This window comes from Gopherus flavomarginatus, chromosome 1, assembly GCF_025201925.1.
Source record: "Gopherus flavomarginatus isolate rGopFla2 chromosome 1, rGopFla2.mat.asm, whole genome shotgun sequence".
In the NCBI taxonomy this organism is placed as follows: Eukaryota; Metazoa; Chordata; order Testudines; family Testudinidae; genus Gopherus; species Gopherus flavomarginatus.
In genome coordinates, this window is record NC_066617.1 from 157044024 (window position 1) to 157153430 (window position 109407).

At 47.7% G+C, this 109407-nt stretch overlaps 1 protein-coding gene across 4 annotated transcripts; it reads right to left on the minus strand.

Annotated features, from left to right (window-relative positions):
- Positions 1-3168: 3168 nt before the first annotated feature.
- SIDT1 (SID1 transmembrane family member 1) lies at positions 3169-99849 on the minus strand. 4 transcript variants are annotated; one of them, XM_050932594.1, is made up of 27 exons: positions 99227-99849; positions 67344-67465; positions 65783-65953; positions 59015-59060; positions 53131-53232; positions 51546-51629; positions 49813-49906; positions 49640-49711; positions 49113-49206; positions 47351-47394; positions 30122-30193; positions 28842-28925; positions 28392-28540; positions 27490-27563; positions 26368-26434; positions 24675-24748; positions 23762-23885; positions 21861-21978; positions 21001-21137; positions 16697-16805; positions 16176-16190; positions 15119-15195; positions 13503-13549; positions 10963-11068; positions 9964-10074; positions 6364-6477; positions 3169-5132 (listed from the first exon to the last, which is right to left on the minus strand). In XM_050932594.1, exons 1-27 carry the CDS (start codon positions 99422-99424, stop codon positions 5070-5072), a joined length of 2568 nt encoding a protein of 855 aa, XP_050788551.1. In that variant the 5' UTR covers positions 99425-99849; the 3' UTR covers positions 3169-5069. The 4 variants fall into 4 exon arrangements, with proteins under 4 accessions (XP_050788551.1, XP_050788569.1, XP_050788560.1 ...); XM_050932612.1 differs by lacking the exon at positions 28842-28925; XM_050932603.1 differs by lacking the exon at positions 16176-16190.
- Between the last annotated feature and the right edge of the window lie 9558 nt (positions 99850-109407).

Below are 109407 nucleotides of genomic sequence, written 5' to 3' on the forward strand. Positions count from 1 at the left end.
ATATTGCATCCCCTTCTAGTGACATAAACTCTTCTCTCTTGTTGGTAACTGGCTTCAGATGGCTGTAGTTCTCGTGTGTCTCCCCCTGTTCCATTGGTGGTTGTGCATAGCCTTTTCTCTGAGTTCTCCTGGATGATCTGATTGCTTTTTCTACATATGGATAATGTAAGTTTCATTTCTGAACTGTACTGACTCCAGCCTGTATCCTATAGAGTTCATTGCACTTCTCAGCTGGCTCACATCAGTCCACCCTAGCACTCCTTGACTGAGGGTCTATCATGCAATGCCTAAGTGCAATGCCTGGTCACATCTTACTGCTTCACAAATGCACAAACTCTAAACAGATTATAAACACAAAAGAACAGAAGCCCAGCAAGAAGTAGGGGAAATAAAGTACCCCCTGCAACCACTAGGAAGTAGCTTCTCTCAACTGCTTTCTGTTTGTATTTTAATTCTACGTGTAAATTCAACAGAGAAAGTCAAGGACTGCAGATAGTTTAAGAGGGGAGGGTGCCAAAAGGGTTGGCAGGTAGGAAACACCTATTGGGTGGATTACCTAGGATGGAAGTGACAAGGGAGACTTAGGCCGAGTATTTACACCACCTAACATCTAGGTACCCTCCTATCCACTGGACTTCACAGCTCTAAGTTAGGTGCCCAGGTTTGCCCAACAATGCAGGGGCCAATATAGGTGCCCAAGAATGGGATCCACAAAAGCCAGCAAGCGGAGCGGGTGCTGCTTAAGCTAGTAGGAGGAAGTGAGTAGGAATTAAACTCCATCCCTCAAATGGATTTAAATGCCTAATTCTGGGCTGGACTGTGGCACCTCCCTCCACTCAGGATTGTCAGCTGTGAACTCTGGGAGTTAGGTGCCTAAATCACATCAGCCTTTTCTTGCTGGAAAAACAAAAGAAAGCCAAGGTGATAGTGGTGCTGTGCCACCCTTAGCCTCAGGTGGTGGAAAACCTGGGGGTCAAATACTCAGTTGGTCTAGTTTGGAGCAAGGACTTGAACCTCCCAGGGGAGGGTGTCCTGACCTGTCCGGGGTGGGGCTTTCAAGCACTGCTGTTGAAACTGTTTCACAGTGTATGCAAGAGTTAGTCATGGATGCAGAGAAGGGGCCCGGAATGTGGGTCTCCAAAGAGCATGTCCTGCTGCCCCACTGGGCCACAGTGTAACATTCGCCAGCACAATAGTGGCCTTTGTGTGGGATGGGCATGCACTGACCACACCTATAGTCTTAGACCAGCAGGTGAGTTGGGTGGGGCATGGCTAGTGTGTGAAACTCACTGAGGCTTAGGCATGAGTGAGGCACTGAGCAGTTTAGCCTCATCAGGCCTTGGGCAGCTGTGCACATGTGCACCAGCAGCCATTTAGGTGCCATGGGCCCATCCCCAGCAGCAGTGTAGGGGCCTAGGTCCATTAAGCATCTCCAGATTTAGGCATTAACTGAGCAGGTGTTCTGCGTATCTAAATGTTGTACCTTCGCAACTAGTCACCTAAATCCCTTTGTGGATGTAGCCACTCAGTTGTCCACAGGTACCAATACATGATGGTTCTTTACTGGGCATCTACAAACTTAGTGCTAAGCTTGATTTAAAACCCAGAAGTAGTGGCACTTCTGTCCCGTCCCTTTGGAGACTAGTCCATCCCCCTGCTACCTCTGGTGGGTGAGCAACTTTTCCTCATATTCAGCCTACAATGCCTGCCTTAGTTTCATGCCCTTCCTTCAAACTAGCTCTCTCTCTCCCACACCCTGCTGTGTAACTCCTCTGCCTCCTTTGTGGTTACACGCTTCACATTTGCACAGCAGGCTCATGTTCCCCTTGATTTATCATTTAGCCAAACTGAATGGGTAGCACTTTTAATGTTTCTATGTCAATCCAACTGTTGTTCTGACATCTACTTGCCCCCTGCTCCAAGTTGGCACTAGCTGTCTGGTAACATGGTGCCCAGCAGGGAATGCAATTGGCCCCATGTGGTTGTGCCAGAGCCACAATATAACTATATAGTTATACACACATGAGAGCAAGGCCCTTGTTACCCATTCTCTAAGCACAAGCTGTGACTGCAAGGGTGAGCTGACAGCCCTACGTTAGCTGGAGTGGGGGAAGCAGGGTGATGGAAATGGGGAAAAGGGCTTACAGCCCTAATCTTCCTCATCCCAGCAGTTGTTTTGAAGTTGCACTCAAGTGTAGGCCTTATGCCTAGCTGAGCTGGATCAGTGAGACCTGAGCCAAGTGAGCCTCCGTGGGAAGCTGCTCTCTGTCATCAGAAAGACCTGAGCTCTGCCGGGGCACTCAGCGGTTGGCTGTCCACCTGGAGGGTGCAGCGAGACTAGGAGAAGGCATTCACTAGCATATGCTAATTGACAGCAGGGCCACCATGTGTCCCTGTGCACCCAGCTCTGTCATGGCACCTAGCTCTCCCGGGGGGGGGGGTCCCCCTCTGACTGAGGTGGTGGCTGCTGTGTGGCTGTAGCCATGGTGCACCCAGGATATTGGAGGGTGAGGTAATAGCCTTTATTAGACCAATTTCTGTTGGCGAGTTCCTTATTAAGTCAAAGTAGAGGGGTGTTCAGATACTGCTTAGGGTAGCACCAGCGGGCCACAGGTAGGGCTACGTCTAAGGCTGTTTGCATGAACTTTATACATGTAAAAGCTCCCCCTTACTGCAGGTAATATGGGATCTTACTGGCCAAAAAAAATTTTGTTTTAAATCCCTTTTAGGGACCTTCCTGAACCTGTTTCTCCCTCATTCATATTAGTCTCCTCCTCCTCCACAGCTTTGTTCCATTGTGCAGCAGATCATGGACTGTCACTTATTCTAAACAAAGAACATATGGTGAGAGCTGCTGGGAGATTTTTGTAACAGATTGGATTATTCACAGTCCAGCAAGTTCACCTCTGCCAGCAGTGAAATAAACTGACTGGCGAACAGTTGAGGGGTTGCAGTTTCTTTCCCACAGTTTATCCAAAACATTAGGCCAACTTTTTCAAAATGGGTCACTGATTTTGTGTACCCAACTTGAGAAACCTTCAACCCAAGTTTCTACTCTTCATTATGCCCACTGCCAGCAGTGTGATTGTACAGGTATGGGTAAGGGCAGAATTAGGTCTGCACAACTTTTCTTAGCGGTTCTAATGCATAAGATAAGAAGAGCCCAGCTTGAAGTTAGAGGGCTGAGAATTAGGAAAAAAAAAAAACAAACCTCATTTATTTGTAATCTTAACAAATTTCAACCAATTAATATGACATCTTCCAGGAGCGAGATACTTTTCAGAGGACAGCTTCACCGTAAACTTTTTCCCCCAAAGTAAATGCTAGCAGCCCAGGGCCTCTGTGCAATAGTTACCATAGAATTAAACACCCCAATCCCACACACACGCTTCTTTTTGACAATTCAACAATACCCCAATAGCAACTTTTTTAAAAAAATTGCAGGAGGCCTCAGTAATTGATACTATTTTTAAATTCAAAATTAGCAACACGAGTCACCTTTCGGCCACACTACCTGCAACATTTCACACCTTGTTCTTGTTTTTAAATGATGTGGCAATTCTGGCAACAGTAAAAATGCGAAGCCATTAACAAAAATCCAAAATCTAGTTTGTGGCTGCAGCAGGGCTGATGGGTAACAGCGTTTGGTTCAGAATTTTATTAAACTGACATTTCTCGCCTGTGGTGGGAGCCTTCGTTGCTAGCTTTCAGTCCAGAGCAAATGATTGGTTGTAAATTCAGAAGCCCTGGAAGACTGAGCTTCATAAGTAGCTTCTTCACTATGGGCCTGACCCTGTTCTCACTGAAGTCAATAGCAAAAGTGCCACCAGTACGAACAGGACAAGGCCCTGATGCATGACTGCACTAGGCTGTAATTCCACAGCTCCCTTTTCTAAACACCCACATAGGGAGTGGCCAGCAAAGGGAGAGCTCTAATGCAGAGTAGCTGTGTTAGGGTCACAGGATGTCATTTCAGATGCAAGACGGGAGCTACCAGGGAACTGGTCTCCAGGCAAGAGCCAACCATGAACTCTTCCTCCACCGAAAAGCACAGGGAGGGAGGCCAAGGACGAGCAAACGCATCAGCATCTGGGGCTGCCAGAACGTGGGTACTATGAGCCCGCCGCAGTGGAGCACCATCTCCCAGGGCTGTTGCTTTTTCAGGTGGAACAGCTCATTCGGCCCATTGCTCTTCCCCAGCCTGAGGTTCTTCCAGTTGCAAGATGAAGTAGCTCAAGCTTAAGGCTGGGGCTAGAGATTTGAGCCTGGCCTCTGTTTGCTACCTTTAGCCCCAGCAGGCGCTCCTCAGGCTGGCACAGAGTGAGAGCTAACACCTCCAGGCTGCAGGGGCCCGTGGACGTGGTCAGATGCAGAGAGTAGCAGCGATGACGGTAGTGGCCTGTGGAGTGCAGGGAACAGCTACAAACGTGATGGGGACCTGCATTGGCCCAGACAACCATGCTCATGGAAGAGAACGTGCAACACAACACAAAGGCAGATAAAAGAGTCAAGAGCTAGTCTCAGCTGTTCTTCCCCATCTGAGGGGCTTGCTGTGTCTCATGTCCCATTGCACTGCTGGGGTTGGTGCGAGGCAGTGAGTGAGAGAAAGCGACTGCTCCCTGGGGCAGCTCAGGACTGCTGGGTGGCTTTTCTCAGGGCAGCGGAGGTTGCAGGAGAAGGTGAACAAAGTTTAAGTCACCCCTGGAGGCACACACTACCCTTTATGAACATGGCCACAGCTCCCTCACTCCTGCGTGACTTCCAGCCAAAGCACTGCTCATCTGCCTTGCACTGGACTCCATGATGCTGGATGGCCACATCTGATCCAATGAGTGGCAGGGAGGGGAACAGGCAGGGGTCTGTCTGCCTTTCAGGTCTTGCCTCATTTATTACAGAAGCCTCCTATTTGCTGGTGTGGGATCTATCTGCTCCTCCTCCTCCGCCTGGCTGGGGTGTCAGTGCTGTTTGTACAACAGGAGGTTCATTCTCCCCAGACAATGCTGGCTGCTGGCTCTGCTCCTTCCACCGAGCAGAATGAAGAGCACCATCCCCACCCCGGCTCCCGTCGCTCAGAATACAGGGATCTTGTCTCTGCGCACGGCATCCAGGTCATCATCCAGCGTTAACAGAACCTAAAACAAGAGGGAGAGATCATCACACAGCTCCTGCGTGCGCCACAGCTTTAACTGCCAGCTGCTTGGCATGAAATGGGGGAGCTCAGGCCACTTCCCAGCAGCAACACAGGTGCCCCCCCTCACAAAAAAACCATCTGAATGGGCACTGGCTGGCCCCTCGTCAGTTGCCTCAGCAGAGAGGCTGGGGCCAAAATGGGCTGTGGAGACTGAACTCTGCCCTTCCCTTGACAGAGATGATCCTCAGAGCGAGGCGGTGTGGTGGGAGCTTTTGTGCTTCTGCCCAGCCTGCACTTGCTCTGCGGCTGCTGATTAGAGGGCTTCTCTGTCCAGGACAGAGCCCAGCACCCTTCACCAGCACTAAAATCATAGGAAAAGCCAACACACCAGGAAATCAAACGCCACCAGGGCAGCACTAGGCACCGCACAGCTGGGTAGGAAACAAAACTGGCTGCTCCCCCTGACTGCGAGGCACTTCAGGAGGGGCAAGGGAGAGGCAGCAGGGGGACAAGGGCTCAACCTCTCTCCCTTCCCCAGCCCAAGGACAGTTTGTTCTCCCACCCCCAGGAGCAGCACCACCCTTGGCATTGCACAGCAAGGTCAGGAAGGGCAGCACGTTTAGTCCAGTTGGCAAATACAACTTACCTGCCGCTTTGCGTTAGGGAAGCCCAGGAGTGACTAAAGCTCCATACTAGGGGCTTCACTGGGTTCCCTCCTGGATGCCAGTGTAACAGCTGACAAAGAAGAAGTCTCAGATGGAGGGAGAACAAGGGCAATGTCCCCCCGCCCCATTATGGCTGCATCAGCCACAATCCTCCAGGGGACTCCAGGCCGGGAAGTCATGAAAAGAATGGATTTGGGTCAGGGTGGAAAACGAGCCAACCCAGTCAGAGCAGGAGACAGGGCTGTTGAACTCGGCGTTGGAGCATCCCCTTGCAGGGGCAGTCTCAGGAGCAGTGCAGGTGGAAAGACAAGTCGAGGATGGGGTTGATGCTCCCCAGAAGCAGGCTGTGTGCCCAGGGGTCAGGAAGTAGCACAACACCACTAGGAAGTAGCACAACACCACTAGGTGCCAGCATGGCCAAGGCTACATATGTGCCCCAGCTAGACTGAAACAGAAGAAAGATGGGGATGGGGAGCAGTGGGGGAATAGACTGAGGGATGAAGAACATGAGCAGGAGAGAGAAGTGGAAGGGGAATGGGCAAGAGATGGAGTGAGAGAGAAGCTCACCAAGAAGGAGAAGAACAAGGCGGCTGCTGAGAGGAAGTGCCAGACGTCATGGTCATCAAAGAAGCCCAGCAGGATGCACGGGCGATTCTTCTCTCGGGATTCCGCCGGGGTCTCCTAGGGAGAGAGGCCAGAGGGCTGAGGAGGAGAAGGCTCCCGTATCCTCTCTCTCACACAGAGACAGGACAGACACTTGGATGGCATGTTGCTGGCATCACCCATCCGAACACTTCACAAAACTCCCCCGGCCTAACCCTTTGGCACCATGTGGGATGTCAGACCAAAGAGCTCCACCGGGGAGAGGCGTCTGTTTAGTAAGAGTAAGTGGGCAGAGAACGTGAAGGAGAGAGAGTGTGGAGGTAGCATGAGGAGACAGAGAGGGGTAGAACACTGGACTTGGAGTCTGCAGAAATGCATTCTACTCCCAGATTCATAGCTTCCAAGGGCAGAAAGCACTGTGGTGACCATCTAGTCTGACACCTGGTATAAAACAGGCCATAGAATTTCCCCAGTAATTCTGGTCAAGTTACAACTCATCTTCCAGAGATGGAGAATCCACCAAAACCCTGGGTAACTTGTTCCAATGGTAGTGACGCTTACTGTTAAAAATGTGCACCTGAGATCTACTCTCAAGCTTGTTCACTTTCAGCTTTCAGATACCCAGCTGTGTCACTGATCTGCCCAGTGATGTTGGTCCTCTGTTTCCCTTCCCACTCAGTCTCTCCATACATAAACACTGTTTTATCCGGCACTTCACCAACCAGAAAGCTCTGTAAACCAGCATTTATGATTTTTACTGAAAGTCTGGTTTATAGTCTGATTGGCATGGGGCTGGCAGGGACTTGGGACACAGGCCAGGGTGCGGGGTGCCAGATCCAGGGGCCACTCACCTCGGGCAGCTCCCCACAAGTGGCAACCTGTCCTGGCTGCTCCTAGGCAGAGGTCTGGCAGGCAGCTCTGCTTGCTGTGTCCACGCACAGGCGCTGTCCCGGCTGCAGACCTCAACTTCTGGACTACAGACACCTTTAGCTTATGGGTCGCACAGAAAGTCTAACAGTGACTATGATTTCCCACCTATCAATCCTTATCCCTTGACCCCGACACCACTGAAAACAGCCGTTCAAACTTTCCACTTCAACGAGATCTTCCATGTGCAGGCAACACCATCACGGTCTCAATACTGAGAGCACTACAGCTGCGCAGGGATCTGGATCTATGAAATTTTTAACGTTATGCAGGTAAGAGATGTGCACAATGACTTAGAAGCATTCAGAGAAATTTCTGCCCTCTGTGGTTACCAACCAGAAAAGATCTCACTGCTCCATAGTGCAGCCTCTCTAATTTTTTGCCCCCCTACTGTTACTCACACCTTCTTGTCAATTGTTGGAAATGGGCCATCCTGATTATCACTACAAACGTTTTTTTCTCCTGCTGCTAATAGTCCACCTTAATTAATTACCCTTGTTACAGTTGGTGTGGCAACACCCATTTTTTCCATGTTCTCTGTGTATATATATCTTCTTACTGTATTTTCCACCGCATGCATCTGATGAAGTGGGTTTTAGCCCATGAAAGCTTATGCTCAAATAAATTTGTTAGTCTCTAAGGTGCTACAAGTACTCCTGTTCTTTTTGACCTACTAAAGAAAGTCTCCATCTCTAGCTCCTTGTGGCAAACTGAACCTAACAAACTTTGGAGAAACAAGCTGGGTAAAATAATATCTTACTGGACCAACTTCTGTTGGAAGCTTTTGAGTCACACAGAGCTCTTCTTCAGGTCTGGGAATAGGGTTGCCAATTTTGGTTGGACATATTTCTGGAGGTTTCATCACTTGACATAATCTTTAACTAAACTTTAATCTTTAATTCCTGGAGACTCCCAGGCAATCCTAGAGGGTTGACAACTCTATAACGGGGGAAGGAACTCTCAGAGTCACAGCTAAATGCAGGCTGGAACAGATTGTTTAGCAATAGTAGTTAGCACATATTGTAAGGGACTATTCAAGATAACCTGGCCTGCTAGCACCTCTGCAGTCAGAGGACAAAAAGAGGGGGTTAGTGGAGTACAGATAGTTGTAATATGCCATAAATCAAGAGTCTCTGTTCAGCCCCTGATTTTTGGTGTCTAGCAGAGGAATGAATTTAAGCTCCCAGGCTCGTCTTTTGAAAAAGTTTTGGTAAAAGACAAAAACACCCTGTCAACTGCGGTTGAACACTTTTCACAGACCGATCACTCTGTGTCTGACCTCTTAGTCCTCATCTGCAAAGGAAGCCTGCACAACACTTTCAAAAGATGAGCCTGGGAGCTGAAATTCATAACTCTGTTAGACACTAAAAATCATAGGCTTTGTCTCCACTAGCACTTTTGTCAGCAAAACTTCGGTCAGCCAGGTGCGAAAAAAACACTCCCCTGACGGACATAAGTTACACCGACAAAAGCACCAGAGCAGACAGTGCTATGTCTATGGGAAACATTCACCCACCAACACAGCTACTGCCACTCATTGGGGGTGGTTTAGTTATGCTGGCAGGAGAGCTCTCCCGTCGGCACAGAGCAGCTACCCAGGAGACCTTACAGTGGTACAGCTGTGCTGCTGCAAGGTCCATAGTGTAGACACAGCCATAGTCTTAATACAGATACTCGATTGATGGGTCATTGCAACAACCAGTAACCCACTAATCCACCCTTTTGTCCTATAGCTACAGGGTTGTTAATGGGCCACTTCATGTTGAATGGTCCCATAGTTTGGCAGAAGTTGTTTGTGCACATTCTATCTGCTCAATCTTGCATTTAGCTGGGATGCTCTGAGTACCTTTCCCAGACCTCAGGAAAAGCTCCGTGTAAGCTGGAAAGCTCGTCTCTCTCACCAATGGAAGTTGGTCCAATACAAGATGTTATCTCGCCCATCTTGTCTCTCTAATATCCTGGGACTGACACAGCTACACCACCACTGCATACAAGCTAACTTCTTTATCAGCTGCTCTGTGCTTCCTTCAGACCAAAATCTTAAATCAATATTCTGTATGAACACTGTGTTCAGGGGCCATGAATGCTGTATGGTGAGCATTCAGAGCACAGGAGAATCTAGAAAGAAAGACAAAACCCTTCCCCTCTATACAAACAGAAGCAGGAGAAAAGACATCACCCTCCAAAGAAATAGCCACCTGGAGTAGTTCTAGATCTGTCAGCTTCTACAAGATCTCAGGTTACAGACCTACCAAGGCACAGCTATATTTTCTCTCTCCACCAACAGCCAGTGCCCTTTCTGGATCACTTTCACACCACCCTCTCAATTCATGGGAGCCTAAGAAGGAACACACAGGCTCAACGGTGCGGTACATGATGGGCTTGGCTATTCCTGTGCAAGTGTCAGTTATTTTTGGCTCACGTCTGTAATAGTCCCCACCCTTCCAATACACTGAAGGAGTTTGCCCTTTACTGCTATTAATGATCCAGACGCCTTTTCCTAGAGCATTTTTTTTTTGCAGGGTTAGAAGGGATATTCAGAAGTATGGATGGGGGAAGGCAAAGGGAGCAGAAGTGATGGAGGAAGAAAGGAGACAGAGAGATGGGGCTCCAGACAGATAAATGTGTGACCTTTACCTCCCAGCTGCTGAGGTTCTGGAAGAAAAAGTAAAGGGCTGCAGCCCAAACCACGGCTGTGGCCACGATGCAGAACAGTGGAATGGGCAGGAGCTTCTCAGAGCTGCGGAGCTGCAACAATCAAAAGGAACAAGGCCTGAAAAATCAGCCCAGGGAGGCAACATATATTGTCCTTTCCAGGAACCATCCCGCTGTGCACACACAATCACAGCAAAGGGCACAGTGCTGGGTCTAGCCCAGCACACCCCTGAAAACAGGAGGATGTGGTCAGTAGCACAGGGCATCTGTTATTCTCAATTTTGGATCAGAAAATCATCTGCCTCATCACATTTCTGAAAGCTCTGGCTTCATTTGTTGCCCTTTTGGGAGACTGTAAGGCCCAGTCTGCACTCTGCAAAGAGACATAACAAGCAGCGTCTGGCGGGCTTGCAATGCTATACAATGCCCTGCCTCCTCTTGCTGATGCCAGCCCAGGAGTTTTATAAGCTCGGTTTGAGACACCCAGGATGGGCTGCCTGCAATGGCTCCTTGGCAGGGCAATCACAAGTGTTGCAGCTATAACAGTTCAACCTATCCTCCTAATGCATCCCTCAATGCAGGACATCCTATGTGGAAATTACCCAGAACCCCCTGCTCCCAGCAACAGTGCGACCTAGGGGTTAGGTGCTCTGGAATCCCCATAGTGTAAAGTGGACTGATGTGTGGCTGCCCCACGTTTCTGTAAAAAAAACTTGATCATGTGTCACCAGTGGACTCCCCCCTCAGCCCCAACACCAAGGCCTCCCCGCGCTGCAGAATCAGCAAGTCCCCAGAGGGAGTTGAGACTTCAATCAGAGGGGCAGCAAGGGGAGCAGACACTGGGCAGCCAGCCCCACTTCACACTGCACTGCAGGCATTGAAACTGCTGCACAAAAGGTCTTTGCTCCCCCATCGGGAAGGCATAGGAAATAAGGACAGACCCCCAAGAGCACAACAGGCAGCAGGAGCTGCCTCCTTTACCTTCATGATGATGTAAAAGGCCAGATACAGCAGTAGATTACAGATAAAGATCCCCAGCATGTAGGAGGCAAAGTCCCTTGGCCGATACACCAGTCCAAAGACAGCACTGAGAGAAGGGAGGGACAGAGACAGACACATTAACCAACTCCCTCACCCATGCTGGGGAGGGAGACTCCAGAACGCATCAGTCACACACTGCTCCTCCTATCACAGGACACTTGACAGACACAGGTTTGGCCTCACAGTCCTCTGTGGTGGAAGGTAAATACTCTAGGTCCTATATTACAAATGAGAAACTAAGGCAGGGCCGGGGGGGAAGTGATTTGCCACAGGGAGTTGGTGGAAGAGCTAAGAACAGAACCCAGGTGTCCCAGCCCACCCTCCCGCCACCTCCATGCAGCCAACCCATATATCACGCTCCTGCCCTCACTTCTGTGGTTTCCCATCTTGTTTGCCAGTATTTTGCCTGTCCTGCTCCGTAGTCAGAAGTTGTGAGTGGGCGGGTGAGAGTCTGAGAGGAAATGACTAGAGCACCCCCTGCTGCCCCTCTTACTGGCTTGCAGGCCCCCCTTCCTCCCTGGCCCTACTGGGCAGCAGGGGATATCTGCCACTTGGATCCACTTCCCAGTCAGCTTGAAATCTCTAGTCAGTTTTAAATGAAGGCGTTCAAGTAGTTTCAGGGCCTTCACCTGCCCCACAGCCCCTGCCAACTTCTTGTCGTTTGCAGTCACATCTTCCTGTGGCATGCTGCCATTTGGAAGATCCAATCCACACAAACGATCGGGCACACAGACTGTCTGTTAAAATTACACTGGACATTGGCTAGGAGCATAAGCTAGGAGCTATATTACAGCTGAAAAGTTACATTCTGACACCCTAAATTCCTCCCTTGTTTTTCAGTTGAATTTGAATTCTTCTTCGCTCCCTTTCCTGGGTGGCTGTGCCATGGATGTGGACTATTAAGCAGCCAGAGGTGGCTTCATTTCAGTGATGACAGGGCCAGATCTTCAGCCATGCGTATGTCTCTTCTGAACCACTTGAGGGGCACAACGTTCATGGAAAGCTGCCTCACAGTGCAGCACCCTCCACGTAGGAAACTCTGCAGTTATGCCAAAGCTACACCAGCTGTTCCTTCCCTAGCTCTGGTGCAGGGGGAGTGGCAGGGGTGAAAGGGAGCTGTACCAGTAAGAACCCGCACCGGCCCATACCCAGCCCACATTAAAGCGCTGCTGCAGCAGCGCTTTAATGTCCCTGCCCCTTTTGCCTCCCCTGTCGGCAGCCCAGCAGCGGTGTCCGGAGCCCCGCGCCCTTTAAATCAGCACGGGAGCCCTGGGTGGCAAGAGCCAGGCAACTTGAAAGGGCTGGTTGGGGGATGCTGACCCCCAGCCCCACCCCTTCCGCATAAGGGACCCCCCACTCGTACCAGTAAGTGTCCTAACTTACTTTCACCCCTGGGGAGTGGCCAGTGCACAATGCGTTTTGGTGATCCTGGCTGTTGGAGGAAATTAAGTCAGGACAGAAAATGAAGAATTCTGCAGGGTGGATTTAAGGAGGCACAATGAAATCACCCAAACTAGGTTTTAACAAGGAATTTGATTGAGAAAAGTCATCAAGGGAACTTTAACAAGAGGCCAGGATTTGATTTTACATCTCATCCAAAAACTGGCCCCTCTAGCAACATGGTCTAACAGCAGGGCCAGCTCTAGCCATTTCGCCGCCCTAAGCACGGCAGCACGCCGCGGGGGGCGCTCTGCCGCTCGCTGGTCCCGTGGCTCCGGTGGACCTCCTGCAGGCGTGCCTGCGGATGCTCCACCGGAGCCATGGGACCAGCAGACCCTCCGCAGGCACGCCTGCGGGAGGTCCAGCGGAGCCGCCTGCCACCCTCCAGGCAACCGGCAGAGCGCCCCCTGCGGCGTGCCGCCCCAAGCACGCGCTTGGCGCGCTGGGGCCTGGAGCTGGCCCTGTCTAACAGCATGTCAGGACACTGGACGAGTCCTGACTCAGGGTGCGTCTACACAGCACAAGCAGTTCAGGGGCTAGCAAGCTTGAATACAGTTAGCATGGTGACAACAGCAGGGACGACTGCACAGTAAAGTCTAGCGAGCCGAGTATGTACCTGGGCCTTGTGTTACCTACACTGAAACCTGCGCTGCACCATCTCCACTGCTGTTCTTAGCCATAGTCGCTGGATTCAGGCTAGCTTGGGTAGGCTACCCCATGCACAGCGTGCCATACCCAGAGGGGATGGATAAGTGCCACCTACAAAACCACCAACACTGCAGCCTGCAACACCTCCGTTTTGCTGGAGGTCTCCCAAGCGCATATTGAGCAGGCCCGACCCATTTTAGCTTCTCAGCTCTAACAGGGTCATGCCCCTGGTTTCAGCTCCATAAAGCCTGAAACTCATCTTCACTTTAGGGTTGCTGAACTCCAACAGAAGAATCCGAAAGTCCCACACGGTGACCACTACATTTCTACCCCCAGTCCAGTCACCTAAAAAAATCAATGCTGAAACACGCGCACACCCCACTACTACTTACAAGGACCAGTTGACCAGGTTTCCAACAATGAGCAGCACCATCCTGTCCTGGGGAGAAGGCACAATAATTACTGATGGTGAACATTCAGTCTTCATCAATACTATACAAAACATGGCGAAGAGTGCAGGCAGAGAAGTTTGTCACAGCAGTTCAAGACACTCACTCTCATGGATTTAAAATTTGTCTCTCACAAATACATGAATGCATGACTGTCAAATCCTTTTTTTGGTGAACATTTGTGCTAGGAAAACAAATTGCTCCAATGTTTATGGATTTTAAGTGGAAATCTAAAAAGGAATTCCAAGATGTTTCTGGTAATGCACCAGCCCCTGAACCTCCTGGTCAGTTTTTGTGGTTTTACAAATAGTATTTTTCCTAATTCTTAAAAAAAAAGAACTAAATAATTCTCTCACACAAAGAAAGGAACTGAGTACATAAGGGAACCAGGGAAAACGATTAAGCACAAAGTGCTGTCAAACACATAAGAGAACTCTTTCCCCCCCCCCCCCCGACATTTTCAGTTACAAGTGAGCTTGGGAAGTTCTTGTAACCACCTATAGCAACTATAACAGGTGAAAAACTTTGCAGACTTTTCACGTGGAAGATGTCCCTTTGAGCCTAGACTTGCTTTCATCACATTCAATGTTTTGGTGTTGTAAGTCTGAATTTCTATTCCTAATTAACAGTGTTTTCTTAAGATACACGTGGTCATAGACTGCTTGGGAAATTCATAGTCTGTTGTGTCCCTGGAGAAGCAAAAGAAGCACCTTTTAAACAAGTAACAGATGGGCTGCGTGGAGCCTAACTGCTCAAAAATTCAGTCACCTCGGACAGAGAGCAATGACTCGGCCCATAAGGTACACGAAGCGCCAGGCTGTAGTCAGTGCTGAATAGCCTCTGACAAGAGGTAAGTTTAAGGGACTTAGGTAACAACCACATCTTGTTTTCATCTGCAAAACGCCATCTGCCCCAGGGTGAGGCAGGAATAACAGCAGCTGCAGCTCTACAGCCAGCGGCAGCTCCAGGCACCAGCACTCCAAGCACATGCCTGGGGCAGCAAGCCGCAGGGGGCGCCCTGCTGGTCCCTGTGAGGGTGGCAGTCAGGCTGCCTTCGGCGGCTTGCCTGCGGGAGGTCTGCCGGTCCTGCGGATTAGGCGGCAATTCGGCGGTGGGTACGCCGAAGGCAGCCTGCCTGCCGTGCTTGGGGGGGCAAAAAAGCTAGAGCCACCCATTTACAGTTAAAAAAACAACAGGCTTTCCCAGGGTAGGGCTGTAGGACAGCGACTGTTCGGAATGCAGTGCTGACCTCCCTATGCTAACATCTTCGGAATGATAGATTTAAAAAAAATCCACCAAGAAAAATATCTCCCTTCCTTGACCAATTCACCTCAAACTCCCTGCAAAAGCCTCCTCTGGCCCAGGACAAAGTGTGTGGAATTCCAGACCAAGGACAGAAGTTTTTTTTGTTGGAGAGGATTTTTAAAAAAAAATGTCTTTGTCCACTCATTTGAAGAGCCACATGTGCTGCCTGCACACGGTCTGCACAGCTTTAACCTCTCCCTAGCCGGCAACTGAGTAACTGCCAAGGATGGGCTGGGGCCTGGGAAATCACCTACCATGTACATTGGCCGGCTGCACTGCTGGAAACAATCCGTGTACAGCACCATCACCACTCGGCGGAAAATCCCAAAGTCTGCCAGAGATAAGAGGACAGGAAAGCCAATGTATCCAGCCAAGTAGCCCTGACAGGGGCAGTGAGATGGTATAGCTACCCAGGGAACAGGGTGACACTAACTGCGGAGGGCATGCAAATAGGAAGCCCACACCCACCAAGCCGGATTGCTTTGCCCTCCCTTTGGGAAGCAAATCATTGGTGCAGCAGCTCACAATGATTCACAGTGCAGGGGGCATCAGTGCCACAAGGGGACATTGGAATACAGACAGCTGTTAGCTGAATGGCCTTTGGCCATGCAGAGTTTCAACACCCACCTATCACCCCTTGGCATTGTCCAAGAGTCCCCCCGGCATGTACCTGGCATACTCTGTGGCTGATCCTCAGAGGGAGGCAGGAGTATGTGCTGAAGCATAGAGAAAGGCCAAGCACTCTCCACACTTCCCTTCCCTAAGGAATTTGCACCTAGGGAAAGATTCATCCTGTCCCACCCAGAGAAAAAATGGCTGCGGGGTCTTGAAAGTCCTGGAATCCTCCCATCAGGCTCCTCCTCCATCCCCTGAAACTACTGCACTGCCCTGACTGGAGGGTTTGTGGCAGACAGTTCCACATTCTCACGGGCCCATCCCCTTCAGAGGCATGTGTAGATCTGGCCCAGAGTCCAAAGCGCCTGCTCCAACCGCAGACCCTTTCTGCAGTGGAACGGAAACAGTTCTGCTGCCGTGTGCACTTCCTGTGGCCCTAGGGTGACCAGATGTCCCAATTTTATAGGGACAGTCCCTATTTTTGGGTATTTTTCTTATATAGGCTCCTATTGCCTCCCATCCCTTGTCCTGATTTTTCACACTTGCTGTCTGGTCACCCTCTGTGGCCCACACTTTGCCACTCATTTCACTCCTGAAGAACCCACACAGCAGGCTCAAGGAACACACATTCCCCATCCATTTGCTCCATTGCTGCTCACTCAATCCAAACAGGGAAGAAAGGGATCTGCTGGTTACCTGTGTCAGAGACATCTGAGGCCAAGGGCAGCACAAGAGAAAAGAGAAAGAGGTTCATGAATGGAGAACAACAGCTGTGTGGGGCCTCCACGTCTAGGTAGGAGAGCAGACGCCTCCCAACTGCCTCTCTGAGCGCTGTGTGGTTGAACAGCTCCAGGAATACTGGAGTGCTCCCAGGTACACCACTACCTCTGGGCGCCACATGACAGAGAGAAACACTCTGGGCAGAGAGTCCCTGTGACAGCATCCTTGGAAGCCCTGTAGCTGGAGTGCGACAAAGTGGGTCATTGTGCTGGACTCTCCCAGCGCCAGGCAGCAGAGGTGTCAGAACAGGAAGACAATGTTAGGAGAGTGGCATTTCCCTGGGCTTGGAGCACAGGCACTGGCAGCCAGACTGACTTTGCAGAAGTGGCATAGGCTGCCGTGGTTACTAAGTCTCGTTTCCCAATTCAGGGTGGGGAGCGAGAGGAATGTAATCACCTGGGGCAAAAAGCCCATTTCTCTCAAGCCACTGGGCTTACCTATTTTGAAGCGGCCCATGTAGTAGATCTGGGTGCTGAGAGCCAGCGAGGCCACGATGTGGATGACTGAGAAGATGACCCAAAACCACACATTATTCTTTCCAAACACCTGGGAGCAAAAATAGGAAAAACGGTGGGTTCTCAAGCACCGCCACCTGTGGTTCAGCCCCCAAACTCCTCCCCAACTTTAAGAAATGCTTGCCAAATACAGAACCTGCAAAAGGATAGGGCCAAAACGTTCAACCTAAAGTTAGATTCCTAAATCCATATCTAAGTACCTAAATAAATGTGAGCTGGTTCTCCAGGGGTGCTGAGCACCCACACGTCCAACCCGAATAAAGGGAGCTGCAGGTGCTCAACGCCTCTGAAAGCGGGCCACTCTTGAAGCATGCAGACTCAAAATAACCCCCCAGGTGTTTGACCCCGCAGATGCACAAAGGAGAGAACACAGGGAAGACTTCATGTCAGAGGAAGCCTGTTGATATACAGGCTGACCACTAGAAAGAGCACGAGTGACAGAGATAGGTGTGATCTTTCTGAGGACAGATTCTCAAAGCCCTTATTCCTGCCCAGCCATCTAGATAACATTTCTCTCAATACCAAAAGGACATAGCTACTCAGTGTCCAGCAGGCACTAACACACGTTCAGTTATGAGCTGGCAATGATGCACAAGATCTGTGTCACTGCAATATTAAACTTTAAGATATTAATTGTATATTAGGGAGTCAGGAAATATACATCCAGTATAAGATTCCCACAGTACAATGTCTGCTCCATGGGTGCATGCAGTACCGTGGGGTTTCTCTACATGATCTCACAACATATGCAGAGAAAACAGAGTGCTACCTGCTCTAGCCGTATATTGGGTCATGGGATCCTATGTATTATTTGTGTTTGCTTTGTATTATTTGCCAGACCATAGGTCCCATCGCCCAGCATTGTGTGTTCACCCGATGAAACCCTATTGTAGTGCATACATGTACAGAGGCAGCAGTAAAGTTATTGCAGGAAGCTTGAACTGGAATTTCCCAAGATCTGTGTGATTGAACTATCAGCCTCAATGTTGCAGCGCTGTAGCTTTCTGCACATATTCCATGTGGCTCCTTGCTCCTCTCTGAGGACTAGTGCAGAATGGATGAATGGTTCACATTAGAAAATCCAGGCAACCAGGGGTTACGAGTGTAACAGCCCCTCTGGGGAGTTAAACCAGGGCTCAAAGTTGATTTTGCTTTGTCAGTGTTGACTGAAATGTTACAGCATCCAGGAGGGGACTGAGAAAGCTCAGTGGGGAAACCAGTTACCCCAGTGAATGAATAACATGGCACTGAGGGGAGGCTTCCTCCCGACAGCTCCCAGCTAGGCCTCCATGCTGCTCTTGCTTGCTGCAGCTCCTGTCTCCAGGGATTTCAGTGGTTCACAGCATCTGTGAGCTAACGCCTCAGTAGCACTGACTGGCCAGGCGTGACGTGTGTGGCGTGAACCTCCTTATGGCCGTGGTTCCGAGTGCGGCCTGCACAGGGCCGTGAGATCGTGAACGCAAGGCAGTGGGCAGAGCCATGCATAGGCTGGGCACAAGCCTCTCTCCTGAATCCTGGTCCCCTCTGCCATTGCAGCCGTGGCCCCACTCCCCAGAGCAATCACTCGCTCTGTATTTCCAAGCCCTTACCTGGTACTTCCTGCCAGGTGACTTGTACCCAAGCAGGGAGCTGGTACAAAGCATTTGATCCAACCAAGTGTCTCTTTTCAAGCAATAATCAGTCAAAGGCTCAGATGCTGTGATAAAATATACAGCTCTGTGCTGGGATTCATACCAGTCGCGGCCCCCTGCTATCCCAGTCCTGGGCCCTCCCACGCTCTGCCAATGCACTGCGTTTCTGACTTGTAGCCTCATCCACCACTCCAGTCTGGCCTGAAGCCTCGCCTACCGCTTCACTCCTGGGTCTCCCCAGGTGCAGATGCACCTCACTCCTGCCCTGTAACTCCTCCCTCTCCCCCCATTATTCTAGCCCTGGGCCTCTCCTGAGAGAGCCTGCCAGCTGCAATAGCCTGTACCCTGCACTGCGGTGGCTTTTGTGGTGGAGCATGTGCACTAGTGATTAGACCATGACACTGCTATTACTCATTTTCCCTCCCTGTTTAACCTATGCCAGACCCCAGATCTCCAGGGAGGCAGGCTCATGAATTAACCCCTGTGGGAACCCATTATGTGTGTGTGTGTGGACCCTTGTGCATGTGAACCTTTTCATAAGCAGCTCTCCCTGAGGACCAGCCCCTGGGAGGAGGGAGCAGGCCTGCCAGAGGGGAGGCTGAGCCTGCAGGAGACTGATTCCCTTTCCCCCCATCTCTCTATGAGTCCCGGACAGGAGAAACCAAGAGCCCGGAAGAGTCAGAAGGGGCCATCACTGCTACTCCTCCAGTCACTCTGATGCTGAACAGAGGGAATGAAGCTCACCCTGGAAGCCTAGAAGAGCAACAGCAGCAGCTGCACCATTTGCACTCGGCTCACAGCTTTGTGGTTTCCTTTCCAGCCACATAGGTACTGGAAGTAGGGGTGCTGCCACATTCCCTAGCTTGAAGTGGTTCCCAGTATATAAAGGGTTTGCAGTTGGGTTCAATGGCTCTCAGCACTCCCACTATACAAATTGCTCCAGCACCCTTGTCCAGCCATACAAATTAGAAGCTTCTCTTTTATAAAATCATAGATTCATAGGACTGGAAAGGACCTTGAGAGGTCATCTAGTCCAGTCCCCTGCACTCATGGCAGGACTAAGTATTATCTAGACCATTCCTGACAAGTGTTGATCTAACGTGCTCTTAAAAATCTCCAATGATGGAGATTCCACAACCTCCCTAGGCAATTTATTCCAGTGCTTAACTACCCTGACAGCTAGGAAGTTTTTCCTAATGTCCAACCTAAACCTCCCTTGCTGCAATTTAAGCCCATTGCTTTTTGTCTTATCCTTAGAGGCTAATGAGAACAATTTACCTCCCTCCTCCTTGTAACAACCTTTTACGTATTTGAAAACTGTTATCATGACTCCTCTCAGTCTTCTCTTTTCCAGACTGAACGAGCCCAATTTTTTCAGTCTTCCCTCATAGGTCATGTTTTCTAGACCTTTAATCGTTTTTGTTGCTCTTCTCTGGATTTTATCCTATTTGTCCACATTTTTCCTGAAATGTGGGGCCCCAAACTAGACAGAATACTTCAGTTGAGGTCTAATCGGAGAGGAGTAAAGCGGAAGAATTACTTCTCATATCTTGCTTACAACACTCCTGCTAATACATCCCAGAATGATGTTTGGTTTTTTTTGCAACAGCGTTACACTGTTGACTCATATTTAGCTTGTAGTCCACTATGACCCCCAGATCCCTCTCCATAGTACTCCTTCCTAGGCAGTCATTTCCCATTTTGTATGTGTAAAACTAATTGTTCCTTCCTAACTGGAGAACTTTGCATTTGTCCTTACTGAATTTCATCCTATTTACTTCAGACCATTTCTTCAGCTTGTCCAGATCATTTTGAATTTTAATCTCATCCTCCAAAGCACTTGCAACCCCTGCCAGCTTGGTATCATCTGCAAACTTGATAAATGTACTCTCTATGCCATTATCTAAATCACTGATGAAGCTATTGAACAGAACCAGATCCAGAATTGACCCCATTCATTATGCCCTTCCAGCACGACTGTGAACCACTGATAGCTACTCTCTGGGAACGTTTTCCCAACCAGTTTTGCACCCACTTTATAGTAGCTCCATCTAGGTAGCATTTCCCTAATTTGTTTATGAGAAGATCATGTGAGATAGTATCAAAAGCTTTACTAAAGTCAAGATATACCACGTCTACCACTTCCCCCCATCCACAAGGCTTGTTACCCTGTCAAAGAAAGCTATCAGGTTGGTTTGACATGATTTGTTCTTGACAAATCCATGCTGGCTGTTACTTATCACCTTATTATCTTCTAGATGTTTGCAAATTGATTGCTGAATTATTTGCTCCATTGTCTTTCCGGGTATAGAAGTTAAGCTGACTGCTCTGAAATTCCCCAGATTGTCCTTATTTCCCTTTTTACAGCTGGGCACTGTATTTGTCCTTTTCCAGTCTTCTGGAATCTCTCCCATCTTCCATGACTTGTCAAAGATAAAATGAGAGCCAAGGCCCTGCGGTATTGGTCACGCTCACCCAGGGGCCAGCAGGCTTTGCAGGCCCCACTACCCTATGCACCCCTCCCCCTGTACTTTTTCTCCACTGGGTCAGTGCTTCTCCTTCCTGGAGAGCAGAGTGGGTAGGAGAGAGCCATACCACTCCGACGACAGCCAGGCAAATGACCACGGCGAAGGAGGCATAAGCAGAGTAAGCACTGGCGTTGATATCAGGGTGGCGGGTCTGGTAAAGCTTGAGCATGCAGAGTCCTGCAATCATGTACATGAAGGAGGTGTCTGTGAAAGGAAGAGAACAGAGAGAATGAAGACAAATAGGGTTTTTCCTTACTCACTGCCCAGGGGACTGGGATGGCTTTTCAGAGAGTGTCTGTAAATCAGGGCCGAGCCCATGGGCCAGACCCTTGGCTGGCAGGTATAGCTCCTTGGAGCTCTGCCAATTTGCTCTGGCAGTTCTTCAATTTGCACTGTGAGCTCCCCAAGTACTGTGAACCAATGCAGAATAAGAATTAAGTGCTTGGAACATGCCAGTGCAACACAGGGCCACATGGGATTATTGCTAGGAACAGACAAACTGACCTACAGGGAGACAGTTTCCAGCCTGGTGGGGCTGAGGTCCACATGTTAGATACATGGGCCACTGAATCTTCTGGGGGGGGCGTAATCAGGAGCTGTCAGGGCCTCAGAGGCAAACAGTTTAGGCCTTGTCTATGCTACCTTTGAACGCTGAGTGCCAGAATTGAGGGGAATCACGATTCTTGCCAGCAGAGTGCTAACACAGTCATCTGGACAGCATATCATCAACTGGAGTACAAAAAACACATCATTCACTAACTGGTCCCTGCACACCCAACAAGTGGGCAAGCTCGGAAGAGGTCTGCAGGCCTAGCATCCCAGGGGACGCCGAAGTTCCACTTGGCTGATCTGCTTCAAACCTGAATGGGTGAAACCTGAGCCCTTTTTCCCCATAAATTTCTCTCTTGGCTGGGGTTCTCCACTTACCAAACTGGAAATTAGAGTAGTTGGGGCAGACATGGTAACAAGCACTGAGAACCCCTTCCATCATCAAAGCAATGCCCATGGCATAGAAGAGACCAAAGTGTTTGGGGATTCCATATTCCTGGAAGAGGAGGAGGGAAGAGAACACAAGGGACATAGTGTCATATCCTCTCTAATCAGAGTTTACATTCCTATGGAGCTCAAACTACATTTTACACACACTCCCACTCCAATGAAGGGTAGCCACCTTTGGAGTGTCTATGGCACACAACAGCACACTGCTAGGCTACTTAGTAGTCTAAGACCCAGCCTGATGGAACTGCAGGGGGGGTTGAGGGGGCAGAATGCAGCTAATCACAGGGGAATTTGTCAGTATCCCAATACTGAAAAACCCCAGCCCAGATTCCCCACTCCCCTGCCCCTTGTGTGGGAATTTACACCTGAGCAAATGGAGCACACCACGGTGTAAGGCACTATCACGTCAGACAAGTAGCATTTTACACTCGTTTTCCACAGATGCAAATGAGAACACAGGTGGAAGGCAGTGGGGAATTGAGCCCCCTGCCCTTCTGAGAAAAGATCTTTGCCAGGACCCAGTTTAGGACTCCTTTGAAAGTCCAGGAACACAGATCTGCTAAACCAGTGTCTCTCAAACTTTTGTACTGGTGACCCCTTTCACACAGCAAGCCGTCGAGTGCGACCCCCCTCCCTTATGAATTAAAAACACTTTTAAATATATTTAACACAAAAATGCTGAATTCAAAACAAGATCTGGGGTGGGAGCTGACAGCTCGCGACCCCCCATGTAATAACCTCATGACCCCCTGAGGGGTCCCGACCCCCAGTTTGAGAACTCCTGCCCTACACCAAACAGGGGTACTTGTTTAGAATTGAATTGGAGGAACAGCGCCACCTACTGAAGCATCAATGCCATTGCCGGCAGTACTTACGGCCTCTAATGTCACCAATGCACATACTGGGCAGACACAACACCTCTTTGCTGAGATCTGAGAAGACCAGAGTTGGAAGCAGTGCTTAATTTGTAAGGAAAGAGATGCTAGGCCTCAAGCAATTTTTTTTACATTCGTAACTGAAGCAGCAAGCTCAGAGGTGCCGGGGCTATGAACTGCCAAGCCTAGAGGTGCCAGGGCTCAGTCTGGGCACAAATTAAGCACTGGTTGGTTCCTAGATCTATGGTTAAAATATGCTTCCTGTTCAGTGCAGCTCAAGCAGAGCTAGCCAAGTTCCTGTGGAATAAAATGGACTTGTCTCCACCTCCTTACAAAGGAGCGGAGAGGTTCGAGTCTCCCCCTGTGGCTTTGTGCTCTTCTCAGGGGATGTTCTGGACTTCTAAAAAAATACCCTGTGGTAAACAGGAGAGGTTCTCCATCCAAAGCTGATTGCTCAGAACTCCTCAGTCCCTTTGGCAGGGCCGAGAGCAGGCTCTCATTCATGCTGCATTAATGCTCCATGGAGTGACGTGTTTGGCACCTGGACGCCATGCGGTGATGGCCACATTACAAATCCAAAGCTTGGTCTTTGTCCGGGGACTATCCCTCAAGCACCCCTCCTCTCACTGCTCCCAGGGCGCTAACTAGAACAATGGCTCTACCCCATTTCCTTCCCTGGAGGACACTGAGAACATCCAGCTCGGACGTTGGCAGCCATGGCAGCTGCCAGAAAGGCGGTAACATTTCACCACAGCAGTACCCATGTGGAACACGTAGCTACAATGAGCACAGAGCCAGCGCGCACCTCAGAATGCAGCTGCGCCCTGACGAGGGGCTCACTGTCCTCTGTCCATGCAGACCGAGCAAGGAGTCCAATCACAGGGCTCTCTCTGCTCTCTGCAGAGGCAGAAAGCCTCCTCCCCTGCCAAGGCTGAGTGGGGGCACATTCCGTACCAGCGTGTAGGTGTCTTTGGCTTCCAGCGAATGGCGGTGGAGAATGTCTCTGCGCAACACGATCAGCAGGAAGAGGAAGCCCAGCAGCACGTGGCCCACGTTGCTCAGGACATTGTTGAAAGCGCTGCAGGGAAGAGGATTCCCCCAAGAGTTAAGGATTTGTGGGGCAAGAGGACATATTTTAAACATCCCAGAGGACATCTTCCCACACCCAAGGTGATCCACCCCGGCAGTAAATCCATTAATCTTAATGCCAGAAACGCCCATTGTGATCCCCTGGTCTTCTCCCCTGCATGACACAGGCCACAGAACATCATCCAAATTAAACTAAGCTAAGGGTAAAAGGCCAGTGGAAAGGTTTGGTTTGGCAGGGCGAAGGGTCCCGCCCCTAAGCAGTCAAAGGCTTCGGCAGAGCTCTACAAACGGGTTGATTTTACATGCTGAACAAGCGGCAACACCCAAGTACAGCAGATTCAGCTTGGCTCAACGCTGGACTCCTAAGCCTCAGAGCACTTCTGCACTGCTGTTTGAAATGGATCATTTCTCTGGATGAAAGGTCTGACCCGTACTCCTTCGTACAGTCGCTGCTCACTGGCGTGCTTGTGAGAAGGTCTGAAAAATGACTTTAGCTGCAATTTGGTGGGTTTCCCCTGCGTGCCCCTGGGTGTCTCTCTCATATAACTCGGCGGAAAGCCACCCCAGCAACTGCACAGAGAGGCTCCAGTCCCATCCCTGAATGTATGGTGACCTCACACTGACTTTATAAGCTTGGCAGGTACAAAATCTTACCTTCTCTGACCCCCTCTAAAGAGGTATTAAAGAAAGGCAATGCCCTTCCAGCATGCACCACAAAGAGGATCAATCTTAAGTCCAAGTGAGCCAGCCAGCGAATGGATTCAAAGGGTTCACTCACCTCAAGACCCCCAGAGGATGAGCACAGAGGAAGTTATAGTAGCAGATATCCTGGTTACCAGTTACGTTCACCACCTGCAGAGTGGAAGGGGAACTGGTGTTAGAGCCAGGGTGAAGTGCAGTGTGCACAAGCTGAGGAGGAGGAGGGTAAAGTGAACCTGATCAGCATAGAATTAGCATTTCATAGCAGTATCCAACCACCACCACGGTCTGCAACCTAGCCTAGTGTTGTGCCCAGAAAACTGCCTGTCACAATCCATTCACAGTTAACAGACACACGTCTTGGACTGAGCGTCCCTGTCATGCTGAAGCCTTGAGATAGAATTCAAGGCACTTACAACAAACACACAGGCCTGGCTCTTGAAAACCCCTCTTGTCCTGCTGGATGTGTCTCTTTTATAGAAACACAGGATGAATTTTAAAGAGCCAGGGCTGTAGCACAGACGTGTCTGCACCTTTCTGACCACAGGGGGAGCTTCCCAAGGGTTTCCATCCCTCACTAGCCCAGCTTCAGCTGCCAACCCATGCATCAGACAGCACCTCAGGGGCCATCTGATGAATCCAGGCTTCCAGTCTATAGCATTTACTTTCCTTTATTGTTTTTAATTTGCCTGGTTTATGCACTTTGGGCCGTGTGGCACTTTGGGCCATGTGGCAGGTAAGTTTGGACACAGGTACGGCTGTATTTAGAGTTACTGCCTTGTGGCCAGACCCAGACAATAGTGCTTCAAAAATATACTTGGGGGAGCGAACCAGGACTGCTTCGCCCAGTCACTGGAACAAAGGAATGGTCAGCCTCAAGACAGGAGATGGAGCTTAGTGACTGGCCAACGAAGGTGGAACTGGCTCCTGGAACACGTCAGGATGGTGACAATGAACCTCAGTGAAAAAACACACTTTTCTCACCAATTCCACAATACCACAGAGAAGAGTGAGCATGGGTGGCAGGTATAATAGGCCTGAGGAGGCTAAGCCGCCCCTAAGCCAAGCCCTGACCCCGCCCACACTCCGCCAAGCTGGCGGGAGCTGGCTGGAGGCCAGCAGGCAGCTGGGGCCGGCAGGTGACTCAGCGCTGGGGCCAGCTAGCGGCTCCTCCAACCACCGATAGATGGTGGGTAGTGGCGGGGCTGCGGGGCTAGCCTCCCCAAAGGGAGACTCACGTGCTGCCCATGAGAAAGACAGAGACTGAAAGAGAGAGAGCATGCAAGAACACTGAGAGGAACAGAGAGAGAGACACAGATCTGTGTGGGCACTTCATAGCACTGGGAGGCACTCAAATGTCATGGTGTGGGCCAGCTAAGATAATACAGTCCCTGAGTAAGGACTGACACAAACAGGATTTGGCCCATAACAGTGATCCCCATCCCCCTCAAAGCAAACCAACCAACCAGAGGCTCATGCTGGTGGGGCTGGAAGACTTGCTGAGTTCACCATTTGCAATGCTGACACCCGAGTGTGGCATTTCAGGTGCCCCGCCAGGACGTGGATGTTCTGCCAGGAGCTCGCAGTGGATTTGAACTGGCTAGATGCAGGAAACACCATTGGGGGGGTCGCAAATGACAGCAGTTAGAAGCATTCAGCCCCTAACCCAGACAGTGCTGGATTCTGGGGTTACCTGCATTGCTGAACCTCAGAGAGCATTAGGGGAAGAACAGGAGAGGGTCAAGCTGAGGGCAAAGCCAAGGAGCACTCACCGTTTGGTATGTGATGACCAGCTGGATCACAGGCAGTGCATAGAACACGGCGATTGTGATGATGTTCCTGCAGAGGGAGAGCGCAGCAGTTACCACAGCAACGCAGCCATCAGCATGCACGAGAACAGAGTCTGAGCTCTGCTTATGGGTCTTCCACCCAGTTTCCCCCAGCCTCTCACCGGCTATTTCCCTTTAAGGAGAGTGTGGTGTCTGGTGGGGAGAGCAGTGGACCCTGGCAGATCTACCCCTGGCTTGCTGTGTACCCCCCCTGCCATGTGTAAAATGGAGATAACAATACACCTACTTCCCAGAGGAGCAGGAGGAATAACAGAGATTCCCGGGTGCAAGGCAATGGAGGGAGCCAAAGCTGTTACATGGCTATGTTCCACAGAGGCATGTAGGCAAGTGGTTGCTCTGTACCTCTTTAAAGCATTCAGGATGAAGACCCACAGTGCTCACTGAGATAGTGCCTGACCTCATGGTATATATTCTCCCAAGGCTCTTAACCAACCCCTTCCCCCAGCCCTGCAGCTGTTCCTGGAGGTGAGGTGTAACTCACGGACAGAAAGAAGTGTTTCATATCACATCTCTCAACATCAAAAGTATGCACTGCAGCCAATAGTCACACTGCCCTCTTACCAAGCCAGCACCTCTGCTGCTGTCCAACTAACCCCCAGCCAACAGCCCTTTAATATATATACTAAAGGTTTCAGGTCTTAGGGGTGGGCATAAATGGCGATTTGCAGACAGTTAGGCACATGGAGCTGCAGGGTCTGGGCCAGAGCCGAACACTTACGCTAGTAGGTGAAATTTGGTGTGATGCAATGAAGCGCAGATGAAAGGTCCCATACGCAGCATGAATATGCTCAGCAGTCCATGCATACAGATGGTCCCAAGCCCTTGTGTTCACTCCTAAATACATGTGCACAGGCCCACGCACACCACACGCTCCAAATGCGTACCCATGTACATCCAACCGACCAGTATTCTAGCCGGAAGCTTAGAGTGGGTCCTAAATAGTGTGTGTGCGCCTCTAAGTGGACCCTCAAATGAGGGATCTGGGAACTCAATTTAAAGGCCCAGATTTAGGGATCGAAGCTCATCTGTCTGTCCTTTACTTACCAGAAATAAATTTTGTACTTTTTGCTGACGATTCGCCGATCCTTTCTGGACAAGTCTGACAGATAGAGGAACATCTGCAATATAACACAATACAGAGGAGAGAAAAGGAGAATTCATGAAGGAGAAGGAAACCTTTAGAAAGCTTGAATACATTTGGATGATCCAAGTGGATGGGTAAAGCACGTCCTTTCCCTACAGTAACTCTTGCGATTCTTTGAGGAAGAAAGCCCAGAACAGCCCCGAATAAAAGTTCAGAAATTCTCTCTGGAACTAAGATGACAAAACAAAGAACTTTAAAAGTTGCTATTAGTAGAATTACTTTCCAGTAAGACACCATTCAAACCAAGTTCTGTATGGAGATAGATCATGGGTCAATTCGTCCCTGCTGTAACAATGGATGTACTCAACAGAGTTGCCCCAGAGATTAATTTGACCAATCGTTAAGTATTGAGGACAAGAAGAGATGGTACATAGGTTCACTTGGCTCCTTGTCTTTTCTGCATCCCCTGTTGGTGTTCCCCATCCCCATTCTCTATGACTATGGCTCTCCTAAGGTCTCAGTATCCACCACCAGCCGCTTGCTTTCTTCCACCATCCCTTCAGCCCCTTCATTTGTTTTCCAGCCTTCTAGGTTGCACCATCCTCCACCAAAGCAGCATCTCTCCAGTTTCCTAAACAATGCTGTTCATTTGAGCCTTTAATAGCACTGGTTTTCTATCAGAGCTCTGGGAAAACTTTCTGGGCCTTGGAGGATTATTAAATACATTAATCAGATGAAGGCCATTAATGTGCCCTTGAAAGAGCACAGTTAAAAAGAGAGATGTGACCAGCAATAATGGCTGGAATCACATAGCTGACCCCACCACGCAGTGCTTAGCACAAGGACACGACACCAGTCATACCTTAGTGCGGATGACATTCTTATCACTTTCAATTTCGGGCATGGTGTCAAAATCGCTCTCCTCCTCCACAGAGCTGTCTGTGTCAGAACCATGTGGGTGCCCACGCTCCGGGGACGATAACTGCCGGCCACCACTGGAGCTTGACTCATCTGGAAATGAGGCAGGAAGGTTCATGGTAAAGGGTAAGTCCCTCTGTACACAGAAACAAGGGAGTGTTCACCATACCAGGAGCTTCTGATGGAGGAACGCAGCATACACAGACCAAGGAATAGGTTGGTAGATGGTTGTTGCCCTATGTGGGAATTCCCACAAGATTCTGATCTAGGACACTCGTAGTCCACCCCTCTGCTCTTCCTAGCATTTTCCCGCTCTCTCTCTTTCATTTCCATAATGTTCGCTACTTCCAGCTAGCCAGGCCCCTGTGAGATCATGAATCTGAGATGTACTAACCAGTAAAGGCTGCGGCATTCTGCCTGGTGTTAGCAGTGGCCTCTGAGTACTGCCCTGAAGATAGAGTTTGCATGTCAAGCTTTTCTAAAAGAGGTTTTAAAACAAAAAAGAGAAGAAAATTAAATCCTCCAACAAGGGGAGAGGGTCAGACCCCAGCCGCTGTGTGTTTCCTGAAGCAGATGGGAACATGAATGGTCCCATGCACAGCATCACCAGCTTCGGGACCAATAGGCCTCACCTGTATCTTGTGTTGTGTTTGCCCAGGTTGTGTGCCAGCTCTTTGCCCACGTAGGCTCAGGGCAGCAGTGTGGATTGAGCATGCGGATTGTGGTGGTTGAAGAGGCAGGGGAGAGTGATGTCAGCTCGCTCACTCGTTTGAGAGTCCTATGGGGCCCTTCTAAATTGTCCAGATAGTCTTAAGGGCAGAAAAAAAACCCGACTTGAGTAGGGAGTCTTGTGTCATGGATCTGGAGTTAGATCTGGGTCAGAATATATCCCAGAAGAAAGCCCTGACTCTACTCCACTTCCCAAACCCTCATGTTATTCCCATCACCAGATAAGCATCTGGTTCTGACTTTCTTTCCCAGCAGATATCACACATCTTCCGGCTGGAATCTGAGTACCATTTTAAGGGCGAGAGTGTGTCCTTAGTGCAGGAATGAGCCAGGGTAGCAATCACATTAAGCACCTAGAGCAGGAATTAAAAATTCTACACTGCTGTGTGAAAACAGAGCCACTCTCTTCCCTAACATCAGTTCAAAACCCTCAGGCTTCTAGGCCCCCTGGACCTGATCTACGCCACCATGCAGGAGACCCAGGCCCCTGTGTCTTGGTCCCAGAGCTGCAGAGCCTGGGCATTCTTGGAGAGAGCAGTATGGCATTTGGTTAGCACTCTCCCCTCCAAGGGCGCCTGGGCAGGCTCAGCAGGAAGGAACTCACAGCCCAGCTCCCTGCAGCCTTGATAGTGGCCAAAAAAAAAAACCAGGGAAAACCACCGTGGGGGAAGAGGAGCTGCCTAAAGCCATGGACTCCCTCCCCTCAGCCCACTCATTGCTCTGTGCTCCTCGCCTTCCCCACAAGCAGTGGGGTTATGTGGCCCCAATCTCCTAATCAGCAGGCAGCCAGTGGGGCAGAGACTCCTCTGCAGACAATAAGACATCTTGGGGCCATGGCAGAGGTCGGGGCCTTCTACCAGATTGGCTCCTTCCCCCAGAAGCAGCCGCCCAGGCAGCCCAGGTGCTAGGAGGTGCCTGATGCTCAGGTTCCAGAGTGTTCCGTACCAATAGCTCCATAGCTGCTTCCCTCGGGGGTGCCAGTCGTGATGGGATGTGAGGTAGCCACAGTCCCGGATCCTGCAACAGATACAAAGAGACTTTGATCTGCTCAGACCCCATTTTAAAAAGAGAGAGACTTGATGGAGGAGGCTCCTTAGTGCAAAGAGAAGCCCCCAACCTATCCAACACCCTTGTCCTGTTTACTGTGAAACATAGGCCTCCGTCCCTGCCCACAGCACACATGACAAACCATAGCCCCCTTCTCTCCCCCTGCTCTCTGGCAGAGGATGCATCATAAACCACAAATCCCTGCCCTTCATTCCACTCAGCACCAATCAGAAGTGCGGCAAAGCCCTGGCCCCTTCCCTGTTCCCTCCATACTCCAGCATTGCCAACTCCTGCAATTTTCGCATGAGTTCCATGAGATTTGGGGTGTTCTCAATGGCAGTCATGAATTTCTGCCTTCAGTCTCACAACGTTTTGCCCTCACCCAAAATGGCAGTTAATTCCCATGATTATCACTGGAAAAGCCACACATGCCCTCAGCCCTCCATGTTCTTTTAGCCACAGTAGGTGAAAGCAAGCTGCTCCCAGCAAAGATGGCAACTGTCTCCCATCACTAGCACTGGGACAGCCTCCTAAGACTCAGAATCCACCCACATTTGCTGAGTTGAGGCAGGGGAAGCTGCCTTTCAGATAACAGCCTCATCTGACTTGGTTCTCCAGGTCTTCCTGAAACACATTATCAAAGCTGGCCAGCAAGCAAAGGGAGGGACGACCCAAGATTGCCAATATTAGCAAGGGGCAGAGGAAAACGTAAGCAAGAAAATCTGTGAGGCTCTAAATCATGAAGGAGCAGTGACAAGTGCAAGCCTAGTGTGGCAAACCCAGGACAAATGGCTACAAAGGAAGGGGTAGTAATTAGTCCCAGGGAGGTTAAAAGACCTCTCTCTAGCCACTGAGGAGAGATAGCCATGGGGAAATAAGGTTCAGCTGGAAAAGGAGTTACCAGGGAACTAATTAGGTTCAGCTGGCCCCAACTGCTGGAGACCTTTGTAAACCCTCTCTGGCATGGAAGCAGGGGGGAGAGTGAGAGAAGCTGTCAGCAAGTTAGGTGCAGCAAGGATCTGAACCCTTCCAGCAAGGAAGACTGCATTCTGTGCCCAGAAGGGGAGAAAACCTGCACAAGGGACAGGCTGAGAGAGGGATCAGCCAGACCCTGTGCAACCTGGAAGGATTTTGCTTTGCCCAAGCCTGTGTCTCCAAGGCTAAAAAGGACTGAGCCTGCTGAGGAGAAGCAGGTACTTTGCCACATGTTTTATCAGGGGTGGGATGGTCCCTCATAGATACACTAGGCCCGTTAAGATGAGTGGTATAGAGACCACAGCATTAATAGACTCGGGAAGTGCAATCACATTAGTCTTGGGGAAGCTGGTCAGGAAGGACCAACTATCCCAGGCCAAACGCAAATATCCTGTGTGCATGGGGTTGTCAACTATTATCCAACCATCCCCGTAAGAATAGAAGTTCTCGGAAACCCCACTAAGTTGACGGTGGGAGTAGTTCTGAAACTCCCCTACCCTGTCCTTATCGGACAAGACTTCCCGGGGACGAGGTAGAAGAAAATAATGACCCTGGGTGTGGCCCAGATAGTTGACCCTCCCCCAGCCTTCCATGAGTTTAGCCAGAATTTTTTCTCCCCACTGGAGAAGTCCAGGAAGACTCAGAGGGAACGGAGGGCAGATAAAAGGAGGGGGACGAGGATCCTGACCCAGTACCAGAAGTCTACGCTGGCAGGGGAAAGAAGGAGCTCAACTGACAGCGGGACTGGGTCGGCCATCAACAACCCTGTCGTTGGACCTGGTTCCCAGGGGCTTTCCCCGAGGGGGAGACGGACATAAAGCCCCCAGAATTTGGACAAATGGGGACCACACATGGGAATTTTGGTCAGGATCAGGCCAATGATCCCATATACCACAATGTTCGTAAAGTAGTAGTCAAGGTAAATGGGGGTCCCTGTGGAGGGGAGAGTTAAGGGCCCAGGGCCATATTATATGATTAAGAAGGATCTACTATATAGAGTAGTCCGCATCCAAGAGCAAGTCAAAGAACAACTCTTGGTCCCCCGGAAGCATCAGAGGGCTGTAATGGATCTGGCCCACAGTCATCTGTTCGGGGCCCATCTAGGGGTAGATAAGACCCTTGATCGGATTCTTCAGAGGTTTTTTTGGCCTGGCATTTATGCGGCAGTCCGGTGATATTGTACCTCTTGTCTGGAATGCCAGATACATGGGCCCCGACCACACTTAAGGGCCCCTCTGGTACCTCTGCCAATTATCAAGGTTCCATTTGAGCGAATAGCTATGGACATAGTAGGGCCATTGGAGAAGTCAGCCCGGGGCCATCAGTACATTCGGGTAGTACTAGATTATGCCACCCAATACCCTGAGGCCGTACCCCTACGGAATACCATGTCCAAGACCAGAGCCAAAGAATTAGTCCATTTTTTTTCCAGAGTAAGAATACCTATGGAGATCCTGACTGACCAAGGGACATCATTTGTGTCTAAACTGATGAAGGACTTATGTACAATGCTCCACATACGGACCCTTAGAACATCGGTCTACCATCCCCAGACCGATGGCCTTGTCAAACATTTTAATAGGACATTGAAAAACATGTTATGGAAAGTGATTAGTCGTGACGGGAAAGACTGGGACGCCCTGCTGCCTTATGTGCTGTTTGCTGTACGGAAGGTTCCTCAGGCTTCCACTGGATTCTCCCCCTTCAAGCTGTTATATGGTCGCCACCCCAGGGGCATACTGGACCTGGCTAAAGAAGACTGGGAAGAACAGCCGAACCCTGGGAGAAATGTTGTTGAACATGTGCTGCAGATGAAAGACAGAATAGCCTGAGTCGCCTCCCTTGTGCACGAACACATGGAGAAGGCCCAAGGGGCACAACGGACGTACTACAATCGTCAAGCAATGACCCAGAAGTTCCAGGTAGGGGACTGGGTGATGGTGCTCATACACACAGCGGAGAGCAAGCCCCTGGCCAGGTGGCGGGGGCCATATGAGGTAATAGAAGCTATAGGAGAAGTCGACTATAAGGTCCAACAGCCGGGTCGCTGGAAGCTGGAGCAGATCTACCATATAAATCTGCTGAAACTTTGGCAGGATAGAGAAGCTCCGGTGGTTGCGCTGGGGGCACCATCCCCTAAAAGCAACGAGCCCGACCTGGTGGGAATATCCCCGGAGTTGATTCCGGAACAATGATCAGAAGTGATCAACCTGATCAAATGCAACCAGGATATGTTCTTGGAAAAGCCAGGCAGGACTACCAAGGTTCACCATCACATCCTCACAGAGCCTGGAGTGAAGATGAACGTCAATCCATACCGGATCCCAGAGGCCAAGAGAGAAGAGATTAGGAAAGAGGTCAGGAAAATGCTGGCCTTAGGAGTCATCGAAGAATCTCATAGTCAATGGTCCAGTCCCGTGGTTTTAGTGCCTAAGCCTGATGGCAGTATGAGGTTCTGCAATGACTTCCGCAAGCTGAATGAGGTATCCCGATTTGATGCATACCCTATACCCAGGATAGATGAGCTGACTGACAGATTGGGAAAGGCACAGTTTATGTCTACCCTTGACTTTACCAAGGGCTATTGGCAGATCCCCCTGGCCAAGGCCGACAAGGAAAAGACAGCCTTTGCAACTCCAGAAGGACTATATCAGTACACTGTTCTCCCTTTTGGGTTGCATGGGGCCCACGCTACTTTCCAACGGCTCATGGACAAACTGTTATGACCCCATGGAAAGTATGTGGCAGCCTATCTTGACGACATCATCATATATAGCCCCGACTGGGAGATGCACATGGAGAAGGTAGCAGCGGCCATGGAGCACCCTGAGGAAGGCAGGACTGACTGCAAATCTCTCCAAATGTTCGATCGGGTTAGCTGAGGCCAAGTACCTTGGGTATATAGTGGGGAGGGGCGTGGTGAAGCCCCAGGTCAACAAGTTAGAAGCTATTCAGAAGTAGCCCTGACCACTCCAGAAAAAACAGGTCAGAGCATTCCTGGGACTAGTGGGGTACTATAGGCGGTTCATTCCCCACTTCGCCACCAGGGCATGCCCATTAATGGACCTAACCAAAGCTCGGGGCCCAGACATAGTAAAATGGTCTGCTGCAGCCGAAGCCACTTTTGCGGATCTAAGGAAGGCCCTGTGCACAGACCCCGTACTAGTAGCCCCAGACTGGTGGAAGGAGTTTATCCTACAAACAGACACCTCTGAAGTAGGGCTGGGGGCAGTGCTTTCACAAATGGTCGGAGATGACTAACACTCCGTCCTCTTCCTCAGTAGGAAGCTCCTACCTAGGGAATGGAAATATGCCATAGTGGAGAAGGAATGCCTGGCAGTAAAATGGGCCATAGAAAGCCTCCACTACTATTTACTTGGACAGAGGTTTACCCTGGTCACAGACCATGCCCCTTTGCAGTGGATGCACCAAAACAAGGACAAAAACATGAGAGTAACAAGATGGTTTCTGTGTCTTCAACCCTTCCACTTCACAGTATGACATAAGTCTGGAACCCAACATGGCAATGCAGATGGCCTGTTGAGGGTGCATTGCTTTCCGACCCAAGTAGCCCAACCCCGTAGAGTTGAGTGGAGGGGGTGGGGGGATATGTGGCAAACCCAGGACAAATGGCTACAATGGTTGGTGTAGTAATTAGTCCCAGGGGGGTTAAAAGACCTCTCCCTATCCACTGATGAGAGATAGCCATGGGGAAATAAGGTTCAGCTGGAAAAGGAGTTACTAGGAAACTAATTAGGTTCAGCTGGCCCCAACTGCTGGAGACCTTTGTAAACCCTCTCTGGCATGGAAGTAGGGGGGAGAGTGAGAGAAGCAGAGGAGCTGCCAGCAAGTTAGGTGCAGCAAGGCTGTGAACCCTTCCAGCAAGGAAGACTGCATTCTGTGCCCAGAAGGGGAGAAAACCTGCACAAGGGACAGGCTGAAAGAGGGATCAGCCAGACCCTGTGCGACCTGGAAGGATTTTGCTTTGCCCAAGCCTGTGTCTCCAAGGCTAAAAAGGACTGAGCCTGCTGAGGAGAAGCAGGTACTTTGCCACACTAGATTGTGAGCTTTTTTCGCCCCTCACTCATCTCATTTGGATACACATTATGCAGCTGAAAAGACCCAGTGAAGCCACACATGGGCTGCAGCACCAATTTACACACAGCAAAGTCAAACTGAATGAGTCCAGTCAGCCAGTTACACCCATCCTTTGGACAACCAGTGTGCAAAGCTGATACATTTTATCCTAATACAGAGGCACCAGGTTCTCTCCAGCAAGGGGCTATTGCTCCTTGTACTGGCAAGTCTAGGTGCTGGACGTCTTCTTGAAAACCTAGCTAGGTTTTTCTACCACAGTATATAAGGGCCTGAAACATGATCTACAGTCAGAGTTTAAGGCCAGAAGGGAGCATGACCACCCAATGATGTAGTGTGACTTCCCGTATGTCACAGGCCACCAACACCACCCAGCTCCTACCCACTAAACCCAACACCTGAAATGAGACCAAAGTACAACCACCTACAGAAGACTAGACTACTATGGGCCACAGGCAGAGAATAGGAGGGACAGAGGTGCAGCAGCACCTGAGGCGTCTGCAATGGCAGGGAATGATCAAATGAGAGATACTCAGACAACCCTGGCAAGTGACCCATCCACACACTGCAGAGGAAGGCAAAAATGTCCCTGACAATCTGACCTGGGGGGGAAATTCCATCCTGACCGCACATAGGGGACTACTTAGACCCACATGCTGTGAGCAAGAGCCAGCCAGCCCAGTCCGTGAGAGACAGAGAGAGAGAGAGAATGCTGGGTGCTACCTCAGGGCATTGACCCACCAGGGCTGGCTTTAGGAAGTGCGAGGCCCAATTCTAACACTTTCAGCAGGGCCCTGGCAGGGACGACTTAAAAAGAAAAAAGTGTTAAAAAAAGCCTTCCATTTCTTCCATGTATTATTTACTTTCCATAACTATATAAATAATAAAATTGTATATTATGTACATTGCATCATATATGCTGTTGATTGGTTATTAATGACTGCCGTTTCACATGTGTGGGTCCCAACCACTCCCTGGGGGTGTGCACATGTGTGGGTCCCCACTGTTTCCTGCCCCCCTCATTGAAGCAGGTGTGCAGGTTACTGGCCTCGGAACTGCAGGGCAGCAGTGGACATGGGGCTGGTTTGAGGCAGGGCAGGGGCTGACTGGAGGTAGGGTCTGGCTGCAGGCGGGGCAAGGGGTGCAGGGCTGGCTGGAGACAGGGGAGTGTGGGGCAGGCTGGCTTCAGGCAGGGCCACAGGGGGGTGCAGCAGGGGTTGGCAGGGCTGGAGACAAGAGTATGGGACTGGCTGGCTTCAGGCAGGGGGGTGCAGCAGGGGTTGGCTGGAGACAGGGCAGGGCGGGCAGTGCAGGGCTGGTGTGGGAAGGGGTGTATGGCAGGGGTTGGCTGGAGACAGGGCAGGGGGTTTGGTAGGGGCTGGCTGTGGCCAGGGGGTGCAGAGCTGGCTGCAGGCAGCGGGGGGTGGGGCTGGTGCGGGTAGGGCAGGGGGTGCAGCAGAGGCAGCTGGAGCCCCGGCCCTTTTAAAAGCCCCCAAGCCCCCCGCTATCCCAGGGCTCTGGGGGCTATTTAAAGGGCCCGGAGCTCCAGCTGGGGGCACGGGGCTTGCCGCGCTCCAGCCGGAGCTTGTCATAAACCAGAAAAACCACTTTATTTGCATGTGTATTGTGCTGGGTACTTGACTGTCAATCGGAGTGCTATAGTATAACAAAAGACCCTTAATAGTTCCTTAATGGTTCCTTGCTTAATATGCAAGCCAAAAACTGCAAGAGAGAGCAGAAAAAAAAATTCTCTCTGGTTCCTTTTAAAACCAAACTGTTTCTCTCTGCTTAAAAGCTCTAGCAGAGAAAAAGAAAATAATATTTCTACTGGCTTCTGGATTCTTCTATCTATCCACACCGCTGTGCCACCATGTCATAACATTTTTTCCCAGATCTGGACCTTAGCGTCCAAAATATGGGTGTTAGCATGAAAACCTCCAAGCTTAGTTACCAGCTTGGACCTGATAACGCTGCCACCAGCCAGGGATTTATACAGTGCCTAGCTCACTGTGGTCTCCCCAAAACCTTCCCTGAGGGACCCCCAGACTCAGATGCCTTGAGTCTTACAACAAAGGGAAATAACCCCCTCCCCTTGTTTCCTGGTTACTTCCTCCCAGGCTCCCCTCCCTGGACGACCCTAGGAGATTCCCTGCTTCCAGTCCTGGAAACACAAGTACCGAGAGAGCTAATCTCTCTTCCCCCTTACCCAGAGGGTATGCAAAGTCAGGCTTAGTAAATCTAACACAAAGAGATTTTCCCCCTGACTTCTTCCTCCCACCAATTCCCTGGTGAGCTGCAGACTCAATTCTCTGGAGTCCCCACTAAAGAAAAACTCCAACAGGTCTTAAAAAGAAAGCTTTATAAAAAGAAAAAAGTACATTAAAAATAGTCTCTGTATAACGGTGAAAATATACAGGGTCAATTGCTTAAAAGAAAAATGAATAAACAGCCTTATCCAAAAAGAATACAATTCAAAACACTCCAGCAACTACACACATGTAAATACAAAAAAACAATATAAACCTATTGTCTTACTATCTTTGTACTTACAACTTGGAAACAGAAGATTAGAAAGCCAGGAAACAAAGATCACTCTCAGAGCCGAGAGGGCACAGACACAAGACAAAGAACAAAGAACTCGCACCCCAAAACTTCCCTCCACCCAGATTTGAAAAAGTCTTGTTTCCTGATTGGTCCTCTGGTCAGGTGTTTCAGGTTACTCCTTTCCAGATGAAAGAGACATTAACCCTTAGCTATCTGTTTATGACAGAGCTCCAGCCAGGAGAGCGGGGCCACAGGGCTTGCAGCGCTCTGGCCGGAGCTCCAGCCGGGGCGGCAGGGCTTGTCACGCTCCGGCCGGAGCTCCAGCCAGGAGAGCGGGGCCGCGGGGCTTGTTGCGCTCTGGCCGGAGCTCCAGCCGGGGCGGCAGGGCTTGTCGCGCTCCGGCCGGAGCTCCAGCCAGGGCGGCGGGGCTTGTCGCGCTCCGGCCGGAGCTCCAGCCAGGAGAGTGGGGCCGCGGGGCTTGCGGCGCTCTGGTCAGAGCTCCAGCTGAGAGAATGGGGCTGTGGGGCAGCCACGCTCCAGCAGGCGCTTTGGTCAGGGGAGCGGGGCCATGGAAGACCCTGGAGGAGAGCGCAGTCAGGGTAAGTAAAAAAATTTAAAAGGTGCCTAAAGCGCGGGGCCCTCTTAGGCGCGGGGCCCGATTCCCAGGAATCGAGCAAATCGGCCTAAAGCCGGCCCTGTGACCCACTCTGCCCAATGTCCCATCTTCAGTTGTGGCTATCCCTAAGGCTTCAGCGGAAGGAGATATATATACAAAAAAAAAAAGCATGCTCACTTCTGGCTACTTGTTTCCATGATTTCTAACGGTGACGGACATAGAGAGCCAGGTCCTCCCAGGCTCTACACCATCAAAAGATCTCACTTTGCCAGGACTCACTTCATTACTCTGCACTAACACACCAACTTTTGTCCATTAAGCTGTGGCTGGGAGCTGGCACTGTCATTTTCTCCTTTATTTTCTTATTGCTAATGGAACATTGTCCAGCTTGAATGAATTTCTGAAATGGACCATGCAGCGCAGAAGGCATGAAGCAGTAATTCTCAGACTTTTGTACTGGTGACCCCTTTCACATAGCAAGCCTCTGAGTGAGACACTCCCCCTCATACATTAAAAAACACTTTTTAAATATATTCAACCCCATTATAAATGCTGGAAGCAAAGCGGGGTTTGGGGTGGAGGCTGACAGCTCATGACCCCCCATGTAATAACCTCGCAACCCCCTGAGGGGTCCCAATCCCCAGTTTGAGAACTCCTGGAATACTGCATGGTGTACATGTGTGCAGGGGTGCATAAACATAGGCACAAGAAACCCTTCCACTCAATGACACTTGACTGGCAGGACAAGTTATTATAATAGCATGAGTGCCAGAGTGTTTGTCATAAACAGATAAGTAAGAGTTAATAGACCAGAAGTACTTCATATCTCTTTTGCCTAAAGGGTTAACAAGATCAGTGAGCCTGGCTGTCACCTGACCAGAGGACCAATCAGGGGACAGGATACTTTCAAATCTTGAGGGAGGGAAGTTTGTGTGTGTGCTGCTAGTTTTTGGTGGTTGTTCACTCGGGGGGCTCAGAGGGACCAGACGTGCAACCAGGTTTCTCTCCAATCTCCCTGATACAGGTTCTTATAGATTCAAAATACTAGGTAGGAGGAGTTAAAAGAAAGACTCTGTTGCTAAGCAACCCGAAGAAGGCAGCAGAAAAGCAGCATTTCAAGCAGTAAACACCAGAGGGCGCCCCAACACAAGAAAGCAGAAACCATGACTACCAAGGACACCCTGAAAAAGGAACGGACAAGACTGGATGCAGAGAGACAAATCAAAGACGCAGACCACAGGCAAGACACGGAAAAGAAACTACAAGAACTAGAAATAAAACAAAAAGAGATGGAGCTGAGAGAAAGAGAAAGAGAGGCTGCCCATAGGAGAGAGCTGGAGATAAAAGAAAAAAAGAGTGGGAAAGAGAGAGGGAAGAGAGGGAAAAGAGAGAGAAAGCATGAACTGGAATTAGCACGGGCTAAACAGAATAACACAGCCAACCCTAACAACCTTTCTCCAGTTATTGTTCCACATCCCAAGAAATGTCCCACCTACAAGGCAGGTGATGACACTGAGGCCTTCCTAGAAAAATTTGAAAGGACCTGCCATGGGTACAACATCTCTGAAGACCAGTACATGATAGAGCTGAGGCCACTGCTCAGTGGACCCCTAGCAGAGGTGGCGGCTGAAATGCCTAAGGAGAACATGAACGATTATAAACTTTTTCAAACCAAGGCCAGAATCAGAATGGGGCTAACACCTGAGCATGCCCGTCGGAGGTTCAGAGCCCTAAGGTGGAAACCAGAGGTGTCATTCACCCAACACGCCTACTACATTGGAAAGAATTATAATGCCTGGATATCAGGAGCCAATGTTAAATCTCTGGACGACATGCACCTCCTAATACAATTGGAGCAGTTCTTAGAGGGTGTTCCTGAGGAAATAGAAAGGTACATCCTAGATGGGAAGCCCAAAACTGTAACTGAGGCAGGGGAGATTGGAGCCAGATGGATGGAAGTGGCAGAAAAGAAAAAAGCTACTATCAAGGGGAGCGAATATCACAGGCGTCACACCGACAATAAACCCTATATCCGAGGACAACCCAAGACCCCACCTGCAACCCCAGGAAAGCCACCGACTTCCTATTCTCTCACCTCACCAATCTCCAGTAACCCACCTCGGCCCAGTAACCAGTTAGCTGGGCGATTCTTCAAGTGTAATGAACTGGGACATATAAAGGCCAACTGCCCCAAGAACCCCAACCGAGTGCAGTTCATTATATCTCCATCCCTCCAAAGATCACCAGGTCCAGATGCCTCTCAAATACCCTCGGAGAGAAGGGAAATTTTGAGAGTGGGCCGAAAGAAGGTTATCGCGTGGAGAGACATGGGGGCACAAGTGTCAGCTATACACCAATCCTTAGTGGACCCCAAATTCATCAACCCAAAGGTCCAAGTGACAATTTACCCCTTCATGTCACAAGCTGTAGACTTGCCTACAGCTAAACTGCCTGTCCAATACAAAGGCTGGTCAGGAATGTGGACTTTTGCAGTCTATGACAATTATCACATCCCCATGCTACTGGGGGAAGACTTGGCCAACCAGGTAAAGTGGGCCAAGAGGGTGGGAATGGTTACACGCAGCCAAGCCAGGCAAGCTTCCAGACCCATCCCTGTTCCTGAACCGTCCACAGGGGCCCCGTCTGTGTTAGCAGAGACCCAGACAGAGGTAGTGGACACAGATCCCCTGCCAATGACTGCAACAGCCACAGTACCTCCAGTCCCAGACCGGGACCTGGAAACGCAACCAGCAGCAGAACCATTGCCAGCACTGACGCCAGCGCTTGCAAATGCATCTTCAACCCCAACGCCAGAGGGCGCCAGCGAGCCTGAACTGGCAGAAGCAGCAGACCCAAGAGGCTCAGCCAGAGCCTGAAACACCACCTGGTGCACCAGCGGAGAGCGGTTCACCAGCCATGGAAACAACCCCATTACCTACATCGCTTCCTGAGGGACCAAGCCCAAGTCCACAGTCTAAGGAAGAACTGGTGTCTCCAGCCTCCAGGAAACAGTTCCAGACTGAGCAGGAAGCAGATGACAGCCTTCAGAAAGCTTGGGCGGCGGCACGGAGCACCCCACCGCCTCTCAGCTCTTTTAACAGATCCCGGTTTGTTATAGAACAAGGGCTTTTATATAAGGAGACTCTTTCTGGTGGACACTGGGAAGACTGGCATCCACAAAAACAGTTGGTGGTTCCAACTAAATACTGGGGGAAGCTCTTAATCTTAGCCCATGATCATCCCAGTGGCCATGCTGGGGTGAACAGAACCAAAGACTGGTTGAGGAAGTCCTTCCACTGGGAGGGGATGGGCAAGGATGTTGCCAAGTATGTCCGGTCTTGTGAGGTGTGCCAAAAAGTGGGAAAGCCCCAAGACCAGGTCAAGGCCCCTCTCCAGCCACTTCCCATAATTGAGGTCCCATTTCAGAGAGTAGCTGTGGATATTCTGGGTCCTTTCCCAAAAAAAGACCCCCAGAGGAAAGCGGTACATACTGACTTTCGTGGACTTTGCTACCCGATGGCCGGAAGCAGTAGCTCTAGGCAACACCAGGGCTAAAACTGTGTGCCAGGCCCTAACAGACATTTTTGCCAGGGTAGGTTGGCCGTCCGACATCCTTACGGATTCAGGGACTAATTTCCTGCCCGGGACCATGAAAGAACTGTGGGAGACTCATGGGGTGAATCACTTAGTTGCCACCCCATACCACCCTCAAACCAATGGCCTGGTGGAAAGGTTTAATGGAACTTTGGGGGCCTGATACGTAAATTTATGAATGAACACTCCAATGACTGGGACCTAGTGTTGCAGCAGTTGCTCTTTGCCTACAGGGCTGTACCACATCTCAGTTTAGGGTTTTCACTGTTTGAGCTTGTGTATGGCCACGAGGTTAAAGGGCCATTACAGTTGGTGAAGCAGCAATGGAAGGGGTTTACACCCTCTCCAGGAACTAACATTCTGGACTTTGTAAGCAACCTACAAAACACCCTCTGACACTCTTTAGCCCTCGCTAAAGAAAACCTAAAGGATGCTCAAAAAGAGCAAAAGGCCTGGTATGATAGACATACCAGAGAGCGTTCCTTCAAGGTAGGAGACCAGGTTACAGTCTTGAAGGCGCAACAGGCCCATAAGATGGAAGCATCATGGGAAGGGCCATTCACAGTCCAAGAGCGCCTGGGAGCTGTTAATTACCTCATAGCATTTCCCAATTCCTCCCTAAAGCCCAGAGTGTACCATGTTAATTCTCTCAAGCCCTTTTATTCCAGAGACTTACAGGTTTGTCAGTTTACAGCCCAGGGAGGAGATAACGCTGAGTGGCCTGACAGTGTCTACAATGAAGGGAAAAGTGACGGTGGCATGGAAGAGGTGACCCTCTCCACAGCCCTGGAACGTCTGCAGCGGCGACAGATCAAGGAGTTGATGCACTCTCCCGTGAAAGTTTCCCAAAATCAACTGGTTAAAAATTGTCCTTACAATGTGAAGAATCTTGTAGTTGTACATAATTAGTAGCATATGTAAGGGTGCATGTGTTTATTGATCTGTTTATTCTAGAGTTCTAGGGAAAAATCACTGCCAGTGTGGTTCCACACTGTCAGCGATTTGGGGGGCGTGTCATAAACAGATAAGTAAGAGTTAATAGAACAGAAGTACTTCATATCTCTTTTGCCTGTAAAGGGTTAACAAGATCAGTGAGCCTGGCTGTCACCTGTCCAGAGGACCAATCAGGGAACAGGATACTTTCAAATCTTGAGGGAGGGAAGTTTTTGTGTGTGCTGTTAGTTTTTGGTGGTTGTTCACTCTGGGGGCTCAGAGGGACCAGACATGCAACCAGGTTTCTCTCCAATCTCTCCGATACAGGCTCTTATAAGTTAAGAATAGTGAGTACTAGGTAAATAAGGCGAGTTAGGCTTATGTTTGTTTTCTTTATTTGCAAATGTGTATTTGGCTGGGAGGAGTTCAAATGTGTATTTGGCTAAAAGGATTTTAATTTGTACTTGAATACTTAGGCTGGGAGGGTATTCCCAGTGTCTATAGCTGAAAGACCCTGTAACATATTCCATCTTAAATTTACAAAGATAATTTTTACTGTTTTTTCTTTCTTTAATTAAAAGCTTTTCTTGTTTAAGAACCTGATTGTTTTCTTACTCTGATGAGACCCCAGGGGACGGGGTCTGGATTCACTAGGGACTTGGTGGGGAGAAAGGAGGGAAGGGGGAGAGAAAGGTTAATTTCTCTCTGTGTTAGGATTACTTTCTCTCTCAGGGAGAGTCTGGGAGGGGGAGAAGGAAGGAGGGGGAAAGGTGAATTTTCCTCTCTGTTTAAAGATTCAAGGAGTTTGAATCACAGTGATCTTCCAGGGTAACCCAGGGAGGGGAAGCCTGGGAGAGGCAACGGTAAGGGAAAGGGTTTTCTTTCCTTGTGTTAAGATCCAGAGGGTCTGGGTCTTGGGGGTCCCCAGGCAAGGTTTTGGGGGGACCAGAGTGTACCAGGCACTGGAATTCCTGGTTGGTGGCAGCGCTACAAGTACTAAGCTGGTAATTGAGCTTACAGGAATTCATGCTGGTACTCCATCTTTTAGACGCTAAGGTTCAGAGTGGGGAATTATACCATAACAGTGTTAAAGAAACAGGCTTCTACAGTATTTGTCACAGGTAGGTACGATCCTGTCCAGGGTATGGCTAGGCACTGCATTTGGGGGTTGATTCCCTGTCCATTCCTGATCTGCTACCTAGCAAGATGCCATCCTTTCTCTACAGATGGGAACAGTTTGTCCTCATCACTTTTTGAGCAGTAATTTTTTGTGGCTCCTGGTCGCTTGAGGAAGTCTTTCCTCAGTCACACGGGGTCACTCCTCTCTAAATTTAGACTGTGCTTTGAACTTCCCACTTTCCACCTCTAGTTGATGGTAACTGATACTGTGTGTACAAGGCAGCGAGTCTTTGTGAGAGTGGGACAGACTGGGGCACCTCCAGGCAGGAGAGAGAGAAGCAGACAGTGCTGCTTTAAATTCACCTACCTATTTCAAGCCCCACTTCCTGGAGCAGATGTGAGTCAGCTCTGGAGATGCCAGTTTGCTCTTTGGGCAAGTGTTTGCTTTATTGGGTGTGGTGCACTTTGTGACAGGATAGAGCAACTGGTTCCTCCAGCTCTCTTCTCCTTCAACAAAGTTTGAGAGGGAGGAGGGAAAGGGAGGGGCCCAAGCATAAAGCGCAGCTCAGAAGGAAGGCATCGTAGAACACAAGGGAAAGGAGAACAAGGACACAGACTGGGTAGCAGGATATTCAAGAGATGGGGAGGAGAGAGGGGTGACAAGAGAGACAAGTAGTGCGAACAGGGATACGTGGCATTCTCAGGTGGGAAGATGGATGGGCAAGGGCTATTCCAGAGGGAGGGAGAGAGGAGTGGGGTGTATTCTGAGGAGCAAGAGAAAGGAGCAGGGCAAAAGAGAATCATGGGAAATTCCAAGGGGTGGGGGCAACTGAGGGCAGGCCAGGAGGGGCTTGGTATTCTGACTGACAGAGGGCCAGAGAGGGGAGCTGAGCGGGGGGCAGGGCATTCCAGACAGAGGGAGGGAGGAATAGGAATACTTAACATTTTAAAGTGTTCAGAGTGCTGTGCAGACACTAACTAATGACATAGCCCTGAGAGGCACAAGGAGACCTAGATAGGTAAACGCACAGAGAGATGAAGTGACTTGCCCAAAGCCACACAGTGAGTCAGTGGAAGAGCCAGGCTGAGAACTTGGGACCTTCAGCCTCCCACTCTTGTGTTCATTCCCCCTGACTACGCTGCACAGGGGAGGGAGAAAAGGGGAGCAGAAAAGGGGTGTGGGGAGGCTGAGCAGGGGTAGGGGAGTGGCAATGGGAGAGGGGCAGGTAGTGCTGGGCATTTGAGGTGAGGTGAAGCAGAGTAACAGGGGAGGGGTAAGTCATCCAGGGTGGGGGAGGAAACCTATGGATGAGAGAACTGAGAAGGGCAGTTCCCGTAATATGAGAGCGAGCGAGCAAGAGCACCAAATGGCTGAGTGAGGCTGAGGGCACGTCTGATCACAGTCTTTTATCCAGCTGATCCTCTCTTCCAGGGAGCCCAGTCTCAAACCTCCACCTTTAGGCTAAGGGCAGCTTCTGTAGCCCATGGCCTTGCTGGAAGTGTCTGGAGCAGCATTTGTCTTTCCTCTCCTGTACTAAGGTGGCTGTGCATCGGATGCTCTGAGCATCTGCCTCCTCTGGAACAGCTAACTGGTCTCCAGAAATCTGGCACCAACACAGGGAGCACAAGGAAATATTGCCCCAGGCTTCACCTTCTTGGAAGATGCTCCTTCACCCTGCTGAGGTCCTGACTTCTTGTGCTCAGAAAAAGATCCCTTCTGCAACCATCTGGATATCCCCTGCCAGGCCCTGGATGGATTCCATTCTACCTCTGAATTCCACCTGGATATGGGCACATTCATTCTCAACTCCAGAGGCTTATAGTCCCCCCATATGTTCTACCGTATTGCAGCAGAAGCTACCCCCGCCACAGAACTTTAGAACCTGAGTTCCCATTTAACACATATTTCCTGCCCTCATGGTTGTGAAGAGAAAACCTTTCACACAGGACCAGAGTTAAAGCAATGCTGCATGCAGTCAGCCTTCAGCCTGAACTGTTAGCTCTGAGAAGTGAATCACCCTCATTCATCTAATAATTAATTCAAATCCCTAATAATGCCAATTTATGTTGTTGTTTACTATTTCATTCCAGTTACATGACTGTGCTTAGCTAGTGGTAAATATTAGAGCAGGGGAAAGTGGGTAGGTGGTTGCTGGGGTGGGAAGCTGGATATTCAAGCACCTCCCACTGTCAAAATATAATTCTTCTCCCCTCCTAGGGGTGGAGATGAAAGGAAGGAGATGCATTCTCCCTTGTGACTAAACCTTCAACTTCCTCCTAGGCACTAAACATTCAGACATAGCCTCCCATATCTCTCCAGGAACCAGTAACCCCATGCCCCCATGCTAGAGCAACAAAACCTCCCAATATTAGAGGCTTTGTCTTATATACGCAACTACACCCTACCCCCACACACTCACACTCATAAAAAGTGTCCCGATTTTTCACACTTGTTATCTGGTCACCCTACCCTACCCTTCCCTACACCCACCTGCTGAAACCACCATCTCCCCTTAATGACCTCTACGATGCAGTCATGCTTTTACAACATACAATTCTGGAGCATGTTCATGTAAAGTAAACAAGACCTAATATCAAAGTAAACACCACAAGCGACGATGCGGTGCTAACTGAATTAGTCATTCGCTCCTTGAACTCTATAAACCCTGCCTTTTAAAAAAAAAAATTGACCCGAAGCTTAGATTGGGCAGGACACATTTCAGTCCAAAAGAAACATTCCTGTGGATAGTATGAGCAACGGAATATACTTGCTTAGACAGGTGACTCAGCCAGGCAGTTATGAACATTAATCTGTGTTTTGTGCATTTTAATAATCCAAATCTGTAAAACACAAATCAATAGAGCTCCCGCCCACTCGAGATTCCTCTGTTTAAAATGGGTATTGTATAGCCCTGTTCATAGCGGACAAGGGTCCGCCTCACAAAACCATCACAAACAGCACTAAGTGCCCCACCCCTTCCCCGGCATCAGCCCCATGGATGGAATGCCCTTTGTATGTCTCATGAGAAATTAACTCCCTAGAACTCGTTTGTCCAGGGCAGGGTTATATAGCTCAATAGAGAACTCCAGCACTAAAATGCACAATTAAAAAAAGATCCTGGGGTGAGTGGACAAGGAGAGGTTTGAAATTCACTGAAGGTAGCAGGGAAAAGCTGCTGTTCTGCCCAGGAAGAGAGCGTCACGGCATTCTCTACCTCTTGATGTTTTTGCACAGTTTATGAGATGCTTACCATCATCAGGACTGTATCTCCCAGCAGAAGTCTTCCTCTGAACCCTGAAAACAAGCACAGACAGTGCTCCTGAAAACTCAACAAACCCTCCAGACTTCAGCCGCTATGCCAGTCTTTGCAGTAGCATCTCAAAAGCAAGACAGCAGCACTGTGTAAAATGCTTTAGAAAACAAATAAGTGTTCAGGGCTGGGAAATGCAAACCCCAGCCTTCTGCTATCTAGATCTCCACTTCCAGCAATGCCTAACAGACAGATCCAATCTACAAAAGGGTTCACTTTTCTCTGATGCGTCAGCTACTGGCCACAGTCAGACCAGTGATGCGATTTAATATGGCACACTCTACCCTCCCGTCCTTTTTACTGGGAAAACCCACCTATCTGCTTTCCACAGCCCAGCTTCCCACACTCTGGAATCCACATGGCTTGCAAGGGATCTGAATCAGTGTAGTACACAGGAGGTAGGGTTCGCGGAAGTTACTGGACAGGATCCAGAGAGTTCATCCTGTTTTCTGGCAGTGGCCAGCACCAGGTACTTGAGAGTAAGGTTTAACCAACCCCCAATGCACCTGGCCAATTGTGCAATGCTTGGCATGGGGTGGGGAAGAAGATTCCTCCCTGCTGAGCCCTTATGTCCTGGAACAGAAGATACGCTTCACTTGAATCACTGCCTGAGCCGGCAGCTTCCGTAACTGCTGACACACTGGGGTTCCTTGTCCAGCACCACTTTACAATCATGCCACGTGCTGCTAGGGCAACTGGCACAAGGAGTCTCGCTGCTGGGAGCTTCTTCAGGGTAGTATCACCCCTCCTGCCTCACTCGCCCCCAAGGGCTGCAACGGCGGGCAGGGATGAGAGTACACACCAGCCACTCCAAGGAGACATAGCCCACAGCTTCTGATCCCACTGCCCGCAAGCAGCAGAAAAAGGGGAGGAAAAAGCCACCATTGGGTTGGCTGAGAGAGGCTGCAGGAAGCTTCGGCCTTTCTCCAACAGCAACCTGCAGCAGGAGGAAGCATCTGGTACCATCTCAATGGCAGGCCTCTCCCCTCAGTGCAGGGCAGGAGCTCAGGGGAGTGGGGAATCAAGGCACTGCTGAGCTGTGAGCGGGGCTTGGCCTGGCAATTTAACAGGTTCCTTGCCTCTCTGGTGCCCTGGAGGCCTCTGCTCTGTCCTGGTTATGTCACGTTTCTTCTTTGCCCCATAAGGGAGTGCAGGCAGAGTAAGTACCAACGCACACACATGCTGCAGATGCCTGGGGTCTCTCTAGTGCCCTGGCACTTTCCTTTCTCCCTGCGGGCTGGGGCACAGGGTGCCAAACACCCCCCATTTCTCCCTCACAGAAGAGCCCATTGGGTGACCAGGAACCAGGGCCGGCTCCAGGCCCCAGCACGCCAAGCTCCTGCTTGGAGCGGCACGCAGCGGGGGGCGCTCTGCCGCTCACCGGGAGGCAGCAGGCGGCTCCAGTGGACCTCCCACAGGCGTGCCTGCAGAGGGTCCGCTGGTCCCGCAGCTCCGGTGGAGCATCCACAGGCATGCCTGCGGGAGGTCCACCGGAGCCGCAGGACCGGCGAGCGGCACAGCGCCCCCCACGGCGTGCCGCCGTGCTTGGGGTGGCGAAATGGCTAGAGCCGGCCCTGCGAGGAATGCCCTTGGCCTGCTGGGCTCAGACGCCTGGCTCACTGCGGGGCGAGGCATTTCAGCTGAGGAAGAAAAAGCCACAGGCGTAGCCTGAACGTAGTCACTGTCCATCTGCTTCACCCACCTGACGTAGTGCACAAAGGCGATGACCAGCGAGCCCAGGTAGAAGGAGAGGAAGCTCAGGAAACTGAAGAGCATGGCTTGCACATAGTCAGACTCTGAGGAAGGAAGAACAGGAGGAGGGTCAGCTTACAGGAAAGCAGACCACTCACAGCGTCCCTGCCCTGCTTGCTACAGCGCCTCTTGCTGGTAGAGACTGCGACTGAAATAGCTGGTGGGGGGGGGTCTCCCACTGCCAGTGCCGCAGTTTGCATGGACTCCAGTCACTGTAAGCGCCACCATCCCGCTCCTAGCCAGCATTTCCTCCCTGCCGGAAAAGGCTGGTGCAGGAATAGTTAAGAACATTCCCTTAGCTGACACCCCTATACCAGTCCTTGCTATGCCTCCTGCTGGGACTGAATTAGTTGGGCGCTCCCACACACCGAGTGCCCCTGTACTAGTCCCTACCACACCTCCTGATAAGAGAAGCCGAGAGTGGAACACCTTGGAGCTGCCCAGCAATTCTGGACCATACCTCAGAGAGACATTAACCTTTAATAGAGGGTACAACGGTCACTTGAAGGCTCTTCGTTCGTTGTAGGTTCCAGGTGTGATTGCCCTTTCCTGTAAGAAACAAGGTGCACTGGATCAGAAACATATTCTTTAACACTGCTGGGACTCGTTCGCCCCGTGGTGCAGTTTGCCAGTCCCCTAGATCATCTTACCCTTGATAGAGGAAGGCACAGAGCCCCCACAGGCATAGTCCTCTGGCTTTATGACAAACACAACAAAGAACTGCTCGCCTGGGAAGTCCTTCTTCTGCACAGAAACAAACAAGAGAGAGCCTTGTGAAAAGTGAGGGAGGACAGGGCTGCAGAGGAGGAGTCTCCTCTCCCATCCCAGTTAAAGGACTCAATGTAGTTTGGAATTTGGAATGAAGGTGCAGATCCCTTTGGAAAACTTAGACATAGTCTGCGGACCTCTAAGGATCGGCAGACCACAGGTTGAAAACCACTGCACTACAGCAAACCCCTAATAAAGACACACCCTGGTTTGAACCTCATTTTTCCCTGGACTGGGCAGGGGGTTGGGGTGTGAGACGGGGTGTGGGCTCTGGGATGAGACCAGAAATTAGGGGTTCAGAGTGTGGGAATGGGCTCTGGGCTGGGGCTCTGGGGTGGGGCCAGAAATGAGAGGTTCAGAGTGTGGGGGGGCTCCGGGCTGGGGTGCAGGGCAGGTGAGGGCTCCAGCTGGGGGTGTGGGCTCCAGTGTGGGGCTGGGGGTTTACAGTGCAGGAGTGGGTGTGGATTCTGGGAGGGAGTTTGGGCACAGGAGGGGGCTCGGGGGGTGGGACGGGGGTTGGGGTTCAGGAGAAGGTGAGGGGTGTAGGCTCTGGGAGAGAGTTAGAGGGTGGGACGGGGTTTAAACTGGGGCAGGGGTTAGGACAGGAGGGGGCTCGGGGTTTGGGCTCAGGGCGGCAGTTACTTCAGGCGGCTCCTAAAAGTGGCTGGCATTTCTCTCCGGCTCCTGGGTGGAGGGGCAGACAGGCAGCTTTGCACACTTCCCCCATCCGCAGGCACTGCCTCCACAGCTCTCATTGGCAGCAGTTCCTGGCCAATGGGAGCTGTGGAGCTGGTACTCAGGGTGGGGGCAGCATGCAGTGCCCCCACAGCCACACTTCCGCCTAGGAGCTGGAGGAAAATGCCAAGTACTTCAGGGAACCACATGGAGCCAGGGCAGGCAGGGAGCCTGCCTTAGCCCTACTGTGCTGCCAACTGGACTTCTAATGGCCCAGTCAGCGGGGCTGACCGGAGCCACCAGGATCCATTTTCGACCAGGCGTTCTGGTCAGAAACTGGATGCCTGGCAACCCTACTGTGAAGAAGGCCTAGCTGCTAGTCAAAGTAGGAAGCAGCCCAGGGATCCAGCAGAGGGTCTGAACAAACAGATCTCCTCTGCTTCATACAGGGTCCCTGGGCTGGAACTCAGTGTAGAGGGCAGGTCTGGATTTCCCTACCAGCCCACACAGTGTGACATGTGAAGACCCTGGAGCCAGTGGCTGGCAGGCTCAAAAGCCTGAAGTTGGGCTGAATTTCTGGTATGTGGCCTTTCTGCTGAGATTGCAAAAAGGGGACCTATTTTTATGGGTAAAGCAGCATGTGACTGGATCAAGCACACAAAATCTATTCTAGGGAGTCAGTCATTTCTTAGAGAAATAAGAAGGAAATCTAGACCTTGGGAGACTTCCTTGTTTCTAAACCAGCTTTCCCACTGACCTGCTGTGTGGCTTGAGGCAAGTCTGAAACTGGCTCCTCATTTGTATTAAGATGTGGACCATGCTATCCAGAAGTGCAAGTACCCCTAATCTTGAGCACCAGTATCCCGCAGATGAAATGATTAAGCAGAGAGGAGGCACGCAGAGTCACTGGAAATTAGCACTGACAAAATCAGCATTTCACCTGTACAGTGATGGCAGCTTGCTTTGTCATGGACTGGTAAACACCATTAAACTCCACATTGTGGTCCAGATCATACACAGGGCACTAAAACAGGAAGAAGCAATGTAAAAAAAAAATTGAAAAATCCAACTGCATTTTCTGAGCCAGGAGGAGCACGAACTTGCTTTCCCCGATAGGCCTGGTGTGGAAAAAACTCCCTTAAGCCTAATAAAAATAAACTCCTTTGGGCCTTTGAGTTGGCTTTGTCATCTTCCCCTCACCTCCCCACCAGGGCTTCATGAAGAGCACTGGAGGAGCCCTGCCTGGAGTCCAATAGGCAGCAACATCAGCAGCATTCAGGGGCTAGCGAAGCTGTGCTGAGAACACCAGCCACAGCCAGGGCTCAACTGGTCTCTCTCAGCAAGGTCCCAGCTTCAAACAGAGCTGCAGCTTGTGGCACAGCCAGGTCATTTACTCTGAATCTCTCAGTTGAAAGCCTCAATAAAGCAGAGGGGAAAAGACATTTGTTATAGCAATCTCAGCTGCTCTACTATGAGTCTAGGTTTGGTCCTCATTTTCCTGTTATCCCCAACCTCCTCATGATAGACCCCATGGCTCCATGTTTCCCCTTTCTATACCTGCTATGTGGAGTGACAGTCACATGTTTGCCCCCATTGTCAGCCTCTCAGTTGTGTCATTTGAAAGACCACTCATGAGCAGGGCTGCAGACCAAGATTGTTGTTTCCACTGCATCGCCTCCTCCCAGCTATTAGAGGTGGCTCTCAGGGTTTCAAGGCTGCTTCCTTCACCTCTCCCTCTCCTATTCACTGCTCCCTCTCTCTGAGTGTGCCTCTCCATCCTCCATAGCAGGGCAGGAAGGGAGAAGAAATAGGTGGCCAGTACTGCTGCTTCCTGCCTCTGAGCAACAGCAAATTCCACCTGCAGGAGGCAGTCATGGGAGAGGATCAGAGGGCATGAACAAGAATTCAGAAAAAAGACTGAGCAGGGAGATTGGGCCAGAGGAAAAAGGGAGGAGAAAGGGTCAGGTAAGAGGGGGGGGGGGAACAGTGAACAGAGAAGACTGGGAGAGGGAGAGAGATGGAGAAAGAGAATGAGGGGAAAGAAGAAATAGGGGTATCCTGTGACTTATTCACAAATCTGAGAGCCAGAATTTCTGCTATCGCCTCCCAGTTCTGCCACCACTCGCTGTGTGACTATAGAAAGGTCACGTCATCTCTCTGTGCCTCCATTTACCCATCTGTAAAATGGAGAGAGAATGGTACTGTCCCACCTTCCAGGCAAGGAAAAGCACCTTCAGACCTTGGGATGGGACCATTATCATTAACTTGCTCACTGCCCTCACTAACACTGGCAAAAATATCACCTGAGGAGGTACTTAGAACTCAACAGCTAGGCTTTTCTGAATTCATTCCACAGGCTCCTCACCTCCCTTCAAGCTCCTCCTGTATTGTTACTCTGCACTACTGCCCCCTGAGGCTTCATATATTTACTGGGTTGAAATACATCACACATGGTGTGGAGGCAGGATACCAATGCCCAGAGCCTACCCTCTAGATCATCTGCCATTGCCCCTCTCTAGACTTACCACAATATCCTGGACGGAGACAACAGAACAGGGATAGACGGTTTCAGATACCACCTTGATGATGACGGAATCCACATCTGGAGGGAACTTGTACAGAAAATACTGCAGAAAAAACAGGATCAGTGCTCCCTTCGTGCATTACAGTTCAGGAGCCCCTCTGCCACTGGCTCCATAACATCCCCAAGAGAACAGAACAGCCCCTTGTATCTAGGCTGAGATGTCAGCCATGGAAGGCTTCTGCAGTCCAACTAGTCACTTGGAGTTCAAGTGTTTTGAAAGGCCTTCGTACTCCTCACAATGGCTGGCCAAAGATACAGACTGCACCAGCCCCTCTATGCACAGAGTTTAACCCCAGATACCTCCATGGCACCAGAGCTGCAGCATAACTCCTGCTCATCATAATACTCCAACAGCTAATGTTTTAAAAGGTGGGATTTTACAGTAAAGTGTTTTAATTTGCAACAGTTGCCTCCAGCAGTTTCTATACTATTTATAATGCCGTTATATGGGGGGAGAGACGGAAGCCTGTAGGCTATAATTGTGATTGCCTAGCATTTTCCTCTGTTTATGACTTAGCCAAAAAAAATTTCAGTGATTGCTACTTTCCTCAGACTGATCTTTTAAGTTTCAGTGAGATTTGTTTCGCCATTTCTGAAAATGATATTAGGGTAGCTTTGCCAATGTTAACCATTTTCCCCATTTCTTTGAAGAACTGTAGTGCCTCCACGCTTTGGAGCTGGGATTTAAAATTTGGCTAACGGATAGCCCTGGAATCACAGAAGTATCTTTTTCTATCCTCATGAAAAGTCATCCAGATTTGACCAGAGGATAAGCCTGTGAAAACTGCCATTTGCACAGACTAAGTGCAGAGGGTGTTAGAAACCGGCTACTAAAATCTCCAAACATTCCAGCTGCACTGAGCATGCTTCCAGCTTTGCATTGCTCCCTGCACAACTCCAGGCAGTACACAGGCAAAGCATCAACTGCAAGACACCCTTTGGTTTTGGTCATGCTGGCCTGTGATCCAGTGGACCATAAATTCTAATCTCAGCTCTTTCACTGATTTGTGTTAATAATTAAGTTCATTTCACAGCCCTTATATATGAGCAAGACCTCATTCTCCTGTCTTTGGAGGCAGGCAAGAATCATTTCCCTCACAAAGCAATTTTCCTGCTTCCAATTTTGAGCTCAAAGCAGAACCAAACCAGAATTTTTCCAAGTTTGCCAGTTTCTACTTCTATATCCATTTTACAGACATGAGGGGCTTACTGTGAAATGAAAATCTGTCTGCGTTACAGCTGTAAACCCTAGCAAACAACACGTGGAAAATCAGCTGAACCTGTTCCTTCAGATCTATGCAGCATCCCTTCATTCCGGCCAAAAACCACAAGAATCCGCAGCTGCCTGCCAACAGATCCTGAGAACCAGTTATACAGACACTCCACCTTTAACAGGGGTGGAAAACTTTATACTCCTCTGACCGTGAAAGGGGTGGAACGGCCCCCTGGGTAATTCCCCAAGTACAGAATTAACATAGGACCAATGTAGGAAGTCTCACAGCACCCTCCTGAGCAGTTCCCAGCACAGGGCATGCTGGGGTGATTGAGGACAGCTCAAGGGAGTAACTGGAGTGATTTGTATTCCAGCTTTCCTAGCTGCAGAGTTGCTCATTGGTAGCTATGCAAAGCAGCCAGGCATGCTGTAATTTGCCCCTGGGGCCTCACCAGTTCCTGGAGCAGGCCAGAATTAGCAAAGTGCAAAGGTGTCTTTAAGCTTATCCTTGTACCCTCCTTCTGCTTGCACCCCACCTTTACTGTGCCTCTTAAGAGGGTACAGATCTGGTGTGAGGTGACTAGTGCGAGCGAAAATAAAAGGATTTGTTCTAGCTACCTGTGCACCTAAATTTTAGGGCCCAATCCTGAGACGCGCTGAGCGTCTGCAACTCTCACTGACGTGATTTGGAGTTGTGGGCTCTCGGGACCTAGCTGTGTTCCCATTTGTGCATTCATCCTATCCTCCCAGTTTTAGCTAATTCAGGGTAAGCAAAAAACAAGCCATTAAACAAAGGACTTAAAATACAACATTAAAAAATAAGAGTAGATAGTGGGCGATTCTATCAGTGTTCATGTCAATTCAGTTCTGACTGCATTAAAATGGGTCACTTTTTGTTGAGCAATTATCTACAAGAACTTCCAAAAGTTTCAGGAGGAAACCTTTCTTGCAGTTCCCACTGTTCATTTTGTAGTTGCTCACATTGTGGCTGACTGCTGCTGCATTTGATCTAAATAAAACACCTTTAAACAGCTCCTTTCCTCTGGTTGTACAAATGAACAATGGACTTTACAACCAAGAAAAACAAATAGTGAAAACATTTAAAGGGGAAAAAAAAATTAATGGGGATGTAACTGAAGTGTTTCTTAACATAAAATAGGAAACTTATTTGCTCTAGTTGCCCTGTATTTTCCACTGCATGCATCCGATAAAGTGAGTTCTAGCCCACGAAAGCTTATGCTCAGATAAATTTGTTAATCTCTAAGGTGCCACAAGTACTCCTTGTTCAAAGAGATTAGTTATGGCTCATCATCCCCACACCACTCAGATACTCAGTTCTTTGAAACAATTAAAACAGTAACTTTTTCCTTATCTGTACACCTTATTTGCATAATAAAACACCACTCTCACTGGCAATTTTATTAAATTCCTTTCTCAGCACCTGGGAAATAGGCAGGAATTGAGCATTAAGGTCACTGAACACTTTTTGTTATTTCCTTTTCTTGTTTGGGGTTATTCTTGCATTGCTCTAGATCAGAGGTGGGCAAACTTTTTGGCCTGAGGGCTGCATTGGGTTTTGTAAATTGTCTGGCGGGCTGGTTAAGGAAGGTGGTTGTAGCCCGACCCCACCTCCTATCTGCCCCCTCGAATCCCGCCCCATCCACTCACCCCCCCCGTTCCCTGCCCCATCCACGCAACCCCCACTCTCTGTCCCCTGACTGCCCCTGCACCCCCATCCAACCCCTCCTCTCATTCCTGAAGGCACCCCCGGGATCCCTGCCCTATCTAACCACTCCTTCTCCCTGTCCCCTGACTGCTCCCAGAACTCCTGCCCCTGATTGCCCCTTGCTGCCCCATCCAACCCCCCCTCCTTCATGACTGCCCCCCAGGATCCCTGCCCATTCAACCCCATTTCTCCCCCAACCACCATCCACACCCCTGTCCCCTGACCACCACCCCAAACTCTCCTGCCCTCTATCCAACCCCCCCAGCTCCCTGCCCCCTTACAGCGCTGCCTGGAGCACCGGTGGCTGGCCCAGCTGCAACTGGGCCACGCTGCTGCCACCGCCACCACCACACAGAGCACCGGGTCAGGCTGGGCTCTGCAGCTGTGCTGCCCCAGGAGCTCACAGCCCCGCCATCCAGAGCATTGCACCGGCGGTGGAGTGAGCGAGCTGAGGCTGCAGAGGAGAGGGAATAGCAGGGGAGGGCCTGGGGGTAGCCTTCCAGGCCAGGAGCTCAGGGACCCGACAGGACAGTCCCATGGGCCGGATGGGGCCTGCGGGCCGTAGTTTGCCCACCCCTGCACTAGATTGTAAAAAGAGTCTAGATCAATTCATTCAATGCTTGCTTGATCTGATTTATAAAAATGGTGGTGTGCTAATTAAAAGGAACCCATCTTGTGTTGTATAAGAACATAAAAATGGCCATACTGGGTCAGACCAATGGTGTATCTAGCCCAGTATCCTGTCTTCTGACCAGAGCCGTCCCTAGGGGACAGTGAATCGGGATGACCACTCTGGGCCCCGCGCTTTGGAGGGCCTCGCGGGCAGCGCAATTGGCCGGCTTTGGGCAGCAGGTGAACCCATAGCTGAGGGAGGCTACCCCCTGCCCCGCCCTGCTCACCCGAGGGAGAGTGTGTGCCCTGGAGCACTGGGAGGGAAAGTATGTGGCAGTGCCGCCGCTGCCGCCTCTCCATCCCCGGGAGTGCTGGGAGGGAGAGCACGAGGTGCTGCCGCAGCCTCCCCAGCCCCAGGAAGGCAGGTGGCATGGCCCTAGCCCTCTGGAGCCCAGCAGCACCACTGAAGCGGGGCCTTGGGAAGGTGGAGGGGGGGCAAACCTGGCTATTTGGGGAGGCACTGCCTCCCCCAGGCTCCCCTACCTGCCCCCAGTGCCAAGGTGTGGGCGTACAATGGATTTATATAGTGGTAGTATAATATTTTCTGTCTTATTATCTCTCTTTCTTAACAGCTCCTAACATTGTTAGCTTTATGGACTGCCGCTGCATATTGAACAGATGTTTTTGGAGAACTATTCACAATGACTGCAAGATCTTTCTTGAGTGGTAACAGCTAATTTAGACCCCATCATTTTGTATGTATAGCTGGGATTATGTTTAAATACTTTGCATTTATCAACATTGAATTTCATCTGCCATTTGTTGCCTGGTCACCCAATATTGTGAGATCCCTTTGTAACTCTTCACAATCTGGAAGACTGAACAATCTTGAGTACTTTTATATTGCCTCCAAACTTTGCCACCTTACTATTTGCCCCTTTTCCAGATAATTTATGAATATGTCAAATAGCTCTGGTCCCAGTACAGATCCTTGAGGAACCCCACTATTTACCTCTCTCCACTGTGAAGACTGACCATTTATTCCTACCCTTTGTTTCCTATCTTTCAACCAGTTACTGAGCCATGAGAAGACTTTTCCTCTTATCCTATGACTGCTTACTTTGCTTAAGAGCCTTTGATGAGGCACCTTGTCAAAGGCTTTCTGAAAGTCCAAGAACACTATATCCACTGGATCTCCCTTGTCCACATGTTTGTTGGCCCACTCAAAGAATTTGAATAGATTGGTGAGGCATGATTTCCCTTTATAAAAGTTGTGTTGACTCTTCCCCAACAAACTGTGTTCACCTAGGAGTCTGATAATTCTGTTCTTTACTATAGTTTAAGCCAGTTTGCTTGGTACTGGAGTTAGACTAACTGCCTGTAATTGCCATATTTGCCTCTGGTCCTTTTTTAAAAATCAGGATCACATTAGCTATCTGCGAATCATCTGGTACAGAAGCTGATTTAAGCGACAGGGTACATACTCCAGTTAGTAGTTCTAAAATGTCATATCAGCATTCCTTCAGAACTCTTGGGTGAACACCAACTTGTCCTGGTGACTAATTACTGTTTAAATTTATCAGTGTGTTCCAATCTACTGACACTTCAATCTGGTACAGTTCCTCAGATTTCTCAACTAGAAAGAATGGCTCCTCTCTAGTAAAGTCCGATGCAGAGCAGAGATGATGGTGGGGAGGAGTAAAACTGTCTGCCTACAGCCCTGCCTAGCAATCAGACACTCCTCCCCTCACCACCACCCTTTTTTTCAGACCACTCAAGCGCTGGTAGCAGTTTTAAGTCTGCATCCTTAGCCACTTTGTCTGCACTAGAGAACTGCATCTCAGCGAACTGTAGTAGAGTGACTGAACCAATGTAAGTTGCAACAGTGCAGAAGTCCACACTGGGCACTCTGTTCCAGCAGCACACAGCACCACGACTCCACACCCAGTGCAGGTTGCTGGGCCTGTGGAGTGTTGCAGTCATCCCACAGCAAGGTATGATGTCTGTTTGCACCAGTTCACATCTCTGGTTTGTTCAGTTGGTTGAGCTGAATGTCTCGTGTGAGGGTCAGAACATGCTCCAGGAGGGGCAGAGACTATGCAGTGCTACCCCTTCACTCTACCCATGCAGATGCCACAGCAATGGACTAGGCTGCCTACTGAGAGGGAAATGGATTTGATCCTATAGCTCTTTGCCATCTATAACTGCTAGGATCATATTGGAATCCATTTGTATGTGAACAGACACATGCAGCTGATGTCACATAAGGCTTACCTGAGGCTGAGAAGGGCTGGCAGTGAAGTTAAAGGCTTTGTCTGTCCTAAAAAAGAAAGATCAGTAAGGTGAAGACTTTCTAAAGCTCACAGCATAAATGCTTGAAAACACACACACACACAGCATCTTCAGAGAACTGCTCTTCAAAGCTGCATTCATGAAGCACAGGGAGATATTAAGGCTGTGAGCTAAGCGTTTCTGGGGGACTTACACTTCTATGTTTGTAGAGAGAGCTCTTTTCAAACTAGTCCTACGTGCTTTAAGCACTGGGAGAGAGAGTCAGGCCCTTCGTGCCGGAACAGGGTAGTAGCACAGAGCTGATCTGGAACTGGAATTTCTGTTCTGAGGGAAAGTCCAATATTTCAAAAATAAATAAATAAATAAATCATCAAATCAGAATAAAGAGCTGAAATTTCACAAAGTTCCTGCAAAATGAACTGTTCAATCTAAAAAAATTAAAAATCTATATTTTTTCATACTTTATTTTAAATTATTTATTTTATATTGTACTATGATTTTTAAAATACATTTAGAAACAGATCGTTTGAAATGGAAAAATCAAAGTGTTCCATTCCAAGAAAGTTAACTCTTATTAACATGCTTTGATTTAAGGTGACCATATGTCCTGATTTTATAGGGACAATCCCAATATTTGGGGCTTAGTGTTATATAGGGGCCTATTACCCTCCACCCCCGTCCCAATTTTTCATACTAGCTGTCTGGTCACCCTACTTTGATTCAAATTCCCCCACACACACACACCAAAAAAAAGGTTGTTTAAAACACATTCCGGCTGAATATTTTGAATGTGACAAATTGGCATTGTCCAATGGAAAAAGCAATGCCAAAAACATTTCAAAAAGCTTTAGTGGTGCATGGAAAAAGTGATCAGCAGGATGGGGAGCAGAGGGGATCTCAGTGCTGCTTGATCATGAGATGCTGCTGCATAGCTATGGTGTTGGTCCTGCCCAGTTCCAGAATAAGGCCCTAGAGGAGTTTGCTACACTAGCTGCCTCATAGAATCATAGAATATTAAGGTTGGAAGAGACCTCAGGAGCTCATCTAGTCCAACCCCCTGCTCAAAGCAGGACCAATCCTCAACTAAATCATCCCAGCCAGGGCTCTGTCAAGCCTGACCTTAAAAACTTCTAAGGAAGTAGATTCTACCACCTCCCTAGGTAACCCATTCCAGTGCTTCACCACCCTCCTAGTGAAATAGTGTTTCCTAATATCCAGCCTAAACCTCCTCCACTTAAATATGAGGCCATTGCTTCCTATTCTGTCATCTACCACTGCTGAGAACAGCCTAGCTCCATCCTCTTTGGAACACCCCTTGAGGTAGTTGAAGACTACCCCTCACTCTTATCTTCTGCAGACTAAATAACCCCAGTTCCCTCATATTGGCATGGGGAGGATCACACGTAAGAACATGGTGTGAGGTGAGGTGATGAGTTATCCCTGAACTAAAGCCTGATTAAGCCACATGCAGTGATGAGTCATTCTATTGTAGGGCTCAGCCAATCTACAAACCAGGAGCTGGTTTACCTCTCAGAGCAGGTATAGAAGCTTCACAGGAGAAGCAGCACCTCAGTTTTCCCAACATCATTTCGTGGCTAGAAGTCTCCCCTGCCTGATAGTGATGATAGACTCCACGGGCCTTAGCCTGCTTTGACTCCAGCCTTGCTCCCAGCCCTGCTCCGTCCCTGCTCCTGCTTTGTTTCAAACTTACTCTTGACTCTTGACTCCAGCTCAGACCTCTAGCTACAGTTCTTGGCCCAGCTGCCACTGCACTGACCACTAGACAGGACTGCCACTGCTCCAACCACTAGGCATGGCCCTCTATATATTGGTGTCTAACAGTTTGAGCAGCCTGACCTGTCAGGCCCAGTGGCGGCCAAGATGGATTGTTTATGCCTGCAGGTGTCTCCAACAGTCAAAATGAAATCTCCAGGCACGCCCTCCACAACCAAGTGGCCAGCTACAATGGGAAAATGCTTTCTTGCACTCACAGATTCCAATGGTGCCACGTCCCTCCACACTATAAGCTGTGAAAGCTTAAGGTCTGGGCTCTAAGATCCTTCTACCAAAGAGATTTGGTGGGAACCATTAGAAGTTTTGGGGGTTTCTCAATCAATGTCACTGCTGTTCCCGTTGTGCCCAAATATGTACCCAAATAACTAAAGTAAGATAGGGCTCATCATCATCTTACTGGCAGGCAAAGCACTGGATTAGGCATCATCACTCCTGGAGCTGAGAGACCTGATTCTCCACAACTTTGATGAATTTGTTAGTGATTTTTTTATGTATGTTTAGTGACCCAAACCATGCCTGCTCCACTGAAGTTGCCCTGCAGTTACTCAAACAAGGTCCCTGACCAATCATAGCTTAACCCAGCCATTTCTGACACCAAAGTCCTTTCTATGCCAATAATAGCTTTCACCACTGATTCCATCCATCCGTACCACTAATCTCCCATGGCCCTGCGGCTTCTTATTTAGTTCAACATCTCCACTGTATCTGAGCGGAATTAAAATCACACAAACTCAGCCAAGGAGGACTACAAATGATATGTCAAAATCCGTTGACAGGACCCTCCCATGGTGGTTGGAGACAAGGTATGGCTCTTAGCTCAACACTTGGATACCTCCCAACCCTCAAAGTAACTAGACCACCATTATCTTGGCCCATTCCAGACCATTCAACAGATCAGGATGGTGGCCTTCAAGCTCCAGTTACCCTATACTATGAAGATACAGCTGGTATGTTTGCTTATTGAATAAATATGTGGATAACTCCTTTCCCAGATGCAAAACACAACCTCCACCCCTCCTGTCACAGTTCAGGGGAAGGAAGAATACTAGATGGAACAGATCCTGGATTTTAAGCTCCTCCAAGGATAAAGCATGTACCCCATGGACTGGAAACAGTATGGCTCAGCCGACCATTTGTGGGAACTGGCTAGTAACATGCATGCACTCAACTTGTTTCAGGAGTTCTATTGATTGTCCCCAGAAAAGCTGGGCCCAAGGATGTTGGGGAAGCATCCTGGATGGGGAGGTGATGTGAAGAGTTAGAGCCTAATTAAGCCACATGTAGTGATAAGTCATTTCTGTGATAGGCTCCAGCCAATTTACAAGCCAGGAGCTGGTCTGGTGGCTCTCAGGGTGGGGTCCATAAGTCTCACAGGAGAAACAGCATCAACATCAGGTCATAGCTTGATCTCTCCCCTGCCTGATAATGACGATAAACTTCACAGGCCTTAGCCTGCTCCAGCCCTGCTCTTGCTCCAGCCCCGTTCCTAGCCCAGCTCCTCCTTTGTTCCAAACCTGCTCTTGACTCTGGCTTCGACCTCTGGATCCAGTTCCTGGCCCGGCTGCCACAGCACCGACCACTAGGTTGACCCTCTACATCTCAGTTTCTAATATTTGGCAGCTTAGTTGGAGAATAGCATCAGCAAAAGTTTTTAGATGTTGGCGACTGTGCAACAAGTATTTCTGCGAGTTGTTCAGCACTTGGGTTAGAAATACTGTGGGACTAGCCTCCTTAACGTGTGCATTGTTTAAGCACACAGGAAGGACACTGTTTGGTTCTAGAACTGATTTCATTTTCTCCTGCTCATTCAGAATCCCAGCCTAACACAAGGCAATATGCAGTGTTAATCAAAAGGCTAAGAATTCATTTCCATTCAGTCTAAAAGCAAGCGTGAGTGCACGCACATGAGCATGGTAGATATGCACTTTGCTAGTGTTGCGTTTTAGTCCAGAAATTAAAGGGTTAATTATCTCACTGTGTATGCAGATGGGCTAACGTGCAGTTCAAGTGAGCTACTGTAGTCCCTTTAAAAAAGTGTCTGGGGAGAGGAGAAGGTGGCACAAGGTTGGTGCTAATGTTCTGGATGGTATTATCTGTATTTCAGTTTAGCTGCTCCATATCCAAAGTGCTGTTCTGTATCATCGTTTTAGTTAAGATCAATCCTTGGCAAATTAAATAAAAAGTTAACCATTCTGTTGAGCAATCAAAGTGGATTTGAGCAAAGCTTTGGAATTCTGTAGATTCTGCCCTGGCAAAGGATATATTCAATTATCTCGCTCATCTGTCCTGTTTCAAACTGTGATCTGTTTATTCTGCAGAATTTGGGAATCAGAGGCCACAGGAACCCAATTGTTCACAGCTTTTTCGTGGAAAATAGGGGAACGGGTTTATCCTGGGTTATTTTGTGTGAACAATATCACTGACTTTTCTCAGAACCTGTCCACTTAAATGGCAGAGTAAAATTTAGGAGTGGGGATGTAAGCATTTGAGAGGAAATAAACATTTTGAAGAGCAACTTAGAGAGTTAAGAGAAATGTAAATTTTCCTCTCTCTTCATCGGTACTGAAGTATTTTATATTCCCTGGTCTACAGATTGAGAAACTAAGGCACACACAGGGGCTGTGACGAGCACACAGCAAGTCAGTGGCAGAGCCAGATGAGAGCTCAGGACTGCCTGACTCCCCACTATGTGCCCACCTTCAGGCTATGCTGGCCCCCATTATTCGCAGTCAGCCAAGTTCCCAGCTCTTTGTCCTGTGGCCACAGCACAGTGGGATGACAGACAAGCTGGATGCAGCGTTTGGAGCCGCAGAGGTTCAGGCTGTGAGTGAGATGACAGAAGAACTTGTACTCCTGGGAGGAGCTCGCTCTCACCACCACACAGAGGCTGCTTGGCTTAGCTAGCCCACAGCCAGTCTCATCTTGGCCATGCAGCCAGGGCCCGACTTGGCCCTGGATCTGCCCCCATCCTTTTCCCCAGGACATTGCAGGGCACATTTCCAGACACAAAAGGATCCTTCTCACGCACCCAACTTTGAAGCTTCCCCTGAGCTGACCTGGGGAGCCCTCATGCCACAAAAGAGTAATAAAGAGGAGACCGCCGCATCTTCTGTTAGTGACCCCTCCCCAACCAACAGTCCCAGCAGGCTCCCCACATTTGGCCTTGCATCCCCCTCCCCCTGCATCAGCCCATCTGAGAGCGTGTCTGACAGCAGCAGTGCTGAAAATAATCCTAGCCTAAATTGTCCCCTCCTCGGCAGACATTTGCATGCAGGGGCCAAGAAACTGACACAGCTTACCTTCGTGGGAGTGGGGACTTTCCCCTAACCCCAAGCTAAAGAAGAAAGCAGAATAGCTGGTCCACAAACCCCACAGATCTCAGAGCTCCATGGGGGCACGAGGCCTTCTGCATAGAAGTCCTCTGGCTCTATGCCACCTCTCTGCCAACACAAGTTCATCGGAGCTGCTTTCCCTCATGCAGCAGAGCCCCTGACTTTCCATTGGAACCATACCACCTCTGGCTGTCCCAGCAAGTGTCAGAGAAAGATATGCTTCCTTCCCATTGCCTATCCCATTTCCACTCAGATCCCTGCAGACCTACAGACTCTTGCTCAGGAAGGTGCAGGGAACCCTGCTACCAAAGCAGCCAATCCTTTCCCACCCCACGCACATTGGAAGGAGCTCCCCTCTGAGCACTGATCCCAAGGATATGAACTGACTCCTTATTTCTTTTGAGGAACAAATGTGCAGGTTCCTGATTGCCTGGGTGCTCTAGCTGAGCAGTCTGCCAATCAGCACCTACCGCCCAATGACAAACTCCAAGCTCAATTTAAACTAAAGAAAAAAATAGTGCTGAAGGTCACTGAGTCAGACGGGGGATGGATTTCGGTAGAGGTCAGGAGAATGTTATGCTCAGATTTCAATAGAAGTAATCAGACCTCATGCTTCAGGGCCCCATGTCATCAGTGGAGCAGTCAGGAAGGAATCCCCTACCCACACAACAGTGCATATCTATTGAGGTGAATTATGGGCAGCTTTCACCTTACTCTGAATCAGGTGTTGGCCACTGCTAGGAATTGAATATTGGTCAAATGGACCCTTAGTCTTCTCTGGTGTGGCACCTCCATTGAGAGGAGATGTGTGCATCCTGTGCTGTATTAGGCAGGTAAGGAGTTAATTCCCATCAAAGAGAGCCTGACAGAAGGCATGCCCTACCATGGGGATCTAGCTGAGTCCACTTTCTGGAAAGAAGAGTTCCACCTAATCTCATCAGACAAGGTATTTAAGCAGGAAGAGGGAGTAACTTGGGGGCTCCTAGAAGGAAGGAGGAAGTGACGGTCCCTTTCCTTCTAGTCCAAAGATGCAACAGAACAGGGCGGCTCCAAGCCGCAGCCCTAGGCCTGACCAGTGGGCCTGAAGTCACTGGGAGGCTGACTTCCTCCCGCCTGAGGAATGGGTTTCTTCTTACCCTGAAAGCCAGGGGACCACCTTCAGACCAAGCCCGTCCAGGAGGCACAGTCTTTCATAAAAGTGAGGATGGTGTTTCATTCCTGTAGCCCAGGGAGACAAAGCCCTAAGGCATGGTGATCCTGAGGAATGACCTGAGTGACCTCACCAAATAAATGGTCTCAGCGGAGAGTCTCTGGTCCCTTGCAGCTGGAAGTGAGCCTACCTGGGGAAACACACTCAGGAAAGCTTTGGTCTAAAACAGCAAGAGCGGGGAGGCTAGTGCCTTAGATTTTTTCTCCGTTCAGTGCCCAAATGAAGCTGCCAGGGCCACCCATAAAAAAAAAGTTTCTCATCTCATGTGTTCTCCTAGGATGTGAAAAGAGCGTAACTGAAGGCACTATCCTTGTATCTACTTAGATGTGAGTGGGAGCAGTTTCCACCCTGTATGAGCGCGCGCACACACACACACGACAATCCCACTTGCACATGTTCACAAATCCTGCTTACGTGAGTTGGAAGTTCTTGAGCCTCGTGACCAGCAGCTCATACTCAATATCAAACAGTGCCATGGAAGCCACGTCTACAAATATGATCTGCTCAGAGGGTCCCATCTCAGGCGTGGGTTCCGAAGGGCAGAGTGTACGGCTCACTTCCTGGTAGTTGTAGGTCCTCTGGTAACTACAGCAGCCAAAAAGGGAAAAATGCCAACAGCCACCAAATAAAATAGAACAGAAAAATGCCCTTCTTCTATTCTAGCAGAGTTATTTAGACAGACCTGGGATGACCAGCAGTGGCTTCAGAACCTCAGGCTGTGCAAGGCCATTTCCCTGGAACTCTGCTGCAGTGCGAGTCTGCCTCAGCAAGGAGAACTGAATGGGGATTAGCATTTGGAAGCTTAACCCCAGATTGCTATGAGTCAGTTATAATATAACATATGGAGATATACCTATCAGAACTGGAAGAGACCTCAAAAGGTCATTGAATCAAGTCTAGTCCCTTGCCTTCACTAGCAGGACCAAGTACCGATTTTGCCCTAGATCCCTGAATGGCCTCATCAAGGACTGAGCTCACAACCCTGGGTTTAGCAGGCCAATGCTCAAACCACTGAGCTATCCCTCCCCCTCTGGAAACTAGTTTGGTGGTGGAGGCACACATGCCTATCCATTGTGTGCTGCAGCAGCATGTGGTTGAGGTATGCTGGCGGTCACTAGTTAGGAACAATTACAGTTCCTGAGTTGTGCAAGTGCTAGTGATGGGATGCATGTACCAGTTATAGGCCCCTCCTCTCACAGTTTATCAACTAGATGCTCTGCAGGACTTGGTGGATCACAGAGGCAGGTTCACTGACCATTGTTGGGAAAAATCCACACTGAGGGAATATTCAGAAATTCACCTCTATTTGCAAAATGGAATACAGAAATGTTCCCTCCTGCAACTGTAGTGACTTATTCTGCATGTCCCAGCCTACCTACCATCTGCTCTCCTGGCTCATGAAGCCAGATACAGTAAAATCTTGACAAGAGTCAATAACTATTTAAGTACACCCCTCCAAGTAGCTGTAAAACAGGTGTGGTGTGTGTCTCTCACAGACTGAAATGCCTGAGGACATAGCTTGATGCTTTTGAGAAGTGTCTCCCCTGTATTTTCTCAGCATGCCGTATTTTGCACAGCATTTGAGGGATGAGGGGGAAGAAGAGCATGCTGATGAATAAGAGGAAGTGCAGAGGCTATCTGCCAACTGTGAGCAGCCCATAGCATGACCAGTTGGCAGTGCTGCCAACCACAGGAGAACCAGGGGCCAGGATGCGCTGCACATACACTTTGAAAACAGGGCATTGCTAAGTTGAATCAATCTGTTCAATTTCCCTTGCTAAAGGGAAACGTCAATCATTTTGATCAAGAGAAAATTCACAAGTTGGATGCCAGCAATTGTGAGACCATGGGAAAACTTAAACAAGCCACCGCACCAAGTATTCCCAGACTTGCAGTATAATGCTGAGATTTAGCAACAGGGGAAGGAGGGACAACCCGCCTGTTACAAACTGCAAAGAGAATCTCTGCCACTTACAGGCCTCGAAAAATCAGAGGGACTTGCCATGACAGGACCCCCTTCTGCTGGCGAACTACAAACAGGATGGGATACTGCAGGTCCTCAGAGTCACTCTTCACATACACCCGCACTGCATCCACCTGTGGGAAGACAGACAGAAAGGCAAGTGTTAGTGGAAACTACACAACATGCTGTCCCAGTCCCTTCAGTCCCTTGTTCTGTTACTCCCTGGCAGCACACAGGGGTTTAGCAGAAGATATGGCTTGCTGTTTCCTCACCGAGCGGCAGAGGGGAGCGTTTCTAGGGGATCCCGGCAGAAGTAGGTTTTAAGAAGGAAGAAGGTGTCAGCATCACAAATTTTGATGGGGAGGTTTCCCCATACATAGGGGGTGGCATGGGAGAAGCACACGAGTGCTTGAAGGAGGAGTGACTAGTCAAGGCTGGTGTAATTGGCAAAGCAAAGGCAGGGGTCTCAGCAAGTTACATTCAGAGGTTGGCCTGGACAATAATGCTCCAGAAATAGCCAGCACCTCTTATGAGCCATCATCTCATCAATGAACAGTGCCTAGTCACTACTGCCAGTTTGGTACTCGGTGTAACACTTTCAAACTGGCCAGTCAGGTCTCCACCATCCTCAAACATCCCCCAGGGCCCTGAGTACAGTGCTAACCCCACTTCTGAGCGGGGGAGGGAGAAAGCAGGCTGTGACTGAGAGATTTCCCCCAGAGCCTGAGAAAGACACTCAAACTCCCAGAGCCTCAAGCACAAACTGATGCCTGAATCCTCAATGGGCCAAAATAGGACTGTAAGCCTCAGAGAAGCAAAATAGCCTAGATGTGGGGAAGTGTTTTTGCCAGTAAAATGATAGTGGCAGAGCCAGATTGAATTCAGTTTCCTGAATCCCAGTGCTTGTAACACAAGACCTGCCTGTCTCTTAGAGATCACGCTGGGGCAGGGGTAAGGGGCATTCTCTCTATACAGAGACAGCTGGCCACATCCAATAGTGACTTGCCTGGCATTCCACAGGAGTCTGTAGCAGGGATGAGGATGAAACTCCACTCTCCTGAATACCAGTCCAATCCTTACCCATGGGATCAACCTTTTTCTTCCTTCAGGCCTCTGTCTCGTGCACTAACTACACACAATCGCTGTCACATACAGCCAGGGTCAGATTATGACATTCTGAGGCCTAAACCATGTCAAGTGTAAGAGGTGCAATACCATAAAAAACGGGAATTTATTATTGTCACAGAAAGGACATTGAATTTATTAACATGAAAGCTTTATATTTGCATATATACAAAGGCGAGGTTGTAAAAATAGAATAATCTTCATTTTCAGCATCCCTCTCTGTAACAATGACACCATGACAAAAATAAATTTTAGACAAATTCTTTGAACTAATTGTGTATGTAAGTAAAGTAGAAGTAAACAATACAATATAAAAAATACAAAATAAAAAATACAGTAAATAATACAGTTTACTAGATGAGTTCTCAGGAAATTTCTCTTCTCTGTTAGGGCATCTAAATTGTGGAATTCCTTGTCTGAATACACAATGAGACTCTTAGAGACTATATAAATGGCAAAATAGGATACAAGAAACAATAGAAGATATAGGATGCAGATAACTCATAAGCTTAAAGCTCAACTATTAGTCATATTGATATAAATTAGGGCTGATGATTAACTCAAAAATTAATGGCAATTTGAAAAATGAATCACAATTAATCACACTGTTAAATAATAGAATACCAATTGAAATTTATTAAACATTTTTGGATGTTTTTCTACATTTTCAAATATATTGATTTTTATTACAACACAGAATACAAAGTGTACAGTGCTCACTATATAGTAACATTTTTTATTACAAATATTTGCACAGCAAAAATTATAAACAGAAATAGTATTTTTCAATTCATCTCAGACAAGTAATGTAGTGAAATTTCTTTCTTGTGAAAGTGTAACTTACAAACATAGATTTTTGTTACATAACTGCACTCAAAAACAAAACAAATGTAAAACTTTAGCGCCTGCAAGTCCACTCAGTCCTACTTCTTCTTCAGCTAATCACTCAGACAAACAAGTTTGTTTACATTTCCAGGAGATACTGCTTCTTATTTACAGTGTCACCTGAAAGTGAGAACAGGTGTTTGCATGGCATTTTTGTAGCTGACATTGCAAGGTATTTACGTGCCAGATATGCTAACTATTCATATGTCTCTTCATGCTTCGACCATCAAGTCAGAGAACATGCGTCCATGATGATGATGCTCGTTAAAAAAATAATGCGCTAATTAAATTTCTGACTGAACTCATTGGGGGAGAATTGTATGTCTCCAATTCCATTTTACCCACATTCTGCCATATATTTCATGTTATAGCAGTCTTGGATGATGACCCAGCATGTTTGTTTTAAGAACACTTTCAAGGCAGATTTGACAATGCAAAAATAAATATAAAAAGTGAGCATTGTAAACTTTGTATTCTGTGTTGTAATTGAAATCAATATATTTGAAAATGTAGAAAACATTCAAAATATTTAAATAAATGGTATTCTATTATTGTTTAATAGCACGATTAATTGTCCAATTAATTTTTTCAATCCCTTGACAGCCTTAATATGAATTACACCCACATAATCAGCAAACCATCTGAAAATTGCATGCAGGTTGTATTTTTCCAATAAATCGATTTGTTTTGTTTTTTTAGAAGGTTATGCTGAATTACCTAATATTGGTACTAAAATTAGTAGCAGAAAGTTTTTATTGAAACCAGTAAAAAAAAAATTGTATATTATTAATATTGACATTTATATATCTATGCAACAACTATGTGGGTGTGGGTGTGTGCGCACGCATGTGCATGCGTGCATCAAAAACCTGTGTTATTTTACCAGGCTATTTCTGTGAAAGTTAGTGCTATTTTGTCTATGTTCTCACAGGAAAACAAGAGAGGATATATACTTTTTTTTACATTATGAATAAGGAAAATTATCCTTTTCATAAATGAAAAAAAAACTTTTGATTAATTTTATTAGGGAAATACAACATTTATCCAGACTGTATATAATGTATATTCACAAATGTTTATTCCAATTTAATTTTTGCTACAAAACAATGAATTGTTGGGATTTTTCTTTTGCCAAATTATAAAAATACAATATATTATGCATAGGATATGTGATTTATAAGTTTATATAAGAATTTTTACATAGCATACTACCTATATTAAAATATTATTTTACACACTCCAAACCTGCTGAGCAGAAAATTCCAGTCTTTTTTCTGGGCAGACATCTCTTTTGCATTCGCTTCTCTATCCTTTATCTCCTCTAGAACCACTAATTAATCTTGAGTAAATACCTTGGACACACATAGTGACAACAAGCTATATGCGCGAAGAGAAAAATAATTTACCAGTCTGGTAATCTCTAGACAGGCATTGAGAAAGTGAGAAAAAACTAGCCTATATTCAAGCAAATAGATTGAATATTCTAGGCTTTAATAGCCTATAAATCATATATGCACATAGTTTGAAATAACTTGCTCAACAAGTACTCAGAATACTTTGATATATATCTTCCTTCACTTCTCTCAAAACCCTCTATTTATCCTTTCATCATCACTCTCCAACATTTACTGTGAAGGTTCCCGAAACTGACGGAGGGAAGCCAACACAAATTTATCCTCCTCAAGATCCACTCGACCCAAGTCCATAAGACGATCACCTACAGACTCAATCATGTGAAACATGGATAGCACATGAAACAGAAAGAGGCGTGCGCACTAAAATACACAGTTGTACGTATGTATAAATCAAAAGAAGAAAGAACACTAACATACGAGTATGAGCTTGGCAGCATTGCGTCACAACACTGGCATCTCCAACCTCACATTTCCCCCCAATTTTATTGGCAGTGAGAGTATTTATTTATTTAAATAAGTTATGAAGGTGCAGTCAGAATTTTACCAGTAGCGGGCCAACAAAACACTGCCTTAGGAGACTGATAGCAGACTTATTCATAGAAATACTAATTTTACAAGTGCGATTATCGTTTATCTCAGCCCTGGCCTCCTGCCTGTCAATAATGAACAATTAGTGAAGGGTTAGGGTAGGATAAAGGTATTGGTGTATCCAGATGTGTACATTTTTGTCATATTTGAATGAAAATATTTATATAGAAGATTCTCTCTCTTTTTCCCATATCTCCTTTATTTATCAACCGAGTTTGATAAAACTTGAAATGGAGTCAGTTTTTTTCTTTTTTAGAGGCCCCTAATACTGCGAGGCCCTAAGCTGTAGCTTAGTTAGTTTGTACCTTAATCCAGCACTGCATACAGCTATTTGCCACGCCAACTGAGCTGAGCCTCTCACGGGGCTCTGGGGAGGTCAGTTTTCAGATAGCACAGCCAAGCACAAAGATTTTGTCTAACTGTAACAAGATGCAGTGTGGATAAGGGTTGATTCTACTATATGGAGGGACTGGAATTCTATTGCTGGCTCTACCACCAATGACCTTGTGAAACACCTGTTGTCCTTATTTGCCCCACATGTATAAGGGGTTATTGATACTTGCTTCTCCTAGGTCAAAGGGGTTTTTTTTTTTTTCAAAAGGTGTCAGCATAGCCTACTGCTTGAATGAGTGTTGTGTGTTCCCCTATAATGGCTGGCCAACGTAGGAGGATAAGAGACTACTGTTGCTGAGAAGTAAAATAAATTGCTACTTTAGCTCCAGGGGTGGAGGTGAGTGCTGTGGCATGGAAGGAACTGGATTCAAACCTTGCTTTGAGAAGCAAACAAGCAGCATTTTGCCTGGCCTCATTGTATTCTTGCTCATGTTTGCCGGGAACCTGGTGCAAAGTTCTTTCGAGAAGCTGCATGCAGTGCTGACACAAGTTAGCAGCTGCCTTTTGCAAGTCATCGGGAATGTTAGGTGATAGTTAACTATTATTTCAAAAGCTTTGATCACTATGAACCAAACACAGCCTGTTCCAACTTGGCTAAATCCTAAGAGATTTTTACCAGGACAACAACAGGCCCCTCAGCCACACTTCATCTTTCTATCCCTCAGAGCTAGACCTGTAAAAAGTGCCACTCTGCCCCATAATGGCAATCACAGACCCAACAGCAGGGCACTGAAGGACAGGGAACTGAGATAATGGCCTGCACTTTAGCTAAAGTCTTTACAGATCATGCCCAAATCAAAGGTTTACAACTGCATGTAAATGGTGGTGTGCAAGTTAAAGCGCAATTATACCTAAGCAAGAATAAATGTGACAAAAGTCTTCTCAATGACTCCAAGATCATGTGGGTTCAGTTTCCATCAACACATTTTCTCACAGCCTGCGATCTAGAAGTCAAGCTAGGCTCCTTCCGCCATATCCCTCATCACTGGTAATAAAGATCCTACAAGATCGCCAACCCCTCAGCCTTCAAAATCATAAGTCAAACCTCAAAAAGTCACAAGATTTTAAATGATAAATGCTGGGCGCTTTTTTTTTTTCTTTCTTTTCTGCTTTCATGGACTTTGGGGGACTTGCCAGTCACATTTTCAAGCTAGTATCTGCAGCTATGAAGGCTAGAAACAAAACTACTTTTTTTTTTAATTAAAGCATGTAACTAGGCTTCATCTATCCCATATTACCTCAACTCTAGGACCCGAGGCTTTAAGGAAAACACCAAATAAGAAGAGACTGGCAATGAAATGGTGACAGCTGGCAACACTGCCAGAGCCATAGGCTGAGAGTTTGATATATGAGGCAGAGTAGACTTGAGCTCCGTCCTCTGTAGTTGAATTGACTGTGCAAGGCTACACCTTGGATATTGAATCAACTCTCTGTGTAAGAAGCTGCCTTTTGTTTGTGTGTGTTTGCTATACATTTGTACTGGACAGCAGGTCAGGCATGGAGTAAGGAAGACGGCCTGAGGACAATGAAGGAAGGTTGAAACTAAGAAGTAGGATACACAGTTGTCATTCAGGGTCTGAATCCCATTGTTGCTGCTATAGCAACACATATGGCCAGGCCACTCCTTATTTATAGAGCAAACGTGCTGTCTGGTCTCTTGCAACAGGAAGTTACCACCAAGATCCTACACCAAAGCAAAAAAATAAGGAATGCTGCTTCATCTGGCTGCTGGGCCTTGATCTACAGCAAATCTGTTATCCCAGGTGACCCAGAAATCAATGCTGTTCAGAATCCATTTTCCTCTCCGCCTAGTGGCCCATCTCCAGCATGCAAATTCAATTAGCTCTGAGCAGCAAGGTAACAAGTCATAAAAGAAGGGAAACTGCAGTCTGCTGCGAGGGAGAGCGTGGGGCCCTGGCAGCCTGCAGGAGACAAGCTGCTCTAGAGAGGCTAGATATTCCCATGCCAGATGCCAGTTTCCTCATGTTGCCATGGCAACAAGAACTAGTTTATGATGTTACAGACAAGACAGGGGAGTGATAGAAATTCATCCATTTAAGTCTTCTACTTTAAGGATGGTATAAGCAGGGGTCCAGAAGCTTTAGAAAAAACATCTTTTAGGGCAATTTCTTTTTTACATATTGCATGTGCGCACGCACACACACACACACACACACACACACACACACACTTCTTTTGAGAGGGCATTCATCAAGATTGGTGCATGAGCCAGTACACCCAAGGATACAGACTGGGACTGCTCTGGAGACCTGCCATAGCAGCTTCTGCAGAATGTATGTTATCATTTAAAATAAAAGGAATCCAGTTTGTAGCATTGCTGGCAACAAAAAATTCCCAGTGCAACTCCAGAGGCTGCCTGCACAAAGCCACAGAGAGAGAGAGAGAGAGAGAGAGAGAGACACACACACACACACACACACACACTACAACGATAACTGATCTTAATGGAGAAAATATGTATCTTCTCTGAGAGCACGGGTGGGGTTTGTGATTGTGTAGATGGAGCGTGACTCATTGCCACTCCTCTCTAGCCAGGCATCCCAAACTCACCGGCCCTCCCCACCCAATGCTGGGTCATATGTTTCCAAGACAGGCTGAGCTATAGGTAGTTATATCATGTCAGAAATCATCAACCATGTATGCATGTAATGTGCAAACCAAGTCAAGTACAGAAATAATCTGCCTCTTATCTCATTGCTACTCCTAAGTGGCACTGTCACATTTTGCCCCTTTGCTAGCGATCTCAGCCAAGAGGCTACAGGATAGAAGGCACAGTGTTGCCGAGCTCTCTTTATATGCATGGACGTGGTCCCTACAGGTCATGCACATTGGCGAGGAAGCATATGTATTTGCATAGGAAAGCTTGTTGTTACTCCTGCCTATGCAACTGAATAGAGCAGGGGTAGGCAACCTATGGCACACGTGCTGAAGGCGGCACACAAGCTGATTTTCAGTGGCACTCACACTGCCCGTGTCCTGGCCACCGGTCCGGAGGGCTCTGCATTTTAATTTACTTTTAAAATGAAGCTTCTTAAACATTTTAAAATCTTATTTACTTCACATACAATAGTTTAGTTATATATTATAGACTTATAGAAAGAGACCTTCTAAAAGCATTAATGTGTATTACTGGCACATGAAACCTTAAATTAGAGTGAATAAATGAAGACTTGGCACAGCACTTCTGAAAGGCTGCTAACCTCTAGAATAGAGACACTCAAATGAATAAGGTAAGAAAAGACTAGAATTAATCTCATAGTATCTTTTGTCATTTGACATATCACTGTACCCTTACCAGCTCCGCACCCGTACCCTACATAGAATGAATCTTGCAAACATTCTCAGCTCAGCCAAAGGGCACTGCAAAATGGGGCAGAGGGAAGAGAAGTAAGCCTAGAACAGGATGGGAGAGAGAAAAGGGAGGGTGATTATACACAGAAAGTTTACACCTGACATTTCCTGCATGTGCTGCAGATAAACAAGCCATCTAAACAAAAGGCTGGAAGATTTTTGAAATCCTAGTCTCAAATTCTCTCCTCTTCTCTCTCTAGATCCATCTGTGGCAGGTTCCCCCTGGAGTGCCACCTGGAACTGGGGTACCACTGAGCCCCCTGACCAACCAGCCTGGGCTCCCTCTCATGCTGTGCTGTTGTGACAAGGCCTCCAGACTTGCACTTTCACTAGCCTTCATACAGGTAGGGCCACACCCAGCTGCAGTTACATGCAGGTTCTCTGACCAGCCCCTGCATAGGAAGGCTACAGCCAAGGAAACTCCCAGCTCCCCATGCACGCATCTCCTCTAGAGTATAAACCCAAAATTATACTGTCTTGTGCTGTACGGAGAACTGTACAGTATAAGCTCATAAAAGTTCACCCCCCCCTTCCATGTGGAGAGGAATATGCAACAGCCTTTGCCCCTGCGCTATGATTCCCATACACTTCATTCCACCTCACTGGTTTAGATAAAGCAAAAAACAGGTTTATTAACTACAAAAGATAGATTTTAAGTGATTATAAGTGATAACAAACAGATCAAAGCAGATTTCCTAGCAAATAAACAAAAAAATGCCAACTAAGCTTAATATACTAAATAGATTAGATATGCATTAGCAAATTCTCACCCTAAGAGAGAATACAAGCAAGCTGCAGATCATTCCAGCCAGGACTTTGTCAAGTCAGGACTTAAAAACTCTAAGGATGGAAATTCCACCACCTCTTTAGGTAACCCATTCCAGTGCTTCGCCACCCTCCTAGTGAAATAGTGTTTCCTAATATCCAACCTAGGCCTCCACTACTGCAACTTGAGACCATTGCTCCCTCTTCTGTCATCTGCCACCACTGAGAACAGCTGAGCTACATCCTCTTTGGAACCCTCCGCCCCTTTTAGGTAGTTGAAGGCTGCTATCAAATCCCCCCTCACTCTTCTCTTCTGCAGACTAAATAAGCCCAGTTCCCTCAGCCTCTCCTCATAAATTGTGCTCCAGACCCATAATCATTTTTGTTGCTCTCTGTTGGACTCTCTCCAATTTGTGGGGGCCCAAAACTGAATACAATGCTCCAGATGTGGCCTTACCAGTGCTGAAGAGAGGGGAATAATCACTTCCCTTGATCTGTTGGCAATGCTCCTACTAATGCAGCCCAATATGTCATTAGCCTTCTTGGCAACAGGGGCACACTGTTGACTCATATCATGCTTCTTATCCACTGTAATCCCCAGGTCCTTTTCTGAAGAACTGCTGCTTAGTCAGTTGGTTCCAAGCCTGTAGCAGTGCATGGGATTCTTCCTTCTTAAGTGCAGGACTCTGCACTTGTCCTTGTTGAACCTCATCACATTTCTTTTGGCCCAATCCTCCAATTTATCTAGGTCACTCTAGACCCTATCCCTACCCTCCAGCTTATCTACCTCACCCCCCAGCTTAGTGTCATCCACGAATTTGCTGAAGGTGCAAACCATCCCATCCTCCAGATCATTAATGAAGATGGCCATCAGGAAGTTTAGACTTGAAATTAGATGAAGGTTTCTAACCATTAGAAGACTGAAGTTCTGGAACAGCCTTCCAAGGAGAGCAGTGGAGGCAAAAGACATATCTGGCTTCAAGACTAAGCCTGATAAATTTATGGAGAGGATGGTATGATGGGATAGCCTAATTTTGGCAATTAATTGATCTTTGACTATTAGCGGTAAATATGCTCAGTGGCACGTGATGGGATGTTAGATGGGGTGGGATCTGAGTTACTACAGAGAATTCTTTCCTGGGTGTCTGGCTGGTGAGTCTTGCCCACATGCTCAGGGTTTAGCTGCTTGTTGTATTTGGAGCCAGGAAGGAATTTTTCTCCAGGGCAGATTGGCAGAAGCCCTGAGGGCTTTTCGCCCTCCTCTGCAGTGTGGGCCACAGGTTACTTGCTGGAGGATTCTCTGCACATTGAAGTATTTAAACCATGATTTGAGGACTTTAATAGCTCAGACATAGGTTAGGGGTTTATTACAGGAGCAGGTGAGTGAGATTCTGTGGCCTGCGTTGTGCAGGAGGTCAGAGTAGATGATTATAATGGTCCCTTCTGACCTAAAAGTCTATGTCTATGTTGAACAAAACCAGCCTAGGACAGACCCCTGGGGCACTCCGCTTGATACCGGCTACCAACTAGACATCAAGCTGTTGATCATTATCCATTGAGCCCAATGATCTAGCCAGCTTTCTAGCCACCTTATAGTCCATTCGTCAAATCCATATTTCTTTTACTTGCTGGCAAGAATATTGTAGGAGACCATATCAAAAGTTTTGCTAAAGTCACGTCCACCACTTTCCCGATATCCACAGAGCCAGTTATCTCATCATAGAAGGCAATCAGGTTGGTCAGGCATGACTTGCCCTTGGTGAATCCATGTTGACTGTTCCTGATCATCTTCATCTCCTCCAAGTGCTTCAAAATGGATTCCTTGGGGACCTGCTCTATGATTTTTCCAGGGACTGAGGTGAGGCTGACCGGTCTGTAGTTCCCCGGGTTCTCCTTCTTCCCTTTTTTAAAGATGGGCACTATATTTGCCTTTTTCCAGTCATCTCAGACCTCCCTGATTGCCACAAGTTTTCAAAGATAATGGCCAATGGCTCCGCAATCACATCAGCCAACTTCTTCAGATGCATTAGATCTGGACCCATGGACTTGTGCATGTCCAGCTTTTCTAAATAGTCAATCTGTTCTTTCACCGAGGGCTGCTCACCACCTCCCCATACTGTGTTGCCCAGTGCAGCAGTCTGGGATCATCCCTTGTCTGTGATGACCGAGGCAAAAAAAAGCATTGAGTATTTCAGCTTTTTCCATATCATCTGTCTCTAGGTTGCCTCACACATTCAGTAAGGGTCCCACACTTTCCCTGACCGTCTTCTTGTTGCTAACATACCTATAGAAAACCCTTCTTGTTAACCTTCACAACTCTTGCTAAGCTGCAACTCTAAATTGTGTTTTGGCCTTCCTGATTACACCCCTGCATGCTTGAGCAATATTTTTAATACTCCTCCCTAGCCATCTGTCCGAGTTCCCACTTCTTGTAAGCTTCCTTTTTGTGTTTAAGCTCACTGAAGATTTCTCTGTTAAGCCAAGGTGATTGCCTGCCATATTTGCCATTCTTTCTGCATATCAGGATGGTTCGTTCCTGCACCCTAAATAAGGCTTCTTTGAAATACAAGCAGCTTTCCTGGACTCCTTTCCCCCTCATATTAGCCTCCCAGAGAATCCTGCTCACCAGTTCCCTAAGGGAGTCTAAGTCTGCTTTTCTGAAATCCAGGGTCTGTATTCTGCTACTCTCCTTTTTTTCTTTTGTCAGGATCCTGAACTCGACCATCTCATGGTCACTGCTGCCTAGGTTATCACCCACTTCTACTTCCCCTACCAATTCTTCCCTGTTTGTGAGCAGCAGGTCAAGAGGAACATGGTCCCTAGTTGGTTCCTCCAGCACTTGTACCAGGAAGTTGTCCCCGACACTCTCCAAAAACTTCCTGGATTGTCTATGCTCTGCTGTATTGCTCTCCCAGCAGATGTCAGGTTGATTGAAGTCTCCCTGTGATCTGGCAACTTCTGTTAGTTAGTTAGTTGTCTGAAGAAAGCCTCATCTACCTCATCCTCCTGTTCTGGTGGTCTATAGCAGAAGCCCACTGCAACATCACCCTTGTTGCTCTCACCTGTAAACTTAAACCAAACATGATCAGCACATATTATATAAATCCAGTTCTGTGACACTTATTTTGCTAAATTTTCTCAACACCTCAGGTATTGTGGGATAGATTCTCTTGGTGCAATCTTTGTGCCACGCAGCATAAAGAGGGCCAGATTCTCTGCCATAAATGGCCATTGGAGAATACCTGCTGGCAGCTGCCCCACTCTATCCCAGTGTAAGGGACATGCTGTGGGAAAATGGGGGCATGGCATGACAAAGCTCTCTTTTTACTGGCATCTTACATCAGCTACATGGCAACTTAACACCCAGGCCAGGCCAGCAGATAATAAGGGAGCTATAACAGCTCCCTTCTGATCCTCCTCTGTGCACTCTGAAGGACTTGGATGCAGGGGAGAAATGAGCCATGTATATTGAGGAGGATGTCACTCATGGGCAGTGGATGAACCCTGGGCTCAGGAAGGCTAGACCCCAACCAGGACCACCCCTTCTGCCCGAGGCCCTGCCACTGCCAGCAGAGCCCAGAGGGCCACCCCCCAAGACCACCTGAGCCCCTGCAGCCCCGAACACTGGGTGGGTGAGCAGGCGGTGCTCCCTGAACCCCAGCCCCGGAGCACCAGGAGATTGGGCAGTGCACACACACCCAGCTGGGCGGGCGGCACGGCCTCCCTCCCCTAGCCCCAGAGTGCAGGCCAGCCCCCAGTGACATGACCTTTCTATATTTTATTGCATATGCTCTGAGGGTTCCTTTGAATTTCTAACCCTCTGAGAAGGGGGATCATTGTGATAGATAGAAGGGACCCATCTGATCAGAGTCCATCTCCCTACCAGAGGAGCCTATCAAACCCAATGGAGGATGTACGGATGATACCACACCCACCTTTCAGCGCTGACTGTAGGCACTCACACGTGATGACACCGTCAGCATGTCTACGTCATGCCTATCAGTACAGTTCAGCAGCTAGGGTTGGAATATACATGTGCGGTGGGGTTTACTGCTAGGCTGGCAGGGATATAATAAATCCAATGACAGAGGCAGAGTTCGGCTACATCCTTGAGAGACTAACTCTTGGCTTTGAAATGATGACAGCTGCCTTCAAATGAAGTAGTCATTTTCAGCTATAAATGTGATTTAATTAATCTTAGTGTTCTCTCTCCCCGCCCCCTTTCCCCTGAATATGGTTCATACAACACAGTCAAGCTGGCTTGATGGATTTCCTTTCACATAACTCTGGCTGAAACACCTGCTGGAAGTGGAGCGGTTGTAATATTACCAAAACACTAATCTAGGAGTACAGTTGCAATATTAGGGCCTATAATCTGACTGTATAGCTAATGGTATCACTGATTAAGGAAGAGCCAGGTTTACCTAGATCAAACCTGACACACATTTTGAAAAAAGTGTTACTGTAACTTGAATTACTTCTGTTATGTTCTTCTCCTTCTTTTGTTCCAAATAAAAGTAACTTGTGTTCATTTAAGAGGCATGGTTGGATGGTTGCATTTTGGAAGAGCAAACAAGAAGTGCTAGTTAATTAAAAAAGATAAGTGGTCTCAATGCATAGTAACTGTGAAGAAGTCACACAGAGTTAACGGACACATACTCCCACATTCAACCCATTCTTGTACGCTGGCCAGAAAAGCCGTGGCAGGACACACATTCGTCTTGCTTGCAAATAAGGAACCAGATTCACTGTGGGGTCCTAGCAACAGAGACTGGTGTAGGCGACTCCAGTGACCCTGTGACTTGAATTCCTCCCCCAACCCTTCTGATTTGATTAGTTTCTAGGCCTCAGGTTTTTTGAGCCTCAAAAGAAAGTGTTGAACTGATGGGGTCATGACTGCAACATAGACAGTCAGATCTAGTGGTCAGGGTGGGAGTCAGGCCGAGTCAGGTACCAGGAGGTCAGAGTCTGAGACGGGCCAGTGGACAGACTAAGGATCAGGTGTCAGGAGGCAAGCAGGGTCTGCTTAACAGGAGATTAAGGTTGAGGGCAGATTAGCAATTGAATAATGAAGTCAAGGACAAAACAGGGTCAGGAGCTGGAGCCTGAGGTCTATCTCAAGCAGGGTCTGAAGCAGACAAGGGCAGGCAGTCTATGTTATTGCTCAGACAGCTCCCTTCATGGTTTCCATCCTGTTTGAAACAGTGGTAGCGGCCAATCAGTGGGCTATGAGGGGCCACCACTCAGGTCCTGCTGGGCAATACTTTCTGCCAAGGCCAGCCATGCAGGGTTCTCCCATGGGAGCCCAGCCTAAACCTCCAATGGCAATGCAGAGGCCTGAGCAGCCCAGAACCCCCATGGTCACAGTTTCCAGCCTTGCAGGTTCTAACAGATGGAAGGTGCTCGTGATTGACAGCTGTAGAGACTGAAGGTTTCACAGATCCAGCCGATGCTCACTCCTCTATCCTGGATTTGCAGCACTGTTATACCTTTCAGGTCTCTTTGATGTTCTCAGCTCATTCTCATCCCAGAACCTTCCCTCTTCCCCCTCGTTCCTAAAGGGTGTGCAACTAGGTACAAAGCATGAATGTGGTTAGGCATCTTTAAGCCCCTTGGTTTTCAGTTTAAAATGATTTTTACTGAAAAATTCCCAGGTTTTACAAAAAGTATTATTTGTTTTTTTCTGATTTTCACCCTACTTTTGTATCATTCAAATATACAAAAATAACTTGTCTTATTAGGAAGGTACAATATATTGCATGAGATCTATATATTACAATAATACATTAGTCTGTGTGTATATGCAAAGCTGCCTGTTGAAGTAAGACTATTAGTCTAGAAGATACACACAATAAACCAGACTCACACGCACTTCAGAGCTTGCATGCATGCCTGCTTCACGTATTGATGAATCTCACACCCACTATGTACACATTTCAAGCTGTTAGCAGGTAACAGTCTAAAGATGACACACTTAAATGAGAAGAAAACAAAAATCTGTATCAGAATACGTTTCAGAACACAAGGAAGTATTTGAAAGTTTAAAAAAAAGAGAGAGAGAGAGAGAGAAAAGGATGAAGATGAGTGTGTACACTGCAAATGGTGTGGCCCAATTATTAAATGTAAATATTTATAGACTAGTAGTTCTAAGTCTACAACAGTAAACTGTTTATTCAAATGAAAAGTTTTATTTGGGGATTAGAGATCTATTGTTTTCTTAAACTCAGAGATGGCATTGTGTTTTGAGTTCTGTTTTAGTTCTGCAGCAAACCACATTGATTAACAGAATTCAAAGCTTTTATCTACTGAATACTTTCTCCCCATCTTTCCAACCACCAATATAAATCCCAGTATTTGCCCAGAAAAATTATTAGGTTTTTTGCACTGATTTTCACCTATTATTGTTCTTGTGGAAATAAACACTGATAAATTCCTGGGGGAAAATAAAATAAAATAAAAATGGAAAATGAATGCGGCCCTAGGCATCTTTCACAGTTTACTCTACAAACACATTGCAAACACTTGTCATTCTCATAGGCCTTGTCTACACTTGAAACTGCCCCAGTTTTAGCAATTGGTGCAGCTGCAAGCCCCTAAGGTAGCCAAGGAAGCTGTGATTTGCACTAGTGGAACCTAGCCCAGTTTTAACAAATTGTGTACAATAATGTGTGAAAGCTCCCTGGGCAAACAGAGAGAGCTTATTACAAACAGAAAATGCTATATACTTGTTGAGTAGGGCCCAGAGGGGGCAAACTGCGATTATAAACAGACACCCTGATGCAACCAAACAGATGGAGTTACTAGAGCCATTCCATAATACATTTCACCTCTTGGAAAGGCAGTCCACCATTTCATGGGAGGAGAAGGATCTTTGTTTTTACTGCACTGAACATTCACACACACCCCTCTCCCCTCAACAACACAGGATCATTACAGAGCTTTGTATCTGCCACTCTGACACCCTGGGAGGAAGCTGCAACGTGTAAAGGCCTCAGGACACACTCTGCAGTACAGCTGACCAGAAAGCAACCCCTAATTAATCTTTTAATACTGTCCCAGAGAAGTCCTGTAGGCCTCATATTAATAATAGATTAATTTTTTCATCCAAGAGCTTTTACTACAACACCGCTCACTAGGCTGTTACTCTCACACCTTTCCTTTCCTGCTCCCCAGGAATGTTACTGAATAGGGTGAGTTTATTTACTATTTTTCATTTGATGTCCCATCCACAGAAACCTAATCGAAATCATACCTGCAGAAGTGGAAATGCTGTGTCAGAGCCTCTCATCCGTAAGGTCCTGCCAAAGCTAGGTTACTGAACAAAGCATATTTTACTGTAGCCCAGCAAACTCCTCCACGTTCACCCCCTGCTCTCTCCCAACTTCTCACTGGCTCACTTGGGGTAACCTCTAGAACAGATGGCTAAAACACACTCTGCTGCAGTTCACTTCTTCCTGGATACCCATATTGCCCCCTCCAGTCCATACACAATGCAGCTGCTATGATCATCACTCTGATGCTGGCTCTCCTCTTTGAACAGCTCCCTGCTTTCCACCAGAGTTCAAGCTTCAAAGCCCTGTTCGGCTTTAATCCTTCCTGATTAACCACTCATCTCTTGTCAACGACCTCACATCTCTGCTCCACCACCTGATGCAGACCTCAACTGCCCATTTCTCCCCATAGACTACTCAGCACTGTCCTCCATGCTGCTACATGCCTATGGCACCTCCTCCCTGAATTAATCTATAAGGCCACTACCCTCTTCTCCTAGAAATCCCTCCTCAAGGCTGCTGAACTGCCTATAAGACAACCATCACTATCCAACACTGGATCAAATACAATATGCGAGTCCTGAGACAGAATAAAGATGGGACCAGCCCTAGCATACCAATTACCTTTGCCCAGCGCTGTCCCTTTGTAAGCTCTCCTGCATGGCACTATACCTTAAAACCAGCCAGAATATGGTGTCCCACTTGGTAAGCCAGTGCTCCGTGATCTGTGGGTTTCTGGGTTTAGTTTAAAGGGTGTTGGGTTTTGCCTTTTAAAGCCATAAATGCCTTAAGATCTACCTATCTGGGAGACCTCCTCTCTCCCCATGCCACAGCACCACACTCAGGATCAGCAGCTCGTGAGCTGAAGCCTCATTGGCATACATAAGCTGGGGCTGTTGCCAGGGCATTTTCAGGCTTTGGAATTTTCACATACATGCACAAGAATCAGAAATAGACCAAATCCAGTGATCTTCAGGGTGTGCTGCAAAACTTAACCCCCTCCCCCGGTATTCCAAAATGAAGGTGTAGGGGGAGGTAATTGTAGAGATGGGAAACCATTGCAGGGTGTTGAAGCTTTGGAATTGCCTTTTTTTGCTGGTGCTGGGTTATATTGCATTGTGTTGCTGTGTATATTTAGGCATTTTTGTTGTTGTATTTTTAAATAATGCCAAAGTCACTGTAGTGTCTGACTGTGAGCTGTTTTTTAGTGTTTGCTCCTCAAAAAGCGCCATCTTTACTTGGAGTGATCCAGTCAGGATAACATACCTTCTTTTTATCATCATCCCCGCCCTCATCCTGCTTTCTTCCTATTTGTTGCATCTTATTTCAGAGCTTAAAAAAAAAAAAAAAAAAAAGTAAGGCAACTCCCATCTTTTCATGTGCTCTATATTTATATCTGCTTACTGTATTTTTCACTCCATGCATCTAATGAAGTGGGTTTTAGCCCACGAAAGCTTAACAAATTTATTTGGGCATAATCACAAGGACTCCTCATTGTTTTTGCTGATACAGACTAACACGGCTACCCCTCTGAAACCTCTGAATAGCTAGTAATATGACATACAGGAAATGCTTACTAATGGCAACGTTATCATCTGTTGTCTGCATTCTCCACTTTTCGCATCACTCTAGGTCACTGCGTGGACTGCTTCTGTCCTTTTGAGTTTGTGACCCCTCCAGTTTTGATGCCCTGTGCAGATCTGATTACAAGTGAATTTCCTTCAAAGAAAGGCCTGAAGCAGGTGCATATGGTGCTTGGTTTTATAAGCTTACTTGGCCAAAGACACCTCAGGAAATTCCAAGAGGCACCCAGACCAGGTTATTACTAACAGGAACTGTCGCTGCCTGAAGACAGATGCTTCATAATTTTGGCAGTCACAGCTTCATGAGTCACCTGGAAATGCTCTGCAGACATCGTTGGTCCTTGGCCTCAGGTTGAAAACACTAGTCCGCTCTCTGTATATCCTACATACTTTATACAGCAAATTGCTTTGGAATCCTTTGTAATGAGGATTCCAAGTATTATCTCCATATTACAGGTGCAGACACTGAGGCACACAGAAGGGAAGGGACACACTGAGGATCACCCAGGGAGGCAGTAACTGAGGTTGACTTCAGAACATCTCCCGTCTGATCCTAGAAAAACTGGAGTAAGAGGAGAGCTGTAGATACACTGAGATGTAAAGTCTGTATTTTTACCTGCACATTGCCTACGTTCTTTTTACATTTTATTCTACACTTTAAGTAGAGTCCTATTGGTGCAATATGGGACAGCCCAGATGCCATCCTGAGCATTCCATCCAGAACCATGGCTTGCTGGCATCCTGTTTAAAATCCAGCTGTCCTGAACCTGCCTCACGCACCATTAGTGTGAACACTCACGCATTCCCAGAATACCAGCTAGTCCAGAAATAACATGGGACCACCTCTGCTGCATGACTTGACATGTCCGGTGCATATGAGGTCACACCATATAGAGCATGCCAATTTGCAGATCATACCACTCTAGCCCCACCAGCATGACCTCACATGCCTAGTGTGTGCCAGGTTATGCCAGCAGGGGTGGAGGGATGCACTCTTCAAATTGGCATTCCCTTGGCCAATGCCAGACAAACCCACACCTGAGTATATCTCAGTACCAGACAGGGGACAAGCCACCCCAAAAAAGGGACCATCTGGGTCAAAACCAGACAAAGGGCCTGCCCATGCACTGCCATCTCTCTTCCTGACAAGGCTTTGGCCAGAAACACAGACCTCTAAGCAATCTTGCTTGTGCAAGTTGGTAAATTATTAATCCTGTCGTTATCTAAAGTCAGGAGCACTAACCTCACCCATGAGCACAGACCTCTCCTGGGCTGCACCCTTGTCTAACCTGTGCTGTTTGTTTCCGGTAGGAAAAGCTATTTTATCTATCTGCAGCGCAAGGGCCAGGAAGCGCCAAGCTTCCCCATGGCCCCCACATCCCCACGCTGGAGAATGCCACAGTGGGGATGTCAGCGCTGCAGTGGCAGCAGCATTTCCCATGGGACAATGTTATCAGTTCTAGTTAGATTCATACTCTGGGTCTGCTGAGCCTGGGGGGCGGTATCAGGGGGGCAAAGTCTGCTTCCCTCTTTGGGGAGCAAAGGGCACCCCAGTGGGGTTCCTCTAATCAGGCAGGGAGGATTTGGGGGTACCCATGTATGCAGGGCCGGTGCAAGGAAGTTTCACACTCTAGGCAAAACTTCCACCTTGCAGCCCCCAGCTAACCCCGCCTCTCCATGGCAGCTAACTCAGCCCCCCACCCGAGGAGCCCCCCCCCCCAGCAGCAGCTACCTCCCCACCGTGACAGCTAACCCGTCTCTCTCCCGTCCCCCCGTGGCAACTAACTCTGCCTGGGGAGACTTCCCCCCTCCCCCGCCACAGCAGCTAACCCTGCCTGGGGAGACCTCCTGCGGAAGCTAAGCCTGCCTGGGTAGCCCGCCCCAACTCACCTCAACTCCGCCTCCTCCACTGAGCACGCCGGCGCCATTCTAATTCTCCTCCCCACCCAGGCTTGCCGCGCTGATTTGAGGAGACTTAGAGCTGGGCTGTGTGCTCAGCGGAGGAGGCAGAGCGGAGGTGAGCTGGGGTAGGGAGTGGTTCCCCTGTGCGCCCCCTCTCGTTATTGTGGGCAACCTTCCCCTTGCCCCCCCCACCCCAGCTCACCTCCACCTCCTCACCTAGGCGGCCGCCTAGTTTGCCTAAATGGTTGCACCAGCCCTGCATGTATGGATTGCACACTTCCTGGGTGGCAGAGAGCTCAACTCTATGGTCTCCCAGAGGGAAGCCTACTATATGGAGCCTCCTGTCGGTCATAGGGGATAGGTAGTGGAGATGCAGTGCCTACATCTCCACTTGGTCCTGCTTTGAGCAGGGGGTTGGACTAGATGAACTTCTGAGGTCCCTTCCAACCCTAATCTTCCATGATTCATACTGTAATTACTCTGCTGGGAGGTGGAGGAAAGAGAAAACATCTCCCTCCTTCCCTCCCCCTGCAGGCTGGGGAAAAGAGGGTTTTGGCCTCAGTGCAAAATCTCTGATGCAATCCCCTGCAGATGCTAGGGACACTTGTGAAGTGAAAAAGGGTAGAGAGAGGTCTCACGCTTCTCCCTGCACCCTCCCTCTATGCAACAGCAGCTGCTTCCTAAAGCATAGGCCAAAAATGGGACCATTTGAATGTGAGCGATATCTACAAAATATGAAGGAGATTTTAAGTGACTCATTCAGATGATCCCATTGAGATGAAAATAGCCCCTCCCCCATACACACAATTAGCATTACCCCTGCTGCAACCATCTCTGCCTGTCCCCTCCCCATTCCCTACCAAAATTCTCATATTAAAAGCTCAGAAAAAATCCTGAAACAGAATCTTTGTTTCAGTGATATGAAGTAACTGGCCAGATATGCACTGAAGGTTCTTGTCCATCCAGACGCTTGCTACTATGGTGATGAGGGCCAGGTAATGTGCCTCCCATTACTTAAAATGATACCAGTGCCTCTCTTCCTTCCCTTTGATTTTTAACATCTGAATCTGAGAACGAAGGGAGGGAAAGCCTGGACACACAGAAGTGAGATTTACACTTGGCTGTGAGTGCTTATCGGTCAGTCTTATTCCTCATGGCTGTGTTCCATATTCTTGGTCCAGCTCTGGCTCTGTGTTTTAATATGGAGGAGACAGGTGTCTAGTGCGTTACCTCAGTGTTCCCTTGTTGCCAAGAAGGCTAACGGCATTCTGGGCTGTATAAGTAGGGGCATTGCCAGCAGATCGAGGGACGTGATCATTCCCCTCTATTCGACATTGGTGAGGCCTCATCTGGAGTAGTGTGTCCAGTTTTGGGCCTCACACTACAAGGAGGATGTGGAAAAATTGGAAAGAGTCCAGCGGAGGGCAACAAAAATGATTAGGGAGCTGGAATACATGATTTATGAGGAAAGGCTGAGGGAACTGGGATTATTTAGTCTACAGAAGAGAAGAATGAGGTGGGATTTGATAGCTGCTTTCAACTACCTGAAAGAGGGTTCCAAACAGGATGGATCTAAATTGTTCTCAGTGGTTGCAGATGACAGAACAAGGAGTAATGGTCTCAAGTTGCAGTGGGGGAAGTTTAAGTTGGATATTAGGAAAAACTTTTTCACTAGGAGTGTGGTGAAGCACTAGAATGGGTTACCTAGGGAGGTGGTGGAATTTCCTTCATTACAGGTTTTTAAGGTCAGGCTTGACAAAGCTCTGGCTGGGATGATTTAGTTGGGAATTGGTCCTGATTTGAGCAGGGGGTTGGACTAGATGACCTCCTGAGGTCCCTTCCAACTCTGATATTCTATGATTCATCCGCTGGAGATAGAACATCCTTGGGGAGACACAGATTCTATCGGTGGAAATGTGCAGCGTGGTGGGTAGTAGGGTCTGGTGCCCAAAACTTGGCAACTCGTTGCTTAGGGCAGACCACGCTTAACCAGCTATAATCCCTTTTTCACCATAATAATTTATAGATTATACAACCAGCATAACCCTTCACAGATTTAACAACAGTTATACAAGTGAGCACATACTGATACTTCCATGTGTCCCTATGAATTCCAAGAGTTACTTTGTCTGTCTTATCTGTCACAGATCTGTAATTGACTTTTGTGCCAAGAGGACAGATAAAGAGAACAGAATGCAAAACGAAAGCATTCAGTTACTGAGGTAGCTGAGGGTGGTGAAGCACTGGAATGGGTTACCTAGGGAAGTGGTGGAATCTCCATCCTTAGAGGTTTTTAAGGCCCAGCTTGACAAAGCCCTGGCTGGGATGATTTAGTTGGGGTTGGTCCTGCTTTGAGCAGGAGATTGGACTAGATGACCTCTTGAGGTCTGTTCCAACCCTAATAGTCTAGGATTCTAAATGCCTTCCCTCAAGATAGAGCAAGTAAGCTAATTAAAACCATAGAAACCAAGGGACATCACCCTATCCCCATCCAAGAGAGCAGCACAGTGCCTTGTCCTGCCTTGGTAAAAACAACAATCCAGTTCAGAAAAAGAAACCACCTTCCCCACTTCTATCCCCAGACTCTGAGCTATTTTAAGACATAGGGAATTCTAAATGTCCTGGACCATAAAGTATTCCAAAGTAGACAACTCCTGAAGACTCACTAAACAAGTAAAAGGATGCCAGTAAATACTGCCACAAACAAGTGGTTGAGGGTTTCCAATTTCTGAGAACCATATTCCAGCATTGTTCCAAAGTCTCCCCCAAAACAAAAGTATCATGGTACACTTGCATTTTGGACAGCTACAGCTCCAGGCACATCCCATGCAGAGATTATTCCTACAAGGAGCAATCTGCATGCAGGTTCATGATGCTGTGTAGAGGAGCGGACAGTCCATTCCTGGCTTTAGAGCAATATCCTAATTGGGGTGAAAGTAACTTAAAGGACTTGCCGGTACACTGGAGTCCTGAGCAGTGTGGGGCCACAATCGGAAGAGACATGATCTCAACAGGAAGTGGCGTGGCCTTTCAAGATTTAAAGGCCTCTTAAATCATCCCAGAGCTACCAGCTGCAGAGGCGGCTGGGAGCTCCAGGGCTCAGAGGCAAATTAAACGGCCTGGGGCTCTGGCTGCTGTGGCACTCTGGGCCCTTTAAATCACTGCAGGAGCCCGGCTTCCGCTACCCTGGGGAGGCAGGGTTCGGGCTAGGGTTGGGGTAGCAGCGGCAGGGCTCCAGAGGTGTTTTAAAGGTCCCAGGGCTCCCTGCAGCGGCTGGAGACCTGTGCCCTTTAAATCACTGCTGGAGAAGCCGGTCCAGTCCGACACGGCGTACTGGCTTACTTTCACCTCTGGTCCTAATAAGCAGGGCAAGCCCTCCAACAGCTAGGCTTTATCTTGGAAGTTGCCTGCGATAATAGAGGAACTGTCCAGGGGCTTCTTGCTGTAAAAATACGAAGCAGAGCCAGGACTGATTGGGAAAATTCTTCTCTACACTCTCTCTTGGCTCTGAGCTCATCTGCTGTGTTCATTGCTGGAGCCACCAGCCAGAGCTAGGCCCAATGTACTTTTTTTAATTTACTGAACCTGAGCGTCTGTGTTTGAAGGTGGGTGGAGAAGTCAGGCAGCTGACTAAGGGTGGCAACATCAAGTGCCACGTAAAACACATCATGAAAGGAGAGGAAAGATAAATATTGACAGTTTAACTCTATCACCATCTCCTCTAGAGCGATATCAGGAGAGTGTTTGAAATTCATTCTCAGCAAGAAAATGGAAAAGATTATCCAACTGCAAATGCACACAGCTAAAGGGACAAAAGTGGCTTCAGTACTTAATAACCTAAACTGAACTCTTGTCAAAGTGGAAAACTTGCTGCCACAGTACTTAGACAATGATAGGAATCCTGGTTTATGGGAACAGGAATTTGACAGAGAAAAAAGGAATGGCCGTTTCTGCTGCAGGAAAGAGCTCTCGGGAGGGTTACTGCAGCCATCTAACATGAGATTGTGGGAAAGGAAGGTTCTAGAGCACCTGAATACATCCCCAATAGCCTACACACGCACGCTCAGCTTCCCATTCCAACGTCTCCAAGTTCAGCCTGCAACAGTGCTTGGTCCTGGGCCTGACAAACTGAGGGCACGAAGCCAAAGCACAGAGCAGGGAACACCTCTAATGTGCAGGCACACAAGCTGTTTGAGTTACAAAATTCAGCAGGCAAGAGACAGTGCTTCAGAAGGGGCAGAACTATGTCAGTTTGGAGGTGGTCAAGAGCGACAGGCCCAGTAAGCTTTAAAGCACCTCCTGAAGCCAGAGAATTCAATTGAATCTCAGCTGAGCTGGGGGGCAGTGGCAGTGAATGAACTGACTGTCAGTGCAGAACGTTTCTCCTCCTCCTCCCCCCAACTGTTTTGAATGACACAAAACTGAGTGGGGAGTCATTGAAGGAAAATAAATATGGAGCTCCAAGAAGATGCAATTTCTGCCTCCCTACCTTCTCTGTAAATTGTTGTTTCCTATTGCTAATCCCCATAGACTCTTAGTGTTAAGGACCTGGACCCATAAAGGGACATAGGTATTGTTATGCTCAGCATTGCAATGCCTAACTTTTAGGCCCCTAAACACTATAATAACTAAAAAACAAAACAACAACCAAACACCTCATCACTGGAACAGTGCAATTCATATAGCCTGTGCTAGTCACCTTGACTCTTAGACAATGACTGGGGAGAGATAGGCACCATGGAATGAAATTCACCAAAGCCAGCATGCTAGGTGGGGAGCTGCCTAAGTTAGCCAATGGCAGATGCTGATGAGAGGGATGTATCCTAAGCTCTGCCCCACTCATGGAGCTAGTCACCGAAGTCTGGGCTGCAGGGAAGTGCCTGTCTTTGGCTGTGACTCCACACAAAATTGGGGGATGTGGTGCTGCCTACTTCATTACTTTTAGCCCTGTGGTTAAAGCACTTACCTGGGAGGTGGGAGACCTAGGTTCAGTTCCCCCCTCTGAGTGATGGGGCAAATGGGTTTGAACCAGCATTTCCCACCCGGCAGGTGCATGCTCTGACCACTGAGCTGTAGGATAGTCTGGTGTAGGGCTCCCTCAATCTCTCCTGTTGAAGCTGTTCTGTTGTGTACAACTATTTAAAGAGTCAGAGGGCAAAAGAGAGAGGATGAGAAGGACTCTATAGCTCAGTGGTTAGGGCACCCACTTGGGTGGTGGGAGACCCAGGAGCCATTCCCCCTGTTCCAGTGACCTGCACCACCAACAGCCAGATTTGGAATGAAACCTGAGCCAGTAGCTGGCCTCTGAGCACTTTGTCAAAAACTTGCTGACAGGACAAGCATCATGGGTCACTGAGATTTGGACTCTGTTCATAGCCACAGGGGTGGGGAGAGGGAAAGTGTCATCCACCAACCCTATTAGAACCAACTCTGTGTTGTGGGCTGGGCTGGATCTTTATTAGGAAGGGGCCAGGATATGAGCAGATTGTTGTAAAGTGGAGGTGTTCAGAATCCAATGCATTTGCCCAAGACAGGGAAGCTGGAGACAGGGAAATAGTTTGCAAGATCATTAGCACAGAGCCTTGGTTTCTCGATCATCCTTTGACTATCACACTCTTTTGGGGGTCCAGCAGATAAGTTGCCTGCTCTAGGAGAGGTGCCTATGAATTTGGTCAGTAAGGGGTGATGCTGTTCTTTAGTGGATTTTACTAGCCATTATGTCCAGTGGTCTGAGGCACATACGATGGCCCAGATGTCTCTCAGAGCTTTCATTTTATGCATTTGTGCAATTGGTCCAACCTTGTTCAAGGAGGGTGAGGTTCTGATTTCTGTTTTAGCTTGTCATCCCTCATGCCCAGAGAATGTCCTGTGTGGAGTTAATCTTTGCAAGGAAGTAGCCAAAGCTCTGCACAGAGAAGACGGTTGGAGGTACAATATGATTAATGCAGTTTGGGTGACTGGCAGAATTTATGGAGATGAAGAAATTAGCTCTCTTGGATTCCTCCATAACTGTGGCATATTTCTTTTCTGCACAACGTCCCTGGGTTGTTGTACAGGAGCAGGGTAGGTTCTCTCACCAGCTGCATGGAGCCTTCTCTGTTTGGCCAGCAGAGTAAAAATCACTAGGACTTAGTAAAATTAACTGCTATTCCATATTTACCCTCTCCCAAGCCCTGAGGTCCCCAGTAAGGTCATCATTTAGATGTTTACTTACTTAATTGCCTGCATGAGTTTTGCAGGGCACACAACTGGCTTTGTTATTTGAATATATTTGTGCCAGAATGCACTTGTGTAATAGTGTAAAAATTAATAAAAAATCAATTAACAGTTCCCCATTAAACAAACAGCTATGCAGGGAGCAAGGTTAGCAATTTCAGAATGCTGCTGGGAAGACCACAAAGAAGGACTTCCAGCTGTTTGAGCAATGCAGTTGCTAGCAAGGCTACATGGGAAAACTCAGATGAGCCTTCCAGCCATCTAACAATTTTGTTAGCTCCTTAGGGTGGGGACCATGTTCCCCTTTGTGTGCCGTACTGTGCCAACATAAGAAACATTTCAGATTTGTTTTAAATATTTTCTATTTTAAAAAAGTATGTGCAGAAATTTTTCAGTCCCACCAAACACACATTTCACCCATTGGTTCCTCCAGTGCCAGAATAGCAGTGTAATTTTTTCCAGGGCTCATACTGAAAGAAAAAGAGAAGTGCTGCCATTCTAAGCTCCTCCCTTCCTATCATGGCTTCCTGAGTGCCTTACTTCTGCCAATCAATTACAGTCACTATCTCAGCTTTCCTCTGGCTCTGTGCTGCTTTCCCTCTGTTAGGAAGAATAACCTGGCCCTTCAGTCAAAATGGACAAAGTATTTGGGCCCTTCTGCAAAGAAATCCATGAGAAAGCAAGCAAAGGGGAAGAAGAGAGTGGTTTCTTCCACTCAGTCCCCCTCCAGAGAAGCAAAACAATGCAGAGTAGCCTAGTGAACAGGCACTGAGCACCTCCTGCTGCTGGCTCTAGGGCTTCCAGACCCTGCAGCTTGCTGGCTTTCTACCTTTTCCTCAGAGACATGACTTGTTTTGGGACAGACAATGCAGCCAATGTAGTTCAGACAAGGAGAGTGTTGCATGAGAACCATATGTTAATATCACTATTTGGGGCACATTCCTAAATTACCATCACAAATACGGAGAGAAACAATATCAGGTCATCTTATATATAGGCTTGATCCTGCAGGGTGATGTAAGTGCACTAGAAATTTATGCTCCAGAGGAGCCCAAACGAATGGAAATCTGTTACAATTGTGGACATTATACAACCTGAGAGATACTAATAATACTGCTATTCCCATTTTTCACACAGAGCAACTTAGTCACAGGAAGGCAGAGTGACTTCCCTAAGGTCTCACAGCCACTCTCTTGCAGACCCAGGAATAGAAGCATCTTCCCTGGTGCTACAGCCATTAGACTCTGCATGCACGTATGAGAGAGATGGAGGTCTTACACATGCCATCTCTTCCTCTAACCATGTGTGTCTATGCCCAGCATGGGAAGCGAAAGACTAGAGGCACTCAATATATCTTGAGGTCAGTCAGGCCCAAGTACTTTCTAGAAGCCAAAGAGGTGCTGGGAGACCCAGCTAGGTACAACGGTCCTGCTCCCAGTCTGCCATCCAGCAAGAGCATAAAAGAAGTCGAAGCCCAACTCCCTGGCTGATTGTATTCCAGGCATGCTGGCAGGCATTCTGCAACCCAGCAGCCACAGAGATGGGCATGGCTGACTGGAGTCTACACAAAGTCTGCTAGGCAGGCCTGCTGACAGCAATTCCAGGCCCCAGGACTGGTGCTGCACCTGCGCTGCTGGGCATGCTTTTCCAGCATGGCCAAGGCTTCCAGTGCCTGCCCAGCTACCTTCGCTACTGCTGGTACCATTCCACATGTGCCTAAGAGTCCTGTGCCCCACCCAGGCAATTTAAAAGGGGCTGGGGCTCCTGGCCGCCCTTCTAAATCGCCCACACCCCTGGGTAATTGCCCCCTTTGCCCGCCCCCCCCCAATCAGCAGGCCTACTGCTAAGGCATATGTTGACCCACAGGTCTTGTCATTATTACTTTGGCTCTCTGAATGTTTATCTCCTGCTTTGTGTATCTGCCCTCTGTGACAGAGTCAGGCCAGATGGCTACAGAAAAGTAATAGAAGGCAGATATATTAGCCCCAGGTTAAGTAGGTCCCCTTTCCCTGGGTAAGGTAACAGGGAAAGTTCCAGAACAATCAGGATCTTTCTGGAAACAATTAAGGCAGGCAGGCTGATTAGAAAACCTGCAACCAATCAAGAAGCTGCTAGAATCAATTAAGGCAGGCTAATAAGGGTACCTGGGTTTAAAAGGGAGCTCACTTCAGTTTGTGGTGTGTGTGAGGAGCTGGGAGCAAGAAGCACAAGGAGCTGAGAGGGAGAGGGAGAGGGAGAGGGAGAGGGAGAGGGAGAGGGAGAGGGAGAGGGTGTGCTGCTGGAGGACTAAGGAGTAAAAGTGTTATCAGACACCAGGAGGAAGGTCCTGTGGTGAGGATAAAGAAGGTATTTGGAGGAGGCCATGAGGAAGTAGCCCAGGGAGTTGTAGCTGTCATACAGCTGTTACAAGAAGCACTATAGACAGCTGTGATCCACAGGGCTCTGGGCTGGAACCCAGAATAGAGGGTGGGCCCAGGTTTCCCCCCAAACCTCTCAACTCCTGATCAAACACAGGAGGAGCTGACCCAGACTGTGGGTTCTACCAGAGGGGAAGATCTCTGAGGTGAGCAAATCTGCCAACAAGTCCAGGACCCACCAAGGTAGAAGAGGAACTTTGTCACTTCTCAGAAGTGAAGAGAAGAGGAGTTTCCTAGAGGTAGGGGGCCAGATGAAGCCAGTTAGAATCATGTTTTCCCTCTACAGCCCTTCCAGGAGTAAGATACTCCTGAACTCAACACAGACTTGCCATAACTAGGATTAATCATCCATGCAGAAGACTTGTGGGCCCCCATCAGTTTCCATCTCAGGGCATGAAGAGCATCTGGCTAGTCAGCCAGAACACAAAATTAATCTGAATGGATGGCAGACAGCTAAGGGGGAAAACTCAGGAGGAACACCAAGGCACAGCATGAAGTTAGCCACGCTTAGCAGACCCACTATCTGGAGGCACTTTGGGGACAGGAGAGATTGTTGAAAGGGAATGAATATTAAGTCAAACTTCCACAGGAGTTGTACACTACCAGATGGTAAACTCTGCTGTGTTATTTTTTAGTACTGTACAAATCCTGATAGCGGCTCAGACTCTCGAGGTTCACTGAGCCAAAGCTCATAATGGTTAAAGGAGCCTGAGAGGTTCCTTTAAATTACAGCTGAAGACCAGGTACAAAAGGAATCAGGCTACACACATAAGGTCTCCGTTTAAAGTGAAGCCTCCCTCCAACCAGCAACCAAAGAAAAAACGAGACCACAAATACCCTAGGACAGACCTACCTTTCAGAATCAATGACGGGACCAAACATAGACTTATGTACACCCAGCTGTGCTCAAGAACCCCCCTATGATTGACCCTGGCACAGCCCCTGTGGCTGGTTTATATTGCCACTGTCTGGGGGAAACACATGCCTGATGCCAATTGCCCCTAACAACTTAGAGTTTCTTAGAGGATATTGACAAGGCTAACTGACGCCAGCACTGTAGGCTTCTGGCTGAATAAACCAAGCTCCCTAGAGGCTGTGCTGGGTCCAGTCTGGGTTCTCCTCACATTAGAAGCCTTTTAGAAAGTTTTCAAAATGACTTTCCTCCCTATTCCCACCAGGAGCTGGCCATTTGCCCCCCCCCTCCCCCTTTCAGGCAGGTGTGCCCAGGGCTCTACTTGAAAAAATTCTGAATTTAAAAAAAAATGAATAAAAAATGAAGCTTGACTTTAGTTACTCAAGTATCCAGACCTCTCCATCTTACTGAAAGTCAGGTGTTCCCTGCAGCTTTAACTTCAGTGCAAAAGTCTTTGTGCTGAAGTCTGATGGGACACGAAGACAGGGGTTTTTGGAACACAGCTGCAATGGAGCCTGGAACATGCTGGCTCTCTCATTGCAGGAGCTTTGAATTCTTGCAATAGCATGAAAGTAGAAGGTGGGCTTGGGATGTACCAGACATTTGGGAGTTAACGTAGGCTGCTTGCCTACCCTGATCACCATTCCTGCCTATGGGCTTATTTTTAAAGGTAGTAGAGAGCTGAATGCCTTTAGAACATATTAGAAATTAATTCAGTAAAATGGACTAACTAAAATCACTAAAAATGTATTCCCTATTAACAAACCCCTCGCTCTACAGCGTTTACTTGGCTAGCTATGCACGAATATGGCCATCATCATAGTACTAAATCACCTTGGAAAGCATAGCTCATATAACAAATTAGCAAAAGACCCTGCAATAACTCTTATTGTTTATACATGCACTGAGTCTCCTCAATCCAGTGCTTTCATGAACCAGGAGAGCAAAACTTGGTTAGATCACTAGCATCAACAAAATGCTGAAATAGCACTGCAGTCTTAATGTGGATATATTTTACATAACACTCAGAGGGGGAGGCAGAGAAGGAAGGGAAATCCATAAAGTGCTGGATTACTTTATATTCCAGAGTGTAATTTCTTTTAAAACTCCCATTTTTCTTGTTAGCATCCATTAACGCCTTTTTTTGTTTTATTAGAGAGCATTAGAAATATAGCTCGCAAAAAATATTCCCTAATCCATTGTCCTGTATAATTGAAGACAGGACAAGTCTATCCATATTGGTATGCTTTAGGATAGAGGTTCTCAAACCGTGATCCATGAGCTCCATTCAGGTGGTCCACGGATAGTTCCCTCTAAGGTGCGCGTCTGGGTGGCTGCACACAGGAGAATGAAGGACACCCCACCTAATTAGTGGAGCTGTGCAGGCGTGGCTCCACTAATTAGGTGCCTGGATCCTGGAGAAGATGCACATGTAAGGTGAGATGGATGGTGGCCTTAGGGTGAATAGGCAGTGGGGTGAGAAGAGGGAATGGGGGGAATTTGGGACATGCAGGGCTGTGACAGCCAGAGAAAAAGGCGACTTTCCCCAGCTCCAGGGCTGTGGCTGCCAGGGAGAAACGGCCTCCTTCCCAGCCCCAGCTCTGTGGCTGCTGGGGTCGGGGAGAGACCCCCCTCTTTCCCAGTCCCAGCTGGGGGGCTGCTGCAATGAGAGAGATGGGGGGCACATCCCTTGCATTAGAACGGTAAGACTACTGATATTAAAATATGAGCTGTCTGCTTTTATTTGCAGAACAAAAAAAGTTAATTATTATTAAGGGTTTATTTTTATATATACATATATAGTGCTTCTATCCAAAGCGCTTTACAATAGTTAGCTAACAGTACAAACAACATTTGGAAAGATCATTAAGTGGTCCACCGAGACCCTCAGCAATTTTCAAGTGGTTCATGGAAAAAAGAGTTTGAGAACTACTGCTTTAGCACAGTCATTTTCAACCTTTTTTCATTTGCTGACCCCTTAAAAATTTCAAATGGAGGTGCAGGCCCTTTGGAAACCTTAGACATAGTCTGCAGACTTCAGGGGTCCATGGACACAGGTTGAAAACCACTGCTTTGGGATGTAAAGGTACTATATTAATGTATGAGATAATTCATATAGAACTATGATGATGGGGAAAGACTTCTAACCTTTAGATATTATAGGGAAGGATGCTTCAGAAAAAACTAGGATAGAACATATGTTTCCTCCCACCACCACCACCAAAATTAAGCACACCTCTATCAGTCAACCTTTTTTTTCTTATTGTGAATCATCTAAATGACTTGTCATACAGACCCTTACATCTCAACTAATGATCCATGGTCCCATGTCTCAGAAGAGAATGCTGATCTTAGACATTAAAGTGTGAAACATGATACTGACAAAAAGATTTGAGGGCCCATGTGTTAGTTATTGAATTCCACTATGGCCTTTAAACATTGACCACAGGAAGTTGGGAACAGTTAGACAAAACCAGTGTGTTGCCTCCATAATTGCGATGGTACAGCGCTATCATCTCCCCTGATGTGACCTTATTAGGCTAGCATCAATGCAATTGAAGGCTGCCCAGAAAAATCGGTGTGCTTTCTTTCCTTTTATTTTGGGAAATTCAGGGCTGAGAGGGAGCCCTGGAAAAGGCTCAGAGCTGCAGGTGGGGACTGGGGATAGATAGTCACATCACAATAACGCAATCCCCAGAAAATGAGGGAGGGGGCATAGGCAAAGAACAGCGAGGCAGGGGGGTACATACATTTCTTGCATGGGCTGGGAAGCTAACGCAGCGCAGGGCGGGGGGTTAGAGTCCATGCATTTCCTGCCTTCCTGGGGAGGGGATGCAAGGCACGGAGCACTATGCTGGGGACCAGCACTCCCTGCATGGCTGGGAAGAGAGAAAGGAAAGGATGCCAAATCCAGGCAAGGGCTCGGGAGAGGAGCTCGAGGGTGCTGTGACCTCCCACCCTAGCAAAAAGTCTCCATTCCGCCTGGCAGCTGGGCGGGCTCGGGAGGTGGCTGGAGCGAGTGCCAGCCATGGAGGCTGGGCAGCCCTTACCTGGCCCGGCTTGCTGGTGTAATTGAAGGAGTAGAGCTCCTCGCGGTTGATGTTCACCGTCCCTGCGTAGACCCGGTCGAAATCCGCCTCTTTGGTGGGGGTGGGTCGGCTGCTCCTGCCCCCGGCCCCGGCCTGCAGCGCTTGCGGCAGCACCCCCAGGAGCCAGGGCAAGCCGCAGAGCAAGGCGAAGCCGCTCATGGTCCCCGCGCTCGGGGATCCGAAGCGCCCTTTTAAGCCGCCCGGAGCCCGAGGCTGCCTACAGCTCCGCGCCGGGCTCCCGGTGCGCTCGGCTGCTGCCCCATCCCCTGCTGCGCTCGCCAGCCGCGGCTGCTGCTGCTGACACACTGATAAAATATTGATACCGGGGCCGGACTGGTTTTTCTCTCCTCGCCTTCATTTCCTCCCCTGGAGGGGCTGCGGCTCGCTTCTGCCCCTGCGCCCGCCCAGCCCCAGCGCTGCCTTCCTGGAGATTTGTACAAGATCGTGCAAAATGCACATTTCTTAAAAAACAAATCCTGCGGGGGAAGTGGGGAAGCCAGCCCCCGGGGAGGGGGGGTGCTGCAGGCTGACAGCCCCCTCGGATCACCGCTCTGCCCCCGGGGAGGGACAGGAATCCAAAGCAATTGGCCTCGCTGTAATCATTTTTATTACTGGTTCTTTCCCCCCCACTTGTAGCCCAGTGGTTTCCAAACGGGATCGTTTTTCGGGGGGAGCTTGGACTGAAAATAGCGCTCAGCGCCTGGGGACCCTGTTTAACCCCCATCCTTAGCTTGAGTAAAACCGGCCACCTTTTTCCTGCAGAAATCCTGGTTTTGTATTGCCTCGACCAGCTGAGACGGGGAGCAAGCTCCAGTCGAGTAAAACAAATCCAGGACAAAATTCTGAAGCGCAGATGCCTTGTCGAAAGCAGGAAACCGTCAATAACAAGACCTGCCTTCATATCATAACCCTATAGTTCCCATCTGTCACACAGACAGCCCCAGTTATTTTACGAGTGCAGAGGTTTTATAAAATGTATGTACATATTCAAAGGAGCCTCTTTTTAAACAGATCTTAAATGCTGCTCTTCCAGCTCTGCTGTCTGTTTTGATTTACCCGGATTGGAAATCAAGTATTCAATGCAATCTGGTTTCCCCATGCTGCGAGACTGTCTGCTAAGTGTCCGTGCCTGCAGCGCTCAATTGCTTCAGACCTATGGCCATTCTAATTTATGCTTGGGGCTACCTTTTACTTTAAAGAGAATCCTGGTTTCGTGACACTTTACAGACCAATAGACATGTTTGAAAGTCAGCAAAGGTCTAGTCTAGCATTTTTTTTTACAGGTCAGGAACATTTCATGGGTAAATGCTTCTGCCGAGGAGAAAGATGTAAGACGCATTAGCGCCTCTTGGTGAGTCTAAATGATTTTTATTCTGATCTTTAAAAGAAGACACAATTTGAACTCAGCCTCAGCCACAGGTGATTTAGAAAGACTGCATAAGTCACCAAGAGCCGTCATTTAAAAAAAAAGTGGAGGGAAAATACAAGATGATTTTACCTACTTATTTTAAATTTTCACTAAAACACAAAATTTGGAGCAATCTTATCATATAAATCATACCTCGAACTTCTCTAGCATTTCTTCATTTCAGGAATTCAAATGTTAATTTAGAAATCAGGTTTGTTTGTAAATTAAAGGCAAAATTATTCTCACTGTTAAAAATGTGCACCTTATTTCTAGTTTGAATTTGTCTAGCTTCAACTTCCAGCCATTGGGTCTTGTTATCTTTTTGTCTGCTAGATTGAAAAACCCTCTATTATCATGTTTCTGTTGCCCATATAGGTATTTATAGATTGTGATCACCCTTTAATCTCTTCTTTGTTAAACTAAGCAGATTTTGCTCATTGAATTTACAGTAGAACCTCAGAGTTACAAACACCTCAGGAGTAGGTTGTTTATAACTCTGAACAAAATGTAAAGGTTGTTGTTTCAAAAGTTTACAACTGAACATTGACTTCATAAAGCTTTAAAACTTTACTACGCAGAAGAAAAATGCTGCTTTCCCCTTATTTTTATTAGCTTATATTTACTACAGCACTGTACTTTTTTTTTTTTTTTTTTTTTTGTCCTCTCAGCTGCTGCCAGATTGTATTTCTGGTTCCAAAGGAAGCGTGTGGCTGACCAGTCAGTTGGTAACTCTGGTGTTTGTAACTCTTAGGTTTTACTGTATCACCATAAGGCATATTTTCCAATCCTTTCATATTCTCATGGCTAGTCTTTGAACCCACTCATATTTTAAACATCATTCTTGAACTGGGAACACCAGAACAGGACACAATGTTCCAGGTTTGGTCACACCAAATACTGAGTCAATATAACTTCCCTACTTGATATTCCCTGGTTTATACAGTCAAGGCTGCATCAGCCCTTTTGGCTACTTTGTTGCACTTGGGAGCTCATGTTCAATTGATTATCCACTCTAACCTCCAAGTCTTTTTCAAAGTCCCTGCTTCCTAAGATACAGGTCCCCTTCTGCTAACTATGGCCTGCGTTCTTCGTTCCTAGATGTACACGTTTACCTCTGGCCTGTTATCTTGTTTCGCTGACCTGTCTTCATTGTTACTTACCACTCACTCCCCAATTTTTGTGACATCTGCAATGATGACTTTGTTTTTTTCCAGGTCATCATAAAAATACTAAATAGCAGAGGGCCAAGAACTGATGCCTGCAGGACCCCACTAGAAACACATCAATTCAGTGATGATTCCTTGTTTACAATTACACTTTGAGACCTGTCAGTTCGCTAATTTTTAATCCCATTTCATGTGCCATGTTGATTTTATATCTCTAGTTTCTTAATCAACATGTCATGTGGCAACAATGCCTTACTGAAGTCTAAGTATATTATATCAACACGATTACCTTTATCAATCAGTCTTGCAATCTCATCACAATAAAATATCATTAGACAATCTATTTTCCATAAACTCATGTTTATTAGCATTAATTGAATGATATGCTTCTTCTTTAATTCTTTATTAATTGAGTCCCTTATCAGACATTCCTTTATTCTGCCCAGAACTGATGTCAGGCTGAGAGGCCTATACTTATCTCAGTCCTCCTATTTATCCTTTTTAAATATTAGTGCAAAATTAGCTTAAGCGATTTATTTATGTATTCATTTAAATTTTATGTATTTATTTTATTTAAACTTTACTGTTTGAATAGAAATTGAAATTCAGGTGCAATCCCAAGCATGAAAAGTGACTCAGTAGCATTTGCTACACTCTGATCAAGGTCTATTGCTGATAGCACTACCCTGTCCCTTCTCTCTCCCTGCAGCACTTTAGTTCTTTCTGTACCCCACACAGACCAGTCCCCGCTACAAGATCACTATGCTTCCTCACAGGAATGTTTTTTCCCAGCAGTACCTGAGGAATCAATGCAGCAGGACATTTTGGCTGAAGAGGGATTTTCCTCTTCAAGCGAAGAGCTTGTTTTGTGTAATCTTGCTCACAGTACAATGCAAAGCCTTAACTCTAACCCCAGCAAGGTAACGTGTTGACATACATACATTGGGTGAGTGGGGAATCTGGTGTGTGTCTCTCATTGGGTTCCAGGAGCTGGGATGGCACAAGCCTGCCCCTGGCTAAAGGACCCTCCCCCAGGCTACAGGGAGGATCCACTGGGCCCATGACCATAGAGAATGATCAAGAATGCAGACAAAGGTTGCTGCTGGAGAGGCAAAAGGCCCAAGAGGTGCATTGGGAACTGCATTAGGACATCATGGGTTTGCTCAGACAAGAAACTCAGATGCTGCAGCCCATTACTGACCTATGAGCCTAAAGCTCCCAGACTCAGCAGACATTCCAGTCCTTGGGGAACTCCACGGTCAAAGATGGCAGCATGATGCACATCCATGTCCCTATCAATGGTGCCTGTAATCTGTGTGCATGCATGGCCACACAGTGACCTTGTAACTACCATGAATGCTGGGAGCACAGTTGGCAACTGGTTTGCATGCTGGGTCCTCAGTCTGCTGAAACTGGGGATGTTGGGGTCTGGGAAGTGGGGTGGGACCTGAACCATCAGAGAGGGGTAAGGAGAAGGCAGGAGCTACTGGGAGGGGATAGTAGGAAGCTGCCTTGAGGGCTGGGGCTCTTTGGGGGGGGGTGTTGGGCTCCTGTGTGTCTAGGTGTCCGCTCAACCACATTACATTCCAACCATATGGTCAATGAGCAAGTGCTTTAAATCTTGTAGAAAACTTCAACTTGCAACCAATTGTTTTGTTACAGATCTAGTGATGACAGCCTCTCTCTACCACTTCATGCTTAAGTTTCCAGTGAGATGAATGCTGCTTTTATTTTGTGCTAATCTTACTGTCTATATAATGCTGTTATATATATAAAAAAAGTATTAGACACTCATATGAATGAGAATATCTTCACTTGCACTAGCTGGGTAGGGTGTTGGCCAGGGCCACTGGGGTCTATCTCCCTGGGTCTCAGAACCTAGTGGCAGGATGGCTGTATCACACTGCAGTGCCTGGGCTCAGCTGGGCCAGGCTTAGTGACAATTCCATCTTGGATGGGGGCTGGGGAGGGTAAGCCTGGGTATCAGGAGCAGGGCAGCCAATGACCACGATCCCAGTGAGCCCTGTCAGTGACCAGCCTCCACCACTCCCTACCCCAAAAGTGGATGTAGAGAGGCCAGAGACATCAAAATCTTCCTGCAATACAAGGCTTGGTGACCTTATAACAACTATGCCGCTCACTGCTTCCTCTGTATTTGTAGCTCACACTTTGCTGTGTCAGTTGCAAACAGTTTAGAGTGTGATACACACCTTGTTCAAACAACCCCACATCCAAGCATAAGTTAGGAGTACAAGCACCAACAGAAGCACAGAAAAATTGCAGTGTGACATTTAGAAACAATTGGCTTTTGGAAACTGTGGAAACCAAAACAACTGACGTCCTAGGAAGGGTCTTCTTGAAAGTTGGAGACTTTTTTTTTTGATTCAGTCAGTGTTAGGTCATATGTAATTTTTGTTCTGAAGCTAAAGCTAAGTGAATGGAAACTGGGCTATCTAAAATGCCACTTAGTACAGAAAGCTCACCTTGATGCAGTGAAAACTCTGCACAATTGGAAACAAGGCTGTAGAATTCAACATTTACTAGCAGAGTCTACTGAAAGCTGAGAGAAGCATATTGAAATGTCAAGTATCAGAGGGGTAGTCGTGTTAGTCTGGATCTGTAAAAGCAGCAAAGAGTCCTGTGGCACCTTATAGACTAACAGACATTCTGGAGCATGAGCTTTCGTGGGTGAATACCCACTTTGTCAGTATTTGCTGCTCATAATGCTCTTTGCTGCTCATATTGAAATGTCAGAGAGCAAACCGAGACAAAATAAAAATACTGATTGACAATGTACTCCTTGCTATGCAAATAGATTTATCCATGATGTCCATGCAGCACACTTGAGACCAGGTAGTGAAATAAGTTAATCTTCCTACCCGCTAGAGAAGAAAGAACTGTGCATTTGAATTTGTTCAGTCTATTAATGCAGTAGGCCAAAGTGACATCATGGCAGTTATCTGTAATTCATTATGATAGTTGAATAGATAGCTGACGTTGTAATGCACAAAATGTTAATCCTTAACATCAAGTTTTGAGCTCAGAATGATGTCACCCACAAGACTGCATTTGCTGGCATTACCCCTGTGTGCAATGCTTGGCATATTAAAGAAGCCACCAAACGATTCTACATGGATCACAATCTGGATATACAGCTAATGCCTATGTTCACTTCAGATGGTAAGCATAACAATATAGCTGTACTACTTAGAGAATGTGTACCACACTTACTACAACAACACTGTGTTTCCCACAGAGAAGACCTAGGCATCACTGATGCCTGAAAACATGTACCAATGATGAAAGAAGTGGAAACTCTATGACACACTGTATATACACAATATTTAGTAGATCAGCTGTTAAGAAAACTAAATGTGAGATGCTGGCCAGCATACTGGAAGATGATGTATTATTATTCAGGCCTTTGAATGAAGAGTGATGGTTATCACATCACTCAGCTGTAAATGCCCTTCTGCAAAATCATGATGTAACAGTAGACCACTGTATCGAGAATAATGATCCCGTAGCGAAGTATGGTCTCAAAAAGCTTACAGATCCCCAGTACTGTATTGCACTGACTGTGCTTGATGATATTGCAGGGGAATTGCCTCAGCTGGGCCTAATTTTTCAGAGAAGTTGTCTCACTATCACTGAAGCATTTAGCTATGGCAGAGGTTCTCAAACTGGGGGTTGCAACCCCTCAGGGGGTCATGAAGTTATTAGCTGGGGGTTGTGAGCTATCAGCCCTGCCCAGGTGTGGGGCTAACAGCCTGAGCCCCTCTTAAATTAAAATCCCATTTTTAATTTATATGGGGGGGTTGCACTCAGAGGCTTGCTGTGTGAAAGGGATCACCAATGCAAAAAGTTTGAGAACCACTGAGCTACATTAAGGCCAAAATAGCAAAATTTTCCTCGGTGTCTTGGAGAAAAAGTTCTTTGGAGTGAGAAGGTGAGGGAACAAAGGGCATCTCTTGCCAATACTGTTAATGCAGCAGGTGTTCTCCACTTTAGTACAGAACTCTGACCATCTAGATTGTTGATTTCCAGAGAATGAGCTGCAAGAGTGGCCTGCATTTGATACTGAAGCACTGGTTTCTGCCTAATTTGATTACAGCACAGAACATGTCAGTCATATCATGGGCAAGTATGAAGCAGTCTTGAATTTACCAATGCAAACTGATGGATCAACAACAATGCATCTGCAAGCAGTACACCCAGGATAAATTTATCATCGTGGAAAAAAAGAAAGTGGATATAACAACATTTGCTGACATGGTAACTTACTTGCAGAAAGAAAATCAGTTTACAGGCCCGGTTCAGTTTCTTGAGCCTTAAATGCTGACTGTGAATGTGGGTTTAGTTTTGATCTGACTCATTAAATTAAGTCTTGCAGTAGACTAGAGGTTAACCATATGGACCAGTTTGTAAGAATAAACCACTTCCTCACAGCACATGGAGATGTCAACCTGGACAAAAATTTACCATCACTGGGCAACTGAGAAATACAGATGAAAGAAATTTCCAGCATAATGAGTAAACCATGTTCATTAAATATGAAACTTACTTCATTGCAGGTACATGTGTAGTATCTGCCAGGCACTCTATTTAATATTATTATTTGCTTTTATTTTGTATGTTCTGTGAATATGTAGTTTTTAATAAATACACTGATTTTAGGAGAATATATGCACAATATATATTTCATTGATTAAATTGGCACTCCCAGCCGTTTTTCTTTATTTAGTGGTTTAATTAAAATGTTACAACATTCACATTCTCTGTTGCCTAAGGACAAAAACATAGTGGTCAGTGGAGTTTGTAGTCCCCTTCAGTACTAAGAAAATTTAGAGGGAATGTTGACTCCTCTCACTCCACACTAAGGACAACAAGAAGAACCATAGCTACACATACACCACCTGGGAAAGCCAAAGGGCTGTGAATGTGTAGCCACAACCTACTATGTTGCAGTAGGTTCTACATCCATGAACATAAATGTTCACTGTTTGCTTCTATTTTTACTTGAGGTTTTAAAGTATAGTTCACCCTTTTACAGTGTGGGTAAAAGGCTTTTGTCTGCACTTTAATTGTGTTGCCTGTTTCTTTACACACAATAGCATTCTATTTTTCAAAAATCAGAGTCTATTCATTAGTTTACACCAAGCATCACAGAATTCATAGCAGGAGGGAAGACCCAGTCATATTGAATCCCTGTATGCACAAGAGACTTTTTAAAAAAATGAAAACACAAAACACAGACAACACTACTGTGGCTGACTGTTAAAGTATTTTTAAGGCCTCCCTGAGCCATGTAATTCCATAGTTGGATCTTCTGATAGCCCTAGTGTCTGGCTGTTCAGTTTCAGTAAACAGCTGCTGGTCCACCTTGCTCCTCCACCCGAGGGGTAGCTTTTCTCCCTCTGCCTCACAGATCTTATACAATACACAACATGCAGCTATAATCATGGGGATGTTTGCCTTGCTAAGATCCAATTTAGTGAATAAACAGTGCCAGCATCCTTCCAGTCTACCAAAATCACATTCAACAGTCTTTCTGCACCTGCTGAGCTGGTAGTTTAATCTTTCTTTGATGCTGTTGAGGTGGCCAACATACAGCTTCATGACCTAGGTGACCAAGGGATAGGCTGGATCTCCCAGAATCACTATTGGCATTTCAACATCGCCAGTGGTAATCTGATGGTCTGGGAAGAATGCACCTCCTTGCAGCTTTCTGAACAGTCCTGTGTTCTTAAAGAAGTGAGCATCACGCACCTTCCCTGACCAGCCCACATTAATATCAGCAGAGTCCCCAGTGATCCAATGGCAATTGCTTAACCATGGAAAAGAATCCCTTTCTGTTGATATACTCAGTGGCAAGGGGTAGGATGCAGCAAGGTGTGTTGGTGCCAGAAAAAGGATATGCATGCTATAGCCCCGCCACAGTTTGAGAACCCCATTGCTGCAAAATCATCCACTATTTTCTGCACATTACCAAGAGCCACAGTCCTGTATAGCAAGAGACACTTAATGGTGTTACACACTCAAATGACAATGGCCCCCACTGAGGATAATCCAATTCCCAACTGATTGCCTGACCAATAGCAATCCAGTGTTGCAAGTGTAAACAGGGTCTGAGTTAGCTATCCCCTGACATTAGGCACGAACTGGGAGAAAAAGAAAAGACTTCAGGAGCAGACCGTATTTGCAGAAGCACCTACTCTGTCTACGTGTTCAACAGACAGAGCTGCTTTGCCAAAGTGATCAATTTTGGGCTACTATTTGCAAGTGTAACAAAATTTTGTTGTACTTACTGTCTGAGTAAAGGGCAGCAGCACTCATAGCATGCCCTGACTGAGGGAGGCACCCTCACTTGATACTCACTTGCTAAGCAGTGAAAGACAAAAAAGAGGGTGGGGGCAGGTGTTCCTACCTGGTTGTGTGAACTCTGAATCACAGACACCATTTGAGCCCCTTCTCTCCAGTGTTTAAAGCTAGAGCTGATCAGACTCAATTGAGGGTCTGCATAAGAATGGTCTTACTAGTTAGTGGTCCATCTTACCCAATACCATCTTCTGGCAAAGCACAGTGCCAGATGTTTCAGAAGAAATGAACAGAATATGGAAATGTTTTGAATGATTCCTGCCCTGTCATCCAGTCTCAAATTCTAGGAGTCAGAGGTTTAAGTACACCTGGGACATAGGGTTACTAATAGCCTTTGATGGATCTATCTTCCATGAACTTACCTACTCTTTTTTTAAACCCAATTACACTTTTAGCCTTCACAACGTTCCATGGCAACAAGTTCCACAGGTTAATTGTGTGTTGCTTGAAGTACTTCCTTATTTTTTTCCGTCTATTAATTTAACTGGGTGACCCCTAGTTCATGCGTTAATTTCATTGAATGCCCCCTTGTTTGTGGGTCTTTATTAGTTTTCTCTATACCATTCATAATTTGTATAGATCTCTATCATAGCCCCTTGAAGTCATCTCTTTTCCAAGCTGATGAGTCTCAGTCTTTTTAATCTCTGTTCATATGGAAGCTGTTCCATAGTCCTAATATTTTTTGTTGCCCTTCTTAGCATTTCCCCCCCCCCCCACTCCAATATATATTTTTTGAGATGGGGCAACCAGCACTGCACACAGAATTGAAAGTGTGGGCATACTATAGTTGTGTGGCATTATGATATTTTCAGTCACGTCTCTCTTTGCCAATGATTCCTAACATTTTGTTAGTGTATTAATTGCCACTGCACACTGAGCAGATGTTTTCAGAGAACTATCTACACCAATTCCAATCTCTTTGAGTGGTAACAGCTAATTTAGAGCCCATCATTTTGTATGTATAGGTAGGATTATGTTTTCCAATGTGCATTACTTTGCGTTTATTAACATTGAATTTAATCTACCATTTTGTTACCTAGTCACCCAGTTTTGTGAGATCCCTTCGTAACTCTTCACAGTCTGCTTTGGACTTAGCTATCTCAGGTAACATTGCATCATCCCCAAACTTTGCCATCTCACTGTTTGCCCATGTAATGGGGTCTCTGCAGGGCCCTCCTGGCTCCTGCCCC

Bases quoted from the DNA above. Each gene is read 5' to 3' on its own strand.
- SIDT1 (XM_050932594.1), bottom strand. From the start codon at position 99,424: ATGAGCGGCTTCGCCTTGCTCTGCGGCTTGCCCTGGCTCCTGGGGGTG. The intron at 53,233-59,014 runs GTAAGCCTTATG...TTTTTTCTGCAG, and splicing joins CCAGCCCTTCTCAGCCTCAG to TATTTTCTGTACAAGTTCCC. The intron at 49,712-49,812 runs GTAAGATGATCT...TGTTTCTTACAG, and splicing joins TGTGCCTTCCTCTATCAAGG to GAAAGGGCAATCACACCTGG.